The sequence below is a fragment of the Corvus cornix genome, chromosome 5 (genome assembly GCF_000738735.6).
Source record: "Corvus cornix cornix isolate S_Up_H32 chromosome 5, ASM73873v5, whole genome shotgun sequence".
In the NCBI taxonomy this organism is placed as follows: Eukaryota; Metazoa; Chordata; class Aves; order Passeriformes; family Corvidae; genus Corvus; species Corvus cornix.
Window position 1 is genome coordinate 5065320 of NC_046335.1, and position 143607 is coordinate 5208926.

The 143607-nt window shown below is 42.0% G+C and overlaps 3 protein-coding genes and 1 long non-coding RNA gene across 11 annotated transcripts; 2 read left to right on the plus strand and 2 right to left on the minus strand.

Moving 5' to 3' along the window:
• Positions 1-4256: 4256 nt before the first annotated feature.
• LOC109143726 lies at positions 4257-25100 on the minus strand. 3 transcript variants are annotated; one of them, XR_002044080.3, is made up of 7 exons: positions 24940-25100; positions 20170-20333; positions 18280-18387; positions 14520-14731; positions 9992-10102; positions 8873-9790; positions 4257-7293 (listed from the first exon to the last, which is right to left on the minus strand). It is a non-coding gene; the product is annotated as an uncharacterized LOC109143726 (long non-coding RNA). The 3 variants fall into 3 exon arrangements; XR_002044072.3 differs by having other exon boundaries at positions 4257-9790; XR_002044089.3 differs by lacking the exon at positions 14520-14731 and having other exon boundaries at positions 4257-9790.
• Positions 25101-29822: 4722 nt separating this feature from the next.
• PCNX4 (pecanex 4) lies at positions 29823-46265 on the plus strand. Of its 2 annotated transcripts, XM_039553478.1 has the most exons (12): positions 29823-29955; positions 32470-32524; positions 33167-33893; positions 35514-35693; positions 35782-36296; positions 37162-37262; positions 37411-37533; positions 37755-38118; positions 40663-40766; positions 41194-42227; positions 42720-42906; positions 43255-46265. In XM_039553478.1, exons 3-12 carry the CDS (start codon positions 33205-33207, stop codon positions 43504-43506), a joined length of 3549 nt encoding a protein of 1182 aa, XP_039409412.1. In that variant the 5' UTR covers positions 29823-29955; positions 32470-32524; positions 33167-33204; the 3' UTR covers positions 43507-46265. The 2 variants fall into 2 exon arrangements, with proteins under 2 accessions (XP_039409412.1, XP_039409413.1); XM_039553479.1 differs by lacking the exon at positions 32470-32524.
• Positions 46266-46435: 170 nt separating this feature from the next.
• Positions 46436-65331, minus strand: DHRS7 (dehydrogenase/reductase 7). The gene is made up of 7 exons (XM_039553480.1): positions 65175-65331; positions 60337-60489; positions 54204-54310; positions 53627-53866; positions 48614-48736; positions 46965-47180; positions 46436-46569 (listed from the first exon to the last, which is right to left on the minus strand). Exons 1-7 carry the CDS (start codon positions 65308-65310, stop codon positions 46534-46536), a joined length of 1011 nt encoding a protein of 336 aa, XP_039409414.1. The 5' UTR covers positions 65311-65331; the 3' UTR covers positions 46436-46533.
• An 18754-nt stretch (positions 65332-84085) lies between these two features.
• PPM1A (protein phosphatase, Mg2+/Mn2+ dependent 1A) lies at positions 84086-119586 on the plus strand. 5 transcript variants are annotated; one of them, XM_039553423.1, is made up of 7 exons: positions 84086-84327; positions 85461-85503; positions 98932-99783; positions 101515-101632; positions 106614-106722; positions 109282-109339; positions 111602-111688. In XM_039553423.1, exons 3-7 carry the CDS (start codon positions 98950-98952, stop codon positions 111647-111649), a joined length of 1167 nt encoding a protein of 388 aa, XP_039409357.1. In that variant the 5' UTR covers positions 84086-84327; positions 85461-85503; positions 98932-98949; the 3' UTR covers positions 111650-111688. The 5 variants fall into 5 exon arrangements, with proteins under 5 accessions (XP_039409357.1, XP_039409356.1, XP_039409358.1 ...); XM_039553422.1 differs by having other exon boundaries at positions 85464-85503; XM_039553424.1 differs by lacking the exon at positions 85461-85503 and having other exon boundaries at positions 84087-84327; positions 111674-119586.
• The last annotated feature ends 24021 nt before the right edge of the window (positions 119587-143607 follow it).

Consider the following 143607-nt stretch of genomic DNA (forward strand, 5'->3'; position numbering starts at 1 on the left):
GGGGCTTGGAGGAACCTGGGATAGTGGAAGGCCAACCCCCAGGGCAGGGGGTTGGAACAAGATGGTCTTTAAGGTCGCTTTCAACCCAAACTATTCTTGGCTTCCATGGTTCTATGGTAAGAGGCTCTACCAGTGGACACGTACAGCACAAGGATATTCTACTCCAATTATTTCAAGTTTTTTACTGCCAGGCTGCTGTCACCACGCTCAACCACATTAAACCACTGCTGAGCTGCAAATGCTGCTTGATGCACTAAATCCCACTCCTTTGCTTCCCACACCTATGTCTTTATTGCATCCTTGTGTAAATTTCTTGGCATAAATACTTTACTGTATAAATAAAGCCCTTTAGCAGGGTATTACCTTCTAGGTCCTACCAGAACAAATGCTGTGATTTGATACAATTTCACTGCTTTGCCAAACCTCAATCTTCACGTTGATAGTAGGTCACTGCTGAAACCAGGGAGGTTAAAATCCATGTACATGCAGGTTCTGTCTCAGAACTTCATCTGTCGAAAATGTGTTTTAGCACCAACCTCTGTCTGGCTGCATTAACATCTCTCTTTGCAGACTCAGGGCCTTCAGAAGTTAGTGAAACACATTTTCCCACTTGAAGCCACAATGCTTGTATACAGAGTTCAAAGCACTTTTGGAATGAGTCGTTTCACGTGTAAATGTTCTATTTCAAAACTGACCCATGCTTTTATTCATGGGACATCATTTAAATAAAAACATGGCAGAATGAATGGGGAAAGCAATAGAAGCATGTTCAGACTGTATCTTCAGAGAAAGATCTGGTTTATATTCAGGTTCAGTGAAGATGTTATACCTCATTAGCTCCAACAGAACTGAGCCATTTTCTCATTAGATCATCCAAGTGGAACAACACAAAAGATTTTTCAAGTTTGTCAGTTGCATTTTAGTTGTGCTTTTTAAAGTGCTTGTTCGAAAGCAAGAATTGAAACCTTATGGTGCTGCTTAAGCTTAAAGAGTACTTTTGATCTTAAGCTTCAAAAGAGATTTTCCCAGCAGAAAGTAGGCTGGCACTTTATTTAGTGCTGGTGTAGGTAGACACCAGAACACTCTGTACATAATAATACTTTCTTGTTTCATGCTATTGATTAAATCTCTTTTAATGTTTTCACTGCTGAATTTGAGATAATTTACAGTTCTTTACTCACAAGAAGTTGATCTTTATTGTTTATATTACTGCAAAACCAAAAATATATTTCTATCATAAAGACTGTGATACAGAATCTTTATTGTTTGGGGGAGTTTTTTCTTTTCTTATGAAACATTTTCCAGTTGCAAATTCACCAGGGGACTCTGGATTTCCTGGAATGCCAACAAACTTTCCAAGACATCATCCTCTCAGAACAACAAATGGGAACCTGAATGAAAACATTTACCACTTATTTGGCTCTGATCTTATACTTGGTCATGAACATCAAGAGCATCTTCTCAATAACTCAAATGAAAGCAAACATAAATTAACAGGATTACAGATTCCTGGATACTTAACACAGTTACACTCCTTCATGTTATACTTCTTCATTACCCATTCCCATCCCTGGAAGTTTTCCAGGCCAGGTTGGACAGGGCTTGGAGCAACCTGGGATAGTGGAAGGTGTCCCTACCATGGCAGAAGGTTGGAATGAGGTAATCTTTAAGGTTCCTTCCAACCCAAACCATTTTAGGATTCTGTAATATTCTGAATACTTAACACAGCTATACTCCTTCCTGCTACGTACTGCATGGTCATATAGAGCATTTTTAACAAGTACAATTTAGTCTTTCCTGGGTATTTTGCAAATCTGTAACTTTTACACAACCTTGCCTGAGCTGGAGAATGTGTTTTCTGGAGAAATAGATCTCTTTCTCAGTTCTTCACCCTTGGATGGATCTTCAGATTCAGTCTGAACCACTGATAGAAGAATTAACCTTTCAGTGCTTTCAAAAGCTTTGTGGGTTTTTTTGATTTTTTTTTTCCTTTTAATTTATTAACCAATTTCAGACTGTAAATTAAAGTTTTAATGATCTAGGAACTGAAAAGAAATGATATAACATTGTTCTGATGAGGAAAAATTAAGAAGTAAAGAAGAATGAGTGCAGTAGTTGGTGACTGGCAACTGGGGAGGCCATGCAGGGATAATATCCATGTGCACTTTGTGTTACAGATAAGTCTAAGAACCTGGGAATTACAACAAATAATCTATGAAGCATCCATGTGGAAAGAGCTCTTGGGCAAGCCAAAGGAGCAGCAACTAATCTTCTAAACCATTTGGTGCATCACAGTGCTGCAGCTCGAACCAGCCAACTGCACCAGGGCCACACAGAAAATCTGGGCATACAACCTGGTTTCCTTCCACTTTGGGGTTTTTTTGGGATGGGGTGCAGTGAAAACGCTTCTCTTCAAACATTATTTTCCTTCCTCTATTTTCTTTATCTCATTTTCCAGATCCACCAAAAATGTGTTTACTCTCTTTCTTCTGATAAAACTTGCGATACAACTAAGAAAGCATTTAGACAACAATTCAAAGGTTTGCAATTAGAACAATGACTGTACTATAAAATGGAGCCAGCTGTTGAACTGAAATAAGCTGGCACCTCCCAAATCCAGGCTTAATCCTTTTCAAACCCTAACTCAAGACTTTGCTTTTTTGTTTGTTTGTTTTCTGCTGCATGAAATCTAGTTTTGCTTAGCAATTAAAGGTATTAAGTGTGGAAGCAGAAATGCAAGGGTATGGCTGTTACTGTGGTTAAATACTTATCATTAACATTTTAATATTATAAATATTATAGTAAACAATATAATGAATAATAACTGTGATACAAACAGCAGTATCTTTCTATTACTGACAGCCAGAGGCTGGAACCAGCACGTGATTGAATGTTACACAAACACTTATCATATCAAATGTTTCTCCACAACAGAGGCATGAACAAACCTGGAACTCAGACTTTTACACTTCCACCTTGATTATTAATATTTATTACCTAAAGAGATTTCCTCAAAATCAGATGTGTAACCCAGTGAGATGATTCCTTCTGCATCAGTCTGCAATCAGTCTGAAAAGTTGCTTTTCATGTAACGTTAGTCCCAAACAAACATTTTTCTTAGGTATACTTCATATATTACTGTATTTACACACCACAGTATAAGCTGTGATTTTTCTTTGCTAGAAAAATGTTTAAAAATTCTATGCTATGTTTGCTAATGAAAAAGTGCTAATTAAGAGCTTGTTACTAAAGATGTTTCTCCATAACCATCTTCAGCTGGTTTTACATAAGCACAGTGGTGATGGGAGTAGTTTCCACAGGAACATGACTGATACCACCAAACCTCTGGAGGGCAAACACTTTAAATAAACCTCATTTAAACAAAGAAGGGCCATGCTGACTCAGATGTGGCAGATGAGAAAGCAGGGGCCAGAGGAAGTGACATTACTCAGCATGACTGATTTATACAGAGCTAAATTCCCCCCGGCCTTGACCTCAGCTGGCCTCTTCACGGGGCTGCATTCCACCTTCCCTGCACAGGATCCTGTTACAGGTACTTCTCTCAGGTATTTAAAACATGGGCTTTTCTGGCCTAAAGCAGCATGTATGAAGTTTTCCCTATGTCATAAATTGATCCTCACACACTTAAAAAAAAAAACCAACAGGTGGAGACCGTGTATTTTTCAGTCATGCAGATGAGCTGCTGCAGCAAGCATCCTCTACCAGGAGTTTTGTTTGCATTTCCTCACATGCCACATGTGCTCTTTGATCTCTTCCCTTATCTCTCAGCCTGTTGTAACTTTACAGCTCCATGCTTAGTGTCTGGGTGTTTCCAATTTAATTTTGGTTTTTATTAAATCCAGCATGCTAAAATTAGAAGAACACCACAAAGGCACCTAGACAGTAAAAAAACCACAACAAAATGCTTGCTTTTGAATAAGCAACACAAATTACATCCCACACCAGATGAAGTGATGTTTTAGGGCAGTTGAGACCTTTTTTTAAATCTTTCCCCTCATGACATCTTTTTAGTCAGAGATAAAGCTATTCAGGTGTCTTGACAGCCCAAATCTTACCTTACTGTGGCTAGATCTGTTTGAAGTGTTATCTCCCCTAAATTTTTTAACTGACATGGTATTTGTAGCATCTTTTAGTATTTTACAATTGTTACTGATATTTCCTTATTAATTCCTATTTAAAATTTATTAAAAGTGAGAAATCCTTCACGCAACCCTTAAATAAAAATGAAACAAGAATGCTGTTGATCAACACTCTTCATTGTTTCTGTTTGCTGGATCTGTCTTTAATCAGCACTTATTTTTTGAATTTCAAGGAAGATTCACTGATGCATCAAAGCAGGAAGACAAAAGTAATCATTTAAGATAAAATTGTAGTTGCATTCCATCCCCAAAAACCATATGAACCGATGCATTTTTCCCTTATTCTTTGGTGTCATTTACTGAATTTTTGTCCTCACTTTGTGTGTCACCTAATTAATCATAACACTTGTGCATGACTTTTAATTAGCAACTTAAATTTACAGCAAGATAATTAATGCAAGTGAATTCTATGTATAACACATAGATTTCCCTTGACAGTTTAAAGTGTGTATTCTCCTTTGCTGTGATCAAAAGAAACAACCCACATAGGAAAGCAAAGCTCTTAAAAGACAGTTTCACCTCACTGTACTTCAAAAAGTAACAAATGCTTGAATTTTCCCATTCTATTAGAGAGATGGTAATGAGCTCTTTAATATACAGAGGCATGCACTGTTTAATGTACAACAGGAGTCTGGATCCTTGCTTAATAAGCAAAAAAACTTTGTTTTACAACTGGAGTCTCCTTTACAGTCCCCAACTTAAAAGGGAGCATCACATTTGTCTGCCTTTCTGAATATTAAGAACTTCCAGACTTCATTTTGTCTGGTTTTAAATATTTAGTTTGTAAATTATATTTCAGCAGAGAGGATATTCTAGCAAAAAATAGAAGAGGATTTTAAAAGGATAATTTGGACTCAAGTGGAAACACCTGTGTTTTAAGACTGTTGGGATTTTATCCTTTGATGGCACCAGGCAGTAGGTTTGGAGTTCACTCCATCCACCAGCTGCCTGTAGAGGAGAGGGATAATGAGATAATGTGTTATTATCTCAGAGGGTCCTTCAGGTGCACTTCTAGGACAGGTGTGCCCTAGTACAGTGCTGGTTTCATGGTATCACAAGTGGAACAGGGCTAAAAGCTTTCGTATTAACCAGAGAAATCAACAAGTTAAGTTGGAGCTAAAAGATGCAACAGGATGCTCATGAACCGCTAATGGCACATTCCTCTGCTTTTTTTTCCTGAATCACCTGTTTTAGGGAAGCAAATTCAGTGTTTCATCTTCTTTGTAAATAGACTCTTCTTTCTAAAACAAAGTTCTAATGATGCATGTAGAGGGATGTACTGAAGTAAAAGGTGAAACCTTGGCTTGTCTGTATTAGCAGTAAAACTCAAAGTTAACTAACAAATTCCTACTTTCATCCATGAAGGGAACATAACAAAGTTCTTGTCATGGGGGTACCTGGTAGGACTGAATGTCATGTTACTAATGTATTAAATATGTATTATTGTAATTATTACTCCTCTAAATTAATAGATATTTTTAAAACAAAGTTTCTGTGGTCTAATGTGGAGTTGTTTCTAGCCTCCCCAGCTAAATCAAACCTAAGGGTCAAAAGAACTGCAAAAAGAAGAGAAATTCTGGGGGAAAAATATTATTCTGAGCATTTTTCCACAGACTTAAGTGGTGTTACCAAAGGGAGTGTTTGGGCACTTGTACTTTCATTTTAATACAGTGATCGTGAATGTATAATGAATATGAAATATCAATTATGTAAAGAAATTATTTAATTCAGTGAAGCAACCATTTCCACATATGCAGAATGCCCGTGGGACTCAGAGATGCCTTTGGTTTGTTTTCACTCACCCTGGTAGAAAAATCAATAAAATCTCAGAATTTAGTTTATAGTAAGTCTGATTTAATATGATTTCTTCAGATTTGAACCAGAAAAAATGGAGGGTAGAATCTGATCTCTCCAAATTTACTACCTAGTGGTTGGTCTACTTTCCAAGAGCTTCATGATCTGACTTAATTATTCTTCTTTTTTACTGAACTGGTTATGATACAATGAACTTTCATGCAAAGATGAGGAAGGAAATAAAACATCAGTACACATTAGCTCAAGGTTTTATGCTGGTACACTCACTGTGCAAGATTTTGTTTTGCTGTTCAGAAATAGTTTAATCAGACAATCTTGCCACTTTGTTAAAATAAATGGGCTTACTGTGTCTGTAGAGCTTTACTCACAAATCTGTTTGTGAGAACTGATGCCAGGGGTAACAATGAAACTACATCTGAATGTAATTATGGACTTTATTATTCTATCTATTTAAAAAAAAATACGTTTCACTTTTCATATTATATTTTTTAAAAAAAAGTGTTTGGGGTACCGCATATAGGATTATATAGGGGTTTTAAATAGATACTGGTATAAAAAACTATAAACATGTACCTGCTGAATTTTAACAGAATTGTAAGTAGTTTAAAAGCAAATGTTGATAATTTACCATGTCACTATGAAATTAAAGTTCTTAGAAGACTTTAGAGAACTATAATACAGGAGCTTACTTCTAGACTTGATGAATTTTTCACAGCATTCACTTCACATATCAGATCAAATTAAATTATCGAATAGAATTTTTAAGAGTTATTTTTTTACCTAATAATCTGAGTTCCTATGCTTAATTCAGAATCGAACATCACATTTCTATTAAGTACATTATTTATTCTTCATTATTAATATAATGTATTCAACTGATGAGTATCATTTTTTGTTCCTCCGAGTTGATATGAAAGAGGGGTTGGTATTAACTATACTTTTAAGTAGCCGTCGGGGTAAGCGTGAAAATTGCCACCAGAGCAGACATCCCCCTCCTGGCTGGCGAGCCCTTTGTCTGTGTGTGGTTTGCAGGGCAGCCACGAGGTGTCTTTGTTGTACCGCTGAATTTCCACATCGGGGCTACCAATACATGCTCGGAGTGCACTGGGGAACAAGCGCTGACACACTTCAGCTGCGTTGTGACAGATTTGCACCGGGATAAATCAAAGATTTTGGTCCCATTCTTGAAATTTTGGGTTGGTTTGGGTACAGAAAACTTGAATCACACAGGTCACTGCCTGGCTCTCACCTGGCAGCAGTTTTCAGGTGTTCTCTGAGCCAGAAGGGTGGGAACACAGTTTGTGCCTCTAAAGGGAGCCTGAAGGGGAGAGAAACACAAATGTAACTGAAGTAAGCAGAGGAACAACAAAAAACAACAGAATACAGTCCCTTATGAGTGAACAGGTTCAAAAATACTGTGTGGAGGAAAAAGAAGAGTAGAACTGCTCGTGCAGCATTTGGTACCCGTGGCTTTGTGTTACTGATCTCTGTCAAGGGCACTTCCAGCCCCACACAGGTAACAACTGGATTTTAAGGCAGGACTTAACAATCAGCCTTAAGCAGGATAAGGGGAGAGGAAAGGGCTGAGTGAGTTCAGTTCTGTGCAGAGATTTCTCAGAGTGGCGTTTTGCTGTTGTGCTCTGTGTGTAATTCTGAACCCTACAGAAAGACCCTTGTATCATCTTGAGAAGAATTATCCTGTGCCTTAAGGCAGCCAAAGTTTCCCGAGGTCACGGAGTTTCAATGGCCTGCTGCCTCCTCCTGAGAGGGAGAGCACTGCCTGTTACAGGGGAAGAGCTTCCATCTCCTTGGGCTGCAAAAGCACAGTGTGGTAAACATGAAATCAGAAGTACACCTGTACCTCCTGTAAAGAAGCTTGGCTTCTTTTTGATTCTCTGAATTTATCTATGCTTTAATTCTCTTGAACTTTTCTATCATGCATAATACTCTTTCAATTTTCCATCTCTGCCTATAGCCAGGGCTCCTTTAAGTGCAGAATTTTATAATGGAAGCCTCTTTCGCTTTTGGAGGCTAACTGCACTCCATTAAAACACACTTTCTGTCTCTCCCGGTTTAGCAAAAAATTTCCATTTTGAAAAACAGTGTCATTAAAGATAGTTAAATGCTGAAACACCATAAATATACAGGGCACTTGCATTACAAAGCTTTTAGAAGAGATGTCTTTATATCTAGAAGACACAGCTACAACACTGGATCTTGCATGTGTGTTCCAGGAAATTCAGAAGATGTGAGAACTTCCTTAGCAGTTGGCTGTTGTCTCCCAAATTAAGCTGAAAGATTGAAAGAAGGGACATGGTGGACTTGACAGAGCTGGGTTAATGGCTGGACTTGATGGTCTTAAAGGTCTTTTCAACCTAAATGGTTCTATGATTCTGTGTTTTAATAACATTTTGTTTGCTTTTGATTCACACTCCCTGCACACAAAGAGTAGCAGTGCAGCAAAGGGCAACAGGACACCAACAGAAGCCTTGAGGCTGTGGTCCTATTTCTGTGCTTCTGCCTTATCAAACACTGGTTTTCTGGTACAAAATTCAACATTATTATAAGATTCTTTAACTAATGTTGGAGCACCCAGGATGACAGATGTGTTCTCACCACCACTGATCTGTTTGTGTTCAGGACAGGCAGCTCCACCACAGCCTTTGCAGTGTGGCAGCATTAGTGGGGTACCACCACTTCCGAACTTGACAGTGCAGACCCAGACATAAGTGGCCAAACAGCCCACAGACAGTTCAGCAGGAAAACCACCATGAGCTGACTGACAAGACGAGGGATAAACCTTCAAGTAAAATCCCAGACAAGGATTTAAAGGCTTGCAACAGAGGCACGGTCGGTTCTTTGGCTGGATGCGCCCAGGATTGTCTGCATTTACTCACCAATCTCTTCTGTGGGAAGAATCTCAGAAGGAAGTAGGACTGAGTTTGGCCCTGTGAAGTGTAATGGGGCTACAGCAGAGTTTTGATCCCATCTATGCTTTGAAACCAATGTTTTGCCTGATAAAAGAACGCAGGAAAGGCCCTTGGTTTCTGTGACTCCTGACTCTAAAGAGCAGTGAAGCCTCTCTGTAGTACAGACACACTGGCATCCTGGCTTGCTGCACAGATCCTCTGTAAGACACAAAATGAGAGCTTAGAGCCTGCAGAGCACCGACAGGTCTGCTGCAGAGCACCGACAGGTCTGCTACAGAGGCCTCATTTCTCTGTCCCCTGGGCAGAACTGGGGATGCTGCAGTGTGTGTCTATTCCCACCTTACTTAATCTTCTATAGAGCTGATTGTCAAAAAAAGCAACCAAAACTTTGACTCTCCCCATCTGTGCATGCATTTGAAGAGTCCTGGTACTGCACCACTTCAATAGCTTTTGCCTGCAAAGTGTCACGCTTTTCATCTACCATTTAATTCTCCTAAATGGATGTTACTCTTCTCCCCATTATGAATCTCTATTGCTTCCATGAAACATTATTTGCATAAAAGGAACTGAATAATTGATAGAGGATGTGAGCAAGAGCCAGCAGACAGCTTGGGAGGGGTTTGCTGGTAGTCCCAGTGAGTCCAACACATAGCTCCTGGCTCGTTTAATGGGATGGAAGCTGACAGGGTTTCCTTGTAGCTTTGCAGCAGAACTCAGCGCTGCTGCATGGCCTCCTTGTACTCAGCTACTTTGCTTGTTGATCTCACTGCTCTCTTCCTCCATTAAGGGGAGAATTCTTAAAGCATGGGATGCAGTCTGCAGTCTGTGCTCACGTACACCTTCAAACACCACTGCAGCCAAGGCCTGGCAGGTTGATTCCATTGCCTTTATAAAACAAAAAGGAAAAAAAGTCTTAAATTCATCATATTATTAAGGGCAAAGTCTGGGAACAGCTGTAATTTATGACTTTGTTTGATCCTGAATTCAAACCTGAGTTTGATTTTGGGGCTCAAAAGGTGTGGGTTTTTTCCATATTAAGGTTTATTTTTAAAAAAACCAAAACTCTATTAAAACTGTAAAACTCACCCTATGCAGATTTTTGCTCCTATTCTGCAACGTAAGTCTTATACTGAAAGTCTTCTGCATTTTAGATGTCTCCACTTAGTGAGATGACTGTCAGAATGAATATTTATATTTCTGAAAAAGAGAAAAAGCCATAGAAGCAATACGTCTTGTAAATAAAATAAGTTTGGCAGCTGTCTGAAAAAAAATCTAAAAATAAACCAAAATCAAATGATTTTTCTTTCAGAGCTTTCCACATTTCTATAAAGTACATCTTTTTAACGATAAGCAGCAGTATTAGGAGAGCCTGGAAACAGCTGGAATGATTAGTATTTTGTTTGGTGAGGAGCCGTTTCAGCTGCTCTGACAAGCAAGCTGCCATTTTCAATGTAATCACTTTTGATTCTAAAGCACTTGCCTTGCTTTTAACTTTGTGCAAATCCCTCTTGATATTTCTCTTTTTAAAGCAGATGCATTTCCATATGTCCATAAAAGTTTCCTTGACAATTCAGCACGCTGCTCAGAATGACTTCCCTGATTCCTGGTGGGGGATTTGTGAAATGAGGCTGCTTTGTTCATTAAGGATACGTGTACATAATGTAAAACATACTTAATATCCTCAACCTCTGCACAGATGTTTTTGTTCTGAAAGGCACTCAAAGTTTCACTGATTTAATTAAACTTTTTTCCCCATTTATAAAGCAATTTATTATTAACTCCTCCTATTCCTGATAGATATATTATTCCATGGTTCAAATGTTACTCTTAAAGAGTTTTCAGTACTCTCTGAAGAGAAACAATTAAAAGATGTTTCTTAAAACAGAAAATCATGAAAACAACTGATCCAGATACCTCTGCTCATTCTGTCATTTTCTGTCCTCAGAATTGTGCCTGATGTTTTTTTGGGGAAAAGGCTTTCTGCAACAACAAGCGACTCTCTGGCACATTTTGTTAACGTCTCAGTATTTTATTACTCAAAATGTTTTACACACACTTTTTTAATTCTTATAAAAATAACCAGCAGCCAAATACATATCAGTAGCATTTTTAAATTTCAGTTCTTATTCCTTCCCACCAATTTGGCTGGAAACAGGTATTTGCAAACACTGGTAGCCTAATTTCTTGTGGCCTTTCATTTTTTATGAAGTGTTTTCAAAAGACTTCAATCAACCTTAATGGTGCGTTTTTAGTTAAGGAAACAGAATGGAGAGAAGTCAATTTAAGCTCCCCAATGAACAAGTGTGTACAGAAAAAAAAGCCATAAATGGGTTTAGAAAACAGAGCCAGTACAAGCAAAATGCAGCGAGCAGAGCGCTCAGGGAAGCCAAGATATAATGGAAAGAGTAAAATACTGCAGAGCTTTTTAAACTATATACAATTGGAACAATGGGCTGGACCCAGACATCCACGTTTAAACTGTTAGGAGATAGGTGAAAAGCAAGCTGCAATTCTGTAACCAGGGCTAGAGAATATGAGAATGGAAGGGCTTAAAGCTGAAGCAAATGAATGTGGGGTAGTTTAGCAGCATAGAAATCAAGTCAAAATTGGCATATTTCACTGTTTAATGTACCATGTGAAGAATCATCTCCTGGCTTTCCGTATTAAAGGACTATTAGTACCAAGCTCCTTAATGAAGCTGCTTTTATGCCACCTGTGAAATAATAATACCTTTATTTGCACACCTACTTTTACCAAAATACTGTAAAAGCACAGGGTAATTAACACAGCCTCTGTGAGAATACAGTATAGATCGACAAAATATATAAAACAGGAATACACCTGGGAAACTATCACCCAGCGATCGTTTAATTGTCTCTCATTATTTAAACATGGCGTTAATAATGCATAGAACACATTTTTCCAAAGCATCACAACCTCCCCGGTAAAAGGGTAGCTGCATCAATATTAACAAGCCAAAGACTTAAAATAATTCAGCCCTGCTAAAGCAGAGCGAGGCACTCTCCCAGCTGCCTGGGCCCCACCAGCACTGCTTTCAAACAAACTCCTGTACAGGGTCCCGGCGATTATCGCCGCTTGTATCAGTTTATATGCGCCTTTTATGGGTGCTCACAGCTGAGTGCAGTTGTTTTTTCAGTCTCTGCCTCACGGTATGAGTCAATCCATTTGGGTGGCTTAATGCAAAGATTTCGTAATGTACACAGGGATGAGCAGCGCTAAGGCAACGAACATCGTGCTCATTATTCTTTTAACGGGAATGTCAACAAGAAGAGGAATTAGAGAGGAAATCGTTGTAACTCCAAAAGAACATCTGACTAACCACTACAGATGACATGTTTCTTCCTTTTTTATCCTCTTCATGATCCATAAAGCAGGATTTTTCCAAAACAATTAATTTGGTTGCCAAACCCTTCTTAATTCTAAGGAGATTTAAAACTCATCTACTTGGAGTCTGTCTCATGGAATTAGACCCACAACCAGATTACAAGCTATTCCATCATATGGCTGGTGTTAGCCCAGTTGCTGCTACGTGGTACATAATTGGACTGTTTAAAAAAAAAAAGGGAAAGAAATATAAACCTCCAAGTCTTCTTTACACTAAGCCCACTGGCACCTCTGTGTTTTATTATTTATGTTACTTTCTCCTCAAAATAAAAGCTCAGCAGCCTGAGAGAAAGAGTTCCCAAAAACTTCTTCTAAGTAACCTTGATATCCTTGATATACAGACCCCACAACAAATATTAATGCTCTTTAAACGAGCCAATTGACAGCACTGGGCATTCCAATTCTACAGCAAAAAAGAGGTTTAAGTGGTAAAATGGTTCTTCTTTGTGTCTAGTGTTGGAGAGCATATGGCAAATTTCCACTTAACAACAGTCTCTTGGTTTGCAACACAATCTAATTCCTGTGTTAATTCTTTTAATTATTAAGTGTGTGTGTTTGTGTGCACACAAGTCTGTGTGTTATTTTGTTTCTTTAAAGAGAATCAGTGACCTTAAAAAAACCGAGGTGGACTTAAATCCTGATCCACTCCTTTGTAACATCGACTTAGAGCTGGGGTCATGGTGGTGGCTTTGTCGTCTCTGCTGGTGGTGCACAATGGTCTGTGCTTGATCTTTGCAGCCAAGATAAGGCCAACAGTTAGATAATGTCTCTGCTGGTAGCTGTGGTCTTGGGCCTCTGGTGATCCAAACATCCTGAATACAACACCACCACCTAGCCTTTGTGCATGTTACCTTTATGGGGGAACTATAGTGGCCAGGGAATATGGAGGAATGTCCTGAGATGGCACTAGAAGGGTTGCCCCAAAGAGATGAACCCAGCAATAAATCAGTGCTCTTACTTCATAATAGTCTTCTAATTTATCAAACCTAAACCAATTCCAAAAACTAGAAGCTTTTGCCCTTCATCAGTCTCTTCACTCATCCTGTCCCCTTCTAACTCTGTGACTGGACATGATATTGACTGCATTGGATGCATCATCTTTTTCTTTTTCTTTTTCTTTTTTTTTTTTTTTGGTGTTGGCCTTTTATGTCTGTGATTCTCAGGATTAAACTTAAACTGAGTTCACAAGAGTAACACAAACAAGAGCAACCTGGAATGACCCGATTGCCCAATATGCATCACACTGGCAAAAAGACATGAGGCAACCCAGGAATTTGAAATAAAGAAGGACTCAGTTACAGAAAATGGAATAGAAGAGGTGTTTGACCTGCAGTTTGGACTGATTGTTCGAAAACATAATATGGTGCAGTCCAGATAAAGTATCTGCCTGGGAAAACTCTTCCCCTTTTGCAAACAGAAAGGATGAAATATTGTAAGACAAAGGGATGCTGATGCATGTGAGGACCATCCATTCAAATTCCAATAGAGCAACCCAATTTTTAGTTACACTTGAATAATTTAATTTAACTGTTTAACGTTTGTAGTGCAAGGATATAAACTGCTTAAACCTAGATATTTAAATTCAGATTAGCTCCTTTAAACTATATTATTAAAAAAAAAAGAAATGCACTGGTATCTGATTTTCACCTTTGGCTTTCAGTTTGTAATAAAAATTCAAGTTATCCTATGTCTACCCTTTCCCCAAGAAAAGAATTGTCCCCTTGGGCCTCTAACTGGACACTGATCTTCTTGGGAGAGGAAGGCTGAAGTGGGAGTTTATGATGAATTCCAGCTTCTGAATCCAAGCTGAGATTTCTCCTCCCCACTACCAACATGCAGCTTTGACACTCCCTCCGCTGCTCTGCCTAGAATTGTGTGGGATCTGTTTTGCCCTGCCACAGAAACACACGGGAATTCTATTCTCATTTCTCATCCTCACTCTCTCCAGGGCTCAGAGGGAATGCCCCCTTTTCACTTCCTTCTCTTTGTGCAGCTCAGGCCATATTACGAACATTAAATAACAATACCTCTCTCTATCTCCGGTTTGTTCAGTGTGTAACATCATCTAGAACAAAACAAACTGCAGCATTTCCTAAAACATGAATTGTTTTTAAAAAATTCAGGCTGGCCAGCTGTTTGGAGTCTCCCAGCTAGGAATGCTGCCTTCAGAACCCCCACTTCATGCTCCAGCACAGTCTCTGTTGCTCACCACTGTGTCCATCTGTCTGCGTGGCGTGTCGCCAGCTCTTAAGTTGGCCGGATCTTTATCCAGGGTACCAAAACAACACGGATTTGGACTGACAGCCTCAGTAACTGCAAGTGTCACTTCTTCTGTTCCAAGTCCCTCTGCAGTGACAGCATTGCCTTCCTTGCTAGACTGCTATCTCAGGTTGGTGTATCACTCCCGTTGGCCTTTCGGCTCTGTTTCAGAAAACAACAGAGCGATATTGATGCGGAGCCATACAGCTACCAGTGAAAATAAAATAATCAGCATTGTATTCTTATATACATCATTTTTTATGTACATAAATGCATTTCTTCCACCTAGGAGCTATATACTTGAGGTCCATGAATGTGTAAAAAAATGTAACTGTTGTATAGCATGAAAACTCAATCACAAAACTCCCCTTGGTCTTATTGTGACAAGAACTTGCCCTAAATGTAATTTTGCTAAAGCTGGTTTAAAACAAGCAGGTCAGGACCCAAATTTGCAAACATCATTTGAGCAGTACTGTGCTCCAAGGAAGTCCCACCAAAATAAATTAATTTCTACTAGAGACATTATCCATTGCAGTTCTGGGGACTGGGATAAAGTTCTGGGTGCAGAGAACATGCTTTTGCAGTATTTTTCTTTCTTTTGCATAGTTCCATATGCAAATGATCTTGCTGGAGGTTCTTTCTGACCCCACACTGTGAAAGGCTTCCTCTTGGGGCCATCAGAATTCATAATTACTTCTAAAATCCCTGGTTCAGAAGCAGGCTATTTCCTTTATAAATTCCTCTTAATTTCAGTGGGCTTATTTGCTCTACAACCATCACAAGGCAACAAAGCATTGCTTTTTTTTTCTGAGATCTGAGTAGTTTATGTTCTGGATTGAGGACAGCAAGAGCCAGATTGTCACTGTAACTATAATTTATGTCTCAGACAATTGCTATATAGTGAAACATAGAAGTTTAAATCACAGGCCTGGAGAAAGCTCCCTGTGTTGAAGGAACTCCCAGGCTGTGGAAACATCTGCTATTTTGTCTTTGTCTCAGTGGCACGTGGAATTGCACTGAGGTAATGGAGCACCCTTTGCGTGTAAATCACCCTTTCGTACACACTGTTTTTTAAATATTGTTGCTGTTGCTGTTTGTTTCTCATCCCATTGCTGTAAGTTTTCAGTAAATTGTTATCTCAACCCAGAGTCTCTGCCTTCATCCCTTTGACACCAGAGGGGAACAGGGGAAGGGGAGCATCTTATTTGGAGCTTAAGTTAAAATCTTTAAGAGAAAATAGTGCCCTGTGCAAAGAAAACAGTAAGATGAGATTGACACAGATACATCCATGGGAAAATTTTTCTAAGGCAAAGCTTGCACCACTTCTATGGTTGCACCAGAGCTCCTCAATTTCACAGCTTCCATGACAGCGAGCAGAGGCGTCAGGGCTGGTTAAGGGAAGGTTTGTTGGGCACCACCATGGCAGTCAGACAGATGTGGGGTCCTCCTGCTTCCCTCTGCACTCCAACCTGTGCCTGAGCAGCAGCAGCAGCTGGGCCAGCACTGGGTCCCCCTAAGGAGCCAGGGACAAGGACAGGGCTCATTCCCAGGTACCATCACTTTTGTGGCAAACCAAAACAGCTACAACAGCTCTGCAAGCTCATTGTATTCCCATCTATCGGGAGAAGGCTGCAAAAAGTGGGACCACCTCAGAACTTCAGGAAATTTCTGAATCATATACTGGAACACTTCCCATGCTTAACAGAAAGTTCTTTTAAAAGTATCACTGGTGGGTTGTGCTTTCTGTATATGGACAGGGTTATAACTAGACATGGATAACTATTTCCAAATTTCCCTATTTTAATTCTTTCCATTTTTATGAGGGTTTTTTTGAGCTTGCTAGTGTGTTCTGTTCTATTGTTAACATAGGGTCTTGCTGAGATTCCTCATCAGACTAAGCTTTAAGAGAAAACACATGCACAGCATAGAGCAGTTCCTCTGCTGTTTCTGCAGAGAAACAACACAAAATCTGCAGGAGCACAGAGCCATCCTCAACTACCCTCGTGCTCATGCTGGCATTCAGCCTCTGTCAGCCTTCTTCAGGGGCAGTAATAACATTATAATGAGACCAGGAGACAAAACTGTCAAATTCTTTCCAAGACAATCTTCCAGGCTCATCAGCATAGACAATCATTCCTTTCACTTCTGGAGTAATAGGAAGATTTTAACCAATATCTTTTGATTTGAGTTGGACTTGAAAAATTACATAGCTGGGGGCCCTATTTGAAAATGCAATGAGACTGAAATATAAAGTGCAATTTCCCATGCAGTCTGCAGGGAGAATGAGGCACTTGTCCCAGCTCTCTTAATTGTCTCTGATTGCTGTTTGTGTAGCACAGTCACTTTCTCGTCTTCAAAATCACCTTCAAGGGCCCCAACATTTTTCACTTCCCTGTTTTAAATCAAGAAGGGCTAAACACCCACCCATTCAACCATTACGGCTCTTTTATGTTATTTATGTGTTTTATGCTATTAGGCTTTAAAATTTTGTGTATTTAATGGGCCTTGACAAGTACTTAAGTAACAGGTTTGAGGACACATCAGTTGGACTTGGCACATGTTGATTAAGGTGTGCTTAACCTGACAGTTAATATTTTGCACCATTTTCCCAGCAGCCATGACTGTTATGGAAGAAGTGCTAATTTTCCAAAAATGGTTAGAGCTTGATTATTATGTTGGTTCTTTATTCACATGGCTTCATTATTTTGTTGGCGGTGCTCTGTGAGAGATGAAGTAGTGCTATTATTTCTACTCCCAGTTCCTTTCAATCTCTTGCAATCATTTAGGCACACGTGTGACATTACTCAGATAAGCAATTCTGTTTGCCTTCAGTGAGGCTGGGCAGCAAAATGCACTCCATAAAATGAGCTGCTGAACTTCAGGAGTGACTACAGGATTTTCTGGTATACAGCTGGGGAGGCAAACAAGAAACTGTAAAAATCATGGTTGTATGTCCCACTATGTCTTCTCTGTCTACACAAAGAGCTTTCATTCACAAGGGATGTTCTGTCAGCTGGAAGCCCCTAGAGCCTCCCTCATTTTTTGGGAAGCCCAAAGGAGCCTGGTTAGGGAAGGAGGGAAAGGTCAGGTATTTGAAATAAGTGGAATCCAGAGAGGCCACTTTGTCCTCTAAAACTGTTTCTGTCTGTGGCTGGAATATTAGAAGCTGGTATTCCCAAGTTATCCGACACAGCGGAAGTCCAACTTAGCTTTTTACATCAAATTATTCATGGAAGTCAGCAGGAGGTGGAGATAAACTATTCATTCTGTGCATATCTATGTGAGCATCTCAGGAGAGATCCTCAAGGTCCTGCCAAGAAAACAAGTGAAAACATTTTAGGAATGGGAGGGAACATTCATAATTGAAATCACCAACAGCATAGTTTGATTAGTTAATTCTACCAGAATAAAGATGCCACCTTTCCTTAGATGATGGGGCAGCACAGAGGAGAGCAGAGGAAAGTATGAGAGCAGGAGGGAATGTGATTGTCACTCCAACATATTCTGCCAGCCTGATTTTACACACCACGGGACCTGTGTGACCCTGATGCTTAGACATCCTGACCTGATAGAGGGTACCCAGGCACACCTGACACCTCTCTCCTTCACTTCTTCCCTTTTGTCAAGATAATACTATAATGTCATCATACCACCATCAGGTCCTCGTGGAGATGCCCCTAAACCAACACCTCCCTCCACCTCATACTCACCCAAAGTTTACAAAACCATGTTTTGAAAGGCCTCTGATTCCTTAACACACAGTTGCAAATGAAAGGCAGGACTGCAGACAGAAGCCAGCTCCCTTTTGCCCTTCTTTGCTGGAGAAATAAAAAGTGGAAATAATTATTTAACATTGTCTTATTTTTCCGTGGCTTTTTGTTGTTATTATTCCAATTGCCACAGCAATTCTCTCCAGTCCTGGGTCTGAATGTGCTGCTCATGGTTCCTGCCTCAAGGAGCTGACAACAACAGGGGGAGAAACCACAGATGGACAGAGCCCAACAGACCACAGGGAAGGAAATAACAAAACAAGCCAGGTTAGCATGTATTTGGGCTGACTCAGAGCACTTGAAATTTCACCTTAAAGAAAATAAAACTCCATTAATATTAAAGACTGTGCTAGTTTCAGACCGTTTAAGTTAATTTTTTTTTCTCTGCAACAAGAAAATAAATGCCACATAAAATGTGAAATTTCTTCAAAACCCCTAGTCTAGCAACAGAGAAAGGAAATAAATGATGTTTTAAAAATGAAAGCTTTTTCTTTAAATACCATATTTAAAATGAAGAGTATTGACTGGTTTTTGTTCTTTAATAAGATGTTAAGAGGTTTCTTAGTGGTATTTGAGGCAATGGGAATAAGTCAGGGTTAACTTGGCAGAAACCCCAAACCACGCTTAGCTGTTCCCTATTGTAACAGTGAACAAAGGTTTTATTAACATCTTACTCCTTGTTGAGCCCAAAAGTCCCTTTTCAACACAACCACAGCCTTGAGTCTTCAATTTGCAGCTCTGTGGAGAGGATTTATGCCTTCAGATCCAGCACATTGTTCAGCATTTGTTTACATTTATCCCCATCAAAAGTTATCTATGAATAGCAGAGATGCTTAGAAAAAGAGTATTTTAAATAAATCAGCACCATAGTTTGCTCATCTCTCAAACTGGATGTCCTTGCCCCAAACATTCAGCATCAACTCTATCCCAGCCCAGGCCGAAGCTAATTAATTCACTGCCTTTTCAAGACCCAGTGTATCACCAGTCCTTTCTCCTTGAGGAATTTAAGATGAAGCATTTTTGGAAGAACTATCTCCTGCCACCTGGAAAGATGTATTTCAAGACCACACATCTAATAGTCACATTTAAAAAGAAATCAACTGTTTGCAGTCCTTCACAGTGATGTGGTGATGACATCCACATTTGGGTTCCTCCGGCCAGGAGGGACCAGCACCTCATCCACAGACCTCCCTCACAAGAAGAATTCCCTCTGTTTGACTTGAGCCCTAAGGTCAGCTTTCCTCATGTATCAAGTTTCCTAATCCACATTAATATCCAAACACGTCAGCATTTCCTGATGCATTTTGTGCTTTGCCTCAAGGGCACAAGAGCACGTCGTGGGAAATATGCTCCCTTCCTTCATGGAAATAGTCTTTAACCTTGTATGATCTGCTGGCTCATGCTCCAGGGAAATGCACCTTTGTGGCCTCGGGGCACTGCAAAGGAGCATCCCCTGTTCTTTCTGTGTCCTTTCAAGTGCTTGATCTCATGGAAAAGATGGAAACAAAGAGACTGGTATGCTTTTATAGATGGCAATAAAAACCTCCACTGATTTTGCATGGATTTATAGCAACTTTATTTTTTTTTCCACAGCGGACAGCAATTTTTCAGCTTCCTCACCAGGGTCTGTGTTTCTAGTTCGTGTTGCAGCTGCCGTAAAAAAGGGAATAAAAAGGGTTGCTCTCCAACCTCGAGAGGGCACCACGAGCCAGTTGAAAAAAAGGAATGGAAGCAAACAAGCTTTACCTCAGGCACCAAATATTCCTGTCATGAGGATGTTCAATTACAGTAATTAGCAATAATCACATAAGCAACAGGAGCTTCCCTTACCTCCCTTCACCCCTTGGAAGAATGGAGTCTACTTCATTAAAACCTCTGCTTCCTGCCTAATCCCAGGGACCCGTTCAGGGGTGCTTCCTTCGGAGACCGGGGGACCTGGATTCACCAGCGCAGCTTCCCAGCGCTGCTGCCAAGATGCCGGGACAATGTACGAACTGCAGAGGGGAAAAAAACATATTGTAGTGACTCATCTGACTCCAAAATGGAAGTTTTAAAAGGGGAGGGAGGAAGTGTGAAACATTAACAGGGCCTATTACATGCTGTGTGACTGTAGCCATGCTTTCCAAAACAACTCTGACCTACTTATAAGGGATGAGCTCTGTCCATGAAGCAGGATTTGGGTTTTTTCATAAATAATTATATTTTCCCTCCTACCACCCGGTATCCAACCAACTTAGTCAGACAGTACCTGATTTGCAGGGGGAAAGCTGAAGTTAGATTTACTGAAGGTCACAAGAAATCACATTTGTTTAAAGAAAACAATTTTTTACTATTTTAGCCTGGATGCATCTCAGTCCAGTATCTTAAACTCAAAGCCATTTTTCCACCCTCCAAACTGAAGCATTCTGAAGAGGAAGCACAGGGCACTTCACCTGCTGGGAATGCAGAGAGCAAGGCAGCCCCAGGCAAAGCACTGGGCTACATCCATCCACACAAGGAATGGAGTTGAGGGGTTAAAATCTGCTGCCCTAATCTCCATGAACACAAAATGATCCATAATACCATGCCATGAAGACCCTCTACCCCAACCTGCTCCAACAGTCAAATTAGGAGTGAGCAGATTAATTGTAAAAATCAGAAATTAATTTTAGCAACATTTCTACTTCTTTTCCCTGCTACATCGCCTTTATAATGGTGTTATTCTAGTTGCACATTTTCTTGACAAATCTAATTTTTGGTGCTATTGATAACTTTGCAGTATAAAACCTGAAAGAAAACAAACACATTTCAAACTGGACAAGTAAAACAAAAAAAGTAAACTATGTTAATGTTAAAAATTACTCAGTGAGTTTGGGTAAAGAAAGGTAGCTGGAGAGTTCTGAATGTGCTTAAATTCCTCAGTGTGGATGAAAGAACAGGCCTGGATTTTCCTGATCTCCAAATGCTTGAAAATACAGGCAGCACAAAGGTATCTTCCATACTGACTTTCCAGAAACCAGGATTGTGCTCTCAATGTCTTCAGTGCATTGTCTGAGCCATCCAATATAGACGGGAAAGTCTGGATTCAAGATATAGCACAAAGTATCACATTTCACTAATGGCTGTAAATCCATGTTGTGAATCAATGACTGTCCCACGTGAAAGGCAAAAGCAAAGGAAAAAAACAGGAATTCAGTTCTATTAGGCTTTAGGTCCTTCTACCCCAAAATAGCGTGCAACATGATAAAGGCAAAGAACAAATTGGACATATTCAGGACATTTGGCAATCTGATAGCAATTCCAGTCAGGGACATTTCACAACCAGCATTTTGCTGTATCCTCTGTACTCAGGAAACCAGATGGACGCTCTACATTCTCACCATTGGTAAGCTGAGGGCAGAGATGGGGAGGTCTTGTTGTTCGAAAGAACAACCATGCAGAAAAAAAACCCAGTATACAAAGGAAACCACGAATTTCAGTCATATAAAAGTACAGAAAACAAGTGGTTCATTCATGACCAAGAGGATTCCATTTACAGATGTTTATTTTGGGGCAGCACTGCTGTCATTTAAACAGAAGTGCTACAAATACAACATTTTAGGACTCACATTACAACACAGAGAATTAAATAACTGCAGTTTCTTGTTTCTGTATAGATTTACACAGGTACTCCTCGTATCGATTGGTTTTGTCCTCTTTTCAGACTTCTGATGGCCACTAGAGCTCAGGATGATGATTAAGTCTTAGAGGTGTGAGGGCCATGAGTTAAAAAATGATGTGTGGGTTTTGTGGGAACCTCAGATACTTCAATTTCCATCCCTCCAGCTCTATCCCCAGCATTTATTTATAAACACTTCCAAATGGCAAACAGCAACCTCCTCAACGTCAAGTCAGAGAATTGCAAAGTCACAGAACCACAGAATAACTCAGGTTGAAGGGACCTCTGAAAATCATCAAGCCCAACCCCACTGCTAAGGCAGGGCCACCTGGAGCAGGTGACACAGGAAGGTGTCCAGGTGGGTTGGGAATATCTCCAGAGAGGGAGAATCCATGACCTTTCTGGGCAGCTTGTTCCAGTGTTCTGCCACCATCAATGTAAGAAGTTCTTCCTCATGTTGAGGTTAAACTTCTTATGCTTTAGTTTATGGACATTGCTCCTTGTCCTGTTGCTGGGCACCACCAAAAAGAATCTGAAGACTGAAGGAGCTGGGACTGTTCAGTCTGGGGAAGGTCAGAGAATTATATCAATGTATATAAACCCATGGTGGGAAGGAATTAGAACACAGAGACCAACTCTTCTCTGTGGTACCCAGTGAGAGGACAAGAGGCAATGCAATGGACGTGCATTGCAATAGAGGAAACTCCATTTAAATATGAGAAGTTTATACTGGGAAGGAAATCAAACACTTGAAAAGGTTGCCCAGAGTTGTTGTGGAGTCTCCATCCTTGGAGATACTCAAAATCTGAGAGGACACAGCCCTGAGAAACCTGATGTACGTTGATTCTGCTGCGAGCAGGGCTTGACTAGACAACCTCCAAAGGTCCCTTCCAACCTCAACACTTCTGTGATTCTGTGACTGCCGAGCCAGTTTTTTTTCCAAGTTACTGATGTGTTTGGACACAGGAAGAGCCACAAGCTGTATCAACAAACTTCTGCGACTGGAAAAGCTGAATTAATTGCTAGAATCACACCAGTCAGCTGGAGAGGACGCAAGTTTCTGTTCGATGGCCTGCCAACATAAACATTATTGTTGCAGAATCTGAGCTCTAGCCGAGGGCTGGGTGCCAGATTTCTTGATGTGCCTCGAGAAATCTCGACTTCGTTAGCCACAGTAGTAGCACCCTGATAAGAGCTGCATGTGATAGCAGTGGGAGGGGCCGGCTGAAATGGGGATTGAGCCTGCGCCACCAGATCTGCTGCACCAAAAAGGGTATGGATGCCTTAGCCCAGCCAGAAAATCACCTTGTGGCAAACAAGTGGCAGATATAGGAAGGAACTACGGAGATGGTTCCAGAGCACCCAACAGAGAGGCCTGGAAGAGCTGGCCTTCTCATACTCTGGGAAAAACTGTCAGCAGCCCCCAGATCCCCCTGTTCATTTCTAGTCTTCCACCCAGCCCCTGGAGAAGTATTTCATGAACATTCATTTCAGCAGAAATACTGTCCTATTCTATGGCTGTAGGTGGAGTGGGAGTAACAGCCAGGCACCAGAGCAGGAAGAGGTAAGGGATAAGCAAGATTGAGCACTGCTGAAGGAGCAGGCTGGCAGCTGAGCTTCTTGGTGGAACTTCATGCTTCTTCATGGATGGAAAACAGGAACGGAGAAAGAATGGTCCTTCCCTTTCATTTCCTGGTTACATGATGAGCTGTTTGATTGTGATAAGGGAGATTTCATTGCCAGCTTTGCCCTTTTGGCAGAGGGCTCTTTTAAGGTCCAGTTCCTGGAATAAATTTAAGCTTTCTTTTTTTTTTCAGGCCTGATGATTTCAGAAAAAGCAATGTAAACATAATTCCGAAAGACACAAACTGAGAAGCAACATTCCTCACATCTCAAAATCGTTCAGCCTAGTTTTTAAGTCCATCATGTAAGTTAGGGAAGAAGGTATACGTAATTATTTCATCTGCAAAGGCAGATGAAAATACTATTTTAAAGTACATCCAGTGTATTCCAAATCCCCTTTTTAGATCTAGCAGTGTGGTCTGTTACATCAAGCATCATAAGGCTGTATGTTTCACAGATTCAGTTGCAATGCTTGTCTGCCCCCTTCTATATAGATGACATGAAATGAAACAAACTGGAGCTAGATGCTGAGGAATTATTTATTTTGAAAAATGATTGCACATTTTTAATCATGTTTGCCATGGTTAATTACATAGACCTGCTCAGGAACAAAATTAATCTTTAGGCTGGCTTTATTTTTCATTTTGTTATGTACTATGTCTCCAAAATGTTGAACTATAATTTATTCCTAATCACACTGGTGTTTTTGTAGCACAATCAATAAACATCCAACAAAGGACGTCCTCTGCATTTTGTTACAGCTTAAGCAATTTTCACTTCAAACCATGTTATTCTTTACTCTTTGCTTTCTTGTCCAGTTCTGCACATCAGATGTCTATAATTGCCATCCTCCCAATTGCATACACAGCCTGTTTATTTCTCACATCCAAAACAGGAGCACAAGCATAAAGGCTGACTAAGACAAGTATAATTACTGTTCACAAGAACAATTCTGCAAGATCCAAATCTAGCAAAGTTTGTAAGCATATATTTAATTTAAAACATGCTTGTATTTCCATTGCCTTTGACAGAATACGTTTTATGTTAAGGCTTCTATGGAAATTCTCACACTTGAACTATGCACAAGCTAAAGACCTTCACTGGATCAAGGTCTGAGCACCTCACAAACTGAGCAGATCTATTGCACTAAATGCAACCTTCTTTGTCTTTCAGAAACCAAATTCCTTTACTGTCTTTATACTGCAATAGACTCACACTTCGATTTAAGATCTAAAATGGAGAATAGAAATATGACATACATATTAAGTGAAATTTCAGATATGAGAGTTTCTAATCTGCAAAAAAGCTTCAGTGGAAGTGGTTCATTCTTAGCAAATTACCTGTGACAAGTCAGAATTTCACTGATCAGCTTCTCAAATACTCAGTGTCTGTTCAGAGGAGTATCTAAAAACTCATCATGCCCAGTCCTTGACGAGGAACAAGAATTCAATTCAAACTGAAAAGAGGCAGTGCTGGGAGAGGTTCTGACATTCAGAAAGGGTAGCAGGATAAAAGAGAGAGAAAAATGACAGACTCAGTCTGCACCATTACTAAAATTAGATCACTTCTTTTGTTCTCCTGAACCTTCTGCTCTATTTGCCAGGAATCATATTAGCAAAAGAAACTGTGAGAATCTGTCCAACCTTATTAGAGAAGCTGGACACAAAGAAATTATGAAAATCTCTTCTAAATGTACTTGCACATAAAAAGAAAAAAGGCAGAGTTTTAGAATTCTGCAAGATTAGATAAAAACCCATGTCAGAAAAACTGGACATCAAACTAACCAAGATTAATTAACAGTATTGCAGTGTGCTGCACAACAGCACAGCACAGGACTTTACCATTTCTGTCTCTCTATATACTGTTTTACTACTTAGGACAGACCTGGCTCAGAGGTGTGCCCACGGCTCCTGACAATAGCAACCAGTTTACCCAAAACATTGCTGTCTAAGATACAATTCAATATTGCCACCCAAAAGAGCTGTGAAGGTCCAGCTTTGCTCCTGAGGAGTATTTGGGTGGCTGGCAGGGAATCCCTTCTCCATGTGGAATCTAATAGTCTGTAGTGCTGTAGGGGCAAGAGGTGATTCTGGTGTATACCAAGGAATCATGGCTGAACTCCTCGATATTGTGGGAATTTCACAGGAGAGTCTTTACACTGCGATCTTCCCTCCCTGGCCTGCTTTTTTGAAGACACAGTTAGAAACAATAGGTAAGGACTAATTAATACTTTAAGTTGGGCACACAAGGGAAATGTGATTGAGTGATAGGATCAGGCTCCTTCTCCAGTTGGATTTCACTAGAATAGCTGGTAGTGGCTCTTCTGTAGCCTCATGTCCATAGTCTCATGGTAAGAACATCTTTTAGGAGCGGCACATTGAGCTAAGAAGGTCCTTGGCCTCCTTCCTCTTGGGGTGGGCCCCTAGCCCCCCTCAACAAGGCAGTTCCTGACACCAGACCACTGCTTTTATTCCTCCTTAAGCAGGTACCAGCCCAGCCAGGGACACCCTAGTTCTGAGTGGATCAAGGCACTTTTTGCACAATCACAAACCAGCAGCTCAGATCTGCTTCTGGAGAGATGTTTCCTAATGACCAACGTGGAAGCTCTCCAAATAATGAGCATCCAACTCCCTCCAGAGACACCTACTTCATTCCCAATATCGCACAAAGCCCAAATGTTGCACTCTCATCTCTGAATTTTCTTGGTCAAGAGTATTTTTTTAAGTCTTTGAGAAGCTGGATGCTGGACAGTGGTGACCTGAGCCAACTTTTGACAAGTAGCAAGTGTGTATTTGACCATTTTTAATTGGGTGAAGTGCTCAAGGACACAGGACACGCTGCCTCGTAGGTGATACAAACATTCCTACTCCACTGGAAGCTACGAAGTGTCCTCTAGCTCCAGCTGTAAGAGGTTGTGTGTCATTGGAGCGGAGAGTCTCCCACATGATCTGTCTCTGTTTATATCCACAACATCCGAGTGGCCACAGACTGGGGTATAAATGACAACTGCGAAGGCTGCATGGCCACAGGACTGTTGCACCCTGTCAAACTAAAGATGCAGAATATCCCACAGTCAATCCTGGGTTGTCACTTACAATTCCAGCAGTACACAAATTTGCTATTTGTAATTCTCTCTCTGTCCCTTTCTCCTCAGATCAGTGACAGATTCTCAAAACACAGCAATTGAAAGAGACTTCCAAGAGAAGTGAGTCTTTCCCAAAACATAGAATATTTAACTAGAATTGCGTCCATAATCAAGATGTTTTCAGCTTGAAATGCAAAGGGAAAAGAAGGAAAACATTACTGTGTTAAACAACAAAAATACAATTCAGCCCAAAGCTCCCAATTTTAAGAATATCCTACACAAATTAAACGGAAATGTGCAAACTCAGTGTTTTATCCCTCATCTGAAGAATATAGCTCTCATAAAATCCAAACCACGTTATACACAAACTTAAATTGATGAGAAATACTTTCATGTTTTAATGTTGTAAAAAATAGCCAGGTAGGAATACTGAAATTACTTGCAGCGTATGTTTAGCTGCCACACAGGAAGGGCACCTGAATGGGAGCTGATACTTCAAGTTGCTAAAACTCATTACATGGATGTTACCCTTGAATTCTTAATGGTTGCTCAGGAATGTCACCAAAATCCTTTCCCTTTGGGAAAACATTCGCATCTTCCACATGTAGGAATGGAGTACCTTTTCCTAAAGTTTATTTTAAAGGGATAAAGTCACCCAGAAAGAAGTGAGCTCCTCCGTGTGTTTTTCCGCCAGCCTACGGCCACGTTGTCAAAAGGCATTACTTCCAAGGGAGCCATAGGAAAACAGTCATGGATAACACACATCCAGCACCCATGGTTCCCAGAAACCTACACAGACAGACACAGGACGAGTCCCCTGTAGGATGCAGGACAAATAGATTGAGTAAAACAAGGAGTCAGATTTCACTCTGACATCTTTCCCTTTGGGAATGCCAGCCTGTGGATTGCAATAAAACAATAATTAATTGGGCATCAGGAAAAAGAGAATGAACAATTCCATAGTCTAATTTGAAACGAAACTTTTTTTTTTTTAATCTAGAACTAAATCTCTTCAAAAAAAATAATTTCCTATGAGCTCTCTCTTTCTTAATAATCAATAACTGCAAGAAAGCATCTGTTTCTCCCACCCTTATAGCTGCACACAAAGATGCATTTCCAAACAGAAATCACTTTTTTGGTTCATCTTCACAGAGAAGAAAGGTCAGTAAGAAGAATATTTGCACCTGCATCACTTTAAACAAAGTAAATGTTAAAAATATGGAAATATTCATATTATTATTCAGGGAGTCAGGACTAACAGACTTTTCATAAGCTAAAAATAAGCAAGCCAAAACCTAAGTCCCAAATCTGGAAATAGTTTATGTGTATTGTAATTTTAACAGGATCCAGAGTCCTGTTAAATTCAATGAGATAGCTCACGTTTCCAGCTATATATTGTGTGATAATCAGAAAAAGACAGCTGGAGGTCAGCAGAATTTACCTGGAACAGTTTACTCTGTTAGCAGATTTTATCTTATTTTATATGACCAAGAAAATTCTTAGAACTCTTAAGAGAAATAAATTACTATGCTCCCTTCACCAGTAGCTTGGAGCTTTCACTGACTGAAATTCTGATTTATTCTTTTGAGCAAGAGTGAAAATACAGGAAATGATTTCTCTGAGTTTTGAAGACGTTTCCTCTGAGTTTTGGAACACAAGTGGCAGAGCTTGCAAAGAAATAAATCCAGTGTCTGCTTCCCTCACCTCGCTGTTGTTATTTATGATTTAAATATTCCGGAAGAGAATCATCATCTTTACAAAGTTGTAACTGAATTGGGAGACTGGGACAGGATGAAACTTGACAACCAAAAAGTAAATACCTGCTACCAACCTTTAGGGAATTGCACAGAGATGCTATTTACGTTGGAATACCTACAAGACATAAATAATTTTAATAGGATTGCAACAGATACATTTGAAAGACAGGCGAAAAATATTAGATCAAGGATACTGAAAAAAACTTTTTTTTTTTCTTAAATACCAGCATTTATCTTCCAAGAGGCTGGAATCATCTGTGCCACTGAACTACATTTAAAAGAAATTTAGTAAAGATATATGAGCATTTTCCTTTGGTGGTGCTTCCAAGGTTTTACACTGGATTCCCCAATCTAACTGCCTTTTTATTATCTCTGAAGAATAAAGATTAACAGACCTATGAAAAGGTTATGATGCTTCTGGTGAGAACTGCTTACAGTGAAACCTTTGTCTATCTAAAACTCCAAGCACATGCTTGTGTGTTAAATTAGTTATTCAGATTAAAATGGATATAACTGTTTCTAATTATTTACATGGTGATTGTTCTAACAGGTATTAAGGTAGACATGCGTGCCCTGGTGTTAAGACACTGAATTATACATTTTAGTATTATTAGATATAAATTATACTATGTGTGCTGAATCTGTTAAACATTCTCAATGTTTAATGGGTGTAATTTGAAGTGGTAAGTAGTATTGCACTCTTCGGATTTATATTTCAATTTCCCACTGAATGTTCAACTTTATTCAAAGAAAACAGAATGTATTTGGTTTTACCTGAGGCTAAAACCAGTGTTCGTGTCTTGAATTAGACAGCACATAAAAGCCATTAATATTCAAGATTCAGGGAACTCTTAGGGGGTATTTTGGTATTATGTCAGAATGCTGTGGACCTTCTTGCTCTCTACAACTCCCTGACAGGAGGTTGAAGCCAGATGGGGGCCGGGCTCTGCTTCCAGGGAGCAAGGGACAGGATAAGAGGACAGTCTTAAGATGTACCAGGGGAGGCAGCTGGACATTAGGGAAGGGTGATTAGACACTGGAATTGGCTGCCCACGGAAGCGGTGGAGTCACGGTCCCTGGAGGTGCTGAAGCAAAGACCGGCTGTGGCGCTCAGTGCCATGGGCCTGCTGGCACGGCGGTGTTCGGTCATGGGTTGGGCTCGGCGATGCCAGAGGTCTTTTCCACCCGGATGGACTCTGGGATGCTGCGGGGCGGCGGGGCCCTGCCCGCCGTGAGGGAGCGGGAGCGCCACGGCCCCTCAGCGCTCCGGTACCGACCCGCCGAGGAGGCGCCGGCAGCAGCCCGAGCGCGGAGCTCGCCGGAGCCATTTCCCGCAGGCAGCGCGTCCCGCCGCCTGCCGCAGGCGGGCAAAATGGCGGCCGTGGCTGAGGGGCGGGAAAAAGGGGCGGGCGGAGAACGGGAGCGGTGCGCCATCCTCCTCCTCCGCTTTCTCCCACCGGCGGCTCGGCCGTGTGCTCTGCCGGCCCCTTCCCCGCTCCGAGCCCGGGCCACAGGTAGGTGCCCTCCCCAACGAGGCTCCTTGCCGGGGGGGTTGCCCCCTGGCCCTTCCCCTGCGGAGACTGCAGAGGTGTTTTTTGTAGTCGCTTGGTGTTGGGTGTTTTTATTCAGTGCCTGCAGAAGAGGTGAGGGGAGGTAGGTGGGTGGGTGGGAAGCGTGGTGGCTCAGGCGGGTCAGGGGCAGAGCTGCCTCGGGAGGAGGCGGCCTGCGACCCTTCCCGAAGGTGATCCCGGGGTGCTCATCCCCTAACTGGATGGGGTGTGTTGTGCCAAAATGCTGTGTCCCTGGTCTCCCTGGGGAATGGCATCAGCGCTGCTGAGCAGTGGCCCCCAGCCTGCTTTGCCTGGCTCCTGGCTGGAATCTGGCCTGCAGCACTGTGGGGTCTTTAGCCATGGATGTTCATCCAGGGAATCTTTAATCAGGTGTCCGGGCACACAGGTGGGCACGGGGTGCATCTGGATTTGGTGGGACAGGGGATGCCACAGCCTCCCCTTCACCTCCCACCTGTTCCTCCAGCCTGTGCTAGCAAGGTTACAAGCTGTGTAACCCTTACTTATCCTCACGTGAAAACACCTGTAAGACCACCGAGGTAAGAATTTTTGAGCCCTATGTGTTTCAGCTGCTTCGGTGGCAGAAAGCTGTACACATACTCTGTGATCTGCTAAATAGAAAAGCAAACCAAACTGAGCTAATCTAACATCAGCCCACATGAAGGATGGTGTTCATTTAGACAAAAATACGTGCTCTCCTGTGAATTCCTGCCTGAATTTGTGGCAAGGTTTGCTTTGTTTCCCTTCATAATAAGCGCATAAAGAGGTTATTGCAGCAAAAACTTGTGAAGTGACTTTATGGTGTTTAAGCCCTTTTTCCATCCTTGCTGTGGTAGTGTCCAAGTGGCACGGATCCCCTCTGGTGATGACAGACTGTTGTGCTCGGGGTTGTTTGGGTATCCAGGCAAGTTGTCAAAGTGGGGCCAGGCCTGTATGTCAGGAATGTGTATTGAAGCCAGGTCCTATAAACACTCACAAATGTGTGGAGCCTTGTTGCTAGGGCTTTGCACAGGAATACAACATGTACGAGTCCCTCTTTGAAGTCCTGATGTGCTACCTGACTATTTGGAAGCCAGGAGCGTAGCAGAGGGAAGAGTTTCCATAGTTAGTGAGCTTCAGCCTTGGGATTTTCGTTTATGAATAAATTCACCTCTTTTTATGGCTCGTTTTGGAGCAGAGCCAAGTGGAACTATATTGTTTATGTGCGTAGATTCTTGTGTCTCACACAAAGATGCCTATTGTTTACACAGAAACTGTAAGAGGAATGTTTTGTTAACATTTGGTTAGCAATATAAACTGACAAACACAAATGCAGACTGGAACTTGAAACAAAAATAGCCCTTCTCAGAGGAGAAAAACAGCTGCCCAAAAACTGTTTTTCAAGGAAAACTGTGCACCTATTGGTTCTATGTGGTTTTTTTTAAATTCAGCTTCTATGATTTCAATGCCTGTGAATCTTCTACTGCATGTAACTATCCCAGCAACTTAAGCTCCACACCCATGTACCCTCTAAACAGTGCTTATTTTTCTAAAGAAGATTGACTGAATTGTGATACTTTTTAATTACATTTGAAATTTGGTTTTACTTGGGTGTGTCATTGTTACATTTTTAAATTCCTGAGCTGACTGGGATGAATTCCCCTCTCCATTGTCAACATGTGTCTTTTCCATTAGTTCCAGTAGGACTGACTACTGCCTTCTCCTTACTTTTAAGAAACTTTCAGCAGCTTGAAATAGTATGACCAAAAAACCTGTGTTTTCAATATTTTATCAAAAAAAATTAAAATCCACAGCCTACATAAAGAGTCGTTACAGAGCCTGTGGGGGCCTGCTTTCCATGGTGGAATGTGTTGACTTAGCGGATGCAGAATGCAATTTTTCAGTGGTGATAATGCAAAAAATCTCATTTGCACTGTTTCCAACTTCATTCTCTAATGACCAACATCTACCTACAGTCAAGTGACTGATACCTGTTTAAATAAAAGGGGTGAATGGTTCTCAGAAGGGCTCAGAAATGTTTGGTATTGTAGGAGAAAGGGATCCACAGTAGTTTGAGGACTGTGGCAGCCAAGTGTTTAATTTTTAATGTCTCAGCAGCGATGGCAATAGGTGTTCATCAGATCCTGCACGTTCAGTGGAAGAAAGTCAGAATTTCAGTCCTTGCACATCTCCTAAGGCACACCATCTCTTTTTTAGAATTATTATTAATGACATGGTTTGGCACTACTTTTTTTGTGCTGGTTTTTTCACCCTGTTTCTTAGCTTGAGTATTTCTACCTGTCACTCATAGATTCTTGCTTTCATGATTAGTAGCATAGAATTATATTTGAATATCATAGTTGCCACCTTACATTCATTGTTTCTACATTGCCTGATCCTCTCTAAATGAGTATTTGCACCTATTTCTATTTGATGGGTTATTGTAAATGTCTACAGGTATCTTTTTTCCTTTTCTTTCAGCTTTCTCTATTGGCATAAAGAAGAATATATGTGCTGCTTCTGTGACAACTCACAAGTATTGTGTTTATTTTTTTATTTTATAAGTTTTAAGAAGCAAAAAGTGACCTGTTTATTTTATTGTAGTGCTCATTACAGTGAGATCCTGTCCTGCAACTGGGCTGTGTAGGAAGGGCAGTACCAATGTGGGAAACAATTTGTAGTACTTCTACTTATATTCTTTAACATATTTATGTAGAAAAAGCTTTATTCCATAAAGCTTTGATTTTTTACAGGGACCCCTGTGTGCCTGTGTCCTTGCGCTTGGGTGGCTGTTCACTGAAATCATTGACCCTTCTGTTTGTATACAGAGATCCTTAACAGGATTATTTGGAATGGGAGGTCTGTGGCAAGGTGTGATTGGAATCAGATCAGGTGGGGAAAATGTCAGTTTTAGGAAGGTGTTCTGCTCTGGAGATGAGTTGGTTTTATCATCTCCCAAGAACAGGTTATATATTTTTATTTGCAACCTTCAGATGAAAGAATGTGTTCACATTTTAAAATAGATGTTTGCTAAGTAGTTGTATTCTAGGAAATTCTAACAGCAACATGTCAGAATTCCACTGTAACTTGGTACATAAAAAGAAGAGACAAGAATTCCCTTGGTTCTGAGTTCCAGAATCAGTAATGTGTCTGTATATTCCTTTCTGTTCTCTCACAGGAAAGATGATCCCCAGGCAGCATTCCTGAGCCACGAGGATGGGGCCAGATGTACCCCTGCTCAATGACTACAAACAGGAGTTCTTCTTGAAGCGCTTCCCTCAGACTGTGCTGGGAGGTCCCCGGTTCAAATTAGGCTACTGTGCCCCTCCTTACATCTATGTGAACCAGATCATCCTTTTCCTGACACCATGGGTTTGGGGAGGAGTGGGAACACTCTTGTACCAGCTGGGAGTGATGAAGGACTACTGCACCGCAGCGCTGTCGGGAGGACTCATGTTTGTTACTGCACTTGCTCTTCAGATGACAAACCTCTATGCAAAGCAGAAAACAGTGACTGTAGAAAGAATGCAAATTCAGAATACCCTGACAGATGAAGATGAGTTTGAATTTTCCAGCTGTGTAGGTTCAGAGACAGTAAAATTTATTATTCCTGGCAAGAAGTATATAATCAACACTGTATTCCATTCCCTTCTGGCAGGGGTGTTGTGTGGGCTGGGAACCTGGTATTTGCTGCCAAACAGAATAACCTTGTTATATAGCAACATTGGAGGAACTGTTGTGATCTTTGTGTTTGGATGGGTGACCATATGTATAGGAGAGTATTCGTTAATCATAAACACAGCTACCGAAACAGCCACTTTCCAGGCACTGGATACTTATGAAATCACTGCTCTGATGAGACCTTTCTACATTTTTGTCTTTATTGCAGTGGATCTTGCACACAGGTAAACATAATAATGCGTTTTGCTACTTAAAGTGATGGTTATTCTGTGTATTTTTGATGGGAAAGGTTAAATTGGTCTTCCCAGGAAAATTTATTTTGAGATTTTAATCAACTGTAGTAACTTCAAAGAAAGAAGATTGATGCATATATGGTAAAAACTGAGGTTCTATGTTGTGCAGAAGAGGTCCTTAAATTTTTATAGCCTTCCACGTAAAGTAGGAAGAGCAGTTTGTAAGTAAGAGATAGTTTTACCTGTTTTCTACCATGTCATTTTTCATAGTTTTGTATTGGAGCATTTGCATTTATGTCCTTTTAAAGGATGTGTTTTGAAAACACATGTTCCTGACGTGGAATCATAGATCTAAACACTGCAAGCTTCAGGATTACTGGATTTATGTCGAGATTTCATCCTGGAATACTTTCTAATGTAAGCTCTGTAAAGTGATAGCAGAGGCTTTTATACAACAGACAAAACAAAAAAACACCACCTCTGAATTTGGTTTTAATGAATGGGTAAGCAAATGTGAATATTGCTGTGGCTTTGTTATATGGATTTTGAACTTGGATTTTTAAATGCTTTTGCAATACAAAAGAGCTGTGTCAGTCTACAAATTAGGAGAGTCACATTTCTGTTTTTTAGATAAGTGTCTTAGCTAAAGTATTTGTAATACCAGGCTCTTAAAACAAGATGCTTTTAGATTTACTCTCTGCACTCTTTCTCCCTGTCAGGTGATACTTATATCACTTTGTCACATGTACATGTTTTATGGTTGGGGTACTTCAGATACATTTTAAAAAAGCATGTTTGATTTTGCTAGTTTTGCACTGGGAGGTGTCTTTGTTAGTGATTTACCCTAATAGCTGCATCAAGTAAGGTATGAGTATTATACGTGTGGATCTTGGACTCCAAATTCTTCTATTTAATTTCCTGAGGAGAAAATTAAGACATTGTCTAAATTCCTGATAAAATTCCTCTGAGGCTTGCTTACTTATTAAAAAGTAGAGAGAAACCAAATATCTTGTCAGTCTAACTGGTGAACTACATATGGGTTAGAATTTATGCACATTTCTAATACTGATCTTTGTGGTTTTGCAGGAAGATTTTGACACTTTTACATAAAAAATAAACCCTCTTTAGGAATATACAGTAGTATTTGTAGGTGTACAGTTCTTCCAGTGTTAAAGCTTAAATCTTGGGCCTTGAAATTGCAGAAAATTTTGCTTTGGTGTGTCTGAAAAAAAAATACTTCGCAATTTTTGTTTAACAGTTGAGGCCTTGGAGCCTTTGGACCTTTCTTTTTTGCACAAGTATTTCTTCAGTGTATTATCACAACAGTAACAAAAATAATCGGGATAATTGCATCACTGTATTCATCTGAAGGCTTCAAACCTTTTACATGAAAAGTTAGTCTGTGTTGTGGTGTTCTAATTAATGTGTTACTGCCCTAAGCATAAATGTATGTCCTTATTTTTCCTTTTGAAAGATACTCATTAGGTTTTGTAGGTTGAATGTGTAATGGTTTTACTTTGGGATTTGCTGTAGTAATTAAACAGAAAGTCTTCCCAAATGGAAGTTATTTTTCCCTTCACAGAAGTCAAATCCATTTCTTCTTTTATCCAGGTTTGCTCTCAACGCACCCATTCTAGAACAGACAAACCAGATCTTGCACATCCTGTTTCTTTTTCTGCCATTCCTGTGGGCAATGGGAATTCTGCCCCCGCTTGATGCACTTTTTCTCTGGGGAATGGAACAACTGTTGGAGTTTGGACTAGGAGGTTCACCTATGTCAAGTAACACAAAGTAAATGTTTATACAATTGTAAAATATATCAGTACTGTTTATAACCTTTTTCTTTTCAAGCAAATCTTCTTTATTTTCTCCTTCACAGGTTGTTAGTAATGTTTCTCATTTCTGCTGGAACAGCAATAGCATCGTATTTCATTCCCAGCCCCCTCGGTGTGATCCTCTTCATGACTGGATTTGGGTTCATACTGAGTCTTAACCTAAGCGAGATTGGGTTTGCCTTCAAACACACCATGATCAGCCATTTAGCCTCCAGCAAATCTAAAAATATGCACAGAGGTCTTAGAATACAATTTGGGTGGAGGGAATTTATTTTCTATGTGACTGTGTTGACATTTGCTCTCACAGAAGCCAGCCTGCTGCATCAATTTGCAGGCTCCTCATCATTTTCCCAAGCCAGTCCCCAGGCCATAGCAAGTTACATTCTGATCCTATTGCTTGTAATTATGTGGATTCTTAGAGAGATTCAGAGAGTGTACTTGTTTGGAATCTTCCGAAACCCCTTTTACCCAAAGGATGTCAGGACTGTGGCTGTGTTCATGGAGAAGCAAAGAAGGCTAATGAAAGTTGGTGTTGTCAGGAGGATTTTACTAACACTAGGTAGGAATACACCACTGTCTGTTGTTTGTTAGATGATGCTTGTAGGGAGATTGAAACTCTAGAATTACTGTGTATGCAAGATTCTGTGAATGAACCAAGGGAAACCAAATGGCTGGAAATATTTGTTGATGTCTTGTTAAATTGTGCGTTGAGGTCAAAGTTACTGGTCCAGAATATTTGAAAGTGATTTTATTTATTTCTTTTTTAGGGGTGAACCTAAAAAATTGAGCCTTTTAAAAGCCCAGCTGAGAAAGCAGGGCGTTTTAAAGGGTTTTAGTTACAACTGCAGTACCCACTTTTGAAAAGGTGTCTCTTATAGATCTTTTTGAAGGTACTTGGAAACAAAATGAGTTGAAAGTGTTCAAGCTGACTAAATATTTGGTTCTTACAGCTTGCTAGGAAAGGGAGTGTCTTGGTTTGAAAAAAAAAACCAGGAGAGCTCCTAAAACCCCAACAGGGAACAGCCTCCTTTCTGGTAGGTTAGAGACAAATGCATCTACTTCAAGGGAATAAAAAATTGATTTAAATTATTTAATTTTGTAAAGAAGCATCAGTTTGGGAAAGTAGATTGATGACTGCTATTCCATGTTTATTTTTTTTGAGTATTCTCTTGGAGAAACAAATAAAGGACAAAAGAACTAATAGCAAGTAAGAACTAAGCATTGATGTAAATATTTGTTGTCCTGGGCCATTAGTGCAAATAAATTGTTCAATATCCTGGGAGTGTAATACAAAGAGGAGTTTGTGATGTTGAAGGTTTCTCTTTTTATGCTAGGATTTCCATCCTGCAATAAGACTGCTTACCTCTGTAGACTTTCGTTATGTTTTTGGAAGGAGGTCAATGATTCTTTTATTTCAATTGCAGTATCTCCGTTCGCTATGATAGCGTTCCTGTCACTTGACCATTCACTACAAAGTCTGCATTCCGTGTCTGTTTCCATTGGATTCACAAGGATATTTAGGATGGTAATTTGAATTTTAAATATGTTAGCCTTAGAAGTGCTCTTCTACATGACTTGAGTACCAAGGCAACCTAGAAGAAATATTCTAGGTCATGAAAGCAGAGATAAATAGATATATTTTTTAAGGTATTTCTAACATATCTCTATTTTAGGTCTGGCAGAATACAGAAAATGCCTTACTAGATATGGTGGTTGTGTCAGCAGCACAAATGTTGGTGTTTAATCCAGACCTCTGGTGGAACAGAAGCCTTGATACAGGAATCAAACTCTTGCTGGTAATGGTCATAATGTAAAATTAAGCAGATAGTTGTTACCTGAAGTCTGTGTTTCCTTGCCCTCTCCTATTGGAGAATTACAGAGCCCAGGACCCAGCAGATAGAAGCTAAAAACTGGGTACTAAGATATTTTCTACCACCAAGCAATGTAATTTTGTTAAAGTTACTGTAGCTGTGCTGAATATGCTGCATACAGCGCGCTTCCTGCCTGTCTCCTGCAGGTTGGCCTCCTGCGGGATCGGCTGTTCCAGTTCATCTCCAAGCTGCACTTTGCCATCGCCATCCTCCTGACGTCGTGGACAGAGAAGAAGCAGCGCCGCAAATCAAGCGCCACCCTGATCGCGCTCAACGTCGCCTTCTTCCCCGTCCTGCTGGGCCTGGTCGCCATCTCCGCGCTGCTTTCCTCGCCCCTGCTGCCGCTCTTCACGCTGCCCGTGTTCCTGGTGGGCTTCCCCAGGCCGCTGCGGAGCTGGCCCGGCCCCGTGGGCGGCACCGCCTGCGTGTGCTCCGACACCGTCTACTACCGGCAGCTCGTGCCCAGCCTGGCCGGAGCGCTGCAGTCCGCGCTGGCGGCGGGCGGCCTGGGTAGGTACAGGCAGCGCTGGAATTAGGTAGCTGAGTATTTCAGGAAACATGGTTTTGCTGAAGAGCAGGAGAATCTGTAGTTGGAAACCGTGTTTCACAGTGTGGGTTAAATCTGATATTCAGGGATTGCTCAGTTGAGGAAAAAGTGGTTACTTTTATACTTCTTGTACAACCAACTATAGGGCAAGAGGGAACGGCCACAAGTTGCAGCAGGGGAGGTTCAGGTTGGATATTGGGAAATATTTCTTCATGGAACAGAGGGTTGGTTAAGCATTGGAGCAGGCTCCCCTGGGAAGTGGTGGAGTCACTATCCCTGGGAGCATTCAAGAAACAAGTAGATGTAGCAGTTTGTGATACGGTTTCATGGACATGGTGGTATTCAGTCAAAGGCTGGGCTTGATAATCTGGGAGGTCTTTTCCAGCCGTAAGGGTTCTCTGATCTCTACTTGTTACAATCCTGTAAAAAAATAACTCTGGTTTGTTACCTTTAAGGAGAGACTAAATGGTGATGAAACAGTATCAATCCTAATCTTTCTGCACTGAACAAAAAGGATGGAATACATTCATCCCACCTAACTGGAGGCAGTAAATCGAGTTCTTTAGCCAGACGGCATAGAGAAGGGTGTGTGTCAGACTGGCTGTCTAGGTCTGTCTGTCTCTGCATCAAACCCATTACTCAGCATCCAGAAGGTGACTTATGCTAATTTGGCTGTGTTAATTGGCTGTGGTGAATATTGACTGGATGTTTGTGAAATACATGATGTAGCGTAGCTACCAGTAAACAGCTGGGAGCAGAACCCATTGATAAGACTTAATATCGTATCTTATGCAGGCCGTTGGGGTAGGACTGTAGCAGCACTTGTGGGTTTACAGCCTGTGAAAGGCATTGTGATGGGGTTTTCATAGAATTACAGAAACAGAGGTGAAGAAATGCCCAGTCTTTTTCCCAGCTGGAGAGAGAGTAACTGTTTTAAAATTGCAAGGTCATTTTCTTGAGAAACAGCCTTTGTGTAACCTAAATAATCAAAAGATTGTAGCCCTTAGACAAGAGGCAAATATAAGCCTCTTAGAAAATGGCTTATGGCTAGAAAAAATGGCCTAATATTAGAAGGCAGTGGAAGTTAACCTTAATCATGCTTTTCTGAAGAATATATCCAGGTGCTTTACTAGGAAACATTTGCTGCACTTTCATCACTGGTTAGAGGGAGGTACTAAATAAAACTGGGAAGTCTTTTTTCTCTAAAGAAGGATACTTCAGTTTGTCTGCTGCATTAGTCCATCTATGTTTTATATGTGCAGTAGATGTATTTATTACATTATTATAATATATAGCTATCATATATATATATGTTATATATTTCTCATGTCTATCTATTTTATACCTATACATATTTTAATAGGATTTTTTTCCCCATTCCCATCATGACTGTGGTGGCATATATGCCTCAGAATAAATAATTTAAAACACTAGTCTTGAGGGGTAAAAAGTCTCTTCTTTAATGTGAAAATCTGTGAATGAATGTCTTCAAGCAAGAAAAACTGTGGTGTTCTCAGTTGAGTTCAAAAGGAAGCGGTACCACTTTGTGTGTCACTAATTTAAACCCATCATTTTTTCTGTGTAAAGGAGTTTTAGTAGCTTTAACAGCTAGCAAGAAAGGAATTAAAAACTTTGCAAAATGTTAACAAGAAAATGCACTTAATTAGCTCAGTGGGATAGAAAAGGTTACTTAAATTTTAACTACAGCTTAATGGTTGGTTTCACTGATTTCATCTTACAACATTTTAAAACTAAAATTAAGTAAGTGAGTGTAAGTGAGTGGTCACCAGACGTGAGTGACAGTAGAAGCTGGTCATAAACTGGCAGCAAATATGCTTAAGAATAGAACCATTATGGTAGGAGGATTGACATTAGGCTGTAGTTCAAATACACTATGACCACTAGTTCTTAGGAAATTTGGCATTGCTCTTTTTGTGAAATAGGTAAAAAAGAGGAAAAGTACCTGTTTGGGGTTTTTTTGAGTACTAATTTGATGTTGTCCAGGACCTGATTTTCAAATTCCAGTTCAGTTATATTTTTATTTCTCTGATAACAAATAAACTTCCTATTCCACAGCAAATTGGCCCATTAAGAAACTCTTGTGCTATATCATCATTCTTTAAGGCATTCTCAGTCAGAAGGATTTGAGGTCTCCAGAGAACATCAGTGGGAACTGTGTGGTTGGAAATGCAGCCAAAAATTATCTTTAATCATGAAAGTCATCTCTGCAAAGGGAATTGAGGGTGGAGTTGTTTAACTCTGGTCCGGACTGAATAAAGTAGTCCTGCAGTTGTGTGAGGTTTCCCAATTTTCCACAGCTTTTTCAAAGCTAACACTGCAATTTCAAGATCCAGCTTCGCAGCCAGTTTCTTCAAGATTCTAAGGTGCTACTTAGCTAAATGATTGTGATGTTGATGCAGAAATATTTTGAGTTTGCAGTTGAATTCTTATGTTGGCATGTAGAAAAGGTAATATGTAGTTTTTGTTTGGTTTTTTTTCTTGTCTAGGTCTCTCTCTGCCTGGATCACATTACTTGTGTCGCTTTCAGGACAGGCTGATGTGGATGTTGGTGCTGGAAAAAGGCTTCACATACTGTGGTGTTAACATTAAGGTAACTGCATGCTGAGCACTGAGATGCTGATGTTTGGAAATTGTGCAAAGGTTTTGCTGTGTAACATTTCAGCAGTGTAACTGATTTACCTGATGTTACAGTAAATTTTCTAAGATGAGTGTTATACTAATTAGTCTTGCAATTGACACATGCAGCAGATGTGAAATTTTTTGTCATTTAGCTTGTGACACAATATCTTTAATAAGCTGGCTAATAAGATCTGCATCAGGCAAAGATTTATTTAAGACATTGATTTGTGTCTAATATTGCAGTGAATACTTTGTTATTGCTGTTATCTCTAGTTAGATTTGTAGGGTCAGGTGTGGAAATACTGACAATCATTTTGTTCAGAAAAATTCTGCTGCAAGCAAACAGCTAGCATGTCCTGGTGATGACTAACAGGAAGCTGTTTTCATGTGTGCTTTAGGGGCTAGAGCTGCAGGAAACATCCTGCCATGCTGCTGAAGCTCACAGAGTGGATGAAATTTTTGAAATGGCCTTTGAACATCAGGAGCACACAAGGATTCTGTCTCCCAATCCCCATTTTGGACACATCCTGACTCCCTGTACTGTTGTTCCTGTGCGGCTGTATTCCGACGCCAGGAGTGTGTTATCTGGAATAATTGATTCCCATGAGAATTTAAAGCACCTGAAAGATGATTTCGTTAAAGTGCTTGTATGGATGCTTGTCCAGTATTGTTATAAAAAATCAAAGACGTGGGAAAGCCCAGGCAGTGCCAACAAGAACAAACAAGGATCATTTCTGGAACATCATACTGGTGCAGTAAAAGGATCCAGGGCTCTGAGGGAAGAAGACAGCTTTAGTGTTGATACAGTGGAGGACTGGACTGATGACAGTGACATTTTTGATTTTGAACCCAGTAGCAGAACTAGAGACAGAAAAGAACCCGGGCAGTTGGGACTGACATCAAAAGTGCGCCTGTCTATTCCAGGGTCTGTAGAAACACAAAGCCAAGATTTCCTACAAGAAATGTCACCAGAAGATAAATTAAACAGGGCTGTGGTGCTTGGGCTGCCTGCTGTGGACAAAGGGAAACAGCCAGAAGTTTTACCTCACATAGAATTTAGTTGCTCTTACTCAGAGCTGCTGAGCATCCCTGAGGAATGGAGAACAGCGCCAGTGCCTTCTTCCAAAGTCAGTGAAATGAGGCAGAGGTTTCCAGAGGAATGGTACCACTTTGTTTTGAGCCAACTGGACTTTTTTCATCTGAAAGAGAAGCCTTCCAGTTTACTCACAGACCTTATGCAAGATAAAGCTTTGAAGGACCTGTACATCCATGGGGTGCTGTCATGTTGCTTTGGTCTGTTTGGCCTGGATAACGCCGTGCCTGCCCCAAGCCACGTGTTCAGGGCGTACACTGGTGGCATTCCCTGGTCTGCTGGCTTGGACTGGCTAACAGGCAAACCAGAGCTCTTCCAGCTGGCATTAAAAGCGTTCAGGTAAAAGAAAACCATTTCCTGAGATTAGAAAAATTATATAGAGAAGTGTCACTTCAGTAATGTTTTGTTAAATCTATACAGTTTAAATATATTTGTGGGTTTTTCCTACATAAATATTGCCCTTGCCTCCAGGCAGTGAAGCCTGTGTGTTTTCTTCTTTCTTCCCACAGCAGCTGCCTCCAATCTGCTCTGTTCAGTGGGGAAAAACAACCTTCTTTCATTGTCCCCAGATCTAGACAGTTGTGCTGAATTTAGGTATTTGGCACTATCCATTATCAGGCAGTGGGGAACTGTGGGAGGTGAATGAGAGATGTTTAAGCTGATGTGTTCTACATGTGGGTGAGCTAAAAGCACACCCAGACCAACTGGCAGTGACTCAGCTGACAAGCAGTGGCTGACAAGTGTTTGGTGGAGACTCTCTGTGGCCTGAAGAGCCTTTCTCCCTCCTGTCTTTGCTGCACAACTGACTGTGTGACGTTCTGCACCTTTCAGATACACCTTCAAACTTATGCTGGACAAAGCCAGCCTGGGCCCAGTAGAGAACTTCAAAGAGCTGGTGAATTACCTGGAAGAATACGAAAGCGATTGGTACATTGGGCTGGTGTCAGACCTGGAGTGGCAGCAAGCAGTTCTGCAGGAAAAGCCATACCTGTTCTCACTGGGACATGACCCAAGCATGGTAAGGAGAAAAATGACTAGGTCAAAGTTTGGGTTTCTTTTTCACTGTTCTTTTTTTTCCCCCCTTGTAATCGTATTCTAAAACATGAAGGCTCTGCAAGGTTGGTTTGTACTAAAGAGGAACTGGCACCACTGTTGTTGAAAACCCCACTGCACTGTTCTTCAGATGCAGCAATATTTCCTGATTATATTCCAGTGGAAGGATTGAACTGAGGGGACTGGTTTATACACTTTGCTGTGTTTAAAGTGTTCATAGAGTGTACCCCCAAAGCTTCACTCAGTGCTTTGTAACCAAAATGCTCGTGTGTCTTCTCGGAGAATGTACTGGACATCTTGTTTGTTCTCGTAGGGAATTTACACAGGGCGAGTCCTCACTCTGCAGGAGCTGTTAGTCCAAGTGGGAAAGCTCAATGCCGAAGCCGTCCGAGGCCAGTGGGCCAACCTGTCCTGGGAGCTGCTCTATGCCACCAACGATGACGAGGAGCGCTACAGCATCCAGGCACACCCGGCCCTGCTGCGCAACCTGACCGTGCAGGCGGCCGACCCGCCCCTGGGCTACCCCGTGTACTCCTCACAGCTCCTGCAGCTGCCTCTCTTCTAGACTGTCCTTTTTGTCATTATGACTGTTACTGTTTTGTCTTTTTCGTCTGCATGTTGGGAATCAAATGTCCGTGCTCCCCTCATGCGCTACAGATCAGGTGTTACTCTCAGGGTGGTGGTGCCAGGCCAGCGCACGTCCTTGGCACAGAGATGGTTCTGGCCAGAACCTTCAGCAGGCAGGAAGCTGGGAACTGGTTTCTTGCTGCTGGAACATGAGACACCATTGCCTGTGTGGCTGATGAGCCAGATGCTGAAATCCTCTTCTCCAGTTTAGAGAAGAGCACCATAATTCTGATCATTACCATAATTCTGATCGCTAACATAATTCTGATCATTAACTATTTTTCGTGCATTCTGATTTATTTTTACTTTTTTTTTTTTTTTCTTGGACAGGTGACTTGCACTGCCAGTCAGGTTACAGCTCCTTGTAGTATTGTCAACCCCAGAGTTGGCAACAACCAAAGTGTACATTGGACTATTTATATGGATATTTTTATTCTGGCCATTTTGTATTGGACTGAGTTCAGTTCTAGCATTTGTTATATGACTTTCACTGATCTTCCTTTAGTATAGTAAGTTATCAGCCATGCTTTAACTAAAGTAAATTCTAAGGGACAATTTTTACCAAAGTACTTGTACTAGTAAAAAGAATTTATGGAAACCAGTGTGTGCTCTGACACACTGATAACCTGGGTGACTTTACTGATGAAAGAAGTAAACGTGTATAATTAGGGGACAGAGGAAATTTTAAGAGCAAATGCTATGATTTCATCTCCTTCCAGTATCCATATATATGATCTATATAATATATTTATATATGTTGTTACTTGCAACCTCTGTCTGCCTCACTAACCAGTCTTCCACAAATGCAGTGAGAGCTTGATGGGGGGTTAGGTGGAAATCCAGCTGTCTGTGCCAGAAATAATTAATTTTTTTTAACCTCACTACGGGCTGAACAGACTTGGGCAGCTGGTTTGTAGTGTTACAGGTCACCTTGAAAACAGGTCCAGGCCCAGTTTCCTGTGGCTCATTTATCCTGTTCACTACCACCAGTCCTAGCACATAAATGTGTGTTCTCAGCAGGTCAGTGGTTACACTGTAGGCAAATGCTGTGCAGGGAGTAGGTGATTCTATTTCCTAATCCTATAGAATCAATTTAAATCAGACCTGCCCCATAACTGAAGTAGTATTGGCTTAGAACACCATGCCTTGTCTGATCAGGAGCATGTTTATGACTTCTCACCTTTAAGACCTTTTGTCTTAGATAAAATTTGTCACAGAATCATGGACTTGGCTGCTGGCTGTTCCTTTTGATAGTGGCCAGAAATGATTTTTAAAAACTATGCAAGTGGTGTAGTGGACATTCAAAGCAGGCTGGTGCCATGCTGGGGCCTGAGCTGCAGCTGGAGGTACAGAGCCATGGAAGTGACGCAGAAGGGGCTTATGGAGAGCATCTATTTCAGCTCCCTCTCAGAAGGAGCTACAGTGGCAAGTGTTTACTCTCATCTAAAACTTCCAATGCCAAGAGTGTCATGAACTCCTCAAGCAGTTCACTCCAGTTCTGTGCTGCTCTTGCAGCAGCTGGAAAGTTGGAGTTATTTCATAAATCTAATTAACCCTCCCTTCCTCATTGTAAACCTCTTACTACTTGTCTTCCGTATGGTCACAGAAAATTTAATTATCTTTTTTTGCAGCACTCCTTATTCAAAGATGGCTGTAATTTCTGCCCTCATCCTTTGTCTTTTGTAAACTGAATAAACCAGTTGAGAAAAAACTGCAGAGAGCTGTGATCCTTTTCCTTTCCTTTCTCCAGGTTCTCTCCATCTGGTCCCTGGCCTTGAGGAGAACTGCTGATAACTGGGCCCAGTGTTCCAGCAGAGTTCCTGATTGGCACCAGATGGAGGAGCACAATTAGCAACGGGCAGAGTTCCTGCTGGAGAACAGGAATGTGGAGCTGGGCTGTGCTGCCCTGCCACATCCTGTCCCCTGCTGTCACAGGCAGCATGTCCCACACCCCCACTCCGGGCTCACGGAGCCCCTTGGCACATCCCAGGATGTTTGCAGCCCTGAGACCCTGATTCATGGTACAGTCACCTTAAACCTGTCTGCAGTCTGGTTTTGGCAGAAACGGGGGCCAAAGCTTCTTGTTCTGTCCCACAAGTACAGCCACCTGCCCCTGTTGAGCTGTTGGTTTGTGTGCTCTTGAACTATGGCCTGTTTGGTTTGGAGCATTTCTTTGATTTATCTGGAATTCAGGAATCAGAGCACCTTCAACCCTGGCCTTGTCTGTGTTCAGAGGCTGCTGTTTGGATTACTGATGGCATCCTGGTACTGCACTCGGCAAAGGGACTAAGCTTAGGACAGGCCACCCCATTGTTATCCCATGGGCCTCCTGAACTGCTCTGTTTTCCAGCCAGGTGTCTGCAGAGCTTAATTTAGTTCTTCCCAACACCTCCTTGCTTTAGATTGTGATGTTCATCACACACAGGGAAGTGTAAGTGCAGTGGAGCTGGGGAAGGGTCCTGAGCGTGAGTCCTGATGTTGTGTCAAAAATGAAGGGATTTAGCCCTAAACACACATTTTGCTAAAGGGACAAATCCCAAGCACAGACCAGACACCCTTACCCTCTATACCACACCCTTCTACTTGTGGGGATTTTTTTAATCAACATGAATTAGGAATGAAAGTGAGGGAAACAGGATCCTGGGGTCTCTAATTTTAGGCTGCTTACCAGGTATTTGCCTGTGTCAGAGCAGCAGACAAACAAGCATCAGAGCAGCCCAGCCTCTCATGGGTCTTAGTCCTTGTAAGCTTAAAACTTCAGCCTATGGGAGTTTAAATAAAAATCTCTTTCTAAACACACCTGTTTCATGTCAATCAAGTGTATCATCAGCTTCATCGATCTGTCAAGTTACAGGATGACAAAGACATAAGAAAACCAAAAAAAAGCTGTTGTTTGCAGTCATGCAATATGAAAAGTTTCTCAGCCTTAGCACAAGAACAGCAGGATTTTTGTACACGCTCGTCCTTACTTCTTCTTTCTTGAATAAGAGGCATCAGCATCCTGGAGGGAGAAGACATTAAATCAGAATTTCCCCACGCAGCTTCCTGCTGTGTTAAGTCTTTCACTCACAGTGTTGTTTTTATTTTGAAACAGCTTGTGTCAGTGGGCAGTTACAGTGTGAAAGCACAAAGTTTTAAGCTACATGTGCTGCACTTATTTTTGCATTTCCTGCTCTTGCAGTACTTTAACAGGGTGAGGTTTTGTACCAAATTCAGCAAAAACACAGTGAGAATAAATAGCATCTACCAGGGAGCACTTCAGGAACAGAAAGCTGCCCTGCATATCAGGGCTCTAAGTGTGAGTGAGGAGCAATGCAGTCCCAACATTCCCACAGCAGGAGAGTCAGCAGAGTGAAACAAGCAAGCAGAGGAGACAGGGACACACTGCACACTCACAATTCCACTCTTGAAGTTCTGTATCCTCCTCTTGCCCATCCTGTTCATGAGCCACCAGGCCCAGGTGGGTGCGTACTGCCACAGGTAGCACACGGCCAGGTAGGGGTGGTCGCTGATCCAGGCCTCCTTCACGTCATTGGCCACGCTTACCAGGGTGAGCCGGGCACAGCGATCCGTGGGCATCTTGTGGGACTGGTCCCCGCTGTTCTCGAGGGACTGAGGGGGGAACAGAGCAGGGAGGGGTTAGAACTGGATCCTGGGAGTGACAGAGGGAGGAAAAGGGCCAAGCTCTATGTGACAGACACACTCCTTCCTGTTTTCCCACAAGCAGAACTCACCCAGAGACTGGGGCAGAGGAACCCATCCCTCACTATCCTCTGGTTTTCAGTGTGGGAACACTTCCCATCTTCCTTTGGCTCAAATAAAGCACACTTTTAATTAATGCCTCTCTTGATGGGTCAAAGGTTTAAAAGAAAATGGATCTCCAGGCTCTGTCCTGCTTTAGCAGGGCTTCCACTTGATGGTGTTTATTGAACAAGTTCCCCCATCCGCAGCTCTGAGGAATGGGAACTCCCCAGTTCCCAGCTGTGCCTGCCCCATTCTACCCTAAAAGTTACTCAAGTAACCAAGTTAGTAGATGAGGTCACATTCCCCATTAACTTAAACATTCCTGCCAGTTCTCTTCATCTCAACCAAGAGAAAAGCACCTAGCTGCTTTGGAGTAGGGACATCAACCCGAGGTCTTGTCCCCGTGTATCATTTAGTTAACATAAACCACAGCCCTGTGGACTAGTGCACATTTCACTCCAGTAACAACAGGCTGCTCTAGCAATCTATCCTTCTGTTTCACAGGGAAAAGCAGTTCTGGTCTAGATTTGCTCCTCCTCCCTGGTCTTCTGCCACACCAAAATCTGAGGAATATGTTTTGCAAGCTTTCACCATTGTTCAAAAAGAACATCTTTTCTTACATGCCAGTCAGAAGTTTTGCAACACAAAAATCATTCCAGAACACGATTCGGCAACAAGAGATCCCCTCCCTGTCACTGGTGGGTTATCCCAAGCTTCAAATCGATTAAATTTAGGCAGATTACAGTCTGATGTATCACAGTAGCAATTTTTGCCAGCTGCTTTGTCAGACAGCCTTTACTAAAAGCCATTGTGCTGTTGGAAGGTTTTGCTTTTCCTCCTGGAACAATCCCTAACAGGAAAGGAATGCACAGCTCGTGTCAGCTGAGCCAGGGCTGTGCCAGCAGCAGCGTCACCCACCAGGGCACAGCGTGACCAGGGCAAACAAAACCCTACCTGTGCAGCAAGGACAGCACTCCTAGGCTGAACTGTATCCAGAAAATCCTGGCTTTCCCCCCAAAACTGCAGCACAGTGGCTGTACAATATATTTTACTAGATTTGGGTTGTATGTGTTAGAAGAGAGAAGGCATAACCATTATCAAACTCAATTTTCATTTGACAGAGACTTGATACCACAAAGAATGACAAGACTATAGACAGTTCTGCACCACTCAAAGGACTTCTTGGTAAGAAGATGAGGTTAGTGTTTGCTAGGAGGACAAAACCAGACAAAAGTACCCCACAAAAGGATCACTGACCCGCAGCAAAAGTTGGGTTTGTCACAACAGAACTGAGTCCTTACCTTTGCAAGATTCTCAGTAAAGACATTTTGGATAATCTGGGACTGTACAGGCCCTGGGCAGATTTGGATAATGCTTATCTCAGGGTAGTCAGTCAGCTCGGTCCGCAGAGAATTAAAGAATCCCTAGAAGACAAGAATATAGTGAAATCTTCCTCTGCCATGTTTTCTGCAAGGTTTAACTGATGACACCTTTTCATAAAAATTTATGCTACAAAGAAAACAGCATTTCACTAAAAGCAGTTCCTACTACTTTCTGTGACTTTTCACAATCAATGGCTAATTTAGCATTTTACCTGCAGTTACAGACATTGATATATAAAGCAGTGAGGAATCTATCCTCATCTTACCAAACACACAATTTCTCTAAACTACAGCCACATTCTGCTGTCCCTGTACTGAGGCCAGGCCTTGCTGTTTGGCAGTAGAAATGCCACCAATCCTAAGAATTGCAATATCATGGAAATCACCCTTTTGCAGGTGAATTGACATTTGGGGTGAGATTAAAGAGTTTACACAGTGTCTATGAAGTAAGTGAGGAAGAAAAGGAGGAAAATTTTCAGCATAGCAAAGTCAAAAATGCACCCTGACACTTCAGGGGCTTAATCTGCAGCACTGAATCTACTGCAGAGTTTGAAACTGGCATCCACATTGATAAAAATCTAATTTCAGCTCAGGAATATGCTACCAGTGTATCCAAGTTAAACTAAAATTACAAAAATTGCAAGTACTTCTTTTCTTTAAGCTAAGAGGATACAAGGTTTTCCGAATCTCTGTAGCAATTCACGTTTAGACAGCAACTATTATGGGAAACATGGCCAGTTCAGGAGGCTGCATTCCACCAAAGTTGCTGCTCAAGCATTGTGCAAGATGATTTAGCCAACATCCCATCATGTCTTATCTCAGACCTGGCTACCAACAGTTCCCTGTATCTATTCCAACATGTAATTTTGTGTCACAACGGAGACACAGAGTGAGCACAGGCTGATAAACTTCTCCCACTGTCGTAAAATTTTATCAGTTTACTCCCATCCAGCTTGGGAGGAGGGCTGGCTGACCCAGAGCTCTTCCCTGAGCTGCAATACAGGCTAAAACAAGTCAGATATGGGCCTGTGGTGACACAGAACCATCACCTGGGACAAGCCACCAAAGCTCAGCAAGGAGCAACACACTCTGACCAAGAACATGGGCTCCAACTGCCCAGTTGCTGGTGGCTAATTTCAGTTCATGGATTGCCTACAGGCTTTGCAGATCAGTTCCCTAAAAACACTGAGCAGGAATTTAAAGGCATGAGTACCTGCTGGCTCCAGATCTGGGGCTGGATCTTCACAGCATGTGAGCAAATCTGGAGAGGACTAAATTCTAACATTAGACACACTTATGTGCCCAGAAATCTGCTCCTGGACAGATGGGAATCTGCTGGCCTTCCAGTTGTTTTGGATTAAAAAGCAGGCCCTCCCCTGGCTCCTCCACCCCTGTGGGCACCAAAAGGGCTGTATTCTATCCACCACTCCAGGCTAATGCTATATCCCAACCTGCACTTTCCTCACCCCTTCCTTCCCTGAGCCCACTTCTTGCAGAAAAGCCCCAAAACCCCCAAGTTGTGCAGTCCTGTCACAAAGGCCGTGCTGTCAGTCCAGCTGAGGATAAAGTCACACATACAAGACACTTAGACCACACTCCCCCACCACTCCCTGTCCATTTGAGAACTGGCTCCCGTTTTGCCTGAAGGGAACACACTCAAGATGCACTTCCAGGAGTCAAGGAGGTGGAAGGGAGTGCGTCTGGGAATGCTGTGGTAGAAGGGAAGCCAGACCATGGCTTGGTCACTTGTGACAAAGCTCCTACACTGCTCAGATGGTGAGATGCTCCTGGGATCCAGGCTGTACCAAAAACTGGGCACCTGAGCAGCCACGCGGAGGCACACAGCAGCAGCCACCTCTGTGGGCACTGTCGAAGTCAGGGTGATTTCATTAAAGGCTGCACAGCCTGTAAGCATGAAATGCAAGCAGCCAGAGATGCCAGCGAGCTCCTGTTCCTGCTCTGCAGCCATTCTGCTGCCCCACATCCTTGCCTCATGCTGCAGCTCCAAGGTTTTCCACCAGAGAAGAGGCACAGACTTCACCAGCAACACAGGAGGGCCAGGACACTCAGTCAGCTGAAATCCTGGCTGATGCACACGGACAAGAGCCTCTTGAAAACCAGAATCTTACAAAGACTCAGTCCCCTCCAGAGGCTCTGTGTACAGTATGTACATGTTTTCTAATTCCAGCACTTATCCTTGATATTCAAAGACAGCTGGCATGAAATTCGTCTACTTCCTCCCAGAAGAGAAGCTTTAAATTCCTCAGAAAGAAAAATAAGTGCTCTCTCTTCTTGAAATTCAGACAGGGACAAGCCCAGATTTGGGAGCAGTAAAGGAACTCCAGTGCAAGAGGGAGAACCCAAGTGTTTCCACCAAGCCCAGACTGAAGGCAGCTCTGGCATTCAGACACAGAATGTGTGGCACAGGAACTTCTTTCAGCCATCTCTGGGTCTTTCCAGCTTAGTGACAAATCCTAGAAGATGCTGAAGAAGGCAAGGCTGAAATAACTGCTACCCTGACAGAAGTACTTAGGAATTCCACTCATGACCAGACAGCGAACAAAGAGAGGAGCTGTTGCTGCTCAGTGCAGTCCCTGTGCTTCTCAGACAAGTTCCTGATGAAGGAACATTTTGAAGGCCACCATTTCTGATCCACTCCCCATGGCACCAATTAGATGAATTCCAACTGGGTGAATGGCACATGATCTCCACGAGCATCATCCCTCCAGGAGAGAAAATGCACCAGGCAGATGCAAGCTCCCATGGACTTGACTCATGCTCTTACAGCACTCCCAGCACTGAAATAAAGGGTAATTTCATCAGTAGAACATTGTTATGAAGAATTCCAGTTGGCATGAATCAAAGCATGATTGTTTCAAGAACAGATTCTAATTCTAGGCAGAATTCCTTCCTTCCTCCTACAACTGCCATTTAAAGGAATTAAAAAATAACATAAAAAAAAAGAAAAAAAAACCACAAGCAAAAGGAAGGACTTTTTTCAAAAAAAGGTGTAATTAAGATTGCAGCATTAAGGGTGTCAGTTGTGATATAGACTCCAAGGCATGAATTAAAAAAAGCAACAGAACAAGCCAAAAAACATGACAGATGAATCTGTGTCAGATGGGCTCCCATGTTTAATAACTGGTGGCTTAAACACAACCTTCAGGAAGATCTTAGAATACAGGTGGATATATTCTGGGAAAGCATCACTTTATGCTTTGGCTTATTTTTCCCCTCCCTTCTTCCAGTCTCCATTTCTTCTTGGTCAGCATCAGAAATGGGTTACAGGGCTGTCTGAGGAGGGCTGCCATTCCTACAGAATTCCTTTATCTGAAATGCACTGGAAGTTTGTTATTTCAAAAAAGTTTTTCCTAGTTTTTGGGGGCTTCGTGCCCTTATCTAGCTGTAAGTCCTGACCAATAAAAGACTCCAGGCAGAGTATTTCCAAAATCTGTATTGCAAGTTGTGTTTCAACACCTGCAATTAGTGTTTGTAGAATTACTGTGAAAGAAACAAGGAAGCAGGTTTGGAGTCTGGCCTGGTTATTGAGCAGAGGTAAAAGCTAATAAAGATAGAAGCAGTTCAGTCAGCTTATTTTAATTAATTTTAGTAAACCATGTCTTCAAAACTTTGTCTGTCCTCTCAGTCTTAACATGAGGTTCAGAATTCTGAGTTATTTTTAAAGCAACATGTGAATTCCTTGTGCTCTGCAATTAATTAGCCATGCTTGGCCCAACTGCACCACACCCAAAGATAATTCAACCGAAAGAACATTTAATAAATAAATGAGCATGAAGGGAAGTCAGGCTTCTGCTCATTGCATTCTTCTAATTTAAATCTACCAGGCTTAACCCAAAAGCTGGCCTGTAATGGGCAATTCCAGCACTCACTGCAATGAAGAGCAGCAGATCTCTCCCCATCAGTAACTGAAAAATGTTGTTAGCAGAGACCTGTCACCATCTTCTACATCTTCATCTTTTCAAGAGGCTTTGCAATGTCAGCCACTGGTTACATTTTTGTTGTTGGCGGTCAAATTGTTGAAAAGATACTGATCCCTCGGCTTAAGCAGCTGTTTGCTCTGTTCATGTGCTGAAATGCAGCAGGGAGTAAGAAGTTGCCAGTTTTTAAACCATCACTGAGCACAGCTGAAGTTTGTTTTACTGAGATCAAAATGTACATTAGCAGGAGGCCAAGCAGTGGTGAAAGACAAATATGTCTAAACAAATTCACTAGTCAAACAAGTGATTCCTCAATGATACAGGCAGAAACTTTTCTGAGCTCCTCTTTTATGTTTTTCTACTCAAGTGACACCACTTTCAAAAAGTTTTTCCAGGCAATATTAAATGCTAAGTGTCAGGCAGAAGATAACTTCCTACAGCACTGGGAGCTGCCAGTTCTTCACACCACAGAAAGACACAGAACTGTTGGGAAGAGTCGTTCAGCTGTTCCCAGATGGATCAGGAATTCTCATTTCTCTGAGTACTCTGCTTTTCCACTCACTGTTCTCACTTCACTGTCCTAAAGATTTCCTCAAGTCTTAAAACTCTCACCAGTGACTCTTTCTCCCTAAACGAATTAAGACCATTAGGGCTCTATATGCAACAGAATAATCCTCTCATAGAGGTGTTCCCTCATCTGAAGGCCAGAGGCTGAGGTTTTGTGTTTCACACTGGAATTTAACCATGTAGTGGTTAGAACCAGCTAAGCTGGCACTTGAATTCAAGTCAAGCAGATACATCTACTGTGGGAGCTGAGTTATTTCACATTTCAGAGCAAATTAATCTTAAAGGACTTCCAATACCTGAGGATGTCGCATGCACTGTGTGAAATTTCAGGTGAGACTTGTGTTTTCTGCACAGAACAAGGCCCTCTGCTACAGCCCTGGTACTGGTCCACTTAATTAACTTAATTAACTTCCAGACTGTAACTCACCTGCAGAGCGTGCTTGCTGGCACAGTAGCCAGTGGCAAGAGGAGCTCCCATGATGCCCATCACACTGCTCACAGTGACAATCTTCCCTTTCTTCCTCTGGATCATGTGATTCAGGACATACTTTGTCAGAGAGATGGTGCCCAGGTAGTTGAGTTCAATGATGGCATTGTAGACATCCAGGTTTGTATCCACGAACAAGGAGCGTTGGGAGCGCCCACCATTGTTGACCAAAACATCAATCTCAGGAAAGATACAGAGATAAATTAATATAAACACAATTTCCTTTAGTATTTGTGGTTCCTCAGGCAATCCAGTGACATCAAGTGAGTGTTTAGCCCTTGGCAATGATTATTTGGCACTTTTATAATCATTTGGCAGCAATTATTTGGGTTTTGCTGAAATCCAGAAGCAAGCAGCAGAAGGGACAAAAATTCAGGTACTTTCTGGCGAGTTTAAGACTGAAACTGAATAAAAATATAGACACTGCTGAATTTATCACACAGTAAAATAAAAGTGAAATATGAGCATAAATGGAGGTCTAGGAGACAAAGTAGTTTAACCCAGAAGCACATCTTACCTTGCCAAAATGCTTGAGCACACTGTTGGTTGCAGCTTCGTGAGAGGATCTGTCAGTCAAGTCGAGACGCAGAACAAGGATATCATTTTCAGTCAGGCTGCTAATCTCTGAAAGACAACCATGAAGGGAATGGGAGCCAGTAAGATTCCCAACATAACAACTGTGGGCAACATAACACGCTTTTAAACACCACATTTTCACAGACACCAAGAAACAATAACATCAAATTGGAAATAAAATGCTTGCTTTGTTTCCATTTTGATCCCCACGTAGAATCTATTTTTAATCTGTTCCTACCAAGTGTTTTTCTCATCATTGGTTTTTGTATGTGAAAAGCTTGACTTTATTAAACAGGCTTGGTAGCACAATACAGAAGTTTCACTTCTCCAAATAAATTGTAATAGTTGGGAGTAAAATCCAACAAACTTTTCACAGAGGGATTCAGAAGCACATCAGGAGCCCTGACGCTTTGCTTGGATGTCAACAGGTAAAGCCTGTTTATTCCTGACAACAGGACTCACACATTCAAGCCCAAAACACAGCATACATACCTGAATAGCTATGAGGCAAAGTCTATAGAAGCTGAATTATTGGGGGCTTTTTTGGAGGAGGTAGAAGGCTTTTGTTTAACTGACAGCTTTTAATGTATCCATCCCCTGAAATAAAAGTCAGCTGCCATCAAGTTCCAGCCTTTTTGTTGTGTTTTTCCCCCCACTGTCTCTTCAGAACAACTGACCTTTTCCATAGAAGGCATTTCTTGAGCAGTGATTTGTTACCCTGGTGTTTTGGGGCAGATGACTCACAAAAACAAAATCTTCATCATTTCAAGCTTTTTTTTTAACTACATCTAACAAGAATTTTTACATTATTTATATTAGTGTGTTGGTGCTATTTTTTTTTCCTAAATCAATTCCGATCCATATCTAAGTGCAGTTGCTCCCCTTTAAGCAGCTGCCCTCTTCAGAGAGCCTTAGGCTTTGATTTTTTAATTTCTACTTCTTGCAAATACAGGGGAAGTTGAACTTTGTCTTAACAGTGATGTAGAAATATAGAAGTTACTTAAACCCATGAGTTGCCTCTGTTCAAAGGTCATTAGTATTTAAGATACTGGTTAAAATAAACCCATCTGTCTGGTTTTAAGTTAGTAGTATTTCCATTTATTGCTCCCTCCAACCCCTCCATGTGCATTTTCTCCTCCATTTCTTCCAGAAATGCAGCAGTAAAATGTAGTTTAAGCTGCCCTCTCAGGGCCACACCTCTACCTCTGCTGCTTGAAGTAGATTTGCACAGCTGAAACCTGTTGGGGTGTGGATGTTTCTGCCATGGATTAACAAGACCACATGGTCAGCCCAGCCGTGAAAGATACACAGAGGAGAAAGCAAAGAGCAGAGAAAGAGACACAGACTGCGGGTAAGGAAGGAAGTGCTCTTTTATAAGATGTAAGAAACTTCTGACATCAGGAAATTTCAAACCAGAAACCTTGTTTTGGAGCAGTCTGTTGCCCAGTTTGATTTCCACCCCCCAAAGCATTCAAACCACACATCTCTAGCAGCTTCCTTAGTTCTTTTCTAGGCTAAGGGATCCTTACTTCAGGCACTCCTCACAGACAGCTTTTACAAAAATCAAGCATTCCTGTTACCCTTTTCTAAACTCCTTCTCCCATTCACTAGCCCATTGTTTTCCTGGCTGATGACGAGCACTGTGCCCACTGTAGAAGGCACGTATATGTCCCAATTTATACACTGCCAGAATGGTGTTCCTCATTGCTTTTACTAATAAACCCTAATATTCCACTGCCCCTTTTGCCTGCTACCAAAGTGATGTTTTAAAGGGAACAATTTCTGGGTATCCAGAAAAAACACTTAGTCCCAAGTGGGAGACCTTAGTTTAAAGTTCATTGCTCAGGTTTCAGATCAGTAACTCTTTCCAATACATGTTGATCCAAGGTAGCAGTTTCTCATAACATCATAAACACTATATCTCAGAAGTATTTTCCAGCTCTTCAGCATTTCCTCTTCTGCCTTTTATTTCTTCCTTGTATAAATGCCCTTCAACAGAGGTTGAGCTTTCAGCAGAGGCTGATCAACATGACCTCTTGGGGTCCATTTCAACCTCAATTACTGTATAATTCTTGAACTTATAGATTGCCTGTCACTCATTTGGCCTATCCATAATTAAATCATATTTGACCTTTGCCAAACCGAGAAACATCCCCTCCCACTCTTTTTTTTTTTTCCTTTTTAGGGCTTTTGAGAGAAAACAGCCTCCAGCATTCTGACAAAAGAAAGGGAAAGAGTGGTTGGGGAAAATAGAGAAGCCTCTTTCAGGAGCTGTGTGAGTTATACAAGTTGTTTTCTCTCCCTCCTGCCCAAGTGCAATGAAGTGTTGAGTTGGCATATGCATGACTCAACAGGTATTACCATGGCTCTTACAGTCCTTTCCCTCTCTCTCTTTCCCCCCCTCAGCTTTTAAGCAGTGTAGAATGCACAAACCTGTACCACAGGGTGGTGTCACTAAACTTTGGACAAGATATATGTGCTTGTTTCTGACACACAGCTCAGTTGCTGCTGCATTCAACCTCTACAGCAGGCATGGTACAGTCTATGAGCTCCAGTTATGCCCCATAAATAGCCAAATTCATACTGATGTTGCTCATTGCAGCTCACACTTCATCTACCCCACATTACTCAAACCTTACAGGACAGTCTTGAACTCAGCTGCAAAGACAAAGCATGCAGGTGGAAACAGGGACAGGCCATCCAGGAAGCACGTGGACCCACTGGACAAGCATGCAGGGATGGAATCAGGAAGATCAACACCCAGGTGGAGTTGAAACTGAAATTTCCATTGGACTTGAGGAATGTGAAAGGCAGCAAAGGCTCCACAGGTACAGCAGCAGCAAAAGGGAGACCAAAGACAGGGTGAGCTCACTGCTGGATGGGGATGGTGAGGAGGAACTGATGAAATGCACAGGAAAACGTGAGGTACTTATTGACTTCTTTGCTTCAGTCTTCTCTGGCAAGATCTCCTCTCAAGCCTCCCACACTCCTGAGGCTACACTCTGGGAAGGAAACACTGCCTAGAGTCAGACAAATCAGGGACAAAATGCACATACAAGCAGGACAATATATGCATCCATGATTTACAAGAGCTGACCAATGTCACTCCTTTTTGGAATGTTCTTCTAAGTGGAGTAGCTCCCCAGGGTCAGGAAAAAAACAAGTGTCATACAGCCTTACTTCAGTCCTTGGGAAAATTATGTGGCAATTCCTCCTGAAAGCAATTTCCAAGTAGGTGAAGGACAAGGAGTGTGGGAAAAGCCATCATGGATTTAGCATGGCCATATACTGCCTGACCAACTCAATTGCTTTTTGTGATCAGCTGTGGTATCCCTCCATGATCAATATGTTTGAATATATTCATTAGTGAACCAGATGATGGGGAAAAAACCCACAGGTTTTCACAAAATTTTGGTTTAACATCAAGTTCAGAGGAGCAGCTGCTGGAGGGAAGGCCTGCCATGCAGAGGCCCCTTAACAAGCTTTAAGAATATTCTGACAAAGCTCATTAAGCTCAATAAATTAAAATGCAGATTTTCACACCTGGGACAGGACGATGCTCTGCCGTACTGCAGGCCAACACTCAAAGGGTCAGGGATCAGCTCTCCAAACAAGACCTGGGGTCCTGATGGAAGGACAGCAGCAAGCTGACTGCAAGCCAGCAACTGGCTCTGGCAATGACAAATGCTAATGGGCTGCACTAGTAAAAGCAGACTGAGGGAAAGTGATTTTTAAGAGCTTCTGCACAGCATTCTAAGACTGCACCTAGAGCACTGTGTCTAATTTTGGACCCTGTAGCTCAAAACAAATACTGATGAACTGGAGATAGTGTAGCAAAGGGCCACTAAGTTGGTTAGGGTGGCTGGCACACATAACAGTCAAGGAAAAGAGTGGAAGACAGATTTACACAGCCTTGAGACGCAAAGGATAAGGGTGGAAGTGGGTCCAATTACTACCTTCCACTGCTCAAAAGCTGGCTGTGGAAAACATGAACTATCATAGAATCACAGAATGGTTTAGGTTGGAAGGAACCCTAAATATCACCTTGTTCTAAAGCCCTCTGCCATGAGCAGGGACACCTTCCACTATCCCAGGTTGCTCAAAGCCTCATCCAGCCTGGCGTTGGACACTTCCAGGAATGGGGAAGCCACAGCTTCTCTGGGCAACCTGTCCCAGGGCATCACCAGCCTCAAAAGCAAGAATTTCTTCCAAATATCTAATCCAAACCTGGTTTCTGTCAGTTTAAAGCCATTTCCCCTTGTCCTGTCACTTCATGCCGTAGTTTTGTTTCTGTGTTACTGAAGAGTTTCCAGTATTCCTACTAATCAGACCACTGGTTAAAGTTCAGCAGTAAATTTTGCAAAGCACAGGGCTACCTAAGACTTTCAAGCTGGTGTATGGCACAGCTCAGACATTCACAGGGTCACTGAAAATTGGCAGAGGCAGAAATCATCTCAGATAAATCCGTGCTCTCGGTCCCATCACTTGAAATAGTATTTCTGCATATTCCTTAGCACATCACACAAGTATTTCCTGAAAGTGCCTATCCAGGACTGCAGCTGCTGCCAGCCTGTCTCGTGTTAGGAGTTTTGCAATCACAACAAACAGCCACAGACGCAAAACGGTGTCGCAGACTTGTGCTGACCATTGCGTCACACAGCACTGGGATTTTGTCACGATTGCCACTTTAACCACACTGTCATCACATGCCCCTCGCTTCTTTTCAAATATTACACTGTTTAAGTGACAGCTTTTTTGAGCCCTCAGACAATAAAACTAAGGAGTGGTGCATTTTTGAAAGTTCCTTGAAAGATTTTCTGAGTAGGCTGCTGCAACTTTCAGCTTTCTAGGCATGTTTGGGTGCTAATCCAAGAAAAACATCTGATTATTCCCTAGCACACCTTCCAAATAGACTGTGGACATTCTGTCAACATTTCTAAGACTGACCTGTCAGTGTGATAATACATTCCACATAAAATACTCCATCCTGAGCTATAGAGGATAAATAGTCTGAAAAAAATGCATAATGTTAATAATGTTCAAACCTTCTACTTACCAGTGTGAATTAACTGCCTGTTCTTCTTGCTGCCAAGCCAGAAAACATGAGAGAAAAAGAGAAACAGGAGGAATGAAGCCAGACTACTGGCTCATCGGGCATATGAAAGCTAACTGGAAGATAACTGAAATAGTTAAATATTTTGCTTCATATTTTTTCCTCTTGATTACAGGAGATCCTCTTCCTTACGCATTCTTAGAACAACTTTTTCTGAACATTTTTATTAGTTCATTGTAGATCCAAAAATGCTGCTAGAAAGGATTTTCTTGCTATTTTCTAAGTACATGAGAGATTTTTCTCTCTCACAGAAGAGGTAGCAGAGTATGTAAACAACCAAGCCACCTGCAACCTTGGAAAGTCTTGTTTATGGTATAGTAGAAAAATATTTTGACAATGGATGTTTTAGGATTTTAGCCAATTCCCCCCAAGGGGTGGCTGGTCCTTTGTCCTATTAGACTATGAAGAAAAAAGTCTATAAAAGAGTTGGTAAAATAACTAAATAAATCAATCTTGCTGCACAATTCCTGCCTGCTGGATCTTCTCTCCTCCTCCTCCTCCCTATGGCTGCAGGACACAGTGATATACCCTAGGGCCCAGGCCTGCAGTAATAGTTCATTTTCCAAAGAGCAAAGTCGGTTTTCTCTCTGCCTGTAATGTGCACAAACCTGAAGAAAGAATATTTCTTAGTAGCAAGCAGCTACCTGGTTTGGTTCTTTACAGGATGATACCCCTGAGATTGTTTCCTCCATTCCCCACAGCATTTTTTCCATTTCTTAATCTAGTACCTTACAAGAGCACTTGCAAGTGATAATGAGATTTTTAGGTAACAGCGACATGTAGGCAGTTGAAATGCACCTCTATACAAAGGCTCCCCACTCACAAAAAGAAGATACCAGCTCTGTATGAAGTTGACTTTCATCATTAAATTTATTGTTGTGATATGTGAGTTAGTGTTCCTGTGGCAATTCCAGCCCAGCAAGGGTGGGATTGCTTGCATGAAATGCTAAATTGTACTTACGAAGGCATTTCTTTTTCACTCTCTGCAGTTCATCCTCCCTTCTGGCAGAGATGGCAAGCAAGGCTCCCAGCTTTGCCAGCTGGTAAGTCAATTCTTCTCCGATGCCACTTGAGGCTCCTGTCACCCAGACAACCTTGCCACGCAGTTCATGTTCTATCAAAAGAATCAAGACAGCAGTTCACACATTGCCAATGCTAGGATAAGCATCTAACTCACTGCAGGGGTGTAATCTGGTGCTGTTTTTAAGAAATATGCTCATTTTGGGGGGTATTACAAAATCCTGACTTCTTTATTTTTTAGTCACATGCAGTTGTGAAATTGTTCATAGTTGTCCTGTTGCCATTTGAACTTTGTTCCAAGGCTAATCTGAATAAACACAGGTTATTTACCTGATGGAAGAAATCTGATTGCATTTCTGCAGGCCATCCACTCATAACAATTCCACTAACCTCATCAAAAACAGCTTCAGAGGAAAAGAGAGAAGAGAATTCTTGGAATTGACAGGAAACCGTTACTATATTGCAAATACAAACAAAAGCCTAAGCAAATCTTTCCAAATAATGTTTTCATCCCAAAAAATGTTCCAGAGTAGTCGCTGCCAGAGTAAAATTCTCTGAACAAAGACAGCTAATCACAAAAACCCCAATGGGTGTTCAGGCACTTTGTTTTGTATCTGATGCAGGTTAGCTCCTGCACTGGCCAGGGCACAGTACACAGAGTTCCCAGGGTGCAAGTTCATGTGGGCACTCCCCGTGTTCTCACAGCTCCTGCCCTGACACGCTTTTTTAACCTGTAGTAAAAATAAGAGCATCTTGCTCCTTTTACTCCTCTGCTGATATGCCTGTTCCCACTTGTCTACAATCATTCCCACTCCGTGGTACACCTGGGCACCGGGAAAGGCCTTAGTTTTCCAGACATATGTCCAAAATCACCAAATCCCACAGATGGCTGGAATATCACTCAATTAATTCAAGAACATGATTAAGGGAGGAAGGATCACAAATATCAGAGCACTTCCCAGAAGGAATCATTGCCTGACACGTGTCACTGTTCCTCAAGATCAGCCATAGTGAGTATCAGTCTTGGGGAAAATCTGACTCAGAGCACTGCTGACAGGAGCTCTTCCCTCTGTTTCTCAAGTTTGTGCATTCCAACATCTAGCCAACCAAGAAAGACTTCATGGCATAACTCAAATAGCAGAGCCAAATGCAGTTCCTGGGACTTAAAGCCAGTTCCCTTCTGGAAAGGGTCAGAACAGCATTTTTCAGCTCACTGAAACTTAACCGCTCATTTCATTTAGCAAAAGTGCTCCTTTTCCACTGTGGCTGGTGCTGCTTTTACTTCCTGCTCTCTTCGGTGATCAGTTCCTGGTTCTCTCTACACTGTGTTTCAAATTTCTGCTTTTGGAGTCTTAATGACACAAATCCCACAAAGAGACCAGCACCAAAACCCTTTACCTTCAGACAAAAGCAGCGAGCACTCAAGACTGACTATCAGAGCTCAGCTTGACTTTGTGGAGCTGGCAGTGATTATTATTTGTCTTTTCTTAAGCTGACTGCATTTCAGCCAAAGAAAAATCCCTCCTAAAGTCAAGCTTTTGTGGTTTGGGATTGTTTGGAATGTTTTGTTTCTAAAAACACTTACAGCAGCAGGAGTCACTTCCCAAAGGAGAGATGTATTCTAAGGTTATGAACTAGGGAGGTGGAAAGAGATGTTCCTGATGGTGTAGGAATATCCACTGTGTTCATCATTAGAACAAATGGCTGCTGTCTATAAAGCTTATTCACACTCTTTTCCTACAGTTTTATTCCAGTATATTCCAAATTTATTGAATTAATCACAAGAAACATGGGAGTTTGCCTCTCCTATCACATTTTTTTCCTGCAGAAAACCCAAGCAGACAAACACTACGTGAACAAAACAACACATGGACGTAATTTCAACCCTGCTTACCACACTCATTCCTCTTGCTACTGAAAACAAATCCGCTTCCTCCTACCACTTAGTTTCCCTGTTCCCAACCTGTCTTGGGCAGCTTCACAGCAGTTATTCAGGATCTTGTTCTGTGAACAGAATAATTAACTGAGATAAGGAAAGTTTTCCCACCGATTCCCCAGAGCTGATCATTACCAAGCACTGAGCTACTGAGAGTTAACATAATGGGAAACCTCAAATGCTGGTGTAGAACAAGTACCAAACCATCAGCTTTGCTCCAGAATAAATGTCCTGTTGTTGCTGGAAATAAGTTTAAAAATTAACCGTGCCAAAATAAAAAATAAAAGCAGGTCATTCTATTACTAACCATTAACTACTGTGCTACAAGGCATAACAAATGAGAGGCTGAACTGAGTAGCACTGCAAGTAATCCAAAAAGTTGGTTTGTAGCTCTATTTGGAGGCTTTTCCCAACATTTTATAGCTCTTACAGCACAAGGTTGCCATTTCTTTCAGGAAAAATATTTCAAGTGCGGAAGTTTAAAACAGAACATCCACTCCAGAGCCCTAAAGAATCATACCATTATTCCTAAATTTATGAGCAGGGTTTTCATACATGGAAGGTTCCCTCTTAGCTGCTTGTGAAAAGCAACCAGTGTTTAGGGTGACTTCTATCCACCCAATGAAACACAACACGGAAGGAAAGGCATCCAGCACCCAAAAACCCTTCTCTCCTGACAACACACATATTCAGAGGATGGGAAGCAATCCAGCACCTGCCAATGAATAAATCCAAAAGTCAATTTTCCCTATAGAATTGAATCACTGAATTAGAACCACTCTTACCTACATTAAGGCCTTTCTTTGGAATTATAGTTTATAGCACAAGAAACACTGGAGATCAGTCCACTTTCTGCTAAATACCTTAATCTCCAAAAACTTCAACACCCATAATAAAGTTGTAGAAGTGATAACACAGTATAATGACTGCAAGAGTGATAGCTCTAATAACAGCTTTAGTTAAAAATCAAGGAATCCACACTTTATTTTCTTAGGCACCCTACATTACAGGCACAATATGGAGAGAAGGAAAAGGGAAAATATATTAAATGAAACATCATTTCTAGTGTTTGTCCCTTCCCTTTTTCTTCCTGATTTGCTGAATGGTACCATTTCAGCTATGTGTTTTACTTAATTACAAGCACAGAGGCTAGGGGGCAAGGGGACGTGGCCAAAACAAAGCCTACCTCTTATGCTGACAAATTTCTGCCTGATTCTTCTTGTATTACACATTAAAGCAATTCCTTCACAAAACTACTACATTGGTCTTTACATGGGAATTTTTAGAGACTGCTTAAAGGGTTTCCAGGCCTTCAATAATTCTGAAGGCTACATTCGAATAACACTTTGTCTACCCAAGAGAGCTCCTACATCTTGATGTGTATTGCACACAGATGCCTCAGGATAAAACTCCATTTCTATTTGGACTAGTCAAGATTTATCTCATTTCTCTGCCCTGATTCTTTCAATGTTCTTTACAAAGTCCACACATGGAGACTTTGCAGTTTTTCTTACAGCAAGGGAACTCCAACCAAGTTCATACAAAACTTTGGGCTGAGTACTCAAAGAGTTACAGGAGATTGTTTGCGCTTATCTAAATTTAGTAATTTTTAGAGCTTTATTACTTGTGCTAATCCATCTATAGAGAACAGAAAAGCATGCACATTTGCAGCAAGCTTCTACTGAGAGCAAGAGAAAAGGATGTCTCAGGTTTGTCCTACTCTTCTCTCAAGCAGCTCCTAATGCCAAACTTCACCTGTGCCACCATCCCCTAAGGAATCATGGTCCCAGGCTCAAACCGTCACTGCACCATTCCCGATCCACCTTCATGCGATGCAGTCCCTTATCCCTATCTCAACCCAGCAGCCCGTTTCAATTCCCACATGGGACATCTTACACTGTCTCTCATCCCACCTTTTTTCCAATCAGCTTCTGTTCCCACTCTCCACTTCCACCTCAAGCACCAGCAGCTCACAGCAGCCACGAATCCCCACAGCAGGTGGATATTCACAAATTTGTGCCTTTTCTGCCCAAAACCCTCTATTAAGCAAACAAAACCTAGATTTCTAAAGATCTTTGTCCAGAAATAGGGAGAATTGCAGTCAGAATAGAAAGTTCAACACGAACAAGAACTGAAAGTGCCTGTCTAACAGCATTTTATTGAGCTTTTGTCCCCCCAGGTGACAAAGGCAGCACCTTACAGAGATGCAGTGTACACGGGACAGCATCGCGTGCCCGGGCTGGTCGCTGGCGCCGTTCAGGGTACAATTCACGGAAGAGGAAACCCAGTTAGCCCCAGCATTAACAATCATGTTTACTTCACCGTAAACACTTTCGACACCCCTGTGAACACAAGATCCGCTTGAAGATGTCAGAACAGGCTGGACCAGAAGCTAAACATTTAGGCTACAAAGCCACTCGTCCCGGCCACACGGGCCACGCACCCTCGTCCCTTTCCGAGATGTCTTTCCACACTGTCCCTGTGCCCAGTGCTCGCCGCAGCCTCAGCTGTTCCGCGGGGCCCTGCCAGGACCGGGAACCTGCCCAGAAACTCTGCAAAACAAACAGTTTTGGGCCAAACAAGCCAGCCCTCGGCACAGACCCGCGGGAATTCACGGCTGCGGCTTTTTGGGAGCTGCTTTGCCGGCACGAGGGGCACCACGCGCCTTATCCAGGTAAAAGGCGGGTAAATTACACTTTTGGGGTATTTTTATGGATAACCCCACGGCACAGCTGGTGCCACCAGCACCTCTATGCTCCTCGCCACCCCGCTTGCGGAGCGCCCCGCGCCCGCCCCCGGCGCCACCGCGGTCCCCTGCCGGGGCTGCTGGCGGGCGGCATTACCTGGCTTCTTCCCCCACCTCTCGGCCCAGAGCAGCGTGAGGTCCCCGTCGGCCCTGAGCCAGCGCAGCAGCTGCACCAGCAGCGCCAGGAGGGCCCCTCCCGCCAGCACCAGGCACAGCGCGCACCCCCACGCCATCGCCGCGCCGCCGCCGCCGCCGCCCACCCGCACGGCACCCCTTTATCGGAGCCGCCCCCGCTGCCCGCAGCCAGCGCCGGCCTCCTCCCCGCCTCCCGCCTGCCTTCCACCCCCGTCCCCTCCCTTCCCCGTCCGCTCCGCTCCGCTCCGCTCGGCCGCGCTCCCCCCGCAGCGGGAGGCGCTCCCCGCCCGGCCCCGCGGCGGCCAAGGCTGCGGCGATAAGCGCGGGGTCTGTGGGGCAGAGGCCGGGCGTGCGGCCGGGGGGTGAAGGTCGGTTTCTGGGAGCGGAGCCCTTTGTTTCCTCTCCTCGCCGTGCCCCCAGGGCAGCCAGGGCTGCGCGGCCTTTCCTCGCTGCAAAGAGCGCTGCCCACCGCACGTTCCCGGCAGCGGGGCGGTGTCCAGGGCTCGGCTTCGGTGTGCAGAGATCGAACGCTGCTCAGAGAACAAAAGCCAGTGCCTGGTTTCCTGGAGAGCCTCGTGGCTGTCTCTTCGAGACACCGGCGATTCCTTTGCCTTCTGAAGCTCTCCGAGGGCTTCAGCCCAGCTGCAGCCGCCCCTGGCTCCTGTGAGAGGTCGCATCCTTTCCCGGCCAGGTTCGTGCGGGAATGGACATACCTCCTGCTTTCCCACCTGTGAATGCAAACCCATTTCTCACATGCACTCAGTCTGGCCAACGTTTCAGACCTTGGGCTCCAAAATTTGTGTTGGTGGATACCGACAAGTGCTAAAAATACTGGGGACTGCAGCATTTCTGGTCATCACATCACTCATCTACAGCTCTTCACCATGGATTTATTAGTGCTTATGTGCAGAGGTGAAAAACTGTTCTTACTGCTTTGATGTACCAAAGTATTTCACGAGAGGAGGTACTCCCATAAAATAGGAGGCTAGAGAGGGACTTTTTTCAAGGACATGCAATGATAGGACGAGGAAATGGCCTTAAGCTAAAGGAGGGTAGGTTTAGATCAGATGTTAGGATGAAATTCTTTCCTGTTAGGGTGGTGAGGCCCTGGCCCACGCTGCCCACAGAAGCTGTGGCTGCCCCATCCCTGGCAGTGTTCCAGGCCAGCTTGGATGGGGCTTGGAGCAACCTGGGATAGCAGAAAGTGTCCCTGTCCTTGGCAGCAGGGATGGAACAAGATGGTCTTTGAGGTCCCTTCCAACCCACACTGTTCTATGATTCTATGAAAAGGGAAACCCACAGTAATTCCTAGCTCCTAATCAGATATGACACAAATGCATGCAGGGCTTATGTGGGACAGGACATACATCCTGTTCCCAAAATCTCACAGGCTCAAGCCCCTGATCTGCCAGAAGGTGTAGCGCAGGATGGCTCTTTACCACATGCAGCTGCTCAGTCTGTTCCAGCTCCACCAGTGCGCAAAGAATTCATGAATCACCTCCTGAATTACCATAAAATTTGCATTACAGCTTTTTGAGACAAAACACAGCCATGGTCTACCTTTGAACCCTTAGGTTCTTATTGATTTTTCAGCAAATCCGTCCAAACCTAATCCACACAACAAGAGAAAGGTGACAGAAAATAAAAATATACCATATAAAACATACTTTGCTTCTGTAAATGGCCCCAGTCATCAACCATGTCCAAACTAATAATTGTAAATTCAATGGTTGTGGTGGTTCATAATAGAAACAGGCCTCTGAAGGTTATGAAGGAAATCACAGAACTATGATTGTTCACAGTTACACAGCTATAGGTAACAGCTATTTTTATATTCTTCTGTTTTCTCCTGTTTTACTTAGTTGAGAACTATTTATCTTGTGTTAGTGCAATGGACAGTGTAATGGAACCTTAATGTCATAGAAAATAGAAATAATATAAATAAATAGCAAGTAACTTAAAGTGTTTTCTGGGTCTCGTTTCCTCCTTCTGCTAAATGCAGGGGGTGCACACACAATCCTGGAGCTTTGCGCCGCAACACACCCAAATAGGCAGCATAAAGTTGGAAATGGATGTACACTGCAGCTGCACAATATATTCCCAGTCTGGGTTTTCCCAGCTATCCCCAAAGACACAGGGATGCAGCAGCTGGGGCTGAGCATAGAAAAGATGAGTAGGAGAAGCTCACAAGGTTCCAGCACCTTGTGATTGGTTAGCGGCGAGAATTTATCCTGTTAACTCTGTGCTTCAACTCTTCTTTTACAACAAAACTGAGTAAAATATATTTCTCCTGTTAAAAAAAAAGGTGAAGTTATAGAGGTTTTGTGAATTTGTACACTTGCACAGTCTCTATCAGTAGGGATTTTATGTCCTGTCCCTGAGACAGGCATGACGTTCCTGCTCAGTCTCAACCTGAGCTTGGGAAGGAGAGTACTCGGAAAACTTACAGTGTCCTTTACAAGGTAATGCCCATTCTTGCTGTTTTACAACTTATAGAAAGTAAATATGCTCACCTCATTAGTATTCTCTTTATGATAGGTAAGTATACTTAAGGAATTACCTGTTCAAGTCAATTCAAAATATTTATTTTGAGATCTCCACCAGCAGTGAAGCTACCACAGGCCGCAGCTTTTACACATGGCCGATCTAAACCATGCCAGACTGAAATTTCTTCTTAACCCCAAAGAAACTGGCAAGACATTGATGGGAGTCCAAAGCTGCCACTTCCAGTCTAACCTTTATGGCCAGGAGTGCTCTGACATTCCTTGCTGGAGGTGCAACTTTGAGAGCTGAGAGTAACAGAGCTGCCTCAGAGCCTGCAAGTACTTAGGAAAGAGATGTTTGACAGAGCACCAAAGTGAAGTGAAACATCTGGCCAAGAAGGCAAATGGCATCCATCAAAATTAGTGCGGCCAGCAGGATTAGAGAAGTGATTGTCCCTCTCTACTCAGCACTGGTGAGGCCACACCTTGGAATCCTGTGTCCAGTTTTGGGCCCTCAGTACAAGAAAGATATTGAGGTGCTGGAGCCCCCAGAGAAGGGCAACGGAGCTGGGGAAGGGTTTGGAGGGTCATATGAGGAGCAGCTGGAGGAGCTGAGGTTGTTCAGCCTGAAGAAAAGGGGGCTCAGGCCTTCTTGTTCCCTACAACTTCCAGACAGGAGGATGGAGCCAGGTGGGGTTTGGGCTCTTCTCCGAGGGAACAAGGGATGGGACAAGAGGAAACAGCCTCAAGTTGTGCCTTGGAATGAGGTCACACATCAGGAAAAGTTTCTTCACTGAAACCATGGGTAAGGATTGGAACAGACTGCCCAGGGCGGTGGTGGAGTCACCATCCCTAGAAGTGTTCTAGAAACAATGGGATGTGTCACTCAGTGCCATGGTTTAGTTGGCAAGGTGGTGTTTGGTCAAAAGTTGGACTCAATGATTTTGGAGGTCTTTTCCAACCTTAATGATTCTAAGATTTCTGAAAGGATCACATCATAATGGAGCCCTTGGATTTGACCAATATCTTAGTTTCCAAGGAAGACCAAAAAAAAATTTCTCTTTATAATGTCTGAACTTAGTTTCCACATGAAAAGCTAATTTTCGCTTTCTGAAGAGGCCACTGCTAACAGCTTTTAAAAGTCAACCAAAGTCAGCCTGAGCATCAGCAGCATGAATGACAGCTCTGCTGCACTTTGCCCTGTGCAGATGGCACTTTGGAGTTCAGCAAACACATTCTGATACCTGCACAGAGCACTTAACTGCCGCTGGGAAGTGCAAGAGCCAAGGTAAATCTGGAGTACAAGGCTCTGAAAAAAAAATGACAAGCAGTTACTAATGTGGGAGGTCAGAGTCTTGCTCCACACCCTCTGTGAGCCTTGCTGAGGTTCCCATGCTGTCTCAGTGGCAGCAGATAACAGGTTGATTAAACTCAGCACATAATATGATAACGAGCCTTATTCTCAAGAGTTGCACAAATTATATTGACACAGTGTAAATAAAAACAAGATAAGATGCCTTCCATCTCTAAAGCAACATGGCAGAAATTTGGTTGGATTGCTTCTTCTATATATTTTTGGTTTTCTTCAGCTGTGCAGTATTGAGGAGACCTTGTGCAGAAGAGGAACTGCGGGATGGAAGGACTGAGAGCTGTCTTGTGGAGAAAGACTTGAGGATACTGAAGGGTGAAAAATTGGACATGAGCCAGCAATTTGATCTTGCAGCCCACATTTTCCCCCTCTACTCTGCACTGGTGAGACCTCAACTGAAGGTCTGTGTCCAGTTTTGGATTCCTGTCACAAAAACAGTGTGGACCTGTTGGAGCAGTTCAGAGGAGGACCATGAAAATGGTCAGAGGGTTGGGGCTCCTCTCCTGTGACAAAAGGCTGAGAGAGTTGCAATTGTTCAGCCAGGAGAAGAGAAGGCTCCATGGAGACCTTGTTGTGTCCTTTTAATATATAAAGGGGCTTATAAGAAACATGAATTCAGGTTAGCAAACATGCAGTGACAGGACAAGGCACAACAGTTTTAAAGTGAAAGAGGGCAGGGTTAGATTAGATATTAAGAATAAATTCTTCCTTCTGAGGATGGTGATGTTGCCCAGAGAAACTGTGGATGCCCCATCCCTGGAAGTGTTCCAGGCCAGGTTGGATGGGGCTTGGAGCAACCTGGTCCGGTGGAAGGCATCCCTGCCCATGGCAGGGGGTTGGAACTGGATGGTCTTTCATGTCCCTTTCAACCCAAATGATTCTGTGATTCTAAAAAATTTTCACAGTACATTTTCACAGATTTATGGGTGAAGTGCTTCCTCTTGGAATGTTCACAAGGTGGGCCTCACATGACTTGCTGCCAGCCCTGCTAATAATACTCTGACAAGATGGGTGTGAGTATTTTCCACAGTGCTGTGATGCAATTTCTTTGATCCACATTAGAGTGAATAAAGCTCCAGTGCAATTATCTGAGATTATTTCAGTGTCTGCGTAAAACATAGATTTGAAACCCACTATTACTTCACTCAATTATTTATGAGGGTACAATAACACTAAAATGAACAGCAGTAAGTACAGCATCCTTTTCCTCTATTTTCTCTTTCACCATGAGCAAAACAGAATACTTTGTAAGGAGAAAAGCTCTTTGCTTTGTTTAGGAAGGCAAAACTTCAGGGAGAATCTGTCATAAAATGAATGTAAGGCCATGCCTTCCTCCTATCTGCTTCAGAATGTTCCCTGTGCTGTGTGGTTTAGTGTTGCCTGAAGAGGAGACAAACAAACACACATCCAGGAAAAGACAGTCCCATGTAAATGTAACAGAGTGCCAAAAATGCTTCTTACATATATCTGTCTGATCAAACAATGGGTATATACCTTCCTCCTATTGGTTTTATTTTATACCTCGTTTAACCGTAAATTACTATTTCAGAAAGTGTCATCTCTTTTGTAATAGCATTTACTGAAAACCTAAAACTGTATCCTAGGTAAGAAACATCCATTTGAGCCCTTTAAGTGTGGCAATCATTGTGATCTGATGCTGATTCGAGGTACAATTCTGCTGACACTATGTCAATGAAATTTTTCCTGTTGCTTGTAAACAGCAGAAGCTCCTCTGTTTTCAGCATCCAAGTTACCTTCTTGAGTTCAAGTCTCTGAGGTTTTCAGCATTTAAGCCTCTGCATTCCTACCTTCCCTAATTGCCTCTCATTTCAGCTTTTAGCATGTTGTTCCACCTTCATGTTTTTTCACACATAGCCCCTTCTGCCTGCTGCCTTTCTCAGGCAATTTAGAGACTTGAAGAAAATAACTCCCATCTTTTCTTCCTTCAAATCATTCCTTAATTTTGCTAATGACTTGCATCCATTGCATTTCACTTTGTTTAGTTAAACTTTTGTGTGTGAACTCCTATCAATTTAAAACTCAAAGTCTAGTTCTGATTATCATAGAATCATAGAATGGTTTGGGTTGAAAGGGACCTTAAAGATCACCTTGTTCCAACCCTGCTGCCAAGGGCAGGGCCACCTTCCACTATCCCAGGTTGCCCCAAGCCCCATCCAGTCTGACCTGGAACACTCCCAGTCATGGGACAGCCGCAGCTTCTGTGGGCAGCCTGTGCCAGTGTCTCACCACCCTCTTAAGGAAGAATTTCTTCCCAAAGTCTAACCTAACCTCTGTCAGCTTAAAGCCATTCCTCCATAAACTGTCTCTCTGGGCTCTTGTCCAAAGTCCCTCTGCAGTTCTTTTGGAGCCCTTTTAGGCACTGGAAGGTGCTCTAAGGACTCCCCGAAGCCTTCCCTTCTCCAGGCTGAACAATTAGGACAAGTTGAAATACTGTGTCTTCTATCCATTTGCAAAACAGTAAATACAGCTGTCTGCTACTGTTTTATAGATTAATACAACCCAAGCAATAGATGGTAAACCAGAGAAATTGCACTTTTTTGCCAGAGTAAGCTGCATCTGTACCAGTCAGTCAAACAGGGCCAGGGTGTGGAGCTGTACACTGGCCTCGGATCATCCATACTTTCAATCTGTTACTGAGGTTCCTGGTATGGCTTTGCACACAAACACTGTCCCAAGGAATATGGGGTATGTCTGAGGGACATCAGCTACACACAGAAGCCAAGTCAGTCCAGTTTGTCTCAGTACTAGAAAGCTCAAAGATTGCTTTACTTAGTAGCAAAAATGGAGCAAAGGTGATTACACAAGTCTTTGCAACTGTTTAGTTTAGCTAAGTGTAACTGTGAGTAAATCATTCTCTCCTCCTCTCCCCTCCTTACATGCCGCTATTTGCTCCCTCAGAAAAAAGAAATAGAAAAATATGTAGAAAAACATCTTTTAGCAACAGAGCATCACAGAAAAATACAGAATAGCAATGTAAAATACACAAGGGTAAGACAATACCTATTTAGACAGCCAGGACAAAAATAGAAGCATCTTCAGACACAGAAGTAGATGATTCCTGGTTGTCAGTCAGTGAATTTTGTGGCCTACCCTGGGCAGGATTTCCTCAGTATAAGAAGCAAGAGCCATTTTCTACCTTGTACCTGGTGTGACACTTGTGTTTGAAGCACTAAAACTCTGCAGTGATCCCAGCCACCTGCAGCTGCACTTGACCCTGCCCTTCTTCCCAATTTCATGTCCATGACTTTTCAATTTGATTATAAACTGCTTGGCTTTGAGTTTTGTTTGAAAAGTGCTCCGTGAGCATTCACTGACACCTGCATTAACAGTATTTGTTTAAAAGAGGCACATTACTTTTAAAGGACAACATTTGCCTCCAGACAAAGAACTCCTGCACATCAAGTTTCCCTCCCCAACCTAACTGGGTATTTTATTGTGACTTAAGTAATCCAGATGTATCCTTCACATAAGGGTGAACTAAAGTCAGGTCTGCCTGAGACCTGCACATTCCTCCAGACCACTCTATTTTGACTTCTTTCCCTGTTTATTGACATTAAAAGCACTTTTACTCAGAGAAATAATAAAAAGAGAAATCCAGAAAAACTCCAGCCTTTTCTGCAGGAGATGGGCCATCTATATGAAGATAAGATTTGTTTATTATGATGGGACAGTGATGGAACCCAGAGTCCTTGTTCCATATTATCCATTTCCTTTTCATAACATACTTTTTTTAGTTTACCTTGGGGTGTGACTAAATCACCTGTGTTTATTTAAGTAACAGAAATACAGAACATGTTCAGGTGAATTGAAGAAAATTCCATTTGATGAAAATGGCATTTTGTTTGTGTAACATTACTTCTATGTTATTCTTTATGATTATTCAAATGAAACATTAGAAGTCAAGACAGAAATTCTTGATTCTGTTTTGCTTTAAAGAAACAGATTTCTGCTTTCTTGCTTCAGAACAAACCATCTTCTCATGGTGAAGAGGCAGACAATATCATTGTTATTTACATTTCTGATTCTTAGATCCCTGTTCTGTGTCTATCATTTTGGGGCGGTTTTTCCAAGGTCACCAAATTCAATGGAAAGATCTGCATTCCCTTTCCACATCTGGAATTTTGTATCTGTATATATCCCTCTCTATACATGTATATACGTTCAATATTTATTCCATTTAAATCTGCTGTGATGAATCTGGAAGGGTTTCTTTCCATGTGAGCTGTCTCAGTGCACTAGAACTGAAAGGACTACTCACAGAAACAGGGAAAACTTTCTCTCCTGTAACACTGAACACTGTGAGGAGCAGGAGGAGGAAAAGGAGTATTTCCAGAAGGCTGATTCTGCAGAGTTTTGCCTCCCTGAGCACCTGCTGTAGTCAGCAGAAAAAAATTCCACCGTGGGGGCGGCCAGGGAACCTGAGTTGGGAGCCTGCTCTAAATCCTGCACTGAATTTTTCTTCCTCCATCTCCTGACACAGAGGTAACTTAAGGAGTAGCTTGTGGAGGGAATGTCTTCCAAAAGTCATGAAAAGTTACTTCAGGGAACCATCTTTTAGAGGCTGTTAGCCAATGACAGAGTCATATACTAATTGCCATTTTTTTTCCCCCTTAATAATTAGTACTACTTTTTGGACAGCCTCTTAATAGTGCAGTTTTCCTAGGACAGCTACTTTCCCTTCCTTTTCATCAGTGTATTCCTCCTTGGTTTTAATAGAGAACTAAAATAAAGTGGGCCTGTTTTGGGTTTTTTAGACTGATAATGTTCCCAATTCCAAATCTGGGACGGGGTTTGCTCTCTGGTTTAGGCCCCCTCTGCTGGTCTTCCCAAAGCAAAACACAAAATACCAGGGATTTTTCATTAGCAACAAACCTTCTTAAGAGAAAAATCCAGACTTCTCTTTCTTAACTTTTTACTATCAGAATATAAATCACAAGGAAGATCAGCTTTGGGGCTGTGAACTCAGCATGGGGGAAGTTTTTTAAAAACTGAATTCAAGAAAATAATTGCATAACCAAGCATGTGAACCTGTGGAATTTCTCAGGCAAAAAGTCCAAAAGTGAACATAGCCTAAAAAGCTGATCCCAGCCTGATCTGGCTCTTAGCAGCATCCTGTGATTGGCATTTTAATGAAGATATTATGTAAGGAGCTCAAGAAGCATAGGCTGCTGGGGATGGGGTTTTTCTGTGTATCTCAGCTAACAAAAGCCAGAGGCAGTAGTCCTGCTCAGACAGCACATATTTGAAGGAGATAAACAGGTAAGGAGGTACAGTGGCTAAATATTAGCACCCATTCCAGCAATATTATAAAACAGAGATCTAATAACCTGGGAAAATCCCTGGGTGTCAGAGAAGTGAATTAAAGCACAGTGCTTTCTTAATCAGGTGAAGGACAGGACATGCTGGCATTGGGAGAAGGGAAGTACCTGGTATTCCACCAGTTCCTTTCTGGTATCCGAAACAAAGCAAAAGAAGGTCTGAGACTGTTCTAACTAATACCAGCACCTAAAAATGTTTCCTGCCCAGGACCAGACAGAAATGTGTGGTAGCACAGTTGTCAACCCAGAGAGGTTCAGGAGAGTCACAAAGGACAAGAATGGTTTATTTTGCATGGGTGGGATTTTTAATGATGTTAAAAAGCATTTCACATGTCACAGCAACAGGCAAGTCACTGGCCACAGGTATTTAAATCAAAGCTCTGTAAGCAGCCTCCTGTTACCTGCCCTGGGTAAATAAATTCCTGAACACACTGGAGAAAGTGCAGTGGAGGCCAACCAAGGTGGAGAGAGACTTAGAGAACTGTCTTTGCTCAGCTGTAAGGGGAGAAGGATAAGGGAAGGTTTTATTTCTGCCTTCAATCACAGACTCTTTTCAGAGAGACATAGTCGTAAGAGACAACACAAATTATAACACAGGAAATTCTGATGGGAAACACAAGAACAAGTGCCCAGACAGGTGGGATCTCCATTCTCAAAGATATTTAGGTTGGATGTTAGGAAAAGGTTTCTTCACCCAGCAGGTGGTTGGCACTGGAACAGGCTCCCCAGGGCAGTGATCACAGCACCAAGCCTGACAGAGCTCAAGAAGTGTTTGAGCAATGCTCTCAGGCACAGAGTGGGGTTCCTGGGGGTGTTCTGTGCAGGGCCAGGAGCTGGACCCCATGATCCTTCCAATTCAGGATACTCCATGATTCTATGGCTCACCTGGACAAAAACCTAAGCAACTCGTCATTGGACCTGCTTTGAGCCAGGAATTGAACTGGTTGACCTCCAGAAGTCCCTTCCAACCAAAATTATACCATGATTTTATGGTAAATGACTACTGTATCATTAATCCAGCTTAACCTGATGAAAGTTACTTTGACAGTTCTAATGCTTCCCCAAGCAAATAAGAAATTTAAACCCAATCCAGACTCACTGAAGTCAGTGGGAATCTTGAGCTTAACTTGAAAGGCACTGGATCAACTTCAATGCTTTTAGGATTCGTGTTCAGAAAACATACTAAACTTTATTTTTGTAGGCGACACTAGGAGTTGCTTTTTCTTAACTGTGAGTTTCTCAATAGGTTGTCTCTGCAGTTAGATGAGAACTGCTCTCTTTGGAGTAGTCACAAATCCTGCTCAGAGATTCACCCAGCAGAGCAGGGTTTTGCTCAGTGCTCTGGGGGTGTGTAACTCCACTTTTCAGTTTGCACTTGCAGGAAAATTCCCGTTTGCCAAGTGTTATTGGTGATGAGCCTCTTGTCTAACGTGGGTTCAGCTCAGGGCAACTGCTGCTTTCGCGTTGAGACACTGTCTATAATAATTGAAATTTATGTCATAGAATGGCAATCCTGTGACCTCTGTAGAGTGAGCTAATGGTTCCAATCTTGTTTTCAGCAGGCTGCTGTGAATTAACATGGCCACTGCCTTCTCTTTTTCACCTCATCATTTTTCTTTGTAAAACAAGCTTTTTCTCTCTTATCTTGTCTCTTACAAGGGGTCCTATTATTTATCTTCAACATGAAACAGAGTAAAACAACACAAGGGAGTAATTACTTGACAAGAAATGTCAAGTACTAGCCAATTATTTTGATGTTTCCTATGAAGGTTAAAAAATGCAAAAAATTCCATGAATTTGTAAAAATATAGTGAATTCTTTCATACACACAAAGAGAAGGGAAACACAGATTTATCTTAATAGGTATAGGAGTTATATACTACAAAGAAAGAAAACAAACAAGGAAACAAACATATTTAAAATCCTTAAAAGAAATCACATTCACAATCCCTCAAGAAGTAGCTGTCCTCCTAATCTCTTGGATTAACTGAAATTTCCTGAGAAGGAAGGATACCTTTCTGGTTAGGGTGGAGACTTGGATTATCTCCAAGCAGCATCCATGTTTTGAGTCATCCTCTGATATGAAGCTGCACCGCGTTACTCTCCCTTAAATGCTCTCCAAAAGAACATATGCTAATGTGACCTGCAGTATGAGATTTTCCTTTCCTGATAGGCTTCCTCTCCTCAGACTCTGGGCTTGAACTGCACAACAAGCAGTTTCTTTTCATAATGGCCCTTGTTGCTTTGCTAATCTTTGGTTTTGCACCATCCCCAAAGAAACAGAACACCGTCATTGCAGGATGAGAGATACCATAAAAGTGCTAAAAATCCAAATTACTGCTTGTTTCACTTTCCTAAGAAAGACAACACATGGAACTCATGATCTCATATCCATTTTTACCATGTCCCTTATGCTAACAAACATGAAACAGTGTCTTTACTTCTTAGTCATACCCCATCAGCACCTATGTAATGAAACTAAAATTAAACTTTGGTTATACTGTCAAATAAAAAAAGACACAGGTGGCCAAAATCCAGCTCCACACCAGGATTATCTTTTAAATCCAGGACTCTCCAGAATCCTTGGTGCTGTGGAAAACCTATTTTGCAAAATACTGAGTAATGTTTAGGTTTCAAATATCTCCATGCCTTGGCTATTTGATTCTGATATGTTGCTTTTAGCTTAATTTAACTGTTTAATTGACACAAAAAAATCCATCTGCTCAGCTGTGTCCCAGCTAACAGCTTGTTAAAAGAGACAACTCTTTAAACACATTTCTATGAATGAATGTAGCAAAGCATAAGTTGTGTTAGGTTGTACAAAGAAGATGACTATGTGCAACTATTGAAAGAAGAAAAGGACTGGTAAGACAAAAGAAAAAAAAAAAAGGGAGTTTACAGAATATAAATCTTATCCTCTCATCCGAACTAATCTCCCTCACATCTGGAAATTCCAGTCTTTATCAAATTTCAGAGTCTGTTGCCTGGATGTTCATAATTATAAACCCCTTAAGATCATCATAAGACTCTTGATGACTCAGGATGAAGTATTCTTATGCATTGACAGTCTGACATGTAATTTCAGCTGTGATTGCTAAGCTAATTTTTAGGTTAAACAACCGACGGCTGTGGGCAGGCCCATTACAATCGGCTGGGTAAGAGCAGTTTTTAAAACGTGCTAATGACTGAGGGATTGATCCTGAGACGCTGAGGTCAGTGGCAGCTTTGTCACCGACTGCGGTGAGGACACAGCGAGGCCTCCCTGCACGGACCAAGAGCAAACAAAAACAGCGACTTCCACGTGCCTTCACATTTTGAAAAGAGAAGATGAAATGAACAGAATGGGCGAAAGCCTGCCTGGTAAAATGTTCTGGGTGTTCTCTACTTTGCAGCTTGTCTTTTAGGAAAAGATCTTGTCAAGAGAATCAGACTTTGAGAAATTGAATACCAAGACACAGGCATTTCTTGGTGTTCAGTGATGATGATTAAATGAAGTGTATCCCTCCACGCTGGAAAGAACTGAGGAGGTATCCCTGTTGGAGTCCTGTTGAGTATTAATCTGCCCCAGCCTTTAAAATACTTCAAATCAACTTCTGTTGTCTCCCAATGTGCCTTTAAGCTGAGTGAGGGTTTCTGTGGTGCAGAGAAGCACAGATGGTCCCAAAGAGACCATATGCATTGTGCTGCTGTGAAACTGGTGGAGAGCTCAGGGACAGGGGCCAAAATGAATTGGCATAGGCAGGCAAGCCGTGCCAGCACTTCTTCAGACACCAAACATGGTTGTTTTGTCCCTTTTTCCATAACAAGTTCAGGACACCCAGACTCTAGCAAGACTTTTCCATTTCAGCTACCAAGGCAGCAGAGATTCTAAAGGGAGAGGGGGGGGAAAAAATCACTGTTTGTCCTTTTTCCCCTCATTTTTCATTTTCTTTAAAATGCCTGTAGACTATACTGACATTCTTTTTTAATTTCCCCATTTCACATGAAAAAGCAAATTTTCCTGGCCACCGGGTCTTCGGTGACATTTTGCTACAGATAGAAGGAACCATGTGAAATGCAGGTGCTTTGCAGATGAGCTCTGAAAACCTCAATAAAACTGCATTTCTCTTCCTGAGTTGCCTGGATTTTTGTCATCTTTGGGCTTTTGAAGAAATTGGGAGATGCCATGCTTTTCCCATATTTCATATACAAAGAAGAGAAAAATGGAGGGATGACCCCTCCCCAATATTCTAGAATATTAATACTATTTTATATACTAACCTCCATTAATGGTAAATATATTACCTTTATTCTCCTTTTAATCTGATATTAATTTATAATATTTATTTTATATGCTTGCATTTTATATGCTTTATTTTGTATTATGTTTATATTTATTATGTTTCATATTTTTATTGAGCTGATTTTACAAGCTTTGTATTTTTATTACGTTTCTATTTTTAATACATTTTATATTAATTTTCAACATAAAACTATTCTGCTTCTGTTGATATTTTGGTCTTTGCTGTACTTTGCTTCTGCTGGTTTTCTTGAATTATAGGTTACTTCCATCAGCAAATTCTCCCTGGAAAAATAAAACTCATGACTGAGCATCACTTGCTTTCTCTTACAGCTAAAATAAGAAAACCACATTGTGATGCCCTAATGATTTTGTACCTAATTTTGTAGTTTGAAAATTACCAGCATTTGGTTTTTAAATGAGATCATCACTGTTGTTTTTTAAAGCGATCAGGAGAGCATGGATCTGGTCTCAGAGGCAACAAAGTATGGCAGTTTGGGAAGCACATTTCAAAAGTCCAGCAGAAAGGGAATTATGTCAAAACTGCTGCATTTCAAGAATGCAGGATGTTTGCATGTGATGACCAAAATCTTTGTGACATCCTTCAGATAAATTCAGTTTGGATGCAGGATACACCCTAGGTGTGTACTTTTGATGATTTAAACATCATGTGATTATTAATCATCACTACAGTTCTGGCATTTTATGGAGCTCCCAACGGCACAGCTGCCCGAGCAGATCCCTACAGGTGTCATCACACCAGGGTGTTGCAGGAATAGCACCAGGAAGGCAGAAAGCCTGGAGCGTAATTATCCATCTGGCTTTGAGATTCCAAAAATAGGTGCAGCCCCCTGGAGAAGGGATGGGGCAGGGCATCAGTACTTCCCAAGCCAAACATGAAGTTATGGCAAGATCACGCTATTACGGGTCACACATATCATTAATACAAAGATTTCTATAGATAGCCTCTAAGCCTCTCTAATGTGTAAGGTAATTAATTAATTTTAGCTATATAAAAATTAGGAATATCGTCTAAGTTGTCATCTGAGCTTCTTCTGAATTCACAGACACTACAGAAGAGAAAAAAAGTCACCTTCAAAGAACTCACCCAACCTGCTCCAGACACCAGTGAAAGCATGACAGTAATGACCACCTGTCTCCTTCCACCAAACCAAGGCAGCCCAGACAACAATCTATACATCCAGTATTTAGATGTGTATTACCAGGTGATACAAATCCTTTTCCAAACAAAACAAAACCCTGCCGTTTACTAACTTTTTAGGCCGCAGAGTAACTTCAAATGTATTATTTCCCACCTACATCAGATATTCATGGCAGACCATATAAGAGAGAAGAAACAGGGACAGTAAATAAGGGAAGCTGAAACCAAGCTTTCAGATGACAGAAGTTCAGGTTTTTTCTCTCAGAAGTCAAAAAAATCTAAACTCTCTACAAGAGTTCACGGTTACAACAGTGATCCTCCACCTCTACTCTTCCCTAATGAGGCCACCTCTGGGGTGCTGTGTTCAGTTCTGGTCTCCACAGTTCAAGAAAGACAAAGAGCTACTGGAGAGGGTCCAGCGGAGGCTGGATGATCAGGAGTCTGGAGCATCCCTCTTATGAGGCATGATGAGGGAGCTGGGCCTGTTTAGGCTGGAGAAGACTGAGAGGGGATCTCATCAATGCATATAAATGTTTCAAAGGTGGATGTGAAGAGGACATTACCAGATTCTTTTTGGTGGTGTCCAGAGACAGGACGAGGAGCAGTGACTATGAACTAAAACACAACAAGACTCGCTTCAACATGAGGAAGAACTCCTTACATTGACAGTGGCAGAAGACTGGAACAAGCTGCCCAGGAAAGTTGTGAATTCTCCCTCTCTGGAGACACTCCAAACCCACCTGGGCCCATTCCTGTGTCACTGCTCCAGGTGGCCCTCCTGCCTTGGCAGGGGATTGGACCAGGTGATCTCCAGAGGTTCTTCCAACCTGACTATTCTGTGATCCTGTGATATTGGTACTAAAATTTCCCTGTTTGAGGAATACACAGACAAAACTCTGATACTTCATGATATACCTTAGAGTAAAAGAAGTTTAAGCACTGCTATTAAACCAGAAAGAGTTAAAAGGCGTGTTGGGCAATACAGTGTGCAGAGATTACAGCAGGCTCGTACAGAATATGGCCATTACGATGGAAGCTGATTCCAAAGTGCAGTTAAATTACCATGTGATCCCCGTTGCAACTGTGGTCCCATTTTCTCTTTTTATGGGAAATGATGTCATTGGGAACAGCTTCATCGGGCTAAGCGTGGAATTTTCTAAATTGAGTTTTAATGAATAGACTGGACAAAGTCATCCTCCTGCCTGCAATAACTGAGTGTGCATCGGTGGCAGAAAGCTCTTGGCAATTACCATCCATCTAAAGACTTCTAAAAAGCTGTAACAGGAAACAGAATTAAAATTGTCCAGAAATAATATTTTCTAAGAACAGGTTGAGAAGCAGCACATCATTTTAAATATGACTATAATGCCAAAAGAATTTTCTTGTTCCAAACAGTGAAATATGATCCTTCTCAATAACTCATTAATGATTTATGATACAGAGTTGAGTTTCACAACGGTTCTTGTTACTGTGGCGCTAATGAGTGCGGTGACTACAGGTCCCAGCCATCTGTATCACAATTTGATGTACAGCTGAAGAGAAAATAAAGAGTTGTACACTGGGAGATGTAGTTTCATCAACTACAAATACATTTAGTAGAGGGATATGATATACTTAGCTGTTTTATCAGAATCAAAAGTGATGCTTGAATTTCTTGTAAATATTGATTACCATTGTCAGTGCAATAGGCCAAGCAAATCTAGGGAACTAAATAAAAGTTAATGCTTTAAGAAAATATTGTAGTAATTTGACTTAGTCCAATTTCCCCTGAAAAATGTATAAATAGCAAATGAGAGCAGCAAACTCTCTGCTGACATGACATTCTTGCAGCTTAAAATGAGGGCGTCACCAAAAAGATACAGGGCCATGTTTTCATTCACTTTTATTTAAAAAAGCCTCACTCAAAACACAGATATAGGTAACATGGAATCTAAATGAAATCCATTATTGTACATAATTCTAAGTGCTAGGAGAGCTTTATTAAAGTGGAAAAGGGGAGTGAAAAATTAAAGAGGAGAGGTTAAAGAAACATGGCACATGCCTGCAGGAACAATTCTGTGTAATCTTGGGATGGGAAGGGTTAGGGTTTGCATTTAAATCTCTCTAAAGGTCTGTTTCCACCAACAAATTTTACTGCATTTGACTACAAAGGCCCGAATTTTCTAACATTGATTTGTTGAGTTAACAGAACATTGAGCACAACTGAGTAGTGCTCAGTATCATGGTAACGATCACAATTAGGGGGAATACAGGGAGATCGGGTCCAAACATTCCATCCAGCCGAAGACAGCAATGGGAAGTGGAGATTCTGCCATCGTACCAAAACACGGTCAGTTTATCTGTCACAGGAAAGCCATACAGCAATGAGGTTTCACTGTATTTTTCAGAGTTCTTATAGCTCTCTCCAGATAGGATTTTCTGCCCTCCTTTGCTGACAAACTGCACTGATAGTTGTCAACCATAACCAGCCATTGGAGGGCTCTCCAAACATTCCGTTTAGGGAATGCTTTGGTTTGGAAAGGACCTTAAAGACCACCCAGTTCCAACCTCCTGCCATGGGCAGGGACACCTTCCACTAGACCGGGTTACTCAAAGCTTCATCCAGTCTGGTCTGGGGCACTTTCAGGGATGGGGCATCCACAGCTGCTCTGGGAAACCTGTGCCAGGGCCTCACCACCCTCACAGTAAAGAATTTCTTCATAATTTCTGAAGTAAAATTCCCTCCGTTTAAAGCCATTAACATATGGCTGTTTGCTGTGATTGTTGTTAAAGATGGAAACCATCTAGACAACCTTGCTACACAGCCACTTCACCTTTCCCAGTCCTCCTCAGCATCTCTTCCTCTGTATTCAATTCCTTCTTCGCATCCTCAGAGCTACCGTGCATTCCTAATCCTCCCCTTGAAGCACTCCTCCCAGCACCCACTCTGCCTGAGAAATCCCCAGCCACGAGGTTTAACCCTGGCTTGCTGGAATTAGCCATTCCTCCCAGAACCACCCCTCTCCCATCGCAGCCTCCTTGAGCACCCTCCTCCCCTCCTTGAGACAAAAGAGAGGTTTGTCTAAAAGCTTCTCGTCTCAGTTTGTTCCCTGCAGACTGGTGGGGGAGTTGCTCCATGAACACACTCCCATGTCTTTTGTTCACAGGCCAGCCTTCATCAAAGGGGGCTGAAACCCGTGGGATTATTAAACCCATTACGCGTTCATTACTGGTAATCCGCTGCTGATTTTGCCAGCGGTTGTGCTTCCAACGGGAAATCCTGCGGGGCTCTGATTCAGGCGAGTAAGAGTCCCTCAGGGCTAGAGGACATAGTCATAAACTGTGACGTTCAGGGGATGTTCAGGTTGGACATCAGGAGGAATTTCTTCTCAGAAAGGGTGATCAGACATTGGAACGGACTGCCCAGGGAGGTGATGGGAGTCACCGTCCCTGGAGGTGTTTAGGGAATGACTGGACATGGCACTCAGCGCCATGGTCTGGTTGACACGGTGGTGTTGGGTCATAGGTTGGACCCGATGATCCCAGACATCTTTTCCAACCTAAATGATTCTGTGATTCAGGGAGACGAGCCAGCACCTCGGGACCCACTGTGCGCTCCATCATCCTCAGGTGGGTTGAGCTGCTGACGCCACCGCACCGGGACCGAGACCGGGCCCGGGATCCGGACTGGAATCGGAACAGGACCGGGATCGGGATCGGGATCGGGATCGAGAGTGGGCTCAGGATTTGGATCGGGACGGGGAACACGCGCCCCCAGCTCTCGCGCCAGCCTCTCTTCCTCAGGGACAGGGGCGGAGCCAGTGACGTCACCGCCCCGCGCGCCGCTCCCGCGGGCCCGGCGCACGCGCGGCGCGGCGCGGGACCCGGGGCGGAGGGTGATGTAATACCCGTAACGGCCCCGCTCCGTCCGACATCCGGGTATCCTGCTGGGGTGCTGTTGTTTTTTTTGTTTTCCGCTTTTTTTTTTTTTTTTTTACTCTTTCTTTTTTCCCCTGAAAAGCTCCATTTGTCGCTTTTTCTGGTGTTTTAATTTTTTTTTTTTTTTTTTTTTAACGGGAGAGGGAGACGGTGAGGAGGGAAAGGGCACGGGGACGCGCGCGCGCTCCCACCTCCCCTCCCCTGCGGCGTGCGCGCCTGCGCAGAGGGGCGGCGGCGGCGGCAGCGCAGTGCGAGTGTGTCCGTGTGTCCGCCCGTCCGTCCGTCCGCGGCCGGCGCTCCGCGCGGCGCTGCGCGGGTGGGCGCGGAGCAGCTCGGGCGGGGGACGGGGACGGGGGGGCCGCCGGCGGCGGCGGGGGCGAGATGAGCGCTGGGCTCCCCCTGGGCACAGAGCCGCCCTGTGAATGAGCTGAGGCGAGGCCGCCAGCCGGGTGCCCCCCTCCTTCTCCTCCTCCTCCTCGTCCCCCCCTCCTTTCCCTTCTCCCCCGCGCACCGCCGGGAGCGCGGCCCTGCCCGCACAGCCGGCACCGACGCCGCGGCCGGGGGGGTAAGTGGCGCTGCGCAGTGCGGGGCCGGGGCGGGGTGAGGGGGCGGCGGGGCCGGGGCGCTGCGGGGCCCCGGGGCCTGTAAACAACCGGGGGCGGCGGAGAGCGCGGGAGCTCGGCGGCACGGCTGGGAGCGGGTCGGGCGGCCGGAGGGAGGGAGATGGATGGGGAGGGGGGGTGCGATCCCGCTGGGATGCCGCTGCCGGGAGCCCCCTGCGCAGCCCCTGCATTGCAGGCGCCTGCTGAGGGTGGAGGTGTCCCCGCAGCCCCCCGGGCACGGCGGGAGGAGGGTGAGCGGCGGGGTCTGGGCCTGGCTCAGGTAGGAGTAGCAGCTTTCCCTTTCTCCCTGCCCCCTCCTTTCCTCGCCCAGAGTTCATTTAATAAAGGCTATAAACAGCCTGCTCTCCCATCGCCACCCAAACGCTCGGGGCACGGCACTGACTGGGAAAAAAAAAAAAACAAAACAACACGCATCTATTTATAAAGCACCCCACCCTGGCGAGGGTCGGAGCATCAAGCGCTCCCCAAATAGTGACATTGTGATGCAGCGGGCGGCTTTCCCTCACCAACGCCTTTCGGGCGTTTAAAGTTTGAGAGAGATTTCGGTGCCTTTGAAAACAATGTCTTGAGCAAAGGTTGCGCTGACGATCTGTGATCGGTCACAGAGTGCGTGGTAAAAGTCCGTGGAAGAAAATGCTGGTTTCGGTGAGAAAGTTGTGCGGTGATGTGCTGGGTAATTGGGCTTGCGTGTGAAATGCCGGAGGTTCTGAGCGTACGTCTAACCTTTTTGTTACATTAGATTGTATTCTAGTAGTTGTGATACAACGTTAAGACAGGCTGGAGGTTGACCGTTTCAGGAGAATTGATTTTGCAGACATCTGTTCAATACGTATTTGTATTTATTTGGTACGATTAAAATATCCCTTAATGTTGCCATGTGGATGGCAAAATTTTGTGGTTACAGAACTAATGCTTAAGTTTACAGCAGCACTTGGAAGAACTAAATTTTTTTGAGCTGTATCTTCTGTCAAACGGGAAAGTGCTGTTCATTGGGGTGGTCTCTGTGGTAACTTTAAGATTTAAGGTCCTTAAGGTATGTCATCCAAAGGAATTTTTTGTTTTTATTTTTTTTAAGCAGGAGACAGTTTTAGATCACAAGAGCAGTAGCTGGAAAGAAGGTAGGTGATATGTTTTCTTTAGATTGTGATATTTAGCATCAAGTGAGCTGAATCAATTTATAAAGTAGAATTTCTAACTCTTGTGATTCTAGGAAATTAATTTCCAAATATGAGCCCTTGTAGCACTTTCCTGAGCTGTTTCAGTGATTAGGTGGCTGAAGCAGGTTTTGTGAAGTACTGGTGGAATTAAGGCTGGATGGCTACTGTTACTCAGCACCCTAAATGAGTTGCCAAATGACCAAGAATTTTGCAATTTCTAGCCACATTTCTTCTCTGATAGCTTCCCTTCTGGTGCTATTCATGGTTTCTTCTATGAATAACATCAGAGAAAACGTGAGCCAGGTAAGTTTTACAGTTTACCTATCCAATCACAGTAGCATTCAAAGGGAAGGTGTTAAAGGACTGCAGCTTGGATCAGTGCACCAGCATTAGCTGCTCCTAAAGTTCTCACTCCCAGGCCTTGCTGGGTCTCCCTTTTGTATATGAGACTGGGCTAGAAGAGTTGCTGATGCATCATGCCAGTTATTAATGTTTTCCTCACAGAGCTCTCTGATAAACTCCTCAGATAACCGTGGGGAGAGTTTGTCTGTCCTCTCACTCTCTTCCAGCATAGCCATGTTTTTGTCATATACAGGCAAGGCCTAGCTCTGGATTACAGTTTAGTCCTCTGCTTGATGATTGTCAGGTCAATCTCTCCTGTCGAAGTACAGTACAAAACTATACTTGTTTTCCAAGTATTTCCTTAACTGTCTATAGGTATGCTTGGGATACTTTTGTTGAAAGCGGAGGGAGATGGAAGTGCCAAATGACTGGTGAAGCTTGCAGGTCCAAACAAGCAGAACTCAGAGCAATTTGAATTAAAACAGAATACTAAAAAGTTTTTTTTTTCCTATAAAATCGAGCTGGTTGCTTCTTATCTGGAGTGCAACTTATGCGGTGGAGTTGAGTCATTCTTGCTGAGATTGCATTTTGAGAACTGTCGTTAAAATGCTTAGATATTTAACTCTGGCACAGTATAATTTGCAAACTTATGTAACTGGTATGTTTTTGAATGCAGCTGTCAATAAGAGATCTTATTGCACTTTTCCTTTTTAGTGGAACTAGGGAATATAAAGCAGCTGCTTTCACAAAATGACCTAAATATAAGTAATTTAAGAATAGCATATTTCTTGCTAAAATATTGGCATTTCTATAGGCTTAATTTTCACATGTTCCAGGTCTATTCTGATGTACAAAATACTTATGTAATTGGCTAGGCAGAACAGCATTGCAATTAAGTGATGGAATGATGCAGGCTATGCTAATAAATAAACAACTTTTAGAATGGAAAGTACTGTAAAATAACTGTTTTCATTTTGCCTGTGCTAACCGGAGACATTTTAAAGACTTGAGTAGTAGTAATGTTTGAAGTTAAGACATTAGTGGTTTATCATAGCTAAACCTGAGCCAAAATGCATTTGTTCTTACTATTTCATGTGGACCTTTGTAATTTTTGCTCCTCTTTTCTCATAAATCATACTTTTTACTTTTTTTAGAAAAAATTGTATCATCTGTTTCTTTCCAAATGACACAACTTGTAATCTCATTTGTTCTTTTAGAAATTTATCTCTTTTTGGATAATACTTGGTTGCCAAACTCTTACTGGTCTCTGTAGTTTTAATCACATGATCCAAATTTCAGTTTAGAATACTAGGATAAGGAATAAACTTCTGTAACATTTACACATGCTTAACTACAATCCTCTTCGTTGAATGAATGGCAAATGCAAAGTATCATGTCTGTGTATACAATATGTAAATCCTGAAAAAATGACAATGTTGTTAGGATATTTAGAAGATCCAGGGAATGTGCATAGATGTACATTTTATGGCATTTTATGTACATTCCATTCACCAGAGCTAAAAAATGTTTTTTAAGGAGGATTCATGTATTTGAGCCATGATGTGGTGCAGATCGTGGTGGAGATAATGCTTTCTACTCGTAGCTTCTTTATGTTGCTCTCTGTCTGTGAAGGAACAATTTAGCATTTATTAAGATTTAATATTTCTAGAGTAAATCACTTGACTCTTAAGACTGGGAGGAATGTTTAGACCAAGGGAATTGTAATCAGGGCAGGAGGAGTAAGCAAGTGTGATTCCATGGGAGCGAATAGGCTGATTTTTGTTCCTGGGTAGAGGCGGTAACCACTGTGTGTTACTGGTGTTAAACCACTGCTGCAAGGTCTGCTTCTCTGTAGTTGTCTGCTAACTCTGCTCTGTGTTAAACCACAAACTAAGTTACAGATTTCTGTCAAGTTGTTATCTGTTTTCTTATTTATTTGGTTTGTGTTTAAACACAAATACCAGTACAATTCACTAATGGCTATTTCAGCTGCCTATTGGACTCTACAGAACAAAGTGTGTTTATAACTATATGAAACAGTCGCTCAGATTTTTTTAACAGCTCTTCTCAAAAGGTGTTTATATGTGACTAAAACAACAGAACAAAAACTTCTTTCACTGACAGTTCCAATGAAGTACACTTCTACTGTTTAGAGTGTAAACTTTATAGCAGTATATATCTATGTATACCAAAAGAGCATCTAAGAGTGCTACAAATGAAAAAGCAAAACTGGCTAACCATGTTTCAATATTGAAATGTAGAGAAAAGCAGTTTACACAGAGAGGGAAAAGTACATTTGCCTCCTCGTTGCTAACAGATTAGTTCTCATTTAAAGTAAGAATATTTTAGTAGATAAAAAGGTCTCTAAAGTCTTCCAAGATAATAATTTGCAAACCAAACAAACACAAGTGTAACATGGCTTGTATTTTGATAGCTGCAGTTTAAATAAAGCAAAGCACTTCAACGTGCTTATGGTGATACACCGTGTGCTGAATTATGTGGGACTACTCAGATGTGTGATGTTGCTGTCATGCTTAAGTGCCTTGCTGGATTGTGACCTAGAGGATGAAATGTGCTCTCATGTTTGGGTCTCAGCTGTAACTTGAAGGATTTTATGTATCTGTGTGTGCAGTTCATTTTTACTGCCAACTGTCCTTGTGATCTGAAATTCAAATGGTAGCCTGTATGCTTCTTGACGGTATATCATAGCTATTCGTCCATTAAGTTCTGTGGTATTTTTACATAGAAATAACTAAAATGCAGTAGCCACGAGAACTGTGTAAACTGTGCCTGAGCTCTTTGTGTTTGGAGATGAGTTTAAGGAATTCTCCAGCTGTTAAGTAAAACCCAGTCTTTGGAAAGGACTACAGAATGTGGAAAAATGTGGGCGGTTAAGCAGCTAGCATTAAATTGTAGGAAAATTTAATGAAGAAAAATCAGTTGCTGTCAGTAAATAATTTTCTGGTTCCCTCAGTCAATTACAGTAAGTATTTGGACAGACCCTTGTTAAAAATCAACTGCTGCCACTCTGTAATGAGCCATTCTGAGGCTGCAGATCAAGACTCCATAAGCTTAGGAAATGCTGGCATTAGCACTGCTTTGATTTTTGAAGAACAGGTGAATTCAACAATGTCCTCATTGAGTGACCAGAATGTTTAGAGCTGTCATGAACTCTGGTTTGGACTGAGGGGAGCACCTTTACTGCCTTGTTTATCATGGGCAAATCACCTCTCTGCTGGTAGTGATAGAAGCGAACTTGGCAATCAGTGTGCCCCTCAGAGGAAAGCCTTCTGTCCTGAAAGTTTCTGTCTGCATAAAAGGCTAAAAACAATAGGGTTGTTTTTTCCATTGGTTTCTTTTTTGTATTTTTATGTAGTCTTGGGCAAAAAATCTGCTTTATTGCAGCAGTCATCCTCTGTCCTTGATCTTCTAATGAGATAGGAATGCTGGGGACGTGAGGGCAAAATAGTTTTGTAAATAAAATCTCTGTGTGTATACAAATGAACAAACTCCAGCTTTTCCTAAGCATTGAGGATTTGACTTCCAGGTCTTAATGTGCTTCTGGCATAGTTTTGATGTCATTTCCTTGCAAGCAAAGCCAGGTTATAGCTGTAACTTCAGAACATTTCCTATTTTATTGCCATTTTATTCCCAGGTGTAGTCATCAGGTTTCAAGTCTATCCTGTATGCTACTTTTCCTATATCCTCACCAGAATAGCGTTAATGTTGCTGAGATTAGAACCCCACAAATGTTTTCATGTAAAGTGAAGGGTCTGGGAAATTACTTGTGTATTATTTCATAATATTGAGTGCTTGACTAAACAGGAAGTTTTGGGGCCTTCATGCAAACATCATCTTCTAATTACTGGGCACACACATACCGGTTGTGTTTTCTCTAAATAGTTTATTTTTATTTTACTCCCAAGCTCTATCTGTATAAACTTTATTTTCACTTGGGTGTCATTCTGCCGTATTGATAAAATAAATTGCTCATAAGACAAACCATAAACAGTTGGCTGATGCTTCTTGTAGAAGTTAGGAAAATCTGAAGTTTGAAAGCTTTAAATAATAAGTTGGTGAGCAACTAGAAGTACAAAGAGGAAAAATAGAAGATCAGATAGAGGGATGATTCCATGTGTTCAGTTTTCTTGAATTGTATAGGACCATATTAACTAAATTTTTAAGATGTTTGCGGTGAAGTTATCAGTGAAACAATACAACAGAGGGATGGTGGGGTTCTGTAAGAATTTGTACACATTACCACAGGCAACAAACAATATCAACTGTAAAAAAAGTGGCAGTTTCCTGAACTGTGTGAATGTAATTTTTTCCCCATATTTCAGGAATAGTTCAGTTAATGCATTTGCTGCTTTGTTGTTTTTTAAATTATTCTTATTCGAGCCTCCCTTTGTTTTTGAAATCTCAGTGAATAATCCCATCAGGACCTTTTTCCATGGAGCATCTTTTTCTTGGTTTATTTTAACACTTAGCTAAAACACTGACAAATTGCAGCAGTAGCTTGACTTTGCTCCAGTTGCATTTGAACAAGCAGAACAATCCTGGACAAAAGCCATTCTAGTCTAGAGGCTCTTTACCCCATATCTTCACTCTTTTGGATGGGGGCAGGATGGCCTAGGACTCCAATTCTGTCTTGATTTTTCTGAATATGTTTAGTTGAACTTGATAGATAAAGTAAATGCTTTTTGTTTGGTTTTTTCCTTTGACGCAGAAATGGCAGTGGAATGATGTGAGCCTTCCTTTAAAGAAAACATTCTTCTGTGAATCTTTTTTTGTGCTAGGTATTGTTTGGCTGGTAAAACTGACAGTGTACGAAGATATTGAGGCTTCAAGCTGTAGATGAGAGAGAAAAAAAAGAAGAAATTTAGAGAAAAGGGAGGTTTTAGCTATTATTTGAAATATTTGATCTGTTCAGATTTGTTCAATTCTTGCACTGTAAGTGGCTCGTACTCAAGTAGGAGTTTTCAGTTAGGTCCACAATGTTTAGAAGTGGGGTAATGATCTATTATGATGAGAAATGGCAGTGGCAGAGCACTCATGGTATTACAAATACTGGAAAAAATTGTAATTCAACTTCTATGACTTACTATAATTCCATTCTTCTGGGTTGTCTCTTTCTGTTTCCTTTCCACCCTTGTTTTCTTTGTGGTGAACGTATTGCTGTATGTAGTTCTGTTGGAATGGCTGTGTAGCAGGGTGTACTCCTGTCATGAGCAGCTTGCTTGGAATCCTTAAATTCACTTGCTTGCCTTGCTCTTTTAAAAAAATTGAATCTTACTGCATGTCATTGATATATAAACTGAAGCAAGGCCTTTCTTTCTCCAAAATTCTGTCTACACAGACTGCAGCTTCCTTGGATCTTCCGGTTCTTTTTTACAGTTGCTTCAAGGGGGCTCTGAATTTTGGCTGGAGCCTGCAGGAATTTCTGCGCTGTTAACAAAGCAGTTGTCTAAGCTTTGTGTCTAAAATGGGTGTCTTTTGTTTATATTCCAACACTTCTAAGTAAGAAAGTTTTGGAAAATGAAGTATAATCAGAAAGTTATTCTGAACTTAGCACCAGCATGGGCATGTTTTCTGCTTATTAATGCTTTCAAGCAAGGACCTTGGTGTTTTCATTCTCACACTGTTCAGACAGCAGCACATGAATTTATGCAGAGCTATCTCATTGATTTTCATAGTTCTTGTTAGTGCCATTTTGGTTGTCTACATAGTTTTTCATAGCGATTGGGCTGCTCATGTTTTGATGCTGCTGTGTTTTTTTCTCTTACGCTTTCCCACTTCTAATTTGTAGTACAGATATTTAGAAAGAAGCAAGAATTCTGTCTTGGCCAATAAAAACTTGCTTAATCATGTTCTGAGGGTGCCAGTCATGTTAGGATCCTGATGAGTGACTGTCACTTGTGGATGCAAGTTGTATCTCCTCTCAGAATCAGTGTAGTGATTTTTCATTCCCAGCAGCAGTCTTGGTGATTCTGGAAAGAACTTCGTTTCTTCCATAACAGACCATATTGCAAAATTAACCCCATAAAGAATTCTTGAAGCTACATCACCATCTTTCAAACTTCTGAAGGAACAGTTTGTTCCAGGTGAATTATCTTTTTCAGTGTCCAGGGCTTCCTTTTGCAAAAATCAGATTACACATGTCTCTGCTGGAGAGAGCTTGAACCTCAGCCAAAATACACTCATACTGAGAAGCTTCTCATTTAACCTTGGAACAGGTTTAGTTGTCTGCAGGAAAGGTAGGTAGGAGCAGAAAATAATGTTTTAAGAAGAAGCTGAAACATGTTGTTGGAGGGAGGGTGTTAACTTAGAAATGGTTACCTTCTGTGTTCCAGAAGGCTTTAATAATCCTCTCCTAAATCCTACCTGCCCTGCTATACACACCACGTGGGATAAAATATTTTGCTGCTTAGTACAGGGAGGCATTTGGAAAGGCTGTCAGCTCCTAGCAGGGAGAAGGGATTTTAAGTAGAAGTTATGTTTAAAAAAAAAAAACAACTCTCCAAACAACTTAGATCAGTGAAATGGCGGTGCCTGTGGACCAGCTACTAAGAGGTCAGAGCTCATAGGTGTTTGTATCAGAGGTGCAGTGATTTAGTATTTTCTCCTGTGCTGTGAAGCTGTAATAGCCATCACTGTTGCATATTAATTAGTGGGAGAGAGGGAGGGTAAGTTGAGGAAGTTTGGAACAGTTCATACTTTCCCTCATACACACAGAGTTATTAACTTGCTTCCTCTGGGTTTTTTGTTTTCTGAGGTTTTTTTGTCTGCCACAAGCCATACCTGCTACATCTCTCCTAAACCAAAAGTTCTTAATGTTATTAGAAATTTTCTTACCCCTATGGGTAGTTTCTTATGATCTTCCTTTTGCAGTTGTCTACTGAAATGTAACACAGACTACAGCTGCATCCTCAAGAAGCAAATGTTCTGGTGGGGAAATGGTGTGTTAGTCTGTTTATTGAAATAGTCCCACGTCTGTATTTTATTTCTTTTACTTCTTTTTCATAAATAGTTCTTTTTCATAAATACAGGCCATGTGTTCCTGTGTCTGAAAGTACATATCCAGAAACATCAACTGTAATTTTTTAGTGTTTTATTGATGTTTCAAACCGTGAGTGCCAGAACTCAATCATATAGCCTCCAATAGTTTTTAAATCGTTTCACTGGCAGGAGGCTTTTTCATGACTTCATTCAGCCCATGACTGTGGTGTAATTGTGTCTCCTCATCTGCGTGTTCTGTTTTATTTTAGTCATTCTTCCGATCCCTGGGATGTTCTCTGACATGTTGTTTGTTGAAATTAATTGATTTGGGGCATCCAGTATGTACTGTCAGTTTTTCATTCAGCAGGCTGTAACTTCTGAAAATGTTTCCACGTTTGCACAATTACATGCTGTCTGGCTACTTCATCCAGCCTGCTTAAGGCAGAGGGAAAAGTACTGCGGATCGGGCTGGAGTTGAAGTGAATAAATGCCCTTTTTCTAGTCAGTAGCAGTCTGTATAATTTGGTGACTTGCTTTGTGTCCTGTAGTTCAAGTAAAGGTTGTAATCTTTCTGTATGGTCCTCATTACAGCACACAGGGTGTAATGTCACTGAGAGAATTGTTCAAGGAAATTGGAGTGTGGCAATATTTCTCAGCTTAGTTAGAACAAGTGCCTGTGACTTCAGTGTTGTTCATATAAGCAGCTTATCCTAGCGGAAGGAATACAACTTGAACATTGTTTATAAAGGATTATTAATTTACATATTGTTCAACTGAAAGTTTCAGATGGGGGTGGTTAGTTTTCTTGGACAAAACGATCAGATCTTTGTCCAAATTCCTTGGAAAAATGAATTTGTGTTTCTGTAGGGTTATGTGGAATTGCATTAACTGTCCTTTGTGAACAATTTAGGGCTTATCTTCGCTTGAACCTTGTGGCAAATGAACAAGCAAATAGCAAAACAGTAAAATTTATTTTCCTGTATAGCAGAAAGCATTACAGTTGTGCTGCCTGGATAGCACAATTTGAGGAACAAATGAAGGGGCAAAGAGATTTCATGCATTCCAGTGATGTATCTGTGGTTGTCCATGGTTGTCCATGGCCTGGTATACTAATTACCCTCCTTTTCTTTGCCACTCTGTTCTGCAGTTGCATCTACTTTCAAGGACTTTAGCTACTGACTCTTTGGCATGCTCCATTCTTTATTTCAGTTTTGTTTCTAATGCTGCAGTCCTTTGAATTTTGGCACTCTTGTGTTTTATCCAAGATCTTGTTATTTGTGTTGATTTTTCTAGGCCCTGTACAGTATTCTTACTTTTCCATCTGCAAACCACAACTTGAGTTTTCTGTGCACTTGCTGGAGAGGCTGTCCTTCAGTTTGACCTCCACAAAATCAGTGCTTCAGAAATCATGGTTAAAATGCACTTGTAGATGCAGAGATGCATCCCCTGCATGTTCATTTCTGTTCACAGGGGTCCATTTTCACATCTAGTTTTCTTCAGATGCCTCTCTGTTTTTAAGAGCCAAAATCCAGAAACTTTGGTTGCAGAAAGCTCTTCTCTTTTCGGACCTAAAACTAATGGAAGTCACTGATACGGAAGTGGTGATCCAAGAATCATCTTAGATTAAAATTGAAGTTTCCTTGGCTGATTGCTGTGCAGTTGTAGCATCAGATGATGTGTGAGAGTCACCATTTCTGAAGAAAATGTTGTACCTCTGATCTTTTTACAAGGCACCACCCTTACAGTACTGTTCAGAATGGTACTTCTCTAAGAAAAAAAAAAACAATGGATGGTGTATGTTTGCCACTAAATTTAATGATTGAAGGGCCTTTTCTCTTACTTTGCCTTTAATAGGAAGAGAGAGAATGTCTGTCTCCTTCAGTACATATGTGCATCACTGAAGCATCCCAAAAGTTGAGGCTTTCAAAGCAGAGGACTGGTTCTGTCTCCTGCCTTGAGACTGCAGTTTTCTGAGATGATTGTAGAAATGTGTGACTGGGTTAAGATAGTAAAATTATGTGGAGAATAAAGGTCATAAAATGAGGTCTCCTGTTAAGAAAGATTACTAAAGACATAAAGAGAGGCTGAGTTAAGCCATGTTCAGGATCTGTTTTATGTATTGCACACATTGCATGCAGTCTGTTCTGGGTCTGTGTTTTTACATAACGAAGTCGTGCTGTAATTTGGGCAGTTGCACTGCTATAGGTTAATCAGATTTGCATACAGAGTTATATGCTAACCGAAGGTGTCATCCAACTCAATCACTGTAGTGCACAAAGCACCTCATCAAAGAATGACAAATGTGCTCATAATTTAGGTAGACACTGGTCTGTGGAAGATGATTCCGTAGATACGGACTCAAAAACAGGTCTAAAAGGTATTTTTAGTAGGAAGGAGGCTTGGCTTTCTTATGTCAGCATTTCTCTGTCTGTGTCCATCCCTTCTTGTAAAACCAAGATATTTTTATTAATAGCTAAGACTTTAAATTCTTCAGGTTTTAACTACACATAAGGGTGTCTTGGTTTGAAAGACAAGTGTCCGCTAAGGAAGGCAGGAGCCTCCCTTGGAATGGAAAATGTAACCCCCTTCTCTCCAAATTATTATAATTTTGAAATTAAGGGGCTTTCAGGCAAAGATATAAGAAATAGGAATAACAGTTCTTTACTAGTATATATAACAAGGCAATAATACAGAAACACTGGCTTAACCTGACAGAGTCAGGATAGGACCTGACACCCTGCCGGGCAGGGTGGTGGCAGTCACAGTCCCATTAAGGGGTGGCTGCACCCTCTTTGAAGTGATAGAAATGGTTCTGTCAAAGAGCTGACCCTGTAGAAGGGTCTGGTGTTCCTCTGAAGGTCCAGTGGTGATTATGTAGCTCTCGTCCTCTGGGAATCCAGTAGGTAAGGGCTTACTGTGGAGTTCCAAACCTCAGATTATATCCAGGTAGGAATGCTTGTTTCCTCCCCCTGGGCAGGGCATCTCACAATGGGATGATGTAATTTTATGAGTCATGCAGTAAGGCTTGATGGTCCATTAACAGAAGATACCCTTCCGGAGGGAGTTATCAGGGATGTGTCAGGGAAGAGATAAAGAACACTGCCCCACCTGGTTTTAGCAGCTGGTGATAGAACACATACTTACGGTTACATCTTACATTGTAATGTAAGACAAAGGGTATGGGGGGAGAAGTAGCAGGTAGTCTCCAATTCATCAGAATTCAGAGATTGGTCAGTTTTAACTGAAGTTTTTCTGAATGAGAATTGAAATTCTGGAAAAACCTAAATGTCTGGCACATTCATCCTATCTACAAGTAAACGATGCTTTTTTTTGCAGATAAAGTGAGGATTTTGTAAACCAGGCCTATTCTCCTACAGGTTTATACTGCTGTTTTGGTGGAAGTCTGGTTAGCTGGAGTGTGGCAGGAGAACAACTGCAGTCTGTTATTGCAGTTTTCAGAGGGTGATCACTTCATGCTGTGGGCTGTGGGCAATTTCTGAGGGAGTTGTTCCATGACCACATTGTGGTTTTCCTTCTGCCCAGCTGTATTCACATCCACGGTGGGCAACTCTTACCCCTGAAGAATCCTGAGTCAACATGTCACATACAAATCTTAGCTTAAAGGACCACCAGCTTTCAGGTTGCCTTCTGGAGAGGGATAAGGCAGTTTGGTATTTAAATGGAGAGTGATTTATTAACTTTGGAGGTGTGCTAGCAGTTCTGTAGTTGTTGTTAGAACTTCACACAAACTGTATGTATTTCTAATTTACATGATAAACTACTGAGCAGGACGAACAGTTTACAAAGCACAACTCTGAATGTTGTGTACATAGTAAGGTGAGAGATTAGAAGAAAAATGGCCCTTTTTAGTTCATGTTTCAACAGTGTTTGTGGTCACTGTAACTGTATCCTGTTCTTAATATTTTTCTGTTTTGTTTTAAACACAGCAATAATGTCAAATACCTCACAAAAATATATTTGCTGGGGAAGTTTCTGCTTTTTGAGCTCTAAATTAAGGTGAAAAAGTTGAATATCTGCCTTCTGTTTAATAATCTCCTCAACAAAAAGAACATTCAGTGTTCAACTCTGCTGCTATCATAGAATGAATAAAAAGTATTATTCAGGAAAATAATTCCCCATATGATTTATAGCAGCATTCTGTAATTATTTTGATCACTCTGACTTCATCAGAGTGGCATGTGAAAATAAAAAAGTCTTAAGTCATATTTTTTTCCTAGCAACTTCAGTAATGTGAACCTCCTACATGTGTTTGGGACACAAGACACACACTGTGCACACTCTGTTTCGTTGGTTAGTTACAGCTTGCTTGGGCATCAATATTTTGTGTTCACTTGAGAAGAGACAGAGCTCCAGAGCTGGGTTTGGGGTGAGAGGAAGCAGAGGTGAATTGCTGCTGCCATCCCCATACAGCTGAAGTATGTGTTTTGTTTTTGTTAACAAAGCATGTGAGCTAGGGAGTGCATAACCAGTCCCCGTGCCTCACATTTGAATCACTGTTGTGATGAGATCAAATATAAACATTTCTTGACTGTTTATTCTAACACAGATGTTTTAGAAAGGTTGATAGTGTCTGGAAGAGACAGTGTGAAGAGCTTTGTTGGATATATGGTGTCACTAACGGCTGATGCTGTATTGCAATAAAAGCATGTTGTAAAAATGTGATGTTGTCACTTAGAAAACTGGTTAAATACATTCCATGGTCACGTTAAACATTCCTAGAACCCCTGATGTACTGTTTTTCTGCTAGTGCAGCTGTTAGTTGGGGCCTCAGGTAAAGTCTGTTTCTGAGGTGCTTTTCACAGCTAGTTTTTGTCCACAGTCTTCAAATAGAAAAGCTCATAGTTTTGTTCCATTACCTTGTATTGTATAACAGTGATTTGCAGACTCTTTGATGCTTCTCAAGGCATAATTTGCAAGTATGTAAAATGTGTGACCTATTTTGTATGATTTTTTAATAATGAATGCACAAATAAACTGATGTGGATTAGAAGGGTGGGTTGGATGGTTAGGGTGTGAAAACCATGAAGATAAACCAGTCAGTTTACACTGCCTGCAAATATAACTCTTATTCTCTTAAGCATGAATATTTGCTGCATCACATCCCAAGGAGGAGATGAAGGAGGAGAGGGTGTGCAGTGTATGGGTCTGGCTTTAATCTCAATTCACACAGGAATTTACAGTGCTGTGATTTTATTTCCAAACAGATTTCCTCAGACTTGTCAGGGGCAGTTATCTTTTAGTGAGGCATGAATACATGAGGGTTTTAAGTAAATCTGCAGCACAGACATCTGAGAAGCTGCTGTGTAATTTAACCGAAAATTTAAGGATGAGCTTTTACAAGATGGCTGAGCCAAACTAATGGCTTACTGCTGCCTAAAGGGACAGCTGCTCTGTTCCTTTCCAGTCCTGCTCCTAGTTAATCCAGCGTTGTTTTTTCCTTTATGCAGACTCTGGCATCCTCTTGGTCATTCAGATAATTTATCTGTTTAAAAAAACAACAAATAACAACCAAACCCAAAAAACCCTGAAACTCCCTTCCTGAAAGAAAACCTAATCAGTTTGCTTTCATTTCCCCTTGACTACCAGAAAAGCAGTGTTAGCAAGAAATTGTGTCCAGCAGGTAGGGATCTAGGGAATGCCACTGTCCTGGAAACATTGAACTCTTTCATGGCTCAGTAGTTGCAGGGAACATCCATTCAGATGTGTGCCAGTTAACAAGTCCTCTTTGAAAGTGGTTTCTACATAGTTCCATTAGAGGCTTTTGTCAGAACCATGAATGACAGTGAATATAAATTTTTCAAGTAAAACAGCTGAAAATACAAAAATATGAAAAGTGCAGTTGAGCTAGTAGTAGTGTCCTTGTTTAAATTAGATGAAAGCAATGCAAATTTGACTGGAGACACAGAAAAACCAGCTTTATAGCTGTGTATTTTGGTCATCTTAACATTACTTGTGCCATTAGACAGGATTTTTAAATGAGATGTTTAAGAAATATCGTAATAACCCTTTTGTTTTTTTCCTTTGTAGAACTGAAGGAAAATCATCATGGGAGCATTTTTAGACAAGCCAAAGATGGAGAAGCATAATGCCCAGGGGCAGGGGAATGGGCTGCGTTACGGTCTGAGCAGTATGCAAGGCTGGCGCGTGGAAATGGAGGATGCACACACGGCTGTGATTGGTTTGCCAAATGGACTTGATGGGTGGTCGTTTTTTGCTGTCTATGATGGGCACGCTGGATCACAGGTTGCCAAGTACTGCTGTGAGCATTTATTAGATCACATCACAAGCAACCAGGATTTTAAAGGGCCAGATGGGCCACCATCTGTGGAAAGTGTAAAGAGCGGCATCAGAACAGGTTTTCTGCAAATTGATGAACACATGAGAGTCATCTCCGAGAAGAAGCATGGTGCAGATAGAAGTGGGTCAACAGCTGTGGGTGTCATGATTTCTCCCCAACACACGTACTTCATCAACTGTGGAGACTCGAGAGGTTTGCTCTGTCGAAACAGGAAGGTTCACTTCTTCACACAGGATCACAAACCAAGTAATCCACTGGAGAAGGAGCGTATACAGAATGCAGGTGGCTCCGTAATGATTCAGCGTGTGAATGGCTCCCTTGCTGTTTCAAGGGCACTTGGGGACTTTGATTACAAATGTGTCCATGGGAAAGGTCCCACAGAACAGCTGGTCTCACCCGAGCCTGAAGTTTATGAAATTGAGAGATCAGAAGAAGATGATCAGTTCATCATCCTGGCTTGCGATGGTATCTGGGATGTTATGGGAAATGAAGAGCTGTGTGACTTTGTAAGATCCAGACTTGAAGTCACTGATGACCTTGAGAAAGTTTGCAATGAGATAGTTGACACCTGCTTGTACAAGGTAGCCAGACTTGAGAGAAGGAGTTTACTGTGTTTTCACTATTTGAAGTTTATGAAGACGTTAATAATAAGTTTGATTCCAGTCTCTAAGTATCCCATGGTTTATGGTAACATGACTTTGACAGTGATGACCGTGTTTCCCACAAAAGTGGTGATAGAAGGGGAACAAACACACAACAGAAACAATGTTTATCTGTGTGGTTTGGTTAATTAAGAGTTTATAATCATGTACAGATACATTGTGATCAGTGGAAAACTAGAAGCTGATGGGAATTTTTGGGCGAGCTAAAGACACTAACTACCCTTTTCTGTTTCATAACATACTTTAGAAAACCTTAACTCCTAAGACTTAATCAGGCTAGAGAGTATTTCCCCTTCCTAATCTTCCCCTGCTTTCTTGGGCACATAGTGGTAACATTACTGTCACATTTACACCAAGATAAATGTAGAATCAATGAACCTTGACTTCATATTTTGAAGACCTGGCTTCCTACGTTTTTATTTTGGTTTAATTACTGTATTTCTTATTCACTATTGTGTGATAACAGCTCTGAAACCAGCTTAAGTAGAAGAAGATGAGGCTATTTGGTTTAACAAAACTATGTAACTTTGTCTGCATTAACTTCTACTTTGTAATAATAAGTTGCAATGTGATGCAGTTACTGAGTTTCATAGCTTGATACTTATTTTGAAAAGGCAAACTGGAAGTCATAGTGTAAAAAAGCCAACTTTTTTCTAAAGAAACAAGACAACATCCTTGCTCTTCCCACATGGCTAACAGGATCATTGTTTCCCATCTGGAAAATTGTAATTGCTTTCCATCACCTTGGCAGATTGATAATGGTTATATTTTTGTTTACTATCTTTGTTGGATAATCCTAAAAACAAATAAGTGGAAAGGAACAGTGGCTTGTGGATGCTTTAAGCTTTGCAGGAGCCAACTGTCAGCACCTCCCCATACACACATATACTCTTGTTTTGCCCACTGGTTTGTTCTTGATCTCGCTGACATCAGTGGATTTAATTAGTGTTAAAATTTAAGCCTGTGGATGCATGTTTGTAGGCCAAAGCACAGGAGTATTGAAAGTAGACCAAACAGTTACTCTGCATAAGCAGAATGTGTTTGTATTTTAACATATTCAGGTATTGGGGTTCTCTTTAGTTGGAGTTTTAAATGTTAACATTTTTTGCATAGACTTGGGTACTTTACAACTGGTCTTCTAACAAATTCTCTCACTTGTAACTTTTCTTGTTTTAAATGAAAAGGGGAAGAAAAAAACTAATAGCTGTGATTTTAGGTGGAAGCACTGTCTGAATTCAGCACCTTCCTGCTTAGTGCTTTTAAGCAGTGATGGTTTTGTTCACCCATTCGGCTGTTTTCCCAAAATGATTGGATGGTGCTTAAAACAAGATGGAACATAACTTTGTAATTATACATCACTCTTTACTAATGTCAGTTTTTAGAAGACAATGGACTGTCTGTGACTGGCTCCATGTAGTCTTCACACCATAAAAGAGGAAAAAACAGAGACTTAAGAATTGTACTGAATGAATGGGCCTGGAATTCTGTAAGGGGTACAGGGAGATTAGTTCTAATGATAATATTAATCCATAATAGTGAAAGTTGGATTCTGATGCCATATGATTTGTGAATTTCTGTGTTTAAAATGCTTTGATGTGTGTTTAGCCTGGTGTATATACATTTCTCAAATAATTTTTTCTTTTCCACCAGGGAAGTCGAGACAACATGAGTGTGATATTGATCTGTTTTCCGAATGCACCAAAGGTATCACCAGAGGCGGTGAAAAGAGAGGCAGAGTTGGACAAGTACCTGGAAAGCAGAGTAGAAGGTGGATCATTTAAAAAAAAATAAGTAACTTTGTTTCTAAACAGACCCCTGGCCCCTTTCCCCTTCCAACAACTAAACCCTTAACACATACAGGCTTTTTAATAGATCTTCAAGTGCCATTGGCCATCCTGTGTACCTCTGAAAAAGGCACTCATATATGTCCTGAAAAAGTTCTGCTATGAAAGTGCAGCAGCCTGTAGCCTTGAAAATTATTCAGGATGGCAGAGGATTCATTTGTGCTCAGTGTTCTTCCTGAGTCTGTTGACAGCACTAACTTCAGACCAGTGAATCCTGGTTCCTGTCACATGGAGTTAAATGAAATAATCAGAATATCTTGCAAAGTGTCTGTGAAGATGGTAATTTGAGTGCCATTTTTCCTTATAGTTAAGTACAAATCAGTTAGCTGTAATATTTTATTATCCAGTAATAGTAGGATTACAACTTGATTACTGTAATCTTTAAGCACCTGCTTACATATTTACTTATTTGAAAGTATGTCAGAAATTTGTCAAAGCTAATCTTTAAGCATTCATGACAAACGAAAGCTGGGAACTCAGCTCTTACTCTGATAGTAACTTAAAAATTTTTCTTTAAATTTGTATTCCAGGAGTTCTTAAACTTTAAATTGAAACTGCAAGTCTGGGGCTTTTTGGATCACATAAAAAGGATATTTCAAATCAATTTGATTCAAATAATTTCTGATTAAAACTGAATTTATAGTGCCTTTTGTATTTAAAACCAACTACAGCTTGGAGTTTGTTTCTGAAATCTAAGACCTGCTGTATGCATTATTTGCATAGGTTAAGTCTATTTTTGAAGTGGACTCCTATATGTTACAAGTCTAGTTATGTGTGTGTATACTTCCAAGAATCCTTAATAGCACACAGGGCACGATAGGCAGAGTTCTCCACAAATATGGTAGCAGTGATTAGTAAGTCAGAGGAGTACATTATGCACTTTTTTCTTCCTTAACTTGCATGAAGGTAACACAGTGCAGCTCCAGAAATTTCACAGAGAACTTGCCTACAGGGGAATTGTGGGCTCAGACAAATTCATGTGCAGTTTTTAAAGCACTTACAACCTGTATAGGTGCTCTTTCAGAAAGTACCACGTTTTTCCAGGGCCTCGTTCGCCAGGTCTTGACAAACTGCATCTGTTCTGCCCCCGAACAAATGCCCAGGCAGACATTTCTGTGTTTTAATCTCAACACTTGCCTGAGAGGAGAGGTTGGTGCACAGTCAGTGCTGGTGTGAATCTCCCTGACAGCGTGGCAGGAATATCCTAGTGCAGTCACACTGCAGGAGGGAAGTGTCAGATGGCTCCCTCCGTGCAGAGCGGGGAGCAGGTTTGCACCAGGCGTGTGAGTGCCCACCCACAGATTTGGTGAAGAACAAGTGTGCTGTACATTCACACATTGATTCACAGCGTGGTAACTCTCCTTATCTGGGCAAGTACTGCCTTCTTATCTTAGATATTTTGTCTGAGTTCAGACAAACCTGTGACCTAGAATATGAAAATACGATGAAGCCAAGGCTGTGTGTTCAGCTGGCCTCATTGTACCCCAGGAATATTACAGGGAGGAAAGCTGGCATTTTTGTACAGCTGCTTAATTTTATAAAGGAAGAGCCTAAACACTGGACCTGCTTGTGATTATGGTACATACAAGGAATTTGGCTGCTGGTACTTTGCTCATTCCTGCAATTTCCTATTTGTATAAATGCAAAGTGTGATAATTGCATAGAGGCAGAAGGATTCCATATGTAGTTATAAAGCACTTTAATACTAATTTAATGGGATGATGTCTGAACAACTTGAGGAAATATATTGTACTTTCCCTCAAGGGTCTTTGCTTAATTTTTAGAGTTATCCTCAATCTTTTGTCTATTGTTGCACAAAAATATTATTTAAATTAATGAATATGTAGTAAACACTACTCAACCCAGCAGTGATTTGTATCAGCTGTTTGCAGCATTTGGCCTTTTAGGACTTACACATGAGGGAAGTTGAAAGGCCTGAACTAAAGCAGAATTTCAAGAACAGGAATTGATAACTTTGTTACATTTAACTTAATTCCTGTGCCAGTGCATTGTTTCTGAAGTAAATGGTTAATGCCTTATTGACTAGTAGAGTAGGACTGCTGCAGCATCAGCATACACTACAGTGAATAATCTTGCTCTTATCTTAGGATACTGTAAGAGTGGCAGTGCTTAACTTTAAAAGCCTGATTTTTGGCTGAAGGAACTAAAAAAATATAAAGAGTATTTTAGAATGATCTTACTAATCTGTAATATCAATTTAAATTTAAAACTCATTAAAATGGAAACTTGGGCAAAATGCATATGTATTTTTATGCACTTCAGTACTTGGTGAAGTCCAACAAGTAATGAGAGTCGATACTTTCTAATGTGCATTTTTTTTTCTGGTTGTATTTTTATCCCCTCGGCCCAGAATATACCTTTATACTGTTAAAAGGTAGTGCAAATTATAAGACTGAATAGGATTTAATAATGATGGTCATCTTGAAAAAGGAGAGATGATTCGGATTTTAAAAATGTAGAAACTTTTCTACTTACCATGTCACTTAAGACTCCCCTGATGTGTTTGTGGTCCAGATTCATAGCTGCAACAAATAATGGAAGAAGCAGCAAGTGTGGAGAACCATCCTTGTGCCATTACTTGCAATAAATCAGTGTTACTCCTAAAGTATCATGTGAACTTCATGGTAGAAGTAATCAGTCATTCCAAAATGTGTTGCTATTATTTGCACTAATATGTGTTATTGATGTGTTGACTCTAAAAAGAAACTTGTCTAAGCTTTTTTTTCTGTTCTCATTTTTTTTTACATAGAACCATTCCGTAATAGATAATCCCTGCAATATTTATACTGATGTAGAGATAAATAACTTTGAGTTAGCTGTTATATGTTCCTTCCCTAATTTTCACAAAAACAAAGTTCTGGCTTTTTCTTAAACTTTGTATGGAATTCCCATTTTTGAATCCTTTATTTTAGGGTTGTAAGTACATTTTTCCAATACTTAATGCCATGAAAATGTGTAGAAGGTTTAAAAGTAAATTAAAGATTGGGGGGAGGGTTGAAGGTGTATTGAAACAAGATAATTCCAATAAATTAAACACAGCTAGCAGACCGACTCCATTTGTTGTGTCTTCAGTGTTCATTCAGTCTGTATCTATAGTTTTATCAAAATATAAATGTATTCATTTAGTGGAGACTGTATGTTAAATGTACTGCAGTTACAGGTTGTGAAACTGTGTAGTATAGGTCAACTATAAATTCCTTATTTTTGTACAGCAGAACTTTAGCACTAGCATAATGTAGCATATTCTAGATGTTCAAAATTGCACAATAAAGGAACTTGGCAAACCAAATCTGAGATCTTGGCTTCTTATTCAGATTTAAGATTCATAGATTATTTCTTTGCTAAATGTTAGCTGGTAAAATGAACTTTGGCTGTAGATTTTGAGGAAATGGCAAGTTTTTGAGGTGTCTCTGGTGTGCGGTGTCATGTATTTAAAATTTAGGTTTTGAAGTAAACAGCTTAAAGCTTTGTGCTGCAGAATTTGATGCTGGTTGAGGACTAGGCAGTGTTTCCACTATACCTTGCAAATAATTTACACAGCCTGACTACAAAACAGAGCTGATGGTTTTTGTAAACACACGCAGCCCTGAAAAACCATTACATACACAAAAATAATTCACAATTGTTGGTTTTTAGGGGTTTTTAGTTTTTTTTTTTTTTTTTAACTAAAAAGGACTGGATACATGTTGGTTTAAAAAGCTTTCAATGTGCCTTATCTCACAAATTATAAAATGGACACTTGGTATGTTCTTCTGGAATTTAGGACAAAATCTAAATACTTGAGTGTTTTTCAAAAGTGGTACTGATGAATTCCAACTACTTTCAAACTGTGTAAAGGCTTTATTACATGAAGAATAGTGTGCATGTACATACATGCTTGTATAGATGTGCACATATGTACACATTATTGTATGCATGTTGCAGTATTCATTTGAAGATGAACAGCACCAGGTCTTAATAATTCATGTGTTTTGTAATTTCTGAGAGCTCATGTTTACAGAGAAATCAATGAGATGCAGTTTTTTAAATGTTCTTGTTCTTTAGACTTCGTAAAATCCCTATTTAAAGAGTGACTCTTCAGGGGCGGTATGGTCTGAAATGTCTTGAATTCCAATAAAATTGTGTGCTTTTGACTTGAGGAGAAAAGTGAGAAAAGCAAACACAAAAAAGCCCCAAACCAACCCAGCCTAAGAATAAAGTTAAAGAGTTAATGTCTTGACAAACGTGGCTATGGCTACAGCACAGATTCTCTTCACCCAGCAGCTGGAGTGGATCAGCTTTAAGTTTCTGCCCTGTATTTAAATATCTCCTGAGTTGAGGATGAAACTGTCAATTAGATGATGTCCCTGGCTTTTAATTTATGTGTAATAGTTCTTAAAATTTGCATGTTGCTGTAATGCAGTGAGGTACAAGTATTGGTTAATACACATGCAGCCATGGGAATTACTTTTGACATGTCGAACCTTTTATTTCTTGAAAATATTTTGTTTTCTGTGATGACAATAATATTTAATCATGTGTTGCAGCAATAAAGCTGATGTTAGTATCTGTCCCGTGCCTTGGGCATATACTGGGAAGATACTACATCTTCTATCTAATGTATAGCAGGAAAGCTATTAAAGATTTCTTTTCCCACTGTTATTAGGTAGCTGTGTATTTCTAAAACCAAGTCAGTGTGTTAACAGCAGTAAATCTGTGTCAAATCTGTTACAGGTTTTTCCTTATGGAACCAAAGTTATCAATTACCATGTTGAGTACGGTCTGTTGCTTTTAATTTTAGGTTTTTTTTAATTGTTAAGCTGCCTTTTTTATAAAACTGAGTGTTTCAATCTTTTTGATTTAAATTTGGACTGCACTTACAAAAAAAGTACTTCTGATTCCCAGAGATCATAAAGAAGCAGGGTGAAGGAGTGCCAGACTTAGTCCACGTGATGCGTACGTTAGCAACTGAGAGCATCCCAAACCTCCCGCCGGGGGGGGAGTTGGCAAGCAAGTGAGTTCACATCAGTGTACATGTGGGGTTTGATTTAAACTGCATCTTAACTGCAAGGCCACTCTTAAAAGTGGGGGGGCAGGGAGGGAGGAAGGGCACAAGACAAAAGGTGATGATCTGTTCTCCAATTTTTATTACTCAGTTGTTTTGGATGAAAAGGACAAGCCTAAGAATGGAGTTGACAATGAATCACTGCGAAAATTAAATGTCAAACCGTAGTTTTGGGAAGGAATGAGGGGTTTTTAAGGGTGGCCTGAGTGTCTGTTTTTTGTAATTAACTGGGGGTTTCGGGGGGGATGTTCACATTTGAATATGTGAAAATAATGCCCTGACTTTATTACTTGGCTATGTTATACACTTCCACAAGAAGTGATATGCAGAAAATGTTTTGCTTGGCAGCTTTCTTTTCTTGTCTGTAGCCATGTTGTAATTGCTTAAAAATTTGCTTTTGTTTCTCTCTGCTTGTGACAAATCTGAAAGCGAGATAGAAGTCTATCAAAAAAGAAAAGTGGGAAGTTAAATTTGTAGCTTTATATAGCTGGCTTTGTTCTTGAAGAGTTCAGTGGTGATGCTCTGTGGTTTCTCAAATGTTCAGTCTTTGAGGAAGCAACATGCTTAGCTTTTTTGCACCCCAAACTGAGTCCTTTGTGGTTCAAAAGATTCTTCATGAGCCTATGCCATGTTAAAATGGATTGGCCACATATGATACAGAGTATTTTTAACCTTTCAGAGTATGATTTTTATATTTTACACCAAAACATCTGGACTTTAAGCATGTAATTGAATAAATTATAAAGTGATAACTGTAAAGATGGCTTCTACAAGACAGTATTGTTCCTATAGGAACTGTTTGACTAGGAAAAGAAGAGATGGCAATTTAATGTACAATAGCATCTATTTAGGATGGGTTGCTGTAGTGTTGAAGTACGAGTGAGTCAGTTACTCATGAAATGCAGCATACAAACTGATTTTTCTTAATCACCTTTGGCTAGCAGTATCATCACGGTTGTGAAGAAATGCTGAAGTGACTGATTTCAGTGGGATTTTGTGTCTTAGTGATGCTAGTTTGAATAGGGACTTAGAGTAATACTGATTTAATTGGATGTTAGTATAACTTAAAGTACTATTGCCAATTTGGAAGGAAAATAATGATTTCCAAGAAACTTGCCTGTATTTAGAATCAAAGAAACCTATTTCTTGAAAGATATGGGAAACTTTCCAATCCATGTATGCAATGTACTTTATGTGTAATTGCTTGATTTTATTGCTTTAAATCCATCCTCTTCTTTCATGCCCTATAATCATTCACTAGAGTCACTATGATGTTTATACGTGGTAGTTCCTGACTTTTCAGTGTTGCAGGATGATTACAAAGCTTGTCATCTGCTTTTTTTCTTCTCTTGCACTCCTTTGTGATTGCTCTGCATGCATTCATCAGCGGTTTAAAGGTTGTTCTTTGAAGTTTGTTTTGTATCACAGTCTGCTACTTTGTCATACTTGATTCTGCAGAAGGGGATCTGAAAGAAAGTTGCATTTAAAGTCCAGTCTGTAATTCCTGTTTTTTTTACTCCCCTCTTTCCTTCCTGTTCTCCCTCCGAAGTTTTTTCCTTGTATACTGGGAAAGGCAACGGCAGCTTCTTCCTTCAGCCTCACATTGGGCTGTGGTTTTTGGTTTTTTTATTATCAGTTTTCAAGTTTTTTTAACTCTCAGTTTTTTCACTCTGTGTTAGAATAATTAAATAAAAATCATGTTGGTCATTTGCATGTTGATTGCAAATTTTGTATTAATATTTTATCAATCTATTTCTTATAAATTTTCTATCAGTATTAGAAAAGTCAAGAGTCCCAGAGATGAAAGTTAATTTCAAGCTGTCTTAAATATGCTAAGCATGGGGTTTTTTAAAAGGAGGTAACTGTCAAAATGCTTGAATTAATATTTTGATTTTTTTTTTACCAGACAAAATTTATCTCAGTCTGAAGATACAGTACACAAAACTGCAATTTGCATTTTAATCTTTTTATTTTGAGAAAAATTGCAGGATAGTATTGGACATGTCATTGTAGAAGAGTACTGTTCTAGAACTAATTTTTTCATGTTTGTGCATGAAAAGTCCATTTTAAGATGTAACACTAACAAAAATGTACTTCAGAATGTAATTTTTGTGTGTCCAGAGAATAACACAGCACTGTTCCCCTATGGAAGTGCCATAATACATAAGGCACTACTGCAGTGTTTTTTGGGCACACAAATGACCAGGACATTCAGTGTTCACTGAGCTTTCTGCTGCCCTTTTTCTAAGTGAAGACCTGACTGTCAGGTTGTGCCCTTCTCTTGCTGAACTCTGAGGGATACTGAGCCTTGTTTGTCTTGGGCCTAAAGGTTTTAAAGGATATGGAATGTTTAAGAACACTTAGTGCTAACTTCTGGTAAATATGGTTCTGTAAATTTGGAATCTTCTAAGGTTTGCATTTTAAATTAAAATTAGGAATTTGACTTGGAAAAAAAAGAAGAACACAGCCTTAAAGTCTTGTGGTTTTTTTTTTCTTTTTTTGCTCTAGACGGAGTGTGATTGAAGCCGTGTATAACAGACTGAACCCCTACAGGAATGATGATGCTGTAAGTATCCTTTCTCTTACATTATCTTTCCTCCCACCCCAATTATTTTATCTGGTTTTTAAAGAAAGGTACTGCTAGTTCTTGTTAAAAACCCCTTCCCCCAAGAAAGGAATAACACTGTTGTGCTCTTTGGATTGTGTTTTGTAATTGTTTTCTGCTGCCTTCTGCTGATCATAATCTCGAAACTCCAGTAGGGTTGATTAATTTGTCCTCTGGAATTTCATTATTTCAATCCTGCTTGGGTTTTCAAGTGCTGCCAAATGGTGGAAAGAGTCATGGGGTTGTTTTCTCCTTTATAGGAGACATTTTTTCCTAAACATCAAGAGGAAAAATGTGATATCTAAAGGTTAAAGAGATGGGTTAAGAATATATTAGTTTACCAAATGGACAGTGTAAACACTTTTATTCTTAAACATAAAGCATCTTACAGCAAGTGAACAGTTTGGGTTCTGATATGTCCGTGATGAGAGAGGACAAATAAATCCACTGTCAGTATGGGGGGAAGAACAACCAAACAGTGAACATGATTCCAGTGGCAGTTTGATCACCAGAAACAGCATTCTGTCACTGAAAGTGCAGCATGTCATAGAGCAGTTAAACTGATCCTTTAACTATCAGCAGAAATTACTTACCTGCCTGGATGTGACATGGCTGAAATGCAGCCAGACATACATAAAGATTGTGCATTGGCTTTACAACTGTGCACTAGTTTATTTGGCAGCCCTCATTCTATTTTTAGCATAACAATTCCTAAATAGGGGCTGGAAGAGGATGCTTTACCTCCAAAATACATTCTGTAGTATGTTGCTGTTCTACAAATGTACAGTACACAAACTTTGCAATCATGTTGGCGACTGGAATACAGAAATTTGCATATGGAATAGTTGGCAAGCAGCTCCCGCATTTTTACTCATGCTGCTTTTACTCTTCATTCTTGAAACAACCATTTTGCTCTTTCATATAATTGCTCTCCTTTGCTACTTCTGGTCTTGAAGGAAAAGCTGGAGGTGGTACTTTTGCAAAGGGCAGTTTCAGTTTGTGGTTTTTTACTACACCTCCGTGCCAACTGTTCCTCTCTGGTTTGTTACGGATTCTGTGGGCAAGTTTGAATGAAGGGTGCAGAACTTCAGTGCTAAGAAATTATCATGTATGGCATTGCTAGAGACTTAATTAGCCTCTTTCCTCTCAAGAGAGTCACTAAGGCAGTGCTTTTGAAGAGAAATAATATTTCTACCTCCTGCAGTCTCAGTAATGATGGGGAGATGCAGCTGTGGAAGCACCAGGATGTGCTGTTGTAAAAGCCCATCCTGGCCCTTAATTGCTTAGAGAAAGGGAGCAGGTAATGCTGAAACCACTAAAGGTGGTGCACAGGAGCAGTTTGCTCTGATTCCTGTGCTGCTGATTTAGCTGTTGCTTCAGCTGCAGAGCCATGGCCTCACTTGCTTGTGGTTAACCTGTGAGCCTGCCTGATGAGGCTAGTAGAGAAAGCTGAATATAAAGCAGCCTAAGCAAAGGAAAAGGAAACAGGCCTGACATGAAGGCAAATGGATTAAAAAACCACTTGGTAAAATTAAATACAGGTTAAACCAGGAATTGGCTGAATATTTTTCAGGCTTGTGGTAGTTATACAAAATCTGCTGTTGCCTGTGGGCCTAAATGGGATGAATTTTAGGGACACTCAGATATTGGATAGGTTGTAATGCAGAGTAGTGTGGCCATACAATTAGGATTTGGAGCACAGCATGTCTCTACTTTCAATATTTGTAATATACATTTTTTTTTCCCCCTTGTGGTTTTATCACCATCCAAAATTACGACTTCCTTCAGTTCCCTAAACTACGCTTCTGTAACCTTAAATTTAAAGTGATAAAATAGCTCTGAGTTATAACAGGGTGTCAGTTGATGTCTGTATCTTCCCATGCAGCGAGGGAGGGCTGAGAACACAAAAAATTATAATGGTGATAACACATGGCATGAGCACATCCTGCTCTTTTCTCGCACCTGTGAGCTGAGTATATCCATTTTGTATTGCTTCTAACTACTCAAGGAAATAGCTAGAAAGGCTCTGGAAATGCTTTTCAGTAACATTTCTAGGATATTATTTTTCAGGATTGATAAGACTCTTGGTCGTATTTTGAAATTTCTTGGTTCTAATGTTTCATTAATTAAGAGTATGTGGGGTTTAGATACTTCTTAAAAGCTGTGTCTGAAAGGGGAGAGAAAACAGACTCCTGAAATGATTTAAGTCTTTACCCTTTTCAGTCTGGATTATCCAGAAACTGCTGCAAGGATGGGCACTCCAGACTTTAAAGGGTTCCTTCTTTTTTCTTTAAGGATTCTGCCTCAACTGATGATATGTGGTAAAACTGCTCATCTAGCTGTGGAGTTCACGTTTCATCCTGCAAATGAAAGTGCAGCCCAACCTCAGTGACCCTTCTTAACATCCATCCTCAACCTTAATTAAAGAAGGGAATATGATGTGTTGGTGAGAATGACTACAGCAGTACGACATCTAGCCCAGGAACTGATCTTTTTTGTAAAACAGACTTCTGTAAACGTGATTTCAAACCATAAATTCATGTTGTAAATCAGACTCCAGCAATTTATGTTGTATGATTTTGTTTTTGTAAAGTGCAATTGTCTTTGTACAAAATGCTCATATTTAATTATGAAACTGCTTTAAATCACTATAAAGGTTAGAAGAAATGTTTTGGCTTGTGTGATGCAACAATATATATCCCTTTTAAAATCATGTTGTGGTTTTGGATTGCAAGGAGCAGCAGCCTAGCCAGCTAGGTGCTCAAGAGGTGCACAAAACTGTTAAAGACAACTTTTTGGTTTATATGAAAGCTGAACTCGTGGGCAACCTACCAGAAATTACAGTGTGTGAATTTTGCTTGGCAATGGAAAAATAACTTAGGAGTAGTGCACATTCTTCAACAAACGTATATCATTTTCTTGGATGCACTCCTACTCTCACATTGAGTTGAAGGGATTTGTGATTTTGAGTTCAGTGGGAGTTAAATCATGCCCTATTAATAGTATCCTGTTCATACATGTACCAATCTTGGGATTAGAATGCCTTGGTTCTTCGCACCTCTTTTTTCATTAACCCTTACCTGAAACTACTAATCACTGAGCACGAAGGTAACTTTCTACATAAAGTAGGAGTCTGCAGCATTTTTACAATCCTGATTGGCTGGGTCTGCTGCTGTTCCAAGAAAAATACTCTGAATTCCATTTTATCAATAAAGCTTGATTTAACAAACAAGACATTTACCCATACATGTGTAATTCCTTTTTTCCTGCCTTTTAAAATGTCAGTGCCATTGTAAATGATATTTTACTTGTGGAAGAATATTTTTATTAATTGGTAGCCCATTTTTAAAATGGGAAGGATTTTGATTATTGCCCAAGATATAGCCATATGCTAGAGGATGATGTGGGATTAATCCGTTACCCTATTTTTTACAAGTGTGGGTTTTTTCAGGCTTTTTGGTGTTGCTTGTTTTTTTTTCCCCTTCCCTACTGAAGATGTGCATTGGTTTGAATTTGCCTACTGTTTGATAAAAATACATTTGTCAAAGCCTGACAATCTTTAACATTTTATGGTGTGTGTTTTTAATTGACCCACTTACTTAGAACGAGAGACTAGTGGTTAAACAGTACTTGTGATTTGAGGTATAGCATGTTGACAATATTTAACTGTTCGTTGTTTAAAATTCTAATTTAAAATTTTATAAGGTAATAAACTAATTTGATTTAAGCTTAGCTTTCTCCCATTGAGCATACGAAAATTAAGTTTTCAAGTCAGTCGTGTTTGCAAAACTGCTGTTTTGTGCACCTTGTATTGTCTTTTTGGTTGAGAATATTGTATTTAATATGTAGTTTACTCATTTAGTAGGCAGATTCCCCAAAAGGAAAATCAGTAAAACAAGTAGATTGTAACATTTACTGCAGTTAAACAGAATCAGAACTTGGTGTATAATTACTTTTTGATAGGAAAATGTAGTACAATGCATTTTGCTATATTTGTCTTTCCCTAACTTTGACATATACATATTTGTATATATAGCCTTAAAACTAATGCAGAGTTAGGGAACACTGAACAGTGAAAAAGTAACTTATAGTGTCTTGGAACTAAGTATAGTATATACCAGCAAACTTTTCTTTTATCCCTCTTGTCTATGTGGGGTGCTTAAACGTAACTTCATTGTATTCAGTTTGTAATCTGTTCAAGCATGAATGAAGAAAACATAAGCACTATTTGTATTTATAAATTTATAGCAATTTTTGCTTAAAGAACCAGTTCCTTACCTACCTATGAATAAATGCTTAAAATGTCTAATTTTGTTGTAGAGTGCAAAACTATAATGCTGTTAAGTTATAGCTTCACAGGCACCTAATTAACGAGCATATTTAATAATACATGGCATATTAGTGCGAAAAGCTAAACTTAATTTAGGACTAGGCAGATAAAGTTCTGTCCTTTTTTTCATAGATACTAAAGTTTAGTTTTGGAAACTGCAAAACTTTGAACTGGACTGTGGAACCTTTGAGTTTTAAACTTTAAAAATCGGAAGCAAAACTGTGGTGTGAAAAGCCATACTTCAAACCATAATCACTTAAACTGTCTCAGTGACAAAGGAGATTTTTGAAGCCTCTTCTGACGAGGTCTCCTGAAGGTTAGAAAGAAAATAATTCTGTTGCTACAGGCGATGTGAGTAGGTTTGAGGGTAGTGGCAGAAAGCCCGTTTCAGGCCTTTCTCTCTCCCGCCTACGTTCAGCGTTTTGATGAGCTCAGAGCACTGAATTGTGATGTATGCATAAACACTGCCATTTTAGATACAGATTTTGATTACAGAATAAATGAGTTAAGTATATAAAGCATCCTAGAAAAGAGGCAAGCTGTACTTTTTTCACTGCTCTGAAAAGAAAAAGGCACTTTTGCACCTTTGTGCATCTCCTTCTTGCACCAGAAACTTTTTTTTTTTAAATGCTAAAAACATTAGCACCTCAGGGGCAAGGCAGCAATTTTTATTTTGAAGTATTGTGTGCTATTTATTTCCCTCTTGGAAAAAGATTCCTGTGTGACAAAAATGAAAATTGTGTGATGTTAACAGATGTATTTTTAAATACATGTTCAAATAGGATGGTCCTGATTTGCTTGTTTTTAAAAAGAAATGACATTTGTAAAGCTACTTTGCTTTGTATGCCATGCAACTTTGTTTTCCTTCTACATTTAACAGCTTCACTGGCTACAGTTTCTGTGAGTTTTGTTATAGTCAGATTAAATGTTTCGCTGATCGTTCTGGGAGAATACCTGTAACTGCTTTATAGACAACTGTTCCAAATAATCCTCGCTAATTCAGCATTGAAATATGTTCAAGACAGAGGCTTCTAAAATGTGCTTTAAACCAGTGTTGGATGAACTCAATGCAGTGACATCAAGTAGGATCCTAGGTTTGCAAGGCTTCGTAAATCCATTGTATCTGTAGAGTCCCCGGTACTCGCGCTGGGGCAGAAACAGAGCCAGAGCCTTTCAGCTGGGCTTGCCCTCAGCTGGCCCAGGAGCAGCACTACCACAACGTTGAGGCACGGCCATCATTCAGTGAAACTTTGAGCTGGAGTCAGAATTGGAGAGAGGAATTTCATCTGCTTGTCATTAAACTGCTCTGAACTGCGGCAGCCGTAGGTTGTGTCAGCAAGGTGCCTTGGTGAATACTGAGCAGCAGATGAGTCATGGTAGTGCTTACCTTGAGAGTTCCTGCAGGTGCCAAAGCTAATCTTTTCAACATTTACTTGTAACAAACTGACTTCAATGTCCATTACATTATTTATTGCAAAGCTGGTGCTGTCACTATGTAGGTTAATGTCTGAGCCATTTTGCTCAGTTCAAGAGTTGGAAGCTTAAGGTGATTTAACAAAATTAGGGATCAGTTTTCACTTCAGTTGGTTCCCTGGTAAGAATCCCACTTTAATTTTATACACTGGGATAGGATAGACTTCCTATTGCATTCCATTTTTAGTAGTTTATGAACAAAGTATATGGTTTCATGATCAACTTATGCCAAGACAAAACCATTGCTCCAAGTTTGCCCCTACTGCCTTTTTTTGTGCCAGTGCTTGTCCTTATGTGAGTGTGCAGTTAGGAGAAAGAAAAAACCTGTCCTCTTCAACTGGGTAAATTGATAATCCAGCTGTGGGGTGCTGGTGCTAGGGAAAGATGGAGAGTGGGGAGACAGGACTGAGAGCAAAGGAATGGTTGCCCCACCCCTCCTGCTGCAGTTTGGGAAACCACACCCAGATAAATGATGGCCTGTGTAGGGAGCTTCGAAGCCTCTGCAGATCTTTCCCCACTCTGTACTTAAGACAAATATTTTGCTTTGATAAACATTCTTTTTCTTTAAACTGGAATCATCAAACTTTGGTCTCAATATCTTGTGTGTGAGTTCCATGCTGACAACCTTCCTCTGTGTTTGCATTCTCTAGAGGTTTGTAGCTCTGTCCTGTGGGAGAGGCAGCACAGCTGCCACAATTAGGTTAATGATACGGTTGTTACAGTTTACCTTAGTTCAATGTACATCAGGATTTCATCATGCCAAGATGTTCACCTTCACCTCTACCTGCACCTTCTTGAACTGCTTTTGTGCACAAATGACTTGGTGTGTTTCAATTCCTTGATATTTAAACTTGGCTGTGTCTGAAAGGGGCTAACCTTTAGGAAAGCAGTGCTCTTTTCCTCATCCTTTGGCAAATACAGTGTTTGATACAAACCTGATGTACCTTGCACAGGTTCAGAAACAGGAAAACTAGAACTACACAGCTGTACCTGATGTTCTTGTGTAGAACATGAATTGTTACTTGGTGCCAGGCTTCACCAGATGTGAAAATAGTGTCTCCTAGGTAATGAGTGTGGCTCCTTGTTACTACCTGTGTCCGAGGTGATCATACCTGAGCCTTTAAAGACCAGTTCAGGGTGCAAACTGGAGAGGTTTTTTAACCCTTTAAGTGGTGAAAAGAGGCTCCAGATAAGAATTTCCAGCATGCTGTAGCACATAAAATGAATGTGATTCCTGCTATAAGCTGTAAAAAAGGAGCAGAATTTAGAAGTACCACTCTGTGACTAAATGATTTTGACTAACCTGTCTGAAATACTGATCAGAGAATCCAGTCTTCTGTGAGCTTTTTCTGTGGAGTGCTTGCACAGTCTGCAGTTCTCTGCAGACTCAGGTGTGCACATCTGAAGCACTCTGTGGCCTTATTTTGCCTAATAACATTGCTTTGTAAATGAGGTAGCAGCCACCTGGGCCGTGGCACATGTTCACAGGAGGTCAGGAAGCTGTAGGAAAACTTGAAGCTTCTCTTTAGTATCATGGACCACTAAATGCATTCAAGTAGAAAAAAAATAGACATGTTGAAAGTTGAGTTTACATTGTCTCCCACTGACAATTTGTTTCCAGAAAAATGACAAGTATTTCTACCATTTACTTAATATGTGAAAATAATATCTGGAGCTTTAATCTCCTGATTGTGTCAGAGTTGCTGACCTGTAGTTACTTAGGCTTTGTGCGTATTCCTCATTTTCTCTGTGTTTTTGTTTGATGTTCCTTTTGAGTAGCAGTAAAACAGATCCTTTTTTTGCCCATCTCTTGTACACATTCTTCTAAAGTCTTTGCTTCCAGGCTAAGGGAACAGGAATGATAACAATGTCTTAGGAAAGTGTTTTGGGAGAGGCTTGTTTTAAATGCAACGGCCACAAAACCCCCTAACTTTTGCTCCCCAAAAGTTGGGAAAGTGGGCTTAACTTTAAAAATGCCTTTTATAGAATTAAGAAAATCTTAAAGTGTCAAAACTTGAGTAGAAGTGGGATGACAGGTCAGATTTCTAGAGTAGTTTATGCATAGAGAGATTATTAAACATAACTTCAACTGATTCCTGCCCAGATGGTTTTTAAAATATCACTAGGCACCTGCCTTCTTCTTTTTTCTTTTTATTCCCAAAATGGGAAGAATAAAACCAATGGTCCTTACTACTGTGTTAGCAGCTGTTTATCTGAAGGGTGGGTGCTGTGTCAGGCAGTACCATTTTCTTTTAGGAGCACGACATCTGCACTGCTCAGCTTGCTCAATAACATTGAGGCAAAGCTGAAATTCCTTTTTGCTTCCTTGAAGTGTTGGCTCTGAAGAGCTTGGTGGGAGTGTGGGGTTTTTACAGGTGGACAGGACTCCCCATGTGTATTGTGAGGAGGCCTCTGGAGTTGAAGGAGCTGCCATTGTTATTTATTTTGAGAAATATCTTTAAGAAAAATGAGAAAACACACTGGCAGGTCCTAAAACATTCAATACTTTTATTCTACTGATGCCTGTAGACTAAGGTCCAGAGTTTCATTTCTGCTGTGTTACTGAATTCCAGCCAGTCTGAGCAGTGCCAATACTGGGTAGCCAATTATATTTTCACTGTTGGGATTTCAGGTTGGATCACAGTATTTTTGTTCACACTACAGGGGAAAATTAGAGTCAGATAGGCTTGAGAAAATCAGGCACAAACTTAACTTTACATCCTGCTGACAGTGATGGAGCTTTTGCTCACAACATACAAATTTTGCACATGTTGCTGGAGCCTTAACTGTCCTACTTCTCTTGGAATGAAAAACAAATGTAATCTTTAGTCAGTTTAGGTTTTGAAAAAGCTTTTCAAAGCCAAAGGGAAGATGGTTGTAATGTTAAAGCAAAATGTTTGATTAATCTGAGATAATTTTTTAATTCTTAAAGTATCTAAGAATTTTTTTGCTTTTAAAACCTCAGAAGAGCAGTTTAAGAGGTTTGATCTTTGATGCAGTGCTTTTAGCTGTAAATTACTTAAATCCAAGATGACATACTCAGGATGGAAAAACAATGAGACCCTGAAAATGTAGGAATAAATGTCCTGAATTTACACAGAATTATATCCATGTCCAGCAATGGACTCCTGAAAGGTTGGAACTGGGTGGTCTTAAAGGTTCTTCCAACCCAGATCATTCTATGGACCATCCTATGAAAGGATCTTTGACAGTATTTATAGGGGAACTTTTTATTCTTGCTGAGTGATGCCAGACTGAGAAGTCTGCTGCAATTTGGAAATCTGCCTCTTAAATTGGAAACTGGGCATTGCACACCAGAGTCCCCAGTGCTGGGGTGCTGTTACCCCACATTCCACAGGTTAACACCCTGCAGCCCATGGGCATTGAGGTTGGGGTTTTCCCAGCCTGTTCTTGCTGATGACCTTGGGCACCAAGAGTTAAATTGTATTTATTAACGGGATCTAACTCTTTGGTGCCAGGAATCCAGTCTTTGGTGTAAGTGCTGAATTATGCAAATGTTCTTGGCAAATGGTGCTGGGTATTTCACTGCTTGGAAAACTCAATTACTCGTGACCAAGAGTTGATAGGAGACAAAAGCCGAGGTTCTCCCAGCCAGGGAATGCTGGATATCTGAAAAGTGGGAGGTTTGACTTCCAGGACTGGCTATTTTATAAATCTTTATAAGCAGAGATTTTGGGTTCTAGCATCTGTCTTGTTACTAAGACCACGTACAAACATGCTGAATTAGAGAGTTTACACCTGTCTTCTCACAGAATTGACTCCACACCGTACCATAAGAGTCTCGTTTGTAGTGACATGCTGTGCCTGTCTTTTTAGAAAATTCATGACCTCTTTATATCTATTTTGTGGAAAGTGTAACTTTTTTCATTGATGACCTGTATAAAATGTGTGTTACGAATGGAGAGATTTAAGCTTGAAAAGCATGTTTGCAGATTACACAGCTTCATTATGGAATTTATAAATTTAACAGAGTAATATACAAGAGCATAACTATTTTCCTTAAGTAGAATGTATAACAATATATAATAAATTATTCTCCACGTAGTTCACCCACTATTTACAGTTTTACACAATTCAAACTGTGTGTTTACAGAAAGTTCAATAAATGTATATTTTGTACTATGTACAGATTCCTGGTCCCAAAGAAAATGTGTGAAATTAACTTTCTAACTTAACTTTTAAGATTGTACTTTTTTTTTTCCTTTTTCTTTTTTTTTCTTCTTTTTGTTTTTTTTTTTTTTTTTTTTTTTTTTGTTTGGAATCAGTTGAACAAACTGCGTTACGCCTGTCGATGGTGGAGGCTTGCATTGGAGTAAACGGGAATTGGAAATATTTCTAATCTACAAAAGTGATTCCACTAAATAAAACAGGCAATTACATCGTGTGTGTGTATTTGAGTGCGATTCTACACAAACCATCCTCACATCTCTTTTATTGTCCCTGATTTTACAAACTTTCCAGGCCCCCTTCCATTTTCTGGCTCAAAGGAGTTAGATTAAAATGAAATACTGATGGCTTATCGTGATTACTTTTAGTTACAATTATAAAACTCCCCCCTTTTTGCTGTTTTTCCCTTTCATGTTGAAATTCCAAGATAAAGCTGCATGTGCTTGGCTCCAGCCCCAGCATTCTCCAGAGGCTGCCTGGTCTGGGGCTTTCAAGAGAACTAGGGATGGATTAGGATGCCCAACTTCTGGAATACCACATCACACAGGAGCAAAATACATTTGTATCTTTTGCCCTGATTCAGATGCAGTACTGTAAAATAAAAGCTAGGCCTTTGTAATGTAATATCTAAGAATTAAGGGATGCTAATGGCTAAAATAAATATGGTTTTAGCCTTTATGATTTGAAGCAAAAACAAGCCTGTATGTAACCAGCTCGCATTTGTCATCCGTGGAAATCTTTCTAGACAGAGCTGGAAGGATTCTGACATGGACTAAATAAATTAAACCTGGGGAGGGGGCAGGAGGGGATTCTGCTGTCACCTGAGACCTGGAGCAAATTTGTCTTTTAAAAGAACTTAAAAGATTCAGCTCCATCCCTTTAAGGATTAGAACTCAGAACCACTGAATTGTCTAGCAAAATAAAAGAATATTTTCTGTGGATTTAAAAAATGGAATTGCTATTATAAGATTGACTATTAGCCTTGGTTCACATTAATGGAGCAGACATGGGAGACAAAGTGTATCCCTTTGTCCTCCAGCTCAGACTGTTTTATCCCATCCTACTGGAAATATGCATTTCAGTGTATTTTTCCTCAAAGCAAAAGAATAATATACCTCTGAATATCACTGTTGGCTTATTTAAATGGGTTTTTTTTAATCCTGACATGTAATAATGAATTTGAATGCCATCAGAGCTGTTTAGATAGAAATATTAAGCCAGCTGCAGATGTTGGTTGTGGCTGAATTTCATGAGGCTGCATTTATGTGAGCTAATTTAAGAGAGGCAGAACCCTGAAGCCTGGTTAAATCAATTAACTCATTTCAGTTTTAGTTTTTGGCAGTTTTTAAGAATATAGGAGATTATTCTAGTAAGTTCTGAAGGAGCAGAGGTAAATTTGGCAAAAAATAGAAGATTTTACTTTTACTGAAAGTTTGACTCGATCTCAGAGGTCTTTTCCAACCTTCATGATTCTGTGATAGAAATAACTAAGACAATTATCCCTGCAAGTACACATACACAGGAGAGGCTCTGGGACTTGGGTGAATGTGGTGCTTGGCTCTCATTTGTGAGCTTGCAGGGCTGGAAGTTCACCAATATAATGAGAATTCCTATATTGATTAAGTTAATTTGTACATACCAATTTTAGCACAAACTTCCCAGTGTTTTTACTGAAAGTGGGAGAGCTTAAAATTATCTGCAGCTTTCAAAGGTCCTACTTAGCCACAGCCGTGGGAGCGATTTATTCTCTTTTCCCAATTAGCAGCCTTTTCTGGGGTACATGCTCTACTTGAAGAAAATGCTTGCTAGAAGTTTTTAATCCTATTAAACAGGACTGAAAACTTTGTGACCTACAACTTAGACTTGCCTAGAATTAAGGGTTTGCTGAACAGACATTTGGAACAGGGAGTTTATTTGTACAGTAGAGCAGATATGAAGTTAATACATTTAGTTCTGTGTTTTCTTGTCTTTACCTCTGCTCCTTAGCAGTAGAAGTGTTTGTGACACTGCCCAGTGTCCTGCTGATTCTCTTTAGGAATTGTCATCTTGCTGAAGCTGCATCATGGCTCTTCCCTCTTACTCTGAACAGAACATCAGAGTTTGTGCTGGCTCATGAGCACCAAGTGTTACTTGGTGAGAACACTCACCTTTCTCTGAAATTTGAATCCTCTCCCATGCACTATAAGAAGGTAAAAAAATAGTTCAGGGTGTATTACAAGTAATAAAACATTTTTTAAAAAGGCTTTCAAGGAAACAAAATTTTCTGATCTGGTTTTAAAATAACCTGTGAAGTATCTGGGCCAAGAGGAATAGATATTTGGACAAGCCTGTCCTCCAAGTCTTTTGAGCTGGTTTTTTTTTTTTCCCCCTGCATTTCCTGCTTATCCAAATTACCTTTTCCAAAATGCCAGAAGCCTTTTGAAGTATTCTTTTAGAAGAGTAATTTATTCTTCTGATGATCACCCCTGTCAGGGGTACAGTAGGAGTCTGTTACCTGAAGAATGTGAAGTGAGACCATCAACTTAAATCAGTCTTAATCCTGAGAATGTTTTACTCCATGTTGTAAGTATCTGGAAGTGTGCACTTCAGAGTGGTTTTGGATCTTTGTATTTGCTGTTGTTACTAAGTTTGTTTTATTTGGGGGATTTTAATGCTCACCTACAGCTGTCTTAGCAGAATGTATACAACTGGAATAGGAAGGCAAGTGAAGTCACCCCCAGCTGGTTGTTGTTAACTCCCAGTAAAGAACTGGAGACTTGTCAGATGTCAAGAATCAGTTTCAGGGAGAAAAAAATACCAAAGCAGAAGGCTGATTTGGAAGGCTTCTAGTGATTATAATACCAAATGTGCAGCATGAATTAAAATAATGTAAATATTTAATTGCAGAAATGTATTAACTTAATGCTTCTACAGTCACAGGAATTTCAGTATGAAAACTTTATTGTTCCGTAAGGAAACATTGATAGGTGCCAGCCTGATGGGCTGAACCTTGCCCTGTTTCAGATGTTAAGCTGAGGGTCTCAGTTTGCCTGCACCCAAAAACCTCAGCATGGGCATGAGTTCAGTTCCAGAATAACCCTGCCCCAGGCCACAGTCCAACTTTTGTTGTCAAATAGCTAATACAGAGCTTTCATATGAACACTTGATAAGGGGCTGTACTCACCTTATCACCTGGTTTCTTGATAGACTGTAGCCTTTAGCCTGATTTTTATATTCCCTTTACCGAGGGATCAGTTGGGTCTTGTCCTGCGGGTGCCTCTTGCTGTGCGTGCAGTGAAGCACATTCCTTCTGCCACCTCTCCCGCGCACCTGATCCCTTTGACTTTTCTCCCTTGTCCATCTCTTTTTGGCCTGAAGCTGCCAGACTATTCAGTAAAAGTCTGAAAATCCCCTCAGTGTTGGGAATTGTGTTCCCTCTTCTCTGCATTTTCTAAGTTTCCTCATACTAGGAATAGTATCATTCTACATGGCTGCACCCTCCCTCAGGTAGCTGTGGAGAGTGATAAGGTTCCCCCCGAGCCTACTTTTCTCCAGGCTGAACCCTCTCCCAGGGCTTGGGGCACTGCTAAAAAGCCAAACTCTTCCTCCAGGCAGGTAACCCACGCCGTGGTGTGAGCACCTTGTCTCAGCCCATCTGGCTGTGTGTAGATGCCATTTCCAGTGTCCATTTCCACTGGGTGGATCCCGTGCTGGCAGAGCGCGGCACCATGTGCTGAACATCCAGTCCCAGCTGAAGCCAGGCAGCTCCTTGCGTGCTCAGGAGTAAGCCCCTTCAGATGTTTGTGTGGCACAGAGCTCACAATTCATTTCCTCTGCTGCTGCTGCTGCTATGGGGTTTTTTCTGAGAGAAGAAAGAGAAACAACAGAAGACACAGTTGCACAGTCTGTGTTAGCTGACACAAAAAAAATTAATGGAGCTACTTCTGACCCTTTTTGGGTTTTTTTTATTTCAGTATTGCTTGACTTCAAAAGTTTTTTAAACCATTTCCTGGAAAATGTGCTTAGTCTGGTGAACTGGTGCTGCTGTATCGTGTTCTCCATGTTTGAAGAGTGTGTGTTTTTAGGTGATGTAATCCCTGTGCTCCAATTTACAAATCCTGTGGAAGTAATGGTGTCCAACATGATTTCCAGTTCATTGGATCATAGAATCATTTACATTGGAAAAGATCTCTAAGATCATCCAGTCCAGCTGTTAACCCAACACTGCCAAGCCCACCACTAACCCAATGTCCCCAGGTGCCACATTCACACATCTTTTAAACACCTCTGGTGTTGGTGACTCCACCCCTTCCCTGGGCAGCCTGTTCCAGTGCTTGACAACCCTTTCAATGAAATTTTTCCCTAAAACCCAATCTAAATGTCACCTGGCACAACTTGAGGCTATTTCCTCTTGTCCTGTCCCTTGTTCCCTGGGAGCAGAGCCTGACCCCCACCTGACTGCATGCTTCTGTCAGGGAATTGTAGAGAGTGAGAAGGTCCCACCTGAACCTCCTTTTCTCCAGGCTGAGCTCCGCCAGCTCCCTCAGCTGCTCCTCATCAGATTTGTGTTCTGGACCCTTTCCCAGCTCTGTTGCCCTTCCCTGGACAAACTCCAGCCCCTCAATGTCCTCCTTTTCATGAGGGGCCCAAAATTGACCCCAGGATTCGAGGTGCAGCACTGATGGAGAGAGCAGATTCAATGCATGTCACTGAAACAAAAACTTCACCAGTTCTCCTGCTCTAATGAGGGTGATGGAAACAATTATCAGAAGCAGAGTATCTGCCCACCAGTAACAAAATCAAACTCATTTTTCTATGACTGGTGAGAGCATCAAGAGTCTTAGAGTTTCTTCTCATTCTATTCTCCCCAGAGAACCACTCAATTGTTCTCTCCCGTGTCTGTTCTGCTCTCTGGCACCAAATCTCATCACTCTGTGTGTTGGTCACAGCTTTCACTGTCTGAGCAGAGCAGCTGTAACTGGGCAGGAGTTACAAATCCTGTAAGTGCAAAAAAGGAGATGCTGGCAACTGGACATACCAGCTAAAACTCACCCCATTTCACCAGTCCCAATTCCCCTGTACTTCTAACCAGAGAAAACCTTAAGACAAAGGCACAGGGCAGCCCAAGCCTCCAGGCCAGCTGTCTCTTTTGACATATATTTCATTAGGCAGTTGTAGTTCCTGAATTACACACGTTCTTTGTCTATTACATCCTGACCCCCAGCACAGCTGGTGATGTTTTTCCAAAGGGAAGGAGAAAAACTGGGATTCCTCTGTTTTAATCTCGTGGAAATCAAATCTTTTTGAAAAGAAAGGCTGTGTTTTCCTCTCCTGGTCTGAGGAGGAGTAGCTGCGAGGGGTTGTTCCCATCCTTGTCCCCTTTTCCTTGCCACCATGAGGATCTTAGGCTGGGAACCCTCATCCCTATGAGCTCAGAGAAGATGTGGCTGTTTTCTGTTGCTGTGCAGGGAGAGGGTCATTGACTCCATTCAGCTGAAGGCCTTCTGTAATCAATTTTCAAAACACTCTGAGGTCATTGCATACTGTGCCCTACGGCATCCCAAGGATTTGTATATTGTGTGCTTTGACCTGATTCTTTTTCCCCTCTCTCCCAGCATCCTGAGGTAGATCTGCCATGCTTTGTTGTCCCTAGCACGCGTCTGGAGGGGGTGGGGTGGCAGTGATTTGATTTGATTTTTTAATTAATGCCTAGAAATGTACATGCAGCATCAGCTTTTGGCTTTCCACCACCCAACCTTTGGTGTCATTGCCCTGAAGTGCAGCCCTGGTGGGGCCTTTTGCTTGATGTTTGGACCTGTTCTGGAGCACATTCACAAAGAATATTTATGAAGCCACAAGCCATGGGTTTCTAAGATGTAAAAAAAATACAAGTTTTGAGTCATGCTCCTTAGTTCATTGCAAGATACAGAGATACAGCTTCACTTTGCCTAGATCCTTGGTCTCAGCCAATTAACTGAGCCTCCAGGAGAGCTTTCTTCTTCACTGCAGTCAGCTCAGAATATTTTAATTTGATACCTGGATGAGTTAAAATGTTTATATGGATCTGCCCATACATGTGGCTGGTGCTGTACAGACAGACATAAACAGGAGATACCAACCCAGTACTTCTCACAGCAGAAATTTGGAAACAAAAGAACTTCACTCAATGTTAAGTGTAGGGAAAAATTTGCAGTGAAAAGAACCTTAGAACAGCAAAAGATGATGTTATTTCTCTAGAATAAATGTTAATTAGTTAGATTAATATTTGCACATATTGCATACTTACAGCTAATATTTGATTAAAGTATGAAAGTAGGATAAATACTTCTTTTAATAAAGTTTGGCAAACAAGCTCAGCCCTGTATAAATGTCAAATACAGTCTGTGTTTAAATGGAGTCACTGCTGTCAAAAACAGACATAGAAAGTCTCAAGACATTGCCCAAGCTAATCTGTGCCTACATTCCAGTCTCATTTAGGAGCACAATCTCTAATTGCAAAAGTGCTTTTGAAAACTGTATTAGGAATTTTCTCCACTGGCAAATCAGCGATTTTCTTTGCAGAAGAGAACAATGGAGAAGTGACCTAAATACACACAATTATGCAGGAAATTTTGCTTTGGGGCACAAAATGGAATTGTAGGGCGGGTACGAAAGTTAATTTGAATTTCAGACTGAGTCCCAACTGTTGCAGAAGGGAGAGTCAAAGGAAACTATATTTGAGGGATTTTTCCAGCCAGCTGTGAACGCTGAACTTTCCTGCAGTAGTCTCCTGTTCATAAATGAGACTTGTAAATGCTTGTGGAACAGGCTCTCACTACTGAAGTTTTCTCACCCCTTCCCCTCCTGTGCTTCAAATAATTGTCTGCCTGTTCTCAGGGAGACGTCCTAGAATAGGATGGCCTCGTTCTCCTGGTTAGTGGGGAATGCTGGATCTGGGATGTTGCCACAAAGTTTGGCTGCTGCAGAGCTGAGCAGTAGAAAAAGTGGCCAGTGTGAAGACAAGGTCCGGGCATCTCAGCAGTAGAAAATTGGACAGAAATCTGAGGGTCAAAATACTTGTTTTGTATTTGCCTTCTCTTTCTTTTTGCAGACAGGGTATGGTTTCCAGAACAAAAAGAGAGAAACAAGTTAATGAAAACCAAAACAGTCCTGTGTAATGAATGGGAAGAGGCCAGAACTGTCTGTTCATCTCAGCTGATTGTAAGGCAGAATGATGAAAAAATAGCAGAGGAAATGAAACAGAAAATCAAAATAGAAAAACTAATAGAAAGATTATAGAAAAACAAATAGAGTTAATAAAAAGTTAATAGAAAATCAAATGTAATAAATAGAAAATTTATAGGCAATCTAAAGCTGGTGATCTCTTATTTATATATAGGTGAAATCTGTAATCTCTGATAAAAAAAAACCCCTTGCATTTTCAGTGTGCTCCAAAAATCAGGGTGTTGCAATATGGTAAACCCACACCTGTGGTCTGCAATGCTTCTTACTGAGCAAATTCCTTCACGTAGAGATGTCAAAGCCTTTCCATGGGAACGATTTCTCCAATTCTGCTCCTGAGCTGCAAAAATCCTCTTCTGGGAGAGCCAGGCAGAGCGAGGCAGTGGGGTGGGACAAGCAGACAGGCTGTTGTCATGTCTGGGATCCAGGTGAACCTGAAAACTCCAAGAATGCTGCAGTGCAGCCTCTTACCCATTTCTGTGCTGCTCTTTTCAGCAGCTGAAGAAAACCTCTAAGGGTAATAGTGGGGTGACCTGGGCAAACCATGGAGAAAGAGGCAAAAACCTGGTGAGGGCTTCATATGGAATAGGATCCTCATCCCACTGGTGAGCCCATTTCCTACAGTGCTTGGGATCAAGTCCACTTTGGAGATAGGTGGGTTTTATAACTTTTTTATGCTGTTCCTTTCCAATTTAGAATAACTTGTCCGTGGGAGATTTACTGCATCAAATGGCAAGGCTGAGACTGCTGTTTCAAATGCCCAAGAAAAGGAGTGTCCCTCAGATTTCTTTCCCGGTGCTCCTGGTTTTAAGTCACACCAGTCTTAGTGAGTGCAGAGATGGTCCTGGGCGTGGCCAGGTGTCCTGGGAGCTTTACAGGCAGCTGCAGGTTTATAGGGAGGAGGTGAAGGTGGTAGGACAGAGGGACAGATCTTCATTTGGCCAAGAGGAAAGTCAAACTGGGAAGATTCCAATATTGGAATCTCCACCTTGATGCTGTGCCTGTGCTCATGTCTTAATTTCTTCAGGAATAATTACACTTGGCTCCACTTTGTCTTACAGTTCATACAGATGGAGAATGTAAAAAAATGGTGATGTAACGTCTCCATTAAAAATATCTGTCCGCTTCCTCCTCCAGCCCATGGGTCAGAGGGAGCCTTGGAAAAAAGGACATTCCTCCTGCCTCTGTCTGATTTCTGCCTTGATAGGGCTCAGACCAATGTTGCTTCAATTAATTCATTTTCTTTTATAGCATATGTTTCAGAGCACTTCAAAAGCTGCATTCTCTAATCTTTGGGAGATCAGCATGAGTCAGAAGCATCTGCAGGAAGAGCAGGAAGGTGCCTGAGCTGTTTTCCAGAACAAGCAGCGAGCATGCTCCTGTCAGGGAGAGCAGAGCTCTGGCAGGGGTAACTCAGGCAGCAGCTGGGGCTTTAGGAGGAGGTTGTGCTGAGCTCAGCAGAGCTGCTGGCCATGCTGCTCTCCTCATCTGCTGTGAGCTGCTGCCTTAGAGATGTTCAGACAAAGTGACTTCAGTACTGCTGCCCTCCCTTGGATCACAGAACCATGGAATTATCAAATGGTTTGGGTTGGAAGGGACCTTAAAGATCACCTCGTTCCAACCCTCCTGCCATGGGCCAGGACACCTTCCACTATCCCAGGTTCCTCCAAGCCCCATCTGGTCTGGCCTGGAACACTGCCAGGGATGGGGCAGCCACAGCTTCTCTGGGCGACCTGTGCCATGGCCTGCCCACCCTCACACCCAAGAACTTCTTCCTAACATCCCATCTAAGCCTTTTCTCTTTCAGCTTAAGGCCACTGGGATTTTTGTTGGGATTTTTCTGGGAGGGAAAGACAGGACACACCTTTGATTCAGGTAGGTGCAAAGAGATTTTAAGAATCTTGCAAGAAACCTCACATGCAGCAGAATGGCCACGTTGGATGGGGCCCTGGGCAACCTGGTCTAGTGGGAGGTGTCCCTGCCCATGGCAGGGGGTTGGAGATGATCTTTAAGGTTCAACATGAACCATTTATGATTCTATGTGTGCTACAAAGCCAGGGTTAACAGGGGAGCACTACATCCCTTCATCCCCAATTCATCCATGCCTGGACTTGCTACATCAAACCAAATCAAAGGATGGATCTGCAAACCTAAATCATCTCAGTTCTCACTTTCCTGTCATTATCATCGTCACTGTTAACTTGTTTTACAGCAGAGCCCAGAGGCACCAGTCATGGATCTGCCCTGGCTAGAAGAGTTCATGCCGCAGACAAAGGGATGGGTCCTGCCCCGTGTGGGCGCAACAGGCAAATTCCGGGAGCTTCGGCCAAACAAAGAGGCAGCATCACGGGTGCCACGAGCCCTGTGTTTTCACAGCATTTCTGTTCCTGCACCTGATCCCAAATGCAGCCATCAGCAAAGCCTGGGGCCGCTCCGTGCCCAAAGGGCCACACCACACAGTATGAGGTGTCCAGTGACGGGAAACCCTTCTGTCAAGGGCTGGGGAGGGAGAGGGTGAACGCTGCCCTCCATCAGCACCGAGTGTCCCAGCAGCTGAAATATTTCAGTAATTAAAGCTTTAGCTAGGGCTGACAGTGCTTGCCCACGGTGGTGGCACACAGGGCTGTGTCCGAGTGGTCGCAGGCGGCTGTGGCTGCTGCAGGTGTAGCTGCCGCCAGCCCCGCTGCCGTGCTCGGGGTTTTACACGCCCCGAGCCTGCTGTCACTCGCCAGAGAGCCTGCAGGCAGCTCTGCGGGTCACCTGGGGCTGGAGGCGGGGAGCGCTAATGCCCTTTGTTCCCCCGGTGAATTCCATTTCCCTCCCCTTTGTGCCGTGCCGCTGGTCAGTGTAACGCTACACCCAGGGCAGCAGGCTGGGACAAAGCGCTTCGGGGCAGGCTGGCAAATTGCAATCCTTCACTTGTGAATGGGGACGGCACCAGGGATGGGCTGGAGCGATGCACCTGGTGTCAGTAATTACGGGCTTGAAATGGGGGGAAAGGGCTGAAGGCAAGAGAGAGGCCGGGTGATTGTTGTGGATGGCAAAGGAAGGACTTTTCCTGCGGGAAGAACAAATGCACTGCTCAGGAGTCTGCTGGTGATGGAATAATTAATCTTTCCTCTTTCCCTCCTCGTTCTTTCCTTGACTTTTGGGGAGTTTTGTTCATCCTCTGCTGCCTCCCCCTTTTGCTTGCATTCCCAGAACAATAACTGGAGGTAGGGGCTGCCTCAGGAAAGGAACCCTGCAGCGGCTTATTCCAACCGAGAATCTATTTTAAATAACTTGTGCCCTAGTTTTTTCCAAGACCCCTTTGATCTGCAAACTGTCTTTTAAATGACTGAAGCAGGAATTTGCTTTACCAGCCACCCAAGCTGGATTTCTTGGACCTGCAGCAGCTCTGTGGCACTGAACTAATGCTGTAAGTGATGGTGGTGAGTCTCTGCTTACCAGAGATGTGCAATGCAACTGAGCTTACTGGTCTCTTTTGGCAATTCTTTGTGCTTTCTGCCGCTGCAGGAATCAAACAAGCTCATGTGGGTGAAACATGAAATAGAGAAACATCTTTTACTGGGAGAGCAACAGGGTGCCCTTCCTTTTGAGAAGGAAAGGAGGGTAGGATTTCTAGGGGTCTCTGCATAAGCACTGGGGTGTGGGAATGTCTGTGCAGACAAATGTTCATCCCAGTTCCATCTCTCCTCCCCACACAGGTGACAAGAATCTTGGAATCAGGGAAAGGTTTGGGTTGGAAGGGCCCTTAAAGAGCCCTTTAAAAATTCTTCCCTTTGAAGGTGATAAGGCCCTGGCACAGGTTGCCCAGAGAAGCTGTGGCTGCCCCATCCCTGGGAGTGTCCAAGGCCAGACTGGATAGGGCCTGGTCTAGTGGAAGGTGTCCCTGTCCATGGCAGGAGTTGGAACGAGATGATGGAATCATCCACAGCTTCTCTGGGCAGCCTGTGCCAGGGCCTTATCACCCTCAAAGGGAAGAATTTTTTCCTAACATCCCATCTAACCCTGTCCTCTGGCAGTTTAAACCATTCTCCCTTGTCCTACCCTGCCATGCCTTTGTAAACAATCCCTCTCCTGCTCTCCTGGAGCCCATTTAGGCACTGGAAGGGGCTTTAAGGTCTCCCTGGAACCCTTTGTTCTCTGGGCTGAACAGTCCCAGCTCTCTCAGCCTGTCTCCACAGTGGAGGAGCTCCAGCCCTTGGATCAGCTCCGTGGCCTCCCTGGACCATGATGTCCCTGTACTCCCTGTTCTCCAGTCCTGGGAGTTGTGCTGCAGTGAGTTACCCCTCTTCTTCCCAAATGTTGTTTTCAATCATACCAACTCAATAATATATGTACTGAAACAGAAACTATTGATCCTTGGACAACAATCCTGCATTTCCAGAAGAGACCATGAAGAGTTGTTAGTTCACTTCCATGCTACTTCCAGACACAATGATCCAGGGAAAGACACCCTGAGGCCAAACACACAAAGCCTCGGTTGGCTGGAATAGTGGAAGGGCTGGTAAACAAGTCTCCCTGCTTGGATCTCGGGGAAATCTGCTGTGTGCTGCTGCTTTTCAAGGTGAATTTTTTGACCCTGAAATGAACATGATAGAACAGGCATTGTGGAGATAAGGCTAATGATGGGAGGTTACTCAGCCCTTTAAGAGGGATTATTTATAACCCCTTAAAGCACAGAAAGATAAACTCTGAAACAAACCCCTTAATTTTTAGCTTGTCTTCTTTTCTTCATGTGCCTTGCTTTCCAAATTTTATCATAAAACACCAGAATAACAATAGTCAGTGTACATTTTACCACTGCATGTGGGGTTTTTTTAAATTCATCTCTTTATCTATTATAGTTCTTCCCTCTCCCTTCCCCCTTCCCTTCTCCCTCAATAATCACCATAACTCAAGGGGAAAAAGTCAGGATTCTGGCAAAACCTGTTTCTGACTGAACAAGCGAAATCCTGCCCCCGCTGACACCACAAGCACATTCGATTTGCCCTTCCTGGGGCCAGAGTTCCAGCTCTTATTTTTGTTGATCATTTCGGAGCAGGCATCAGGGAAGAAAAGAGGAAAAAAGGAATTCAATTAAGAAGGACCTCTTGCCCCAGAGCAGGTGTAAGAGCATACACAGGCTGAGGACTGGAGTTAAGCAGCGAGAGCAGCTAAACACGAGCCACCCGCGGATGCTTTTATTCATTGTGACACGTCCACCTCCACAAAGCTTATTCCAAAAAAAGAGACAAAATAAGCCCCCTTTAAAAGCATTTCATTGCTTTGCATGTTTTAAAAAGTCTGGGAGAGCAGAGGGGCTGGGGGAAACCTGGCCATTTCCGCGCTCCCGATGTTATTTAGCTCTTGTCATGCTCTGTTTCTTCGCGTGGCCATTAGGAGCGGCTAATGCGGCACCACAGCGCCGAGCAGGGCTCTCCCTGGGGCTGGGGATCTCATGTCAGGAGGACACGATCCAGTTCACGTTCAGATGGATACATTAAATCCTTTCACTCTGTGCCTTGTCAGGAGTAGCCGATCTCCCTGCGCGGAGAACGCCCCAGCCCATAAACAGCAGTTTTATGTGCTCGTTGATACAGAATAGGTTGTCACTAAACCTTTCAGGCATTGTTGTCAAGGTCAATAATACTGATCTATTTTAGCACAACAGGGGGGTAAGAAGGGGGATTCTGTCAAGATATGACCTTTAAAAGACCTCGTCTTCGGAGAATCAAAATTTAAAAAAAAAACCAATTTGTGAGAAGGATGTTATTTTGGTACCTTTGGGCTTATCTGAGCTGGGAGTAATTATCCATGTTAGCAAGAGAACAGCTTGAGAAATTGCATGATCCATCCAGTAAGGCAACCAGGGCACTAATTTGGTGAGTTCACCTAAGGATGTTTAAACTTCGTTTTTCCAGTGGTCATTTTTAGCAACATTCATAGAATCATTGAGTAATTAAGGTTGGAAAAGACCTTTGAAATTATTGAGTCCAACCATCCAGTTGTTAACACACCACAACCCCCTTCACCACAAAACCATGTCCCCACATGCCACATCCACATGCTTCTTGAGCCCTCCCAGGGATGGTGACTCCACCACTGTCCTGGAAAGCCTGTTCCATTGCCTGACTTCCTTTTCAGTCATGAAATTGTTACTAATATGTATTTTAAACCTCTCCTGGTGCCAGCTGAGGCCTCTTCTTCTCCTCCTGTCCCTGGTTACCTTTTCCTTAGTAGGATACAGAGGTGGCACATCCAGCCACCCTCGCCCTTCCCTCCTGCCCCAGGTTACCCTACAATTGTGTTCTGCAGGTTTTAAACCAACAAGCTGGTCTTCACAGCAAGGGTTGTGCCTGTCCTGCGCAGCCCCTGGGTCTCAAGTGGTGACATGAAGCACTTGGTGGGGTCACACAGGTGTCTGCAAGTTGGACAAAATCTTCAGCCACAGAGGAGGTAGAGCAGGGGCAAGGTCAGGAGCTGGGCTTTGATGTTCCTCGTGGGTCCCTTCCCATTCAGGGTACTCCGATTCTGTGACTCTATGAGATATGGATCAGAACATGACTTTACAACCTTTTTTTAGGCACATGCTTGTTTCATCACTGCTTTTCCTCCCTTTAGCAGAAGGACAGTTGGGGATGGGTTACACGTCTTGAATCACTTAGCAGTGAACCATTGGTTAACTCACACATCCAGGACCTACAAATATTACCAGCAAAAAGACCTGATATGCAATATTACCAGGTTGGTTACCCTTACCTGGGGAGACCTGTAGGTAAGAGGGAAACAAGCCTGTAGAACAAGCAGTTTTTCCAGCCAGCAGAAATAAGTCATTGCCTACTTTGCTCCAGGGAGCTGATTTTTCATGTGCCGCCAACACTGGCTTTTTCGCTTGACTTCATCTGTGTTGTGGCATATGCAGCCAGCCCTTCTCCCTTCCTCTGTGTTACATTTATTTTAGGCCAGTATAAATACATGTCTGAAAATCCTGAGAGAAGAGAGTCTAAAGGTGCTTTGTGCGTTGTCTGAAAAACCTGGGTTCGTGTCATGTGCTCAGAGCTGCCATCCTGCAGCCTGCAAGCAGAAATCCCACCTGTCCTAGGATGCAGTATCTACCTCAACCGCAGCCCACTCCATTTGCCTTGGCTGCTCTCTTCCAGTCTCATCCTCAGCAGCAGCAGTGGCAATCACTGTCCTGTGTCTCCAGTGACCAGACAGGGGATTAAAGTGACTGTTCTCAGAAGTTCATGTGTGAGAAGTTTCCCAAAGAGACAGCACATCATACTTTTAACTGACTTTAAATGCGAGTGCTGGCGCTTCAGACGTGCTGGCAGAATCCATCTAGCAGGTGATGGAAGTTCCTTTCACCATCCCAGTGCAGTGTTACTGGGAGCAGCTGTACCTCTGTGTCATCTGCACACAAACGGAGAGAGTTTTGTCTGAACAGTTCCCCTCGTTCGGGCTGTCCCGAGGCCTCCATCGAAAGTCAGATGGGGAGCGACTGAGCATGGAACTCCCTCACAGTGTGAAAGTTTAGCCACGTAAAAAGGGAGTTTTAGCCATCATTTTACCTGGAAGTTATCCATTTCCTGCCAGTTCTAGCAGAGATCAGGTGTGGCAACTATTTGATTCCTGCTCAGATGACAGGACCTTTGGGAGACTAAAGGTGGTGAGGATCTTCCCTGTTGTATGAGGAGCAAAGTCTTACTTTGACAGAGTTCTCTGGGGTGAAGAATTCCCTTCCACTTCCCCATATAATGGTGTAATTGGGAGATACTATGTAGGGCTCTGTCTATTGAGAAATTTGTCTTTTTGCATAGTTAAGCAGTACCGAATGTTTCCAGCAAGAAACTGGCTTGGAAATCCCCGTGCCATCCCTGAATCTGAGGCTGAAATGAATTTCCATCTCAAGTCCTTTGCTCTTGGTCACTTAAACACCTCCTGGAGAAGCCAGACTCAAACCCATTGCTACTGATGCTTTACAGCTCTTCAGCTTGGTCTCATCCCAGCAAAAAATCCCTGGCCCAGGACTGTCCCATGCAAGGTTCAGTTCTGGGCCGTCCTGTGAAATTCCTCTGTCTTACCTTTTGGAGCAGGGCAATGACAGCATTCAATTGGAAAGTATTTCTTGGGTCACTGAGCTAAACTTTCCACCATGGGGACCCAAGTCCTGTAATCCCTTTGACAGGCAAAGGCATACACAAGGAGTGCAGTGGCTTTTAGTCTCGTTGGATTATCTCCTGGAGTGTAAATGCACAGACACAGAAATGAATGACTCACTCAGAGCAGTGAGTAAGCACAAGATAGCAATATTTCCATAGCTTGGGGAAGTCCAGACTGTGTGTGCTGTTTGGTGTCAGCTGAGATGAAAAATGGTGGGTTCAGCTAAAATACACCTGCACAGAAACATGGCTTTTCATAAAGCAGGCAAACACATGCAGTGCTGCCTAACAGAAATATTCCATCAGCCCCATGCATTATACTTTCAAAAGAGGGACCATATGTACAATTATATGATAAAGTTTAAGAGAGTCTGTGAGCTCTGCCAGTGTCCTGAACCATGAAAGCTGCAGATATTTATAAATGTCAGCAAGATCTCCAGTGAAACCGTCACATTGGTATTTACTTCAGGACTTCATTACTATTTATTAATGTGTAAGATCATAGATTTGAAAGTATAAATAGATGGAGGAATTTTCTGTGGACAGCACAGGCATGATTTGGAATATATGCGTCTGGGAGGCAAGTGGAATATCTGATGCATAGGAAACATTAAACAAAGGCTTTTTCTTGGAAATCTTTTTATACGCTCTAGTTCAGTTTATATTTCCACCATCACAAGCAAGGCCCAAGCACAGGCAAGGAGGAATTACATAACTTTTGTTTATATTTGCGTTATTTTAGTTGATGCATTTAGAACAGCTTGATTAATTAATCATGACTCATGGTCCAATTCACAAAACTTTGTCGGCCAGTTTGTATCCCTGCAGTTTACAGAACCTAAAACGTGATGCACTTACACTTGGGACACTCAGCAAGTCCTCTCTGTGCTGAACTAACCTGTGCCCTGAAACACCTGCTCACAGAGGGCTCTGAACCAGGAATTCAGTGGCAGAAAAGGAATTACCTTACGTTTATGCAAGATGAAAAATTCGCCTTGTCTGGGGAGCTGCTGCCTGACTGCTGTCTCCTCCCTGCCCCATGTACGTTAAAAAAACCCAGGGTGATGGTTGTGTCACTGAGAAAATTGCACTTCAGATCTATATATGCTTGAGTGCATTTGGGTGTATTGTTGGGTTTTTTTAATGATATCTTCTGCAAATTTTCTTAAATCAAAAGAAAAATTCCAGTAGCATTGATCTCAGATCCAAAATTATCCTTGCCTCTTTTTCTTCTGCTACTCGTTACCCACAGGTTTCTAAAGGGATGTTTTCTTACTTCCCTGGAATTTCTACCTTAGCCACTGGTGTGCATCAGTCCTTCAGATGATCTGTCCCCAGAAGTAAATAAGGTTCAGCTTCAAAAAGTGCAAGAGAACTTGTCATTTTTCTCTCCAGGTTTCCAGCTGCTTTAGCTCCTTCAGATTATCTCCCTGACCTTGCTGTCAATTCTCATGAATTCTCCAGGGCCCCACGAGCAGCAGCAGCCTGTGACATTGCAGCACAGTGTCACAGCAGCCCCCGCCCCCACGCCAGACCCTGCCTGCCTTCCTATGCCACCATTCCCATTGCAGAAGTCTCCTGGAGCAGCAGAAGGCTGTGAGCAGCTGGGCACTGCCACACCACGGGTTCTGGGGGTGGTCATCCTTTTCAGCTTCCCATCCCACGGCATGGCAGCCTGTGATGGATGGTGTCAGCTCATAATCATCTGCACCTCTCAGAAGGGGCAGAAATTCTGCACACAGAGCTCCTCTTGGTTTGCCATGCTCAGCAGGTCTCAGCAACCTGTTCATCAACACTGATCTTCTCTAGACAAGGGCTACCCTTTTGCAGTCACCAGAGACAGCCCTCAGCCATTAAATTAGAATCACAGACTCAAAGGGTTTGAGTTGGAAGGGACTTTAAAGACCCTTTTGTTCCAACCCCCTGCCATGGGCAGGGACACCTTCCACTATCCCACGTTGCTTCAAGTCCCATCCAGCCTGGCCTGGAACACTGCCAGGAATGGGGCAGCCACAGCTTCTGTGGGCAGCCTAGTGGAAGGTGTCCCTGCCCATGGCAGGGGATGGAATGAGATAATATTTTAAGGTCCTTTCCAACCCATACCCTTCTATCATTGTGACACATAACTCTGAGCACCAGAGCTCAGCAGGGTCTCCCAGTAAAAGAGGGAGAAAGATTCAGCTTCAAAATGTCTTGGCCAAGATGTGTATCTAATGAGTAAACAAGTAATCATTGGTTCAAGTATTTTGGAAAGCTGTGAATCACATTGATGCAACTATGCTGTTCATAAAAGCCATTTTGCCATTAATAATATTAAACATTTTGATTTCTGTGAGAATTTTTCAGTTTATGTTTCCTTAATTTTAAGGGAAATTGCATCAAGGAACTTCAAAGAAAACAAAGGTTTCCCGTTTCAAGTTAAGCACAAGAGTAAATTAAAACTACAAATTGTATTTGCAGCTTAAAGAAACCCTGACTTTCTATAAATGCAAGCTGTAATCTCAGTGGATGGAGGGGATGGGAAGAGGATCAGGCCCTAATTCTCCTCTGGTCCAAGACCAGCAGTGCAGGGGCTGAGCAGGAGTAGCTCCATCAGCTTCCCACAGGACAGCTATCTACAGTACCTGGCCCATGGGTGATGAAGTCAAGCATGATTTAAGAAGGTGATGGTGGTGGAGGGAGATATTTGGGGGCTGGGGTTGTGCAGCAGCAGAAGGAAGAATGGATGCTCTAATCTGGAGGTGAAAGGAGAGGCTGGATTGCGAGGGGTGTTTGAAGAACAAAGCACCACAGAGGTCAGGGGAGCAGTAGAGTGTAATCATTTAATTGTACATTATCATCACATCCATCTCAGGCTGTTGTTCTGACTCAGCTGGAACGTGAGTGCTCTCCAGGGCCTGTGTATAACACAGGTTATGGTGCTCTGCAGCTATTAGTATGTACAGTTATTAATATTTGCTTTTTTTTCCCATTATGAATGGGTAATAAAGCATGTTCATTGCTCTAACCACTACAAACCCAAGTGTGAGCTCTTCCCTGAGATCAGTAGTGCTGTCTGCAAGTGACAGGTGACTTTGTGTTGACCTTGGGCTTGGGACAAGCATTTCACTGCAAAAGATGTATCCAAGAGGTAAACGATGGGAATGCTGCTGCAAAGCTTGTTCTGAGCTGTCAGGTTTCCACCAAGCGACAAAGTTTCTATGTACCCTTTTTAAATTTTTAAGAACAAAATAAATGGAAAAATACTGTAATGTGGGCGTGTTGCCTTGTCTCAAATTGTATTGAGTGCAAATATCTTAAATATGGAGCTGTAAATAGGGTCACGGCACACAGCAAAGAGACTGTGGAGTGTTTAACATGCTACTTTATTCAAATCAGCAAGTCCCATTAGAGTGCATTACCATAATGTCTTCCGTCAGAGCCTTCCCTCCTTGTGTTGGCTCAGACACTCCTGCTGTTGGCAGGAGGTATTAAGGGCTCTCTCTCAGTGAAAGGTACCATCGGCATCAATTATTTCCATTTCAGCTGTGCGGGGGTGGGGCTCAGCCACTGCTCACAGCGTTCAGGCCCTGATGGCTCTGAAACCCAGACCATAAAAGGTGAAACACTTACCAGTCACCTCTTCCAGCTGTTGCCACAGCAGTCCTGAACCATAAAAGATCATTTTGCCTGTAGGTGTTGTGTTTAACCGCAAGCAGAGGAAATGCATCACTTGCCAAAGACGCTTTTGTGGCTGATTATAATCAAGAGCTTTGACGTGGGGTGAGAACCAGGAGGCAAAACGGAGAAAGATCAGACGTGACCTTCACCTGCACTGAATTTATCCATGTTGCCAACCAAACGCAGACAGATTTTGGTTTAGTGATTAATGTTTGGGGGCATTTTTATCTTTTCTTTTTTTTTCACAAGTAAGCAATGGGAAGCATCTTAAAAGGCCTGAATTTTGGGAGGGGGGTCATAAAAAGCCACATCCCTGTGTTGTCTTACCACCTCCAAAAGCTCCAGCTGCTGCAGAGAACCTTTTATCAGAAGGGTATTACAACAAATATAAGTATGTCCAAACATACAATCCTAAAGCAAAAATCATCCCAGGTTTTCCCCAACTTTGAATAAATGACATGATTGTGGTTGCTTAAGTAATAGCTTCTGACAATAAAATCCTGATGCTCATATTCGAAGTGGTTTCAATATCAGCTTTCACTGTCAAGCTGATATTACTAAATGAGGCAGAAAAGCATTATTTATGCATAAAAATGAAAAGTAACACCAAATTTGCTTCAGTTTCCAACAATCTCAGAAATTTTCAGCCATTAAGATGCTGCCTCTTCCAAAGTATGTGTGCTATTATACCATAGCCACAAACTGGAAGATCAGATTTCTCTCTCTGAGTGGAAATCAGTCCTTTTGCACAGCTCTGTAGCAGGTGTGGGCAGATTGATTTATCCTGTGCAGCTTTGAAATTCAAGTGAAATTGCAAACCCTATAGTCATCTTTCTAACATATGCTTCCTATCCAGTTGGCACATACTGTATCCTGTTAATTAAACACTGGGGATTAAAGAAGTGGACCTGTTGGAGCAAACCCAGAGGAGGCCATGAAGATGCACAGAGGGCTGGAGGCCCTTTGCTCTGCAGACAGGCTGAGAGAGCTGGGGATGTTCAGCCTGGAGAAGAGAAGGCTCTGGAGAGACCTTAAAGACCCTTCCAGTCCCTAAAGGGGCTCCAAGAGAGCTGGAGCGACTTTGGACAAGGGATGGAGTGACAGGACAAGGGGTGAATGGCTTCAAACTGATAGAGGGCAGAGGTAGATTATATTTTAGGAAGAAATTCTTCCCTGTGAGGCTGCTGAGTCCCTGACATAAGTTGCCCAGGGAAGCTTTGGCTGCCCCATCCCTGGAAGTGTCCAAGGCCAGGTTGGATGGGGCTTGGAGCAACCTGGTCTAGTGGAAGGCGTCCCTGCCCATGGCAGAGGGTTGGAACCAGATGATCTCTAATGCTTCTTCTAACCCAAACTATTCTCTCATTTTCTGAGTCTATGAAGAAGCCACATTTTTCAGAAGCTGAGATTAGAGCAGGATGGGTTTAAATCAAAAGATTTTTATTTCTATTATTGTAATCAAATATATGGCTTTTGAAGCTGAAATCCATTTCCTCCCATTATTGTGTGCAATGTTGCTACAAAAAGCAAAGACGAGCAGTGCAGATGGGCTCCTATTAATAGCAGCTCGCCTGCAGCATCCCGGGGAAGCTGGGGTGGCTTCGTCTGGAGGGATTTCCAAAGGAATCGTTGCAAGCTGCAAAACTCAACACAAGAGGGCTCCAGCTCCTTTTGTCAGGGAAAAAAAAGACGCAGCTGGTGAGAGGAGCACAGCGAGGCTGGGAGGAGCAGTCCTTGCCGGGGCAGTGCTGGAGCGCGGTGGTGAGGAGCCGCACGGAGCCGCCGGCAGGAGATGCCCGGTCCGTGCCTGGCTCCCCGCTCCCCCGGGGATGGGAGCAGGAACACCTGGAACAACCGCAGCGTGAAAGCATCTCTGAGGCTGAGCGAAAGCGTGCGGCGTTTGAAAGCCTCAGGTTTTGTGCTCCAGCACCGGAGAGGTCAAGGGAAGTTCGCCCCGGCTGCTCCAGCTCTGCAGCCTGGCTCAGCTCCGTGTCCTCCCCGCACACCAGTCCCAAGCCATGGGTGCGCTGTCCCAGGGCAGGACAGCGGATGGCTTTGAGGCTCTCTGGAACCAGGCTCCCAGCTCAGGAAGACACAGAAGCCCTCTGTCAAACTGGGGGTGCTGGTCAGCAGTGGCTGAACGTGAGCTCAGGTGTGCCCAGGTGCAAGAAGGCCACTGGCACCTGGCCTGTGTCGGGAATAGTGTGGCAGCAGGGACAGGGCAGTGCCCGTCCCTCTGTGCTGGGCACTGGTGAGGCCACACCTGGAATCCTCTGTTCAGTTTTGGGCCCCTCAGTACAAGAGCGACACTGAGGGGCTGGATCATGTCCAGAGAAGGGAACAGAGCTGGGGAAGGGTCTGGAGCATCAGGAGAAACGGAGGGATGTGGGGGAGCTCAGCCTGGAGAAAAGGAGGCTCAGGGGGGACCTTCTGGCTCTGCACAACTCCCTGACAGGAGGGGGCAGCCAGGGGGTGATCGGGCTCTGCTCCCAGGGAACAAGGGACAGGACAAGAGGAAATGGCCTCAAGTTGTGCCAGGGAAATTTTACTTTGGATATTAGGACTAATTTTTTTCATAAAAGGGTTTGTCAAGCACTGGCACAGGCTGCCCAGGGCAGTGGTGGAGTCAACATCCCTGGAAGGATTTAAAAAACTGTGTGGATGTGGCACTTGGGGACCACATGGTTTAGTGGTGGCAATGCTGGGTTAATGCTGGGTTCAATGATCTTAGAGGTCTTTCCCAACCAAAACAATTCTGCAGTTCTGTGATGCTGTATTTACTAGAGTGGACTTCAGAGGAAGCAAGGAAAGACATTGTCATCCGTGTCTGAAAATAGCCCACAACAGAAGGAAGGAAACGGTTTCTGCTGCTCATCTCTCATTTCCCCGTGGAAAATTTTATTCCACATTCATTTCAAGGTAAATCTGCTTTCTGGAGGAGATATTTAGAGCCTTCCACTTTTCTGTGCTGTAAAGCATTTGAACTAAATGTTTTGCTTGATACCAGCATTTAAACTATTTCCTTTTTGGTGGGTTTCTAGCCTGTGTGCCCAGGACGAGAAACATCCCATGGAAGCGCTGCATTCCAGACAGGCAGCTCAATGCATCCAGTGTGGGGAAAAAAAGCATTTTCCTCTGTGTTTGCTGGCAGCTGACAATTATCAGCAAAAGATTTGGTTGGGCTAAAAACTGTAGTGAGCTGGAATTAAATCATACAGCACTTTATTTACAGGCCACGAGAGTATGATCAGGCTGGATGTGAGCAGGTATGATAATAATAATAATAATAATAATAAAATACCTAATAGAATTAGATATTTGAAGCACTGCATGAAACATAGCCATGGTACATCTAAGGACACATAGCTGGACTCGTGCTCACTGTTGTATTTGAGGCAACACAGATTTTAAATACTTTTTGAATATTCTCAACCATGAGGAAAGCCCCAGTTCCACTTGTATTTGAATGAGCTGCTAAGGAATCATCTTCCTGCATTTAACAGAGCTTTCCAAACCCTTCGCTGTGCCTCTGACCCTTTAGTGCACAGAAAAACACAGAGGAGTGGTGGGGAGGGCTGAGGGAAGGGCATTTCCCCCCAGATGCATCCCCCTGATATGATTCAATGTACAGATGAGTGTTGGCACAAGGCAGTGGATATTCTCGGGATTTTAACATGCTTTTTACAAGGAGGTAACCCCCATGTCTCTGGTGGGAGGGATGATGTGCACTTAGCAGGTTGCTGGTATTATGACATGGACATGTACACATGAAGCTTGCATGGCTGAGCGTGTTATGTCACAGGCCATCTCCTCAGCTGTGCAAGCAACTGCAGAGCCACTTCACCGTCAGACCCATTAGCACTTCATGCCTTAAGAGCTTAATCTTGCAACCCTTCCTACAGCTAGTAGCCCTTACTCATGTGAGTAAGCAGATCTTCCACTTCAGCCCTTGTAGCCTGTAAGCTGCTCCCTGTTTCTAGAAAATCCTCAGTGCCAGGAGGCTTTCCAGCTGTAGTGTTGCTGCTGTCGTGTTCTTTACAACTATAATATTTATTCCCTAAAAGCTGCCTCAATCCCATCCACTCTGGCTGGGCTCTTCAATGGAGATGGTGGCACGGAGCCTGTTGGCTTCGGTCCTGTGGGCTCAGGGGCTTTATCTAAGGAGCTGCATCCTGCAAAGTAATGAACATCCTTGTCATGTCCAGGCAGGGGCTAAAGCATGGGCCAAAAGGGGAATCACAAACAGGGACTCCAGTGCCTCTCCCTGAAAATCGCTCCCATGAGGAATTCCTGCAGACAGTTCAGTATTGTCCATGCTTAGCTCTGGTCATCAATAATTTGCAGGGTTTCATAGCACAGCTTATGAACCTTCTCAGTTTAGGGGCAGTCCCAGCCCATTAAATAGCACCTCTGTATAAACCACATGCTCCAACCCTCTGAAAATGCAGATTCTTAGTGAAATTCAGCTTTAGAAAATGCAGGTGTTACAACACCTGTTTTTACTCAGGCAGCACATTAATGCAATTAACTTCCCAAAGCCTTACTCCTATGGGGATGAGTGTGCACAGGAGCTGTGAGCAACAAGTACCTCTTTTTTTTCTGGTGTCAGAATTAGGAGACAAAAAAAGTTCTGTGGGTGGTCCACAGGGAAGGGAGAAATCTCTTCCTTTCTTTTTCTTCTCCCTCCTCCACAAACAAGTAGTAAAGAATATGCTGCCTTCAGCAGGCAGAATGTCCCTATTTGCTTTTAATTGCACCTTTCAGCAAATTTACCAACAGCTCCTTTGCCATTTATTTGCCAGGGGCTGGGGTGTGAAAGGTGGCTATCCAAAGTGTGCTCTGGGAGGGTGGTGGTATCCAGCCCTGGGGTTTGTTTGATTACATCCCTGCCAGGTCTAAGAGGGATGTTTTAGCCCTGGAATGAAAATAAAGCCAGGAAGTCATATGAGGTTTTGTTTTCTTGGTTCTTAGAGAAAGCAGCTGCCCACATTTGGTTGGGTTTGAAGGGAATTGAGTGTTTTGTGCCTGCAATACAAGGTCACAGGTTCACAGACCTTTATGTTAAATGGATGCCTTCCCATCCGCAGCCATCCAGACAGGTATCAGGGATCACACCAGTGTAATTCCCAGTGCCAGCCCCTTCAGCTGTCCCCTAGAGCTGGCTCCCCACTGGAGCACACTGCTGGATGACCTGGGGACCGTGGGAAAAGGCTTTTTTGTGCTCTGCTATTTCA

Bases quoted from the DNA above. Each gene is read 5' to 3' on its own strand.
- PCNX4 (XM_039553478.1), top strand. From the start codon at position 33,205: ATGGGGCCAGATGTACCCCTGCTCAATGACTACAAACAGGAGTTCTTC. The intron at 36,297-37,161 runs GTAGGAATACAC...TTTCAATTGCAG, and splicing joins GAGGATTTTACTAACACTAG to TATCTCCGTTCGCTATGATA. The intron at 40,767-41,193 runs GTAACTGCATGC...TGTGTGCTTTAG, and splicing joins ACTGTGGTGTTAACATTAAG to GGGCTAGAGCTGCAGGAAAC.
- DHRS7 (XM_039553480.1), bottom strand. From the start codon at position 65,310: ATGGCGTGGGGGTGCGCGCTGTGCCTGGTGCTGGCGGGAGGGGCCCTC. The intron at 53,867-54,203 runs GTAAGATGTGCT...ATCTTTCCTGAG, and splicing joins TGCTCAAGCATTTTGGCAAG to ATTGATGTTTTGGTCAACAA. The intron at 47,181-48,613 runs GTAAGGACTCAG...TTCCCCCCTCAG, and splicing joins TTACTGAGAATCTTGCAAAG to TCCCTCGAGAACAGCGGGGA.
- PPM1A (XM_039553423.1), top strand. From the start codon at position 98,950: ATGGGAGCATTTTTAGACAAGCCAAAGATGGAGAAGCATAATGCCCAG. The intron at 99,784-101,514 runs GTAGCCAGACTT...CTTTTCCACCAG, and splicing joins TTGACACCTGCTTGTACAAG to GGAAGTCGAGACAACATGAG. The intron at 106,723-109,281 runs GTGAGTTCACAT...TTTTTGCTCTAG, and splicing joins GGGGGGGAGTTGGCAAGCAA to ACGGAGTGTGATTGAAGCCG.